The sequence below is a fragment of the Cenococcum geophilum genome, assembly GCF_001692895.1.
Source record: "Cenococcum geophilum 1.58 unplaced genomic scaffold K441scaffold_1, whole genome shotgun sequence".
NCBI classification, from domain to species: domain Eukaryota; kingdom Fungi; phylum Ascomycota; class Dothideomycetes; order Gloniales; family Gloniaceae; genus Cenococcum; species Cenococcum geophilum.
Window position 1 is genome coordinate 3,672,587 of NW_027137559.1, and position 139,896 is coordinate 3,812,482.

Sequence of the window (139,896 nt, forward strand, 5' to 3'; positions counted from 1 at the left end):
GCTAGAGCTAGTATATAGGAATATTAAGCCACCGGTCTATAAAGTAGACATATATAAAGGATAAGAAGAAGACAAATAGTAAGTATTAAAGATCGTTAATTATAAGGACATTAATAATAAAATATAGTATAAGGTTAAGTGGATAGGCTATACTAAAACTACTTAGAAGCTACTAGAGAATTTAAAAAACGCTATAGGAAAGGTACAGGAGTATTAGAAGAGATTAGGTTAGGTAGTATTAATAAAGAAGGATTGCTAAAGAATAAGTTACCTAAGGGGGACCTAAGAAGAGTAGTTGCTGAACTACTTGGATCTGTTTTCTTCTCTGTTAGAGGAGAATCCGTTCTTTTATTACCTAGTTCCTATAAACCTTATTTTATAAGTTTCCACTCCTTAAAACAAACCTTCTTATAAACCTTCTTAAGATAAAGTAGATAAGTAGATGCCGTAATTTAAATATCTAGGGCCTTCTGTTCCGCGTCACGGGAACGTTTTAACTTAGTAAGGGCTTGCGATAGTTTACTATCTAGCCGCGTAGCAGTAGATTAAATATAAGACCCTAAGATAAATTAATTAGGAAACTAGACGACTATTAAGAGTAATAGGTCGCGTATATTTAGTATTAGAAGTAGAGCAAACGTTATAGGACAAACGAATATTTACTTTAGTATACTTTAAGCAAGAGGACGGTTATTATAAAGATAGGTTCGCCAACATAATATAAACTAACCCCTCTTTTAAACAACAAGAACACGGAGACGGTATAATCTTACTAAGAGATAATATTGCAGCAATAGTGCGAGCACGACGTTGGGCATGTAAAGAAGAAATTACTTTAGGTATAATAAGCAATAATGTTAACTAAATTAATTAGACGGATATTATACCTCTAGTAAACAACCTAGAGATGCTAGGTATCTTTAAGGACGAAGATAAAGAGGAGGGAGATAGTGTTATGGACGCTTTAAGTATAATATTATAACTACTTAGAGAAGAAACGGAAGAAGCTAGTTAGTTAATTTAGGCACGGTCTAAGATAGAGCCGATAGAACCATATAACGAGGAATAGTAACTAAGGTTATATAATATGCTATATATTAAATAAGAGGAATAAGAGGAACTTATATACCTTACGTATAAGACGTATATTATATATAAGAAGGATTTTATAGGAGTACGGTTGTGTATTTAAGGACCCTTAGTCCCTACCTAGATAGTTCCTTCCTTGTAGTAATTCTTAGAATATAATTAGAGTTAATCTATTAGGCAACCACTCCACCAGTTATTATTACGTTATTAACTTTTATACTTGCATTTCCTACACACCTAGCCCAATAACGAGCCTATCGTAGTTCTTGCTATAAGGTTCCGTTACAACGACGGTAAGGAAGTAATTCTTATATAATCTCTTATAATTTAACAAGCTAGTTAGCAAGTTATTATTACGCTAGCTCCCTCCTTAATAAAGAATGGAATGGCGGTTTATTTGCAAGATATTACTTAGGCCTATACCTAATTAGAGACGCACCTTTAGCGCTTAATATTAGCATACCTTTTAGAGTAAATTNGCTACNANTANNCNAAAGATANNATTATAGTTGTGNTTAAGCCATTGTATNGAATNNTAGAGGTAGGAANTTACTAGTNGGCTACCTATAGCAAGCACTATAAAGAGAAGCTTTTAATAACTACTTTTATATTTAATCTATGCTTCCTTATTATAACTATAGGAACTCTATTTGGAATTATCGGCATATAAACTAATAATATAATTATCTTAGGAGATAACCAATTCTTAGCTCTTAAAGAAGACGAGCTAGTAAAGGCAAATCTTATAGCAAAGCCAAAGGAAAAGCTTAATTTAATAACACTATTACTCTTTAATGGATATATCCTCTCCCTAAATAAGGGCTCTATTGCTCTACGCCAGAAGGGTTAAGGCAAGAAGATTAACGTTATTAACGTTAATTCTCTAAAGCAAGGATACGTAAAGCAACGCGCTTGTGGAGCTTATATGGCTTCTATCTATTAACCTAAGGCTTCCTTTAATCTCTTTATTGCCGCTTAACACCAGGAACCAACTAAGGATAACGTTCTTGCCCTAAATAAGCGTTTTTTTTAGCAAATAAACTATCTTAATAGGGGACTACTCTATATACCTATTAACCTTCCTACCGCTAAGCTCTTTATATTTGTTAATAGATTGTTTATAAATAATAAAGATTTTAGCTCCTAGCTAGGATATAAGATTATTATCGCGAACGAATCTACTAGAGAGAATAACTTTATAATCTACGGCAACCTTATCTATTAGAGCTTAACTAAGAGTAAGCGCGTTACTTAAAGCGTTCTAGCATTAGAGATATATAGAATAGTCGGCGGAGTTAATATGGCAATTGTAATTGGAACTACCCTTAAGATAATTATAGACCGGCTTAAACTTCCCGCTATCTCTACAATCGTATACACCAACTTATATTCCCTCTATAAGTATTTAGTTAAGCTTAGTACTATAAAGGAGAAGCGTCTTATAATCGATATTATAGCACTTTAGCAGTCCTATAAGTATTAAGAACTCTTTAAAATCTGATAGATTAATAGCTAAGATAACCTAGTAGATATAATAATGAAGGCAAACCTAAATAAGGCACTAGAGACGTTTATTAACATAAATACTCTATATATACGAGTTAAAGGTTGGGTTAAGAGGGAAATTTAGAGAAGTTAAGATCTTATAGAACTTTAACCGCCGGTTAAAGTTATTTAATTAGTTAGATCCTTACTAAGAGCGCCGCGCCTAATTAATTTAGGTGGCGGTATAGACTTCTACTAACTAATTAGGATTTTCCATACCCGGTATAGAAAATCGCCATTAGCTCGCTTACTACTAGCGTCTTAGCGGCCTACCCGTCTTCGCGTTATCCACTAAATTCTACTAACTGCTGCATTATCGTATATCGTCTGGTTTTATTATATATTGTCTAGTTTTGTTATATATTATCTAGTATTATTATATACTATCTATTTATATATATATATATAGCAACCACAAAAAGAAGAGTTGCTAGTGTCGGGAATAAGGCAAGTTGCTATTGCATAAAGCATATTGCCGTCACGTGTTAACATGGCCCTAGCGTGGTAAGGAACCTTAAGTTCCTCACCCCTTTCCTTATTTCTATTAATAAGAATTAACCAACATTACTGTAACCCTACTTAAGTAGTTATTATTGGTAAGTCACCCTATGTTTCCAACATTAACTATACCTAGGACGCCTAGATAGATTTTAAAGAATATTATATATAGTATAGGGACCACAATAAATACGCTTACCTTGAGGCTGCTGCCTACGCGTTATAGGAGAAGTGTAAGGAGTACTATAAGCTAGCCGACGATAGCGCTGCTTACTACGCTGCTTAAGTCCTTCTACTAGATAAGAAGTAGTAGTAGTTTTATTAAAGATTTAATAATAATAAGGACAAGAAGCACTGGTTTACTAGTAACCCTAAGGATTAAAAAGATTATAGTATTTAGGGCCTAGTAGAAGACCTCTAGCTAGAGAAGTATAAGGGTAAGTATACTACTCCTATATCTAACCAGCCTTCGTTACTAATTATATTTATATTAGGTAAGACTTTTAGTAGGCTTAAGAATTATAAATAGCTTAAATCTATACCTTTTAGCAGATTTAACGCCTACTAGACCTATATTAAAAGCGACCCTAAATAGATTAATAACTATTTAGCTTATTAAAATAGCCTCTACCTCTTATAGCCTAACCTAACTTAGTTCGCCCTTAATATATTAGCTATACCCCTTATAAGCGCTAAATATAAACGCGTATTTAGTTTAGCTAAGTACCTACTTATAAACCCCTATAATTGTCTTAAAGCTGACATTATTAAAGCTAACAAGTGCCTTAAGTTCTGGTTTGGGTAACCTTAGGCTAAGGCTTTTATGTAAGGCGTTAATCCTAACGTTAACAAGCAGTATAAGGAGGAAGCTGCTACTAAGGCCGCCGCTAAAGATAAAGATAAGGCTGCGGATAAGGTTGGTATATAAGCTGGTGGGTAGGAAGATAAGTAGGAAGATAAGTAGGTAGATGAGCAGGAAGATAAGTAGGTAGATAAGCAGGAAGATAAGTAAGAAGATGAGTAGGATGGGGTGGGCGTAGTTAAATATATAATCCACGATGACTGATTTGGTCCTTAACACTATGCCAAGATTCGCGATGTAGCTAAATATATATTGGATTATCTGGTTTAACCGGTTACGTAACCGGTTAAGAAGCCTAATTTGATTTTTGGATTGGATTTAAAGCGATTTTTGTATCCAATCCAGTCCATTGACATCACTGATTGTCGCCCCCACCCTTACCGCTAGCATGCTCTATCATCGCCAGAACCTCATCATCCTCCTCCATATCCTCTTCCTCCACCTAGGCAGCGGCGGCAGCGGCCACATCCGCAGCTTGGCGCTCCTTAATATACTCCCTAAGCTGCTCCGGTGTAGGGTTATATAGAGGTGACGGCTGAGGCTCTCCTTCCACTAATCTAACGCCCCTATTATTAAATGTATTGCTTCTTAGGGGCCCGTAGCTATAGCAAAGCCACTTATTTACCTCAATTATATCCATCTTTAGGCGCGAGCGTTAGTCCTTAAAAAGTATCTTATAACTGCTAAACAGGCGTTCGCATTTGTTGCTTATAGGTGGAGGAGTAAGTACGTTAAGGGCGAAGCGGGTGAGGTCGGGTTGATTATAATAGAGCCTTTGCCAATAGTTAATTACATTAAAGTCTTTATTATTAGCGACTTTAAAAGGGCCCTCTTTTAGATACTTATCTAAAGCACTATCCTTCTTTACTGCGGAGGTTTAGTAGGTGCGTTTAATACGCTTATAATTATAAGCAGAGATATAGTCCTTTTCCTTTTATAGCTTCTTAATAGGGTAAATTAATAGATCTTAAGGTTGTAATCCAAAGCTCTTACCTTTATAGTCTTTAAATATATCTTAAACCTTCTTTTTAACCTTATTAATTTAGGCCTTCTTATTCTTATCTAACCCCCATTTCTAGTAAAACCATTCCATTTTAAGTGTCGGATTTATTATAATGGCGGCGTAGTAGGCAGGTATCTCATTAGCCTTCTTAAAGTACTTCTTGCACTTCTCCTATGCAGCGCTCGCGTAGCCAGATAGTAGCTTATAGTTTTAATTATTAGGTTAATATATAGCCGTAAGCTTAAGGAACTAATCTTTAGTAGTATAGAGTTTATTAATAAGCCAATCTAGCGTCTAGAAATAATTAGTAAGGCCTATATAATTACCCTCTACTATAATAGTCGCCTTATAAAAAGATTCTAGGTGCGTATAAAGGTGTTTAAGCTCTTTTTATTAGTGGGGCTTAAGGTGGTCCTCCTTAGTAAGAGGCTTTAAGTTAGTAGATAAAACGTAGTTATTATAGAACCAAGTTATACGTTTGTAGCAATTTAAAAACCAAGTAATTGCTATAAAGAGCAAGTTTTAGCGAGTTTGATTATTTTAAATAAGCTAGTAAATTATTAGTGTTACTTTTAGTAGAGTATAAGAAAATAAAAGATTATAACTATAGGTAAATCTTATAACCGTAAAGGCGGCTAGATATAGTAGAACTAAATCCTAATAATCTAATTAGTCCGGTAACGGGCTAGGTGGCGAATATTACTACTTTTAAAAATATTACTTACCTCTAAGCAGTTATATTTTGCCAGATCTCCTCTAATTTTAATACTCTTAAAGAACCTACGCCTTTAGGGAGTTATTTAAATGTACCGGATAAGATTATAAAGTAATTTAATAGACCCCCGCTTCTTCTAGAGCTTCTAAACCCTTTTAAAGTCCATCTTATGGTATATAGAGGCCATTTTCTTATAAATCTTCTTAGCGTTCTTTTTAATTATAAAGGCTTACGTGTAGAGGTTAATAATATAGCTAAAGCAGCGTAGCTGACGAGCTTTTTATTTCTTTGCTAATATCTTTAGGTATAGAACTTAAAGTACCGTATTAACGCACGTATTATTTAACTCTATATTATTGCCTATAAAATAGCTAACATTGTCTTTAAATCTATATTCCTTAATTAGCTTTAGTAGAATAGCCGCTATATTCTTACTGGAGTGTTTACTAATAACCTTATAAAGCCCTAGAACTATATGCCGTTGCCTTTTATATTAGTTAATAAAATAACTAATAATACTAAGAATTGCGTGGGAGTTTGGCGATATTTATAAATTAAAGGATACGGATATAGAGCTATAAGCAGAGGCCAGCTCCTTCTTTAGGTTATCCTTCTTTTGCTTAAACTCTACTATAACCTAGCCCCGGATTATCTTTTTAGCTTTTAGTAAGAATTTTAGAAGGGCCGGATAGAGGTAATAGAGAAGGCTTTAGAAGTACTTATTTTTAAACTAGAAGAAGGCAATATAATAGCAGACAATCCACCTAATTAACAGCTGCTTAAACGCCTTAAAATTTAACCTCTACTTAAGCACCTACTGCTTAGGATAGTCCTTAATTATTAGCTAGTTGGAGTTGCTTGGTTTAGGAGGCTTAAGGAAGCTAGTATATTAGTTTATCTAGTAATCGTTAATAAGGTAATCTAAAGCAGTAGTATATCTTAATGAGATTATTATAAGCTCCTGCTAACGCCTCACTCTCTTATAGATGTAGTAGTAGTAGTATACCTTCTTCCTATCGCCAACCTCGCCTAGTGCTCTTATTAATATCGAATATTGATTACAAATATTGAATATTAAATATTAAACGTTTAATATTAATATTAATATGATATGTTTAATACTAAAAGATATTAAATATTAAAGATTTTTAGAGTTAAGGTGGTAAAAATAGGTAGATGTATTAGTAAATGACTTTTGGGCCTCCTTACAATACGTACACATTTTAAATTTGTTAGGTAAACCTATAGAAAGTAAAAATTACCAAATATCAAATTAGGTCTTACAAGTCATCGCGCGCAATATCGTGACAATTTTAACACACCCCTAGAGCTTAACCCCCCGTATACTCTACCTTTAATTAACGCTATGCCTCCCTCATCTACTAACGTAATTAAGGACGATAATATATCCTCCTCTACTATTTCTAAGCTTGATTCTAATCGATTTACCTACTTTAGCGGCGACGATGACGCGTCAAGCGACTCTACACCAACTACCCTAAAGTCGCCTCATAAAAGGCGCCAGTTAGCTACTTCTACGTAGAAGCTTACCCGCAATCCTCTCCCTTATAAAGCTATTCGCGACGGTAAGAATTAAATATAGTACTATTTAATGTGCGAATAGAACTCTACCTTATTAATATCTATTCGCGCCCACCTAGCCAAAAAGCACAGTATAGAGATTTAAGGTGGAGAGGTTCGAGTAAAGCGATTGCGAGAGGAGCGCCTCTCTAATATACTGAGCGGCTTATAAGCCTTAAGACAGGTTAATCGCGAAGCTTAAGAAGAGCGAATACTTTGAGCTGCTATTAATCGCGACGCCTTTAATAAAGCTCTCGTATAGCTTATTACTCTACAAAATCTACTATACAATACAGCTACCTGGCTAGAGCTACACGTATTACTTATAACAGTCAATTATACTGCTAAGGAAGTTATAATTAATGCGACGGCAACTATACTAAAGTTAATTAAGCAATCGTATACAGTATATTATGAGATTCTAAAAGCAAAGCTTTAAAGCTCTTTTTTAAAAATCCACTTTTTAATTAATATGTGGACGTAGGGGTCTTAATAATTGATATAATTATAATCGACACCTAGATTTCAATTATCTGATAATTAAGGCCTTCGATTTCGATTATATTATATAGATTATAACCATTATATAAATATTACCTAATATACTAGGGGGGGTTAGTAGAAGCGCTTAAGTATAGGATAAAAGCCTACGGAAGTCTCTACTTACTGCTAATTACTACCGCGCCTACCAGACTTCTAAAAGAGGAAGTTAGTAATAGACTTCTGGTATTAGTTATACTCCTATTTATCCTCTAGTAACTTAATTAGGTTTTTAGCTATATTGCCTTTTACCTTATTTAGTCCTTTAATACCTAATACCTTAGTGGCTATGTTGGTTGTTATAAAGCCACCTACCTTTATAACTTAACAGATCTAGCTCTTTAAGCACTCTATTTATTCCACTACCCCCACTCTAAGCCTTAAGCGTTACTATAATATTATTTAATATATACTAGAAAAAACCCGTTTAGATTTAGCCGATATAATAGGTATAAAGAGGATATTAATAGTTATATGTAAAAGCCTTAGCTAGAGTTTTTATTGCGAAGGCTTAAGCCACTAGCTAAGGGAGGAGTTAGTAATTAAAGCTAGAGGAGTTGCCTACTAAAAGCTAGTAATATTAGCTATCGCGAATAGTAGGAAGGTATTGCAAAAGGGAGGTCTAACTTACTATAATAAAGCGCTTAAATTTATTATTAGTAGAGGCTTGCTCTAGCTGCTTTTTATACTTCTATCTCTTATATACGTTCTTAATAAGATCTGGATTAGTTTGCTAAACTTACTTACCGTTAACTAGCTTATATTTATACTTTTTCTTCTAAAGGCTCTGTGCTGCCTTAATTGCTTACTTAATTATACCTAGATCTCGCTCCTTTAACACCTACTAGTGATTATCTAGATATTTCTTTTAAAGTGTTAGATTAAGAAGAAGCGCAGAGGCGTAGGTAGGAGTCTTATTAGTTAGCTTATAATACTTATTAAAAGCAAACTATATAGTTAAAAGCGACGCTAAGAGGTTTGTGTTAGCAGTGTATTCCTTCTGCTTACTTTTAACGTATTTAATAAGGAAATCTATGCTCTATAAAACCTTATTTAGAGTTATTAAGTCGCCTTCTAAGGACTTCGTTATATCCTTAAAAGGCCCTAAGATGGCAATAGTCTTATAGACAGTGTCCTATTTATCGCGACTAAGGTTATTCTTCTATATAGAGTCCTAGTTTTTATTAATAAAGATATAAATACCGTTTTTAAGCTTAATGGCCGACTTAAGCATAGTAAGCCATGAGTTCCACCTTATATTATTATTATAAGAAAGTATCTTCTTAGTAAGCGCCAGGAAGGCTTAATATCGCTCTATTAAACGCCTTAGCTATATAGTAATGTTATAGATTTTGCTAAGGGCTCCCATTTCTCGCCATTTAGCTTATATAGCCTTGTTTTAATTATACTTATTTTCCGATCGGATATTTACTAGTTGCTCTTTGTATTAAAGTTATTTAGCTACCTAAACTATAATCTTAACGGCTTCTTTATCTTTATAGAAAAGGAAGGCTTAAATAATAAGGTTAATTATATGGCCTATATATTAAATTTAGTGTTAAGTAGCTAACTATGAGGGGAAGTGCTTTTAGATTAAACGGTAGAGCTTATTATTACTGCCGTAATTATTACCTATTTACTGCTAAATAGGTAAGCATTTAATAGAGTTAGATAGAGATTTAGGCTAACTAATAAAACGTACCTATTATATAGCTAATCTGGCTTTCCTTAATATTAAATTTATTTAATACCTTAATTAGTACCTTTACCTGCTCCTTACTACCGTAAGACTCCTTATACTTTTATAGAGTAAGCGTTACCTTTAAAAGGTGGCCAGCTTTATTAATAAAGTAAGTAGTTATTACCTAGAAAGCTGACTTATTTAGAGCCGTCTAATAGTTAGTTATAAAATAGACTTTTAATATTACCTTCTTAAGTCTTTTTTTAACTAAATCCTTATAAATTATAAATGTTTTACTAATAAGTAATAGCACTAAGTTGGCAGATTTGTAGAGGAGGTTATTAACTATATAATTATAAATATAAAGAAAGGCTCTAAACTCTAGCCACTTAATAATTGTATAATTAGACAAGAGGAGCTCTTGCTGTACCCGGCCCAAAAAGACCAAAAACAACTACAAGAACCCTAAAAAACACCTAGAGAATCCCCCTAAGATATATGCATCGCAGGGAAGGCACACGTTAAACGACGGTAGTTTGCACTCGCGCGCGCCTACCAGAACCACGCCTAGTAATGGCCCTCTATAATAAGAACGGGCGAATACTATACTATAAAGCGGAAAGACCTCTATTAAGAAGGCATCTAACAAAATATAAAGCCTATTAGACGCGTCTAGTATCTATAGTTATAGGGGAGTAACTGTTAGCTATAACGAACTAATATAGCTAGTAGAATGGCTCCGCCAATCTAGCGTACCTTAGGCGCCCCTTTAGTAAACCCTTAACTAAATCCTCTAACGGCTAAGTAAAATTAAAAATAAATAAACCCCTTTTTTACCGGCGAACCGCACCTAGGCCGCCGTAGCTGCGCCTCTATAGTATAGGGAGCCTACCCCCCTAAAGATAATATCTAGATATATAATTATAATATAACTAAATATAGAGAAAGCAGAGGGGCTTAGGGGATAATTAAAAACAAAAGTCCTTACAGAAATTTATAAGGAGGTCTATAACGTTGTTATAGTCTAATACCTTAGGAGCGGAGATATTAGAGTTACCTTAAGGGACTAATAGATAAAGGAACGAGCTATAAGGGTAGGGGATAGGCTAGGAGAATGTATTGGCATAAAAGTGCTCTGTAAAGATTACCCAGTTAAAGTCCTAGCGGTTCCCCTAAGCCTTAGGGTAGAAAAGGGACGCTAGGCGGATAATACGGCAACTATATATAAGATAGTAAAATAAACGGAATACCTTATACTAGGACTTAAGATTACCTAAATCTAATAGCTTTAATAGGAAAATATAAACTAAGTATATAATAAGAACAATAAAAGAATATAAGGGTCGCTAGAAACTTATTAGGGAGACGCTAGTTAAACATATAGCTCTCTTATTATTAGTACATATATACTAGGAATGCAAAAACTCCTTATCTAAAAAGGTATTATTATAAATGGCCTTATATACGACGCAAGGCTTTATAACTATAAACTCCGCCTAGAATAATGCTACTACTATATATAATAGGGACACACCTAATCTATATGCGCAGTATAGGTATGCTATGGCCACTATATAGGCCCCTATAATATAAGAAACTGCTTAAATTAAGACTAAATAAAATGCGTAAACTGCTACTAAAGTATATATAAGGCATAGGAGAAAGGAAACTGCATTAAATATAGGAGACGGAAGGTAAGGGCTTAACAGCTGCGGGAATAACTACACGCTAGGTTATATAAATGGAAACAATAGGTAATAAGCTAAGGGGGCGTAGGTACCTTTCTAGCATTTCCTACCTTTAATACTAGGGGGCTAGGCCAGCTATCCTAAGCCTTAATAGGCCAGAAGCGTCGCCGCGTGATATTACTAGACCGTATAGGGATATAAGGGTCACAGGGGACATAAGGGAGAGGACGCCCTATAGAAAGACTATTATAGATAGCTATAGTAAGCTTAAGACTAAGATAATTAAGAATTAGACTTAACGCGGTAAATATAATATTTATAGCCGACTTTTAAAGGGTATATAGCTAACTAGTAAAAATAGGGGAGGAACTAGAGATAATAATAGATTTAGATATAAAAGCGCTACTAGGAATATAAAACACGGGAATAAAAAGCTCTATATAAAATAAGTAGTAACTAGGATATAGATATAAAAGATAGAAGCTCTAAATATTGTAGAGAAAGTAAAAATAGAGGAAGCGAGGAATAAAGGAAAGGCGAAGGACCCCCGCTAGGGGTTCGCCACCTATCTATTATATAATATAACTGCGGTAATACAAACCACCGTCTTGTAAGGCCCTTGCTAGACAGCTTAGACCTAGAGAAATACTACATCCTTACTATACAAGAGCCGTATTATAATGCCTATATATAATTAATATACTACCCCTAAGGATTCTAGCTCCTATATAAACTAAAAGCAGCCATACGCGTATGCTTTATAATTAGTAAGGCTATCAGCCTATCCTTATAGTTATAGCAAGTAGTTAACCTAGATATTATAGTTATAATAATCTAGATATATAGGGGACTGGTTTAGATTATTAATATATATAACCCTAGGGTTAAAGGGGTTCTATAAACAGAGAATATTATATTAGTAATAAGCTTACTAAAAACTAAAGATATAGAGTCTATCCTATTAGGAGATATAAACCTCTACTACCCGCGGTAGGGGGGTATCTATATTGCTGCTAAATAATAGGCAGAGTGCTTACTAAAAGCTATAAACACCTAGGGCCTTAAGCTAGCCACCCCCCTAGGAGCAATTATATAGTAATAAGGCACCGCTAAAAGCATAATTAACCTTATATTTATAGACGAAGGCCTATACTAGAGACTTAAAAGGTATAACCCTAAAGAAAAATAGGCACTCGCTTTAGACTATATCCCTATTTAGATATAGCTAGATCTAGATATTAAGGTATAATTAAATAGTAAAAGATATGTAATAAGAAAGCTTAAGATAGATAGCTTCCTTAATATAGTTAAACAATAACTTTAAGACCTAGAAGAAATCCACCCGATACTAAATAAGCGGGGCTTAGTAGCTACCCCTAAGGAAATCGACTAAAGACTAGAAAGGATTTAGGTAGTAATTAAAAATGGGTTAGAAGAGCACTGCCTAGTCTTAAAAGCAGGCCCCTACGCGCGATATATATGGTCCGCACAATACGCGGTTCTTATCGCCAGCTAATAACGAGTAAGAAGAAAATATATAAGTAGCTACGATTTTAAAGATAAGAGATATTATAAAGACATAAGAAACCAGCTAAAGAATACCCTAAAAAAAGAAGTAAGGAATAGCTGGAGACGGTTTATAAATAAGCATACTACTAACCTAAGCCTCCCCTATAATAAAGGTCTTTAGAGGATNGCNAAATAGGTAAANANAAAGGNAGGANNTNNAGTAGAAGACCNACACCTNCCGCCCCTGCGAAGACTAGGTAAATTACTAGCTATAAGTAATAATAAGGAGAAGGCAAAAATCCTTATAGAAAGATTTTTCCCCTAACTAGCTTTAGTAGACCTNAGTAATATTANAGGTAAAGCACNNGTNACTNNCCTAAGGGTTAACAGTAATATAANAACCNAAGAAATGGCNAGAACTATTAGCCGCCTTTTAAATAATATAGTACTAGGACTAGATAGGATCCTAAATAAAGCCCTAAAGACCTACGGACCACTAATAGCACCTTAGCTTACGGATATAGCTAGAGCATACTTTATAATAGGCTACTACCCAAGACTTAGAAGAGCTATAACAACGTTTATCTTACGTAAAAAAGGTAAAGCAGACTACTTATTTCTAGAGAGCTACCGCCCTATTACCTTAGAGAATACCCTTAGTAAGATCTTAGAAAGGGTAATAGCGGACTATATAGCAGACATAGTAAAGGAACACGCCCTACTACTATAAAGCTAAATAGGGGCAAGAAAGAACCGCTTAACACTATTAGCACTTACGCTACTCGCTACCACCATTAAATTAGCATAGGCGATACGAAGGGACTTCGTAGTATTAATGCTCAGCCTAAATATTAGTGGCGCCTACAACAATATACCCTATAAGCGTCTCCTATATATCCTTAGAGTAAAAGGCTTCCTAAAATAGATTATATAATTTATTTAAGGGTTTACAGGCTAAAAAGAAATATTGCTAGTCTTTAGCGGATACTAAAGCCCCCCTATTACAGTTGCAACAGGAATACTATAAGGATTACCCCTCTCGCCTATACTTTTCCTTTTCTTTATAAGCAACCTACTTAACTCCTTTAAGGAAGGGGCGACCTAGGGGATAGGCTTTATTAACGATATAAACCTAATTATATATAGGCTAATAGCCGTAGAGAATTGCAGAACGCTAGAGAAAGCTTATAATACCTATATAGAATAGGCAAGACGATATAGAGTCCAATTCTTACTAGAGAAGTACCAGCTAATCCACTTTATAAGAAAACGCAACTAATCTGCAGATCTCTAGCATATAATTCGTATTTAAGGCTTTAGAGGTTAGCTAGTTTAGGGCCTAAGAGTATTAAAAGTATGGGTAGATAGTAAGCTCTAGTAGAGCGTATATGCGGCCTAAGCGGCCCATAAGGGCTAAGTATAGTATATCGCATTATTTAGGATCGTTAATTCTATATAGGGCCTATACTTCTAGAGGTTACGCCTACTATATATAGCAGTTATCCGGCCAACCATAACGTATAGGTCTAGTATTTAGGCTATTAGAGAATCTAAGAAAGGCCCCCCTAAATCGCTCCTTAAACCACTCTAAAAGGTCTAAATAGCCTACCTCTAGAGTATAATAGGCGGATATAAGCAAACGGCCACAGCACTGCTTAAGAAGGAAGCTAATATTCCCCCCCTATAACTATATTAAAGCCGCTATAATATAAAGGGCGCAAAAGGAACGCAACTTTAATATTATAAAGTATATTAAGACACGCCTAAATAAACTATAGAGGGACCTTAGGGCGCCTTATAGGAGAATAAACCAATAACCCTAAAGTAGGGAAGATATATTAGAGAAACAGGTAAAGAAAGCAAAAAAAAAAATAGTACTGCTTTAGGGCCCAGGCCTATATAGAGAAGGAAGGGAGACGCGTAAGAGGCCAGTAAGGACAATAGTAAGAGAGAGAAAAGAGCCAAAGTAAAGTATAAAAGAACGCTGGGAAACCAACTACTATAATATAATACTGGCTGGACTAACGCTAGAGAGGCGTATAGAAGTTAAAGGTATAGAAGTTAACTAAGGTAAGAAGAACCTAAGCCGTAGCATAGTTAACGCCATAGGGGGTAAACACTTTAGGGCTCTAAGAAGGCCTAATAAAGGCAGAAAATATAATGGCAACACTCTTAAGAATAGGAGTAATAGGACTAAAAGACTAGCTCTACTAGGTGGGTGTCCTAGTAGGTAGCCCAAGATATAAATATGGCTAGCTAAGATAGACACTAAAGCACGTAATACTGCTATGCCCCTTACGTACTAACTAAGAAGTAATACTTTTAGTAGCTGGCACAGAGAACTATAAGACACTGCTCTTAATATAAAAAGGCCTTAAGGCGGTTACCTAGTAGCTTATTAGCCAAAATATACTAAACCAGTTTTGGGTTGTAAAGGAAATGGTAATAAAAGGTAGGGGGGTGAGTAACGGGTGCCCCCTAATGACTCTATAGTAGTAGAGTAAAGTTTACGATACTAGCGCGTCCGTAGGCTTATTATAGCAGTAGTGGTTCCTAAGGAGGTCAAAAAGTAAGGTAGTAGGAGCACCATAGGTGACTCGTAGGCGCCTCGCAGGCGTTCTGTAGGCGAGTCCTAAAAGGCAAGGAGATAGATTACGGGGTTTTCTTAAATAGAGTTTTCTCCCTATATGTATATAAGGAGTAGTCCGCGTGGGCCTAATAGGGATCCGAATCGGACGTTAAGCAATAAATTATTATAATAATTGTATAAGGAAGATTGCGCGTAACTATAAGGTAATAAAGGGCGTTTATAAAGTCGGCCTTATTTACCAAATCTTATAGGATTTTATTAACTTTAGAGTCTATTTTACTAGCAGTTATCTCCTTCTATTTATTAAATAAGGCCCTAATAGTAGACTTTATTACTTTATTAACTTTAAATGTCTTAAGGGGGATTTTTATACCGTGTTTATTCTTTAAGTAGGCGCGAGTAAATATAAGGCTTAAATACTATTTTTGGCAGCGCTTATAGTAGAAAAGCTTTTAGTTTAAATTACTACGTTCTAGTTAGCCTTTTAGAGGTTTATTAAGGGCGTATAATTAGAGAACTTTATCCTTACGTTCTCTCTTCTATTTTAGTTAAGGAATTTTAATTTAGTAATAAGGGTCCTTATAGGTAGCCGTTACGTTATTAAACTCGCGTAAATTGTACTTATTAAGGGCGGAAACTTTATCTACTTCTTCTTCTTCTTTTTATTATTTTTTTTAGCTATAGGTGCGGGGGGATAGTGGGGGAGTTATAGCTAGTGTTAATATTAATAATAGAAGCTTAGTGTTAACTAAAAGGAAGTAATATAACTAGACGTTGCGATAGGAGTATTACGCGCTATAACTGAGTATTACGTGTTAGGTAGATTTTATTAGGGGCTATAGCAAAATTTTGGCCTCTTGGCGCTTGCACGGATATAGCTACTAATAACTGTTAATCGTCACTAAGGCTATATTATAACTTCCTCCTCCGCCTACTCCCTTATATATATTTATATAATCTATATAATCTATATAACTAATTAAGGCCTTTAATTTCGATTTTAATTATTAGATAATCTAAATAATCGTAATTTAGATAACTAACTTAATAATTATTAAGACCTCTGTGTAGACGTCGCCGAACCACCGTTCCTTTTAAGCAATCATTGCCTATTTTATTGAAGCGGAAACAAGGCAGTTACGGAAGGCTCTACTTACTTTACCAGAGCTCCCCTTACACGGTAGTGAGGACCAAGCCATCGCCTTTCTTTGCATTGCTAAGAGCTACGGGATTTTAGGTAATATTGGCTATATCTATGGCGATAATCACGGCTTAAACGATAAGATATGTCGCTTTATTTCTACAGCTCTTTAGGAAAAAGGGTTCCCTTAGGATCCAGTTTACCACCGAATTTGATATAGTGGCCATATTATCAACCTTGCCCTCCAGGCCTTCCTTTACGTTAAAGACAAAGAGGTAATTAACGAAGCCCTTTGGCAAGTTTAGCTTAATAAGAATTTAGTAATTAATAAGAAGCTTATATAAAAGATAAAGGAAGCAAAGGCTGCAGGCTAGAGAGAGATTAGTACGCTTAGTAGAGTTTATAACCTTATTATACACATTTACGCGTCGGAGGCTCGCTAGAACGAGTTTAAAACCTTAGCTAGACGATTAATTCCTTTAGATAATAACACTTAGTAGAACTCGTGGTATACTATACTTAAAGCCATTAAGAGTAAGAAAGTTCGGACAGTAATTAATACGTACTATTAGGAATAGTATAAGGAAGTAAAAGATAACTACCTCTTACCGGAGGATTAGAATATTATTAATGAGACATATGCCTTTTTAAAGCCATTTTATAAGGTTATAATAATAAACTAAGGCGACTTCTTATTAATTAACCAGACGCTATATACTATAGATATACTTATTAAATACTATAAGCGGTTAAAGGTAAGCTTTTTAGTTATAATTAAGGCTTTACTAATTAGTAGTTTTATAGGATTAATATTATTTAAATTAATGCCTCCTTTCTGCTATTATTACAAGCTGGTATACCTTTAATAAATACTATAAGCTTACTAACGATACTTCTACATACGCCGCCTTAATTCTCCTTTACCCCTTATATCGGAAAACCTATATTAAAAGGCACTAGAATAAGAAGTGGTATAAGAAATCATTTATGGCAGTAAGAAAGCTTTAGGAGGAGCAATATATATATCGCGAAGTTAAACTAAAAGTCACTACTAATTGCTCTACTAAGCCTTTCAAAACCAAACTCTATATGCGCATACTTAACGTCACTGGTAGTATAGAGGATAAGTACAAAGACTTCGTTAATTTAAAGCCTATTTTAATTTAAGGCACGGCGCTAGAGTAGTAGCTTAATCTAACTCGCAGAGCCGACTATCTACGACTCTCACTAATGCAAGTGGACTAAATTGGATACAAAAATCGCTTCAAATCCAATCCAAATATAGGATCAAGGCTCTTAATCGGATATATATCCGGATAATCCAGATAATCCAAATAGATTGTATATATTTTGGTATAATAGTATACAATATAGGTAGAGCCTCTTAAGGAAAGCATAACAAAAGCTAATAGAGTAAGGAAACGAATATATTAAGCCTATAAGACATTAGCAGCGATTAAGGAGCAATTCGGAAGCCAGTACTAACTATTATAAGTCTTAGCATAGTGTTAAGTTCTAAATCAGTCGTCAATAATAATGTATTTAACAACTCCGTCCTCATCTTCCTGCCTATCTTCATCCTCGTCTTCCTCCTTATCTTCCTACTTATCTTCCTGCTCATCTTCCTACTCGCTAGCTTATTAATCTACATCACCCGTTATATCGCCTACCCCATCGGCTTCTTCTTTAGTAGCAGCCTTAGTAGCATCTTCTTCCTTATATTACTCATTAACGTTAGGATTAATGCCTCTTATAAAAGCTCTGGCTTAAGGACGCCCAAACCAGGACTTAAGGCACTTATTTGCTTCAATAATATCGGCTTAAAGATAATTTCGTGGGTCGGTAATAAGGTGCTTGGTAGAACTAAACACATATTCGCATTTGGCGCTTATTAACGGTATAGCTAATATATTAAGGGCAAATCGGGCGAGGTCTAGTTACGAGAGGTAGATACTATTCCAATAAGCTAAAGGATCGTTAGTTTATTTTAGGTCGCTTTTAATATAGGCTTAATAGGCGTCCGACTTACTAAAAGGCACTAATTTAATCTATTTGTGATTCTTTAAGCTACTAAAAGTCTTACTATATATAAAGCAAATTGGTAATAGAGGCTTAATAGGTATAGGAGGAGTACTATACTTGCCCTTATACTCCTCTAGCCAGAGATCCTCCACCAAGCCCTATATACCGCGATCATTTAAATCTTTAGGATTACTAGCAAGCCAGTGCTTCTTATTCTCATTCTAGTTAAATCGCTAATAAAACCACCACCACTTCTTATCTAGTAAAAGCACCTAAGTAGCATAGTAAGCGGCGCTCTTGTTTGCTAGATTATAGTACTCCTTATACTTCTATTAAGACGCATAGGCAGCTGCTTTAAGGTAGGTATATTTATCGTAATTACTATACTTAATACAGTGTTCTTTAAAGTCTATCTAGGCGTCCTAGGTGTAATTAAAGAGCTAATCCATTATAGTAAACCAGTAGTAGAGTGTGTGCTTATAACCCTAGCTATATATAGTTGCTTTATAGAACGGCTATAGTACGGAGGAGAGCTTTTTAAGAAGGAACTAGTAATATAGTGTAAGTCGATTATTTTTAACACTATTGCCACGTTTTAGCATATAAGTATCGTAGAACTTCTAAATACGTTACTTATAATTAATGGCTTATATAATTAAGGTAAAGTATAAGTTCTATTACATTACGTTACTTTAAATAAGCTAGTAAAGCAGTTAGTTAATAAAATTAGAAAGTTAAATATTGCGACAAGTAGAGTTAGAAAATTGTAACTATAGGCCGGATATTATAAAATCCGTTAAGCAAACAAATTAAACCCCTATCTTATAATGTTATCTAGTGGCAAATATTATAAAATCTCATTAGAAATCTCTATACTAACCTTAAGCCTATTAAATTCCGACTACTCCCTACCTACTATAATCCTCCGAAACTCCTTATAATATTATAGCGACATCCTAATATACCTTACTATATTATACAGGCGTCCAAGGGCGCCCTACTGCCTCTAAATCTTTGCGATTAACTTAAAGTTATACCTACTATAAGCCAGCTTAAGCTCCTCCACTATAGTGTCTGCCTTTTTACCTAGAAGAAACACCTATATATAGAGATTAACGACATGGCCAAGGCACCGTAGCCAACGTCGCTTTCGCTGCTTTTCTAACATTTTTAGGTAGAGCGTCTTTAGAATTAAGTTAATAGCCATATTGTTACTTAACGCGTTATTAAGCATAAAATACCTAATCCTCCTACTAATTCTATATTCGCTAATTACATTAAAGACAATCTAGGCTTAATTTACGCTAGTGTGTTTACCTTTAAGCCACCACATTATAAGAAGCTTCGTTTATTAGGCGCTATTCTTATTAATATAATAGGTAATGATCGCGATAATAGCGTAGTAGTTTGGCGACGTCTATAGATTAAAGGATAGGTAGATATTTAACCGAGCTTCTGTAAGAGGCCAGCCTAACTAAAATGTATAATTATCTAATCGACAGTGTTACTAGTAAGTAGAAGGTAAGTCAAAGGTAAATAGAAGGTAAGTTAAAGGTAGAATAAGTTTCACGTATTAAAGGACAAATGCTTCTAACCACTTCTATTTAGAGACTAATCGCTAGTTCTTCTCTAGAGGAGAACCAGCTCCCTATATAATCTTTCTAAGACGCTAGCAAAACCCTTTACCCCTTATCTGTCTAACTATGTCTTTTAGGACATAGATGGAACATAGATAAGACCTCCTTCTATCTTATCTAATATATACCTTCTAGGGAATTCCGTTATAATTGCCTCCCCTTTAAGGGTCTTGGTCCTCTAAGACTTCGCCTTTACTAAGCTTTTATAGAGTTCCGGCTAAAACCACTAGGGAAATTCTTAGTAAAAAGGTACTCTATAATGCGGCTTATAGCTAGTTCTTTACTAGCGTAGAACCTTACTTTATCCTTAGTTCCTCTACTCTTTTCCCACTATAGTTTCTTATAATGCCTTTATAATGGAACTAAAATAATAATAATAAAAATTGGATGGGATTTACCTTTCTTATTATAAGAGTTTGTTATAAGTTAATCTAGAGGTTGTCCTATATAACGCGTCTACGAGCTACTATCCCTATTTACCTAAAATGGATTCTAATAATAATGTCTTTATTTTAATTTTCTTCTAGTTTATAAGCTGTCGCCTCTTATACGTCTTTTTATTAATAACACTATTTATCTCGTCTTTTAGTAGACTGTTTCCTCTATATCTCCGCTTTTAGCTTCCGTATCTCTAGCTATTCTTTTATAGCTACTTTATTCTCTTCTTATAACACGTTTATAAGTAATAGGATTCCCACCTTATCTTCTTATAACAATACTAACTTCTTAGAGTATTTTCTTATAATAGCTCGTGGTCCCTAGACCGGCGGCAGTATTATTAATCTCCCAGTGACGCCCTAGATAGCGTCTATTACTCCTACGGCAGTTTCCCTAAAATGCTATCATCGCTGCGTTTATGCTCTTATATAGGATCCTTCCTACGTTTATAAGATGCTTTACTTTAGTAAAAACAAATCCAAGTACTCCTATTGTCGTAGTAGGAGAAAGACCTACATCCTAAAATTTCCCATTCTGTCCTATTCTAAATTTCGCTAATTATACTAGATCCCTGCTATCTATACGTATAAGACTTATAGGCTCTAACGTACCATCTAAGATTTTCGCTAATATCCTAATAGTAATAGGTAGGGATAGAAGGTGTCTTCCCTTACTCGTAGACTCTTTAATTTTATAAGGGTTTCCACTATTATAAAGACGTAACGTTCTTAAATATATAGTGTTTAGGAGCGTATATGCAAACAGCTCGTCCTTATTAATAATAACATTTATACTCTTACGCGGGCTACTCTAGCTAGGTGAGTTTCTCTAGTAACTTACTTAGGAACTATGCTAACTCCTTTAGCCAATATTTCTCTAATCCCTACTTAGACGCCGATTTGGAACCTAGGGATACTAAGGATAGCAATAAACGTTAAGATAAACGTTCTCCTTGCCAGTCTCCCGCCTATACTAGTCCTTCCAGTACCCGTCGTTCTAAAAAGAATATTAGTGGAAGTGCTAATGCTTCTAGGGATAGAGGAGCTAATAATACCGTTAATAATAACGTTAAGATAGAAGAGGAGGCTCCTATTACTACTGCTAGTGTTTAAGTTATTACCTAGCTCTTTCCTTCTTCTTATAAAATAGCTTTATATAGTGCCTCTTAGGTGCCTCTAGGATGCCCTATTATTAGGAATTAACTTTATATTTTAGGGATACCTTTATTCTAAGCTTTAGTGACAATCTATATAAACGCAGTGTACTATTATAATCCCCATATATAATAAACGGGTAGTATTCCTATAGGTGCCTTATAATTCCTTAAAATTTCTAATTCTTTATAGGCTGTCCTTTTACTCCTCTTTATACTATTAACTCTACTACGTATCTCTGGTGCTAGGCCGGATACTCTCCTTTTATCCCTAGGGGATCTTTCTAAATCCCCAAGGCTACTTCTTATAGTGCTACTACTCCTTCTTATACAGCGTCTTCTTTAAACAGTATCCTTAGTGGTTCTCCTATAGATCCCTATAGGCTTCCTCTTATAGGATTCTAGGATCCCTATTATAATAGTAAAACATTTCCGTTCTTAATGCCTATACTTAATCCTATAGTTTTAATTTATAGGGTCTTCCCTATTACTTTACCTATGGTATATCTGGAACCATTTTTAAGTCTTTACCTTTGGTTCTTAGGAAGGTTTTAATTACGGTGTTATATTCTGGCCGAAGGTACTTATAATATAGCCCGCCTCTACGTCGCTATACAGCTAAAAAGACTAAGAGTGCTTACGAACTTATTATAAGCGCGGCGGGACCTAATATATATACTCTTATAATTGCCCTCTCCTCTACGCGCTTGTCCCCGAGCGCTTATAGGGATTCCTCTATATACCTGTTTAGGCCTCTATAGGGATTAAACGCCAAGAGTATTACTATATTAGTTAGTCCCCAGTAATATAAGCAATTAGAATCTCTACTAACGCCTTATTATATAGATGCGCGTTAGACTATACTAAAGTAAAGTAACTAATAGGGATTAAACCCACGACACCTGGCCCTAGTAAGTTCGTAAGTATAATTATAACGTAGCCCGCCTCTACGTCGCCATACGGCTAAAAAGACTAAGAGTGCTTACGAACTTATTATAAGCGCGGCGGGACCTAATATATATACTCTTATAGTACTCCTTAGGTTCCCAACTATTATACGCCTAAGAGTATCCTTCCCAACGAACTAAAAATTCGCGCTTTTTTTGGCGCCATCTTTAGTCTAGAATGTCTTCTACATTCCATTCTAGTTCCCTATTAATTTCGCTAGGTAGGGGCAGTTCCGCACTATCTTTTCTCCGGTATAGCTTTAGTAAGGAAATATAAAATATAGGATATATTAGATAAGATTTCGGTAATTCTAATTCATAGGCTTAGTTTCCTTTAGTTTTCTTAACTATCTTAAAGGGTCCGAGCTACTAGTAATCTAGCTTTTTCTTAATGCGTTTTATTTGGATATTTTTTATAAATAGTAAGACTTCGTCTCCTATCTTAAATTCTTTCGGCATATGTTTTTTATTATAATACCTTTTTTATATAGCCTAGGCGTCTAGTAAGTGCTTTTCAAGTTCCTCTCTACGAATTCTTATTTGCTTAATTCTTTTAGACGCCGCTAGTGCCTCTCTTTTAGGAACAATATCCTTAACGTTCTAGGGGTTATCTGCTTTTACCCCAAATAATGCTTTATAAGGGGTCATTTTTATACTACTATAGATGCTTATATTATATATATACTACGCTAGAGCCAACTATAATGTCTAATCATCCTATTAATAATTAATATAATAGCGGAGGTAGTGTTTTAACAACGTATTTAGACGCTCTATTTACCCATCTATTTGCGGGTAGAAGGTAGTACTTATTCTTCGCCGTATTTTTAATAAAAGACAGAATAAAGACTAAAATGCACTATTAAATATAGTGCCTCTATTAGACATAATTCCCCTTAGCGTGCTAAATAAGAGCTACTATTTTAAAAACAGGTCTGCCAGTTCTGCTACTGTAATTATTATTATAATAGTAAAGTATCCTAAAAACTTTATATACCTATTAACGATTACTAGGATAGCGTTAGCAACCTCTCCAGTTTTTATCTTAGTAGGGGTAAGCCTATAATAAAATCTATTATTAATTCTAATATAGGTCCCTGCAGAATAGGAAGTACTAATAACTCGCCGTATAGGCGATGCCTAGATATCTATATCCTTTAGCACATATTATACCTTAATATATAATCTTTAACCTCTTTAGATATTCCGTCCTAAAAGTATTTTCTTTAAACGGCCTTAAGGGTTCTGTTAGCACCGTAGTAACCCCTAAGAGGGTTATTATAGAAGACCTTTAGAATTTTATCTTAAATTACTTGGTCCTTTAGGATATATATAGCACCCTTAAAGCGTAATAAACCCTTTTAGTCTTACTACTATAGCTTCTTAGTAACTCTAGCCAAGTTAGTCTCTACTATATCTTTCTACCTTTTCCTAGAGGCGAAGGCGTCCCTTTATTAAGCTTAAAGAAGAAGATCTAGAAAGGTTTTATATAGATCGCTTACTTCTATTTCGCCTACCGCTATTACGGATTTAAGGTATAGCATAAGACGTTTTAAACCATTAGTGCTAGTAGATTCTCCTACTATTATATAGTATGCCACGCTATAGATAGGCATCTCGCCTATTCCCCTTAGATCCAAAAACTCGCAGCTAATGCGCTGTTAAGTTAAAGGTGCTATAACACCTCTAGCATATCCCGCAGAATTTTCGCTAATTCTAGGGTACGCCAACTTTATAACGTCTACTTGGTCTATAACCTAGTCTATAACTATATCCTACGGCTCTATAATTATATCGCTTCGCAGCTATATCGCTAGGACCTCTACCCTACCGCGAAATTCTATAGTTTTAGGGAAAAAGTCTTCTTTCTTCTTAAGCAAATTGTGTAATATGGGGATTATTTCCCCTATACTATCCTAGATTCTCCCTATCTTATAATCCGGACGTCTTAATAACCTATTAGCAGGATTTATCTTTCCTAGGCGGTACATAATCTTAAAATCGTATTATAATAGTGCCTCTACCTACCTAGCTTGTCAACCGCTTAACACCTTTATAGTTATAAAATATTCTAGGTTATTATAGTCTATAAGGACTTTAATGGGGTAATTGCTTTCTATACAATAATATTACTAGTGCTTTATTACTATAACTATTGCAAGTAACTCCTAGTTGTGCGTTATATAATACTATTCTATAGGGGTTATCTTCCTAAACTAAAACGCCATAGGATACCATTTTCCGTCTTTTAATTAAGATATAATTGCCCCTAGGGTAAAGCCAGATATATCTGTTTTAAGGTATATACATAGCTCCTAGCAAAAGTATATTAGGATAGGCGCCGACGTAAACAAATCCTTTAACTAGTCCATAGCCTACTTAGCAGCTTCCCTAAATATAAAGGGTCCTAACTTCTTGCCATTCTTAGATCCTTTTAGTAAATCAGTAATTGGGAGCATTACTCATAAGTAGTAAATAATAAACGTTTGGTAGAAGTTCGCCGTGCCTAAGAAAACCTATACTTCTCTAAATATCGTAGGGTAGGGCCATTCCCTAATAGCGTCCACCCGACTTTTCTCTATTAATACTCCGTTGACGCTAACAATAAAGCCTAAAAAATTAATGCTAGTAGTATAGAACGTGTACTTTTTTAGGTTTATATAGAGCTCGTATTCCCGCAGTCTTTCTAGTACCATTTATACGTAGTGCGTATGTGCTTCGTAGTTATTAGAGTAGACTATAATGTTATTAAGGTAGACTATACATATTGTAAGCTTTGCAGTGTATAGGAATTAAATAAGCGACTTAATTGTAAATCTATAGAAATCAAGTGGTATAAATACATGAAAGTAGACCCCTAACTCCGAAGCCCATAACTCATTTCAGACGTATCCGAGACATACGAGGGTAGTGCTGACGCAGGTGAAACAGGGTAATATGCAAGGTCCGGTGGTCGGTTACACATATTGTGTCTAACAGGCCCGACAATGCCTTATTAATATAGGCCTAAAATGTCGCTGGTGCGTTGGTGAGCCTAAATAGCATCACTAGGTACTCGAAGTAGCCGTACCATGTTTAAAATGCCGTTTTCCACTTATCGCCGGCTTTAATCCGGATTCGATAGTATGCATCTTTTAAATCTAATTTCGTGAATATCTTTACGCCCAATAGCCTATTAATAAGCTCCCCTATTAAGGGTAACAGGTAGCAATTCTTTATAGTAATCTTATTTAGCGCCTAATAGTTAACACAGAGGCAAAGGGTCCCGTCCTTTTTGGGTATAAATATAATCGGTACCCCTGCCGGGCTTATAGAGGGCCAAATCTATCCTCTCTAAAGATTGTCCACTATATATTAACGCAGTACCACCAGCTTATTTTCTAATAGGTTATACAGTGGTCTAAAAGGAGGTTATTTATCCCTTATATCTATCTTATACTTAACTAACATAGGGTTAGGTAAGGTTTATGTAGCCTCTTTACTAGAAACATCCTCTAAGTCCGCATATTCCTATAGAATCTTTAGTTCCTTAACTGCGTATAGCCGGATATCCAAAAATAAATATCCTATGTCCCCGTTCTTAGTGTTAAGAGTGGCATATATAGCATATACCCACCCTTCTTCTTATATATAGTTTAAGAAAGTCTCCTAATCTTTAACTATAATACGCGGTTAAGACTTCCGATGTTAATATAAGGCTAAAGGCCAATTAATGTCTGGATTAACTTAGTAAAGCCATAGGTATCCTAAAACAAGGTCATACCCCTTAATTTCTACGGCACAGAAGCGCATCTCCTATGTGTCCTATAGACTATCGCGGTCCTAGCTAGCCACGGAAAAAGCCTATTCCCTATAGTATGGAATCTAGTGGCCTCTAATGCTTTAAATAGTGCGCACCTATAAGCCGCTAAGATCCAAATCTAATTCTTTCACTAGTAATTAAGAAATAAACCCTATACTCGTGCCGCTATCTATAAGGCAGTCTTACGTTACCTATTTATTATTAACTTAAATAGAGATAGAAATAACTATACGGCAGTTTACTTCCTCCTTCTTTTACTAGCCTAGTATAAAGGAGTAAAGATCTACTAGGCTATCTCTTTTCCTAATTAGGCCGACTCTTGCTTTTTCTGCCGGCAGAAGCAGCTTATATAGCCCTTCTTACCGCAGTTATAATAGGTACGTGTCTCCCAGTTCCCCTCCTACGGATTAGGTCTCTGTCTATTATTATTTTAGGGTTAACTAGCGTTACTCTAGGGCTATAAGGCCTGCTTACGTTATCCTTCCGTAAAGCGGTTAGGTTGGAATCTACCCCTATTATTAAAGCTAAGTCTAGTCCTACGCTCTTTATCATTAGCGTCTTATTCCTTTCGCTTGCCTAGATAGTCTCTTTTAGTACTCTTAATCCGAGTAGCTTTAGAAATAAGCTTTTCTTAAGAGGTAGGAATTTCGCCCTTCTCTTATATAGCCTGTTAAATCTTAGGCCGTAGCTTAGCGAGTAGCTAGTAAAGTCATATAGCGTTATCCTATAGATTTAAGTAGGGTATATTATCTTCTAGTTCTTCTAAGTAGTTTATAAACTAGACCACAGTCTAACCATCCCGCTGTTTAGCGTTATAGTATCGCTAGTTATAGTCTATCCCTTAATTAGTAGGGTCTTAGACCTAATTAACCAACTAGGTCCTAAGTTCGCTGAATTTAAGGGGTATAGTAAGTTTCTTCTTATAGCGTATCTATAAACTCTTAACGGTACTATATAGGAAGATAGAAGCAATTAGTGTCTAATTATACTTATTAGAGTAACGTTTTGGATTTAGCCGAAACTTAGTTTTATATTATTGGATAAAACGATTATAGTTCTAAAGACTATTACTATAGTACTTATTAGGTTCCTTTATGCAGAATTTAGGTTTTTCTAACGTTATAGCATAGTATAGCATTACCCCTTTAAGTCTGCTTCGTGTCTAGAGTATCTATACTTCCCCTAATTATCCTTACAATTATTCTTAGTAGTCTTAATATACTTATCTTAATTGTATCTCTAACTCCTTTGTTTTTTATAGGGTCTTATATAGCGACCGCTCTAATAACTCCCTAGCGGTAATTGTTTCTAAGGGTCTTACAAGGTTAGACGGACCAGCCATAGCTTCTTCGTAGGAAGAGGGAATACGCTCCTTTGGGGAGACTCTTTAAGCCTCTTACGGTAAGGGCGTTGCTTCGTGGGGTATAAAAGTATAGTTCGTTATTATTAATTAATAGCCATATATTCCTAACGGATTATAAGCGATTAGAATTATAAGAGGCCAGCTTAACCGGAACGTATAATTATCTAATTAACAGTATTACTAGTAAGTAAAAGGTAAGTTAAAGGTAGAATAAGTTTTATATATTAAAGGACAAATGCTTCTAACTACTTTTATTTAGAGACTAATCGCTAGTTCTTCTCTAGAGGAGAACCAGCTCCCTATATAATCTTTCTAAGACGCTAGTAAAACCCTTTACCCCTTATCTGTCTAACCGTGTCTTCTAGGACGTAGATGGAATATAAATAAGACCTCCTTCTAGAACATAGATAAGACCTCCTTCTGTCTTATCTAATATGTACCTTCTGGGGAATTCCGTTACAGCTTCTTGTAAGTTATCTCGCAATTAATACTTCTGCTTTCTAAACTTATTAATTACCTAGTTGCGAATTATAGTACGTGACGGAATTAACTTTACTAAGCCTTTATATATATACTAAGCCATTTCTAGGAAGTAGATATTTTTAATCTGGTAGAACGCTATATAGCAGTATATAAGCCAACGAATTAGTAGGATCTTAAAGCGATCAAACTAGATATTCTAGATATAATCTTACTAGCCGACATACTAATTAATTATTCCTTTTGGCTTAATTAGATTGCCTCTCTAGTTAATTTTATAAGTCCTTTTCTAGTAACTTAAAATAGAAGAGTTGCTATTAAGTCCTAATTACTAATTAGTGAATACATAGTATAAATAGCGGAGTTACTTACTAAGCGGCTTATATGTAGTATCTTTCTTCTTATCTAAACACTAACAGCAGTAGTAGTATCTAACTCCTGTTGTCTTATCCACAATTATAAAGCCTTTTCCATCACCCCATATATATAAGGACTTCTTCTTACCCCGCCTTTAGCCGGTAATATTATTAACTTTATGGTACTATTACCCAGAGAGCTTAATTTATTTTAGTTTAACCGCTAGAGGCGATAGTAAAGGCTCTAGCTCGGCTTTAGATTCAGATTCGTGATAGGTAAGAGACTTTAGCTCTGGCTCTAGCTCTAGCTCTAGCTTAATTATATTTACAATTATCTTTAGGCGCTTCCTTTTTTTACCGCCAGAGGCCTTACTAACCCGCTTTTAAGGAATAGCAGGAGCCTTGCCTATAGCACAACTGCTTAATACATGGCTACTACCACCTCCGCGTATTATTCGGCTGGCAATAGTAACAAGGCTCTCTATATAATTAAGAGGATCAAGAGGATTAAAAAATGAGGGCAATAATGTGGGTAGTAATAGAGGCGACGCGATAAGGGCAGTAAGAAGGGCAATGCGATAAGGGTAGTAATAAGGGCGACGCAATAAGGATTAACTTCCTCACGTTAACTATATTAGATTAAGTCGGCTACCTAAAAAGCCTCGAAAGGATCAAATTGGGCGTTGTTACAATATAGATTAAGTTTTAATACACGGCTTAAAGACTATATAGCGATTTTAAGCCAATAGACGAGGCTTAGCTCTCTTATATAAGGTTCGCCCCTACCCAAATCCTTACCACTACATATATATCTAGATCTATTGGATATCTGGTTCCAATATAGGCTTCAAATCCAATCCAAATTAACCCAATCCAAAATGCAATCTGGATCGTGAAATTTTTATTGGATATCCTAACCAGTCCAAATATAGATCCAGTCTAGTTGCATCACTAACGACTCTCTTAAATGGCAATTGATATATTGTCTATACCGTCAATATCAGCAGAGGCCGAGCGAGTCTTTTTAGGTACACGGCGAACAATCTTATGGGACCGCATATCACTAGGGAGTACTAATATTAAACGTACGGAGTGCTTAAAGAGCTGGCTACTAAGTAATATTACTGCCGGAGGAAGGCTTATGGCGACGAATGTAGTATAAGAGGCTTCGGAGGCCTTGGCAGAATCTAGAGAGTAGCTAATATCTACTACACCACGCTAAGGATCACGAAGGTGACGATAGTGGTAGGAGAGCAGTCGAGAGAGTAGCTATTTTGAAGCTGTACTAGAGGCCAGGGGCGTACGAGCCTACTTTAAAATAAAACACTATGTACTATATTCAATATTCAATATCTTTTTAATATTTTTCAGTATTGAACTAATATTCAATATCAATATCAATACGGCCTTTTCCTAATATTGAATATTGATAAGAGCACTGACCTCGCCCTTAAGCTAAACGTCCTCCCCCTATTTCCATATTGGTGATATATAAGGCTTAGTGTTTTTAACGCTAAGCGTAAGGGACTTGCACCGGATATACTGCCTACCGCTATATTTAAACTCCTCTACCTTTAGGCGGCCTTTGGCTATAGAGTTAATATATTCTAGGGCAAGAATAACGTCGTTAGATGGGGGTGTAGCTAAGTAATTGGGCAAGAAGCGCGCAATACTAGATTAAGTCGCTAGTGGGCGAGTTTATTTAGCGGCTATAGTGGAAATAAAACACCAAATTGATAAGTAGTATGCGCAGTAGGAGCGATAGGAGGGTAACTCCTTATTTCTACGGGCAATTAACCGTCTTTTGAGACGGTGTAATACTACAAAAGTCACTAATTGGCCGCTACTACCTGCACTGACTCCTTAGCGTCTTGTCCTTATTAGCCTTACGTCTAAATAAGGAATGGAACTGGAGCGCCAGGAGCCTCTATAAGCTCAGATCTAGTCTAGTCCACTAATAAAATTAAGCGATCCAGCTCCAGAAGTTTAGGCGATCCATATGGCGCTCCAAGATAGCTCCAGTCCAAGTAGATCATTACATCGTACTACTGTCTGTCGACCTAGATCGTGGTTACATACGATGTCTTAGTTGTCTCTTAAACTTATGACTTATTACCGTCTATAGTAAAATCTCCTTAACACGATATAGGGCATATAACTTTAAAATCTCTAGAGTAATCCTTATGTCGTAACGAATAATTTTACTATATTCCTATGTCTAAATTATAGACGCGGCTGCTGAGGCCGTAGTGATTTTCTCGATATCCCTTACGATAACTGTGTTATCCTTTATTATAGTAAAAAGGCCTAACGCAAACTACACTAGTTACGGTTTTAATAACTTTAACAGCTTTGATAAATCTAACTACTTTAACCTCTTTAGTCGTATCTAATACTTCGTACACAACTTATTTAGTAATAAGTTCGGCGTTTACTACACTAGCTTTAGATATTCGAAAGTAAATAACTTAATAACCCTATTAATACTAAGTTAATATAGGTTAACTAACGAATATTTAAGTCTTAATATTAACGGAGAAGAAGAGGGTAAGATAAATTTGTATGGCATTTAATAAATGGCCTTCGAGATTTAATTAACGCTATCTTTGGAATATAAAGGAGTAGTTAAATAATGCTAGTTATACTTCTTCCCTTAACACTACAAACTAACTAGAATTTAAGCTTGCTACCATCTTTTATTCTATATCCTGTACACTAACTCGGAACTAAGGGGCTGTTAGGGTCACGTGCAGCTCATGGTTCCACCAGGTCTATCGTGGCCCGTGCCAACTCCACTAGCTCCTCCAGTTCCGCTCTGAGTAGCCGTGACACTTCGTTCATAAGGTCCGTAACAAAGAGCTGCTGATAAGCATCGTGAACATCTTCAATCGATGATCTCAGCCGCGTAGACCGCATAAAAGAGAACCCCCGAGATGTAACGGCGCCCAGTGGATCCCTAGGCAGCAAGGAAGCATATGCAATCTAGATCCTTCTCAGGCGCTGTCGGAAATGGACCATATTTTTTAAAGCCGTAATTGTGGCTTGATCGCACGAATGGCTTGATCACACGAACGGCTGATCGTTCATTTGCATAAACCGTCCATCCACGAATGGTTAGATCGTACAAATGGCCTTGACCGCACGTGTGGTTTCGGGTAAAGGTCACAATACCCAAGTTGACATTCTCTAGCCGATCAAAATATGGGCTGACGGTGATAACGGCAAGGCATTCATCTTTTGGCCAAGCAGCTGGCCTGGCACTGGGAAGTCCACTATTGCTCGCACGGTTGCCTACGAATACCACTATAGGAGATCGTAACACAGCTATGGGTAGATGTATCAATCCCCGTTGCAGTTGCATCTACGTTTTCGTTGTTCAAGCGCATCCTCCAACTCCAGTCTGCTCCTTCCAGGAGATATCCTTACTTCCAGCCTAACTGGTTGCATCTTACCTCCACACCAAATCAAATGTAATTCAAATGCTCCAGCCCTATTCCTCCATGTTCTGCTCTCATATGGTCATAGCACGGTCCACTTTCTGAAAATGCCTTTAAGCAAACCCAGCAAAGATGCGCTCTACAGCCGCTGCACATTATATGGTTACAGCCCCCAATCTTTTCTATTGGCGTCTTGCACTTAGAGCAATCCTTAATACCAAGCTCCTTCTTCACCTTTTCCCGTGCTTCGTAATCACCCGAGGCTTCGTCCTTGTACTCCGCGCACGTCTTGCCCTCGTGTGGATTGTGGCAAGATGTGCATGTCACCGTGAGGCATTTCGCGCACGTGCTGAATTTCATCGTGCTAGTTGCGCGATAGATCATGCCGCAGTCTGGCTTTGGGCAATAGCAGAATGTCTGGGGATGGCGTTGGATATGGGAGGCGAAGGACGCCTCCAGGATGTCTTCAAATGCCCTGGATGAGAGTATTTCGTGTAGTTCTTCAAGGCCAAAGACTACTTGGCATTTCCCCATGTCTCCGTAACAACTGATGGAGAAATCTTTCTCCCCCGAGCCGGCAGCAGTGCAGAGGCTTTCAAAACACTCAATGCAATACACATGGTTGCACCTTGTGAAAACTGGATTTTCTGCCTCAGTCAAGCACACAGCGCAATCCTCCTTCGCGGCGGCAGTCTCAACCTGCAATTTCAATTCCCGCTTTCTAACAATTCTTAGTGCAGTCTCATACTCTTTCTTAGATCCGCCAATCAAGATTCTCTTCGGTGTTGAGACGATATCAAAAGTAGTAATATTCCTTCCAAGGGTAGTAGCAATCATCTTAAACCCGCCACTGCATGCCCATTGGAAGTCTTCGGGCTTCAGTTTGATAATATGGACCGTAGAAGATTCAGCATTGATCATGTCAGCAATCGCCGACTCCGCGCCAGGGCACTTTTCAGGAGAGCCATACAGTTTAAGCTCTTCCTTCCTTCTGTTGCGGATGATAATAACCTCATGATGTCGTTGGATTTGTTTTAATTTCTGAAATGCACTTCCGTTGTTGTTCAGGGAAGGAGTCCAAAGCGGTTTGTCGTGGCTCATCACCGTAATCCCATCCAATATCTTGTCCATAGTTTCCTTCGCGGCGGCAACGTCCTCGGCTACTCGCCCTTCAATCTTGAGAACTCTGTACTGTTTTCCGGGACCAGCGCTGGGATAAGCCTTAAAGCCCAAATGCTGTTCTGTCCAAGTCTGGCTTGCAGTACGAATCCTAGGTTTGACGGCGCTGAAGATGGTGGTCGCAACTTTGAACTTTGCAGTACTTACAAGATGTGTAGTTAATTCCATGTTTTCGCAAAATGGCAGAGGCATGTTGTGAAGCGACCTCGCAGCTTCCCTTGCATCTGCTTCCTCGTAGAATCGAGCAATGGCTTTTGCTCTTTTGCCTTCTAATTCTGTGTTGGGCTGGCTCCATTCGATTTGGCCAACACCATGTAGTAAAGATATCACACTTGCACCGGTTAGCTCACCGTCCGCGTCGTAACTAGGTTCTCCTAACTCGATATTGCGAGGACTGTCGTGCGGTGAGTGTATGGCGGAACGAATGTCTTTCTCTGCGGTGTCGGCCGGTAAGTCTGTAAGCGTAAGTGTCCAAGTATACGGATTTCTCCACCCTCCTCCGTCCCTCGTTGGTATGTTACAGTGCACTGTTTGATCAAGAACCCTGTAAGACTCCGAACAGAACTTATCGAAGACTCTTTTTGCAGTATCTTCGTTTCCGAAGTTCAAGCATGCTGTTCTAGAAGGCTTGTCCCAGGAACACTCGACTTTTTTACATTCAACTCGACGAGCATTTGGGCCTGAAATGCCAGCAGGGGTTTTTATCGCTTCCAGCTGCGAGAATTGAGCTCCCAGGGTGCTTTTTTTTACACCAAGTTTAGTGCACAATAACGTCGCAAACGCAGGGTCCTCGACCTTGATATCCGCCGACGTCTGGGGTGCGCCATTTTGCCATGGTATCCGCACGCAATCTGGCGTAAGTTCTATGCCTACGCCAGACAAAAGGGTGGCAACAGATTCCGGCGAGCTATCTACTGGTAGCCCATTTATCCGAGCGGCGGAGAAGTCTGTAGGAAGGGAAATTTTAGACACTTGAGCGCCATGTTCGAATTGGGCCAACGCGCCGCAAAACTCTCGTGTGAAATTGTTGTAGTTTTGTTTCTCCTGGCGTGCATTAGTACCGCGGATAACCTAGGAAAATCAAAGGATGGTCTGTAAAGGACGTACTTCCGGGTCCGGAGTTGCCTCCACCTTCTGCTCGCTCCCTTCAAGGTGAGAATACGGGCAAGCACTTCCGTTCCGGCAATTGCCCTGGATATGGTAGAAGCATGGAGTTTGCGACCGCGGGTCTTGCGTTGGATGCGCGGGATCAGACCCTCTAGTCCTGAGAGCTGGTGGGTTCTGCGATACTGGCTGTGTCGACTGGAGCGGGTTGGCATTTGAATTCGTGGTCTCATGGGAGTAATGACAACTTTCTCCTCTCTTACACTTTCCAACGATGAAGAATTTGCATGGAACCATCTCGAGTCGTTGTGGTCCCTTTTTTGGATTGGAGCTTGAAAGTTTGGAAGTCTGGATGTCGCCCAAGTGTTATACCTTTGTGTCGATCTGGAAAACTCGTGTGTTGATTGATCTATGAAAGAAAAGACTACATATACATGATGTAGGTGCAGGTACCAGGGGGAGTACGTAATTAGGGGTAGGTGATCGAGTCAAGCAGGGAGTAGTTGACTGACTCAAGTGGTAACTGAGTTGGGTGGCAAGACAACCTGATCCAGGTCGACACTTTGTCTGGCAGAAGAGACTTTTCGTATTGGGCGCTTTAGGCGCTCCTGCCGGGTTAGCATGCTGCAGGTTACCCAGCTAGCGTGATTTCACTGGCAAGCCTCCCCAAAACGCGTCAATATGCGATGCCGATGAAATACCGCAGAAGGATTGTTTCGATCACTCTTCGAACTCCTTAGCCGACTACCCAACTTAATCCCAACCATTTGCCAATCCCGATAGGAACTTAGTGAAAAGAAATTAGAGGAACTAGGCATTTGGGATATCCCGGAATTGTCTTCTGCCATCCAGAAATCCATAAACCAGGCGAACGGATTATCCCCTTCTTTGCAATTTTCAAACACGGCCTGCGCTGCCAACTCGAGACCTGCAGCCCCTGAAGAAGGCTTCGAAGAAACTATGAGCCCCGACGTACATAGGCCCCAGCTCCTCCTTCAGCACGTCGTCTACGTATTTGCGGTGTTCAGTGGAGTTCGCGAAACTGCTCGTGTTGCGGAGCTATGGCGCTTGTTGGATAGATGAAATAGGACGCGGAGGGGGTGTGGGTTTAGTGATAGTGTCGTAGACCTCGCTCTAAATCTCATGATCGTCCGCCTGTCTCCCGATCTCCTTAAGTAGAGGAATGACCGGTTTGAAGTTAAAATTACTTGAGACCCTATGCCGACGCAGCCTTACATGTTGTGAAAGGAGTCCAACCGATGGAGTGTCTACTTTCACAACCCCTGACTAGCCTTCACAAGCTGCTAAGCACTGCAACCGGTGAAACCCGTAGAAACTCTGCAATCCATCCTCTACGTACCTTTTCGCTGCCGGATAGATAGCCACTAGTAAGCACAGTTGTTAAGGTTATAGATCGCGGAAGCGCTCAAGCAACCCGTGTTCAATTGCGGCAGTGACAATCCATAAATAATGCCGTCATATCTCTCACATCAATCCGCAACCATACATATGTGCACCTCACACTCACTCACTCACACTAAAAGCTTACACTATAAAGCTCACACTATAAAGCTCACACCATATAGCTCACACCATATAGCTCACACACAGCAGTAGCAAAACACTCCATTAACCAATTAACTTCCCACCTCTTTATCCCTCTCAGCCCATCTCCCTACCCAACTCCACCAACCATTATCTCACCCGGAGAAACCTCGCAAGCTCCATCTTCTCCACTCCCCCATAACAAGTCGCGTACATAACCCACTCGTGGCACCGCAACCAACCCCGCCTCGACTCGCGCGCGCGGAAACAAACGGGCTCTAAGAATAATAGAGGAAACGCCCGGGTTACGGTCCCCGAAATGCTTACTGGCGCGCGTGGTAGATCTAACAAAAGAACACGGGAGAAGAAGAGGCCTCTCGAACAAAAAAATCCAAGCGAAAGAGGAAAAGCAAGAGCCGAAAAGCCAGACCCTGGGGAAACCGGTGAGAGAGAGAGAGAGGGAGAAGAAAAGGAGGGTGGATAAGAACGAAGAGTGAATACAAAAGCCGTGGCAACAGTCTATCCAACACGCTGATTTTTTATCTTCTGCCTACATCCCCGCTGCCCACACTCGTCCATTCATTAATCCAATGCTATTACCATACCATACCATACCAGACCCAGATCCAATTCCGAGCAATCCGCAACCCAAACCCAGCTGCTGGATCAATCCACCTACGCGATCCCCAACCCAACCCTCTCGCCATCTCCTGCCCCGCCGCTCACTCCCCCTCCACCACCACTCCTCCCCATCTCCCTAATCCTGCGCCCCTCCATCAAGCCCCTCAACCCGCGCTTCTGCAACCCAACCACAGCGCTCAACTCCCCCGCCCACACCTCCCTCTCCTCGCCAACCCCACTCGCACTCGCACTCCCAATCTCACTCGCACTCGCACTCGTCGCCGAATTCGCACTGTCCCCCTCCTCCGCCCCGCGCCCAACAACCCCAACATCAGTATCGATCCTCAACGCCCTGAGCCCGGGCCCCAACGACGCCGCCCCAGCTCCTACCCCATTCCCATTCGTCACGACCACAGCTCCGGCATCCACGCCTTCGCCCCCTCCCCCAGCCCCAGCCGCCGCCGCCGCAGCAGCAGCAGCAGACGCGCCTAACCCCCCCGCCACAGGGCCCAAAAACGCGACCCCGCTCCCGCCCCCGGCCGCCATGGCCGCCGCATTAAAAATGGCCGCCGTGTTCCGCCCATCCAGCAGCGCGTGCAAGCGCTCGATGACGGCCTCCAGCAGCCCGTCGACGCGGTACGGCCGCGCGATCTGCAGCAGCGAGCACAGGATCTGCGGGCTGCACAGCGGGGAGCCGGGCGGGGGCAGCGCGGAGGTGTAGAGGAAGTGGACGAGGGCCTGGACGGTGAGGTGGGTGTGGGGGAGGTAGAGGGCGCGGGGGCGGAGGGCGGGCGGGGGTCCGCGGGGGTCCGGGGGGTCGAAGGGCGAGCTGGGGGTGGTGGCGGAGGCGGAGGCGGAGGGGTCGGTGTTGTTTGTGAGGGTGGTTGCGGAGGAGAAGGTCGTTTTTATGGACGGCGTGATGGTGATGCTGGAGTTGCGCGAGGCCTGCGTGATGGTCGACGGACGCAGCGTCGCCGTGTCGAAGCTCTCGTGCAGCGGCGCGCTGCTGGCTTCGCGCAGGAGTTGGTTGAAGTAGGGTCCCCAGCGCCGTGCGATCAGGTGCGAGTTTACGGGGATCCGCTCGCCGCGTAGTGCGATGAAGTCCATGTCGGCGAGCTCGCGGAGGCCCAGTGCGAGCTGACCTAGCTCGGCGGCGGCGGCGGAGAGCTGCCGGCCGCCGGCTTGGGCGTCCAGGCGGCCAGTTTGGAGCGGGGAGCTGATGGAGGCGTAGGCGGAGGTTGGGGCGGATTTGCGCGGGTTGTCGTACAGTCCGAAGGCTTCGAGCTCGACGACGCAGATGTTGGAGAAGTTGATCCGGCGGTGGTTATAGTCTTCCACGAGGCTGCGCTTGCGGTTGCCCAGGATCACGAAGCAGTTGCGCCGGTCCCAGAGCACGCCTCTGTTCCAACTGCCCTGGCTGAATATGCTTCCGCCGGCGTCTATTCTACTCCACGTCAGTGTCCGGAGGTCCAGTGCCCACAGTGCGTATTCTTGCTTCGAGGATGTGAGGAAGGTGCCGCTGACGACGAAATGGTTGTCTATTACGCCGCCGTTGGGAAATCGAAGGCCGGGGGGTGAAAAGCTTCCGTGCATGGACTTTTCGGAGAGTGTGCCGTCTGGAAGCCTGACCTGAAGTTCTAGCTTCACGTCAAGGAAGTTGTAGTTCGAGTATATCAGCATTGCGGAACCGCCATCCATCTCACTCTCCGTTCTCTGAGAGTCTTGTGTCTGTGCGTCGCTATTGTTTCTTGTTCCCGTCCCAATCTTCGATGGTTCTAATGTGTTCAAAGGTGCCACCACACTCCTGTAGGCTCCACAGCTCCTTCCAAGAGTATTTGTTGCAGTCCACTTGAGACTCCTCAAATTGAAGACGCTTATTTGCTCAATGTAGTGATTTGCGCTGTCTTGACCGCCGACGACTACCATTTCGGCGCCACCTGTACCATCTAGCTGAACTCCAAGTGAACCTTGGTTTGGATTCGCGGAAGGTGGGTTATGATGGATTGCTGTGAGTGGCGCACTCGGGGAAGAGAATACTGCAGACGAAGGTAATATGGTCGCGCAATGTGCGTATCGTCCTTGGGGAGAATCGGGTGTGGGAATGTTCATCCACGTTCGTGTGGGAACGTCGTAGATGTGGATATCCGACATAACAACAACCTCAGGTTGCGCATCTGAGTTGCTGCCTTGTTGTGGTGGTATTGGTTGGCCGGCTTGCGGTGGAGCTGGAGACATTCCTCCATAGCAGACCAATTTTGTGTCTCCTAACGCACAGACGCTGTGAAAGTATCGAGGCGGTGGGATTTCGCCTATGGTCTCTAACTGTGCCCAGTGCCGCCTAACAAGATCCAGCTCGTACAGATCTGCTGTAAGCAGAGGTCGTGTCCGAGAAAGCCTCCTCCCACCAAAGACGTAGAGTTTATCCCCAAGAATGGTTGTTGTTGCCCCAACTAAGGGATGAGGCTCCCTCCCTGTTGTCCGATGTACATTGCACACCAGTCCCGATAACCCTGATGTCGTATTCGATGGAGTTGAAGATAGGCCTGCCGTCTGTAATATCGCAGGAGAAGGACCGGCGGAAGGAAATCCGGAGCCAGGTGTTCTTGACGTCGCGCTCACAGGAATTCGCTCTGTGGTTAGCTCCTGACCATCCGATCGGTTTAAGCTGGTTTGACTGCTGTTCAAGCTCGGTATGTATGCGCTAGAACCGCCTCGAAACTGGTCCGAGTAAAGTTGTGACGGGGATGGTGCTGAGGTCTGCGAATCTATGGTGTTCGTCCTGCTCGTATTTGGCGTCTGACGAGCCATACTGGCAGGTTTAATAGGTGATGCACGAAGCGGCGCTCGAATGATTGAACCGTCACTCCGTGCATTAACAGGTGATGCAGACAATCTCTGAACAGGTTGGGCCCAATCCGGAATCAAGATTTCGACATGCCTGGACTTGGAACTGCTAGAATCCTCAGACGCCTTCCAGCCGGGTAAGGGGAAGTCCGAAATACTACAGCACTCGCTGGATGTGCTTGTGGAAGATGTTGATGGGCTGGACTCAGCTGAATAGCACGGGCTACTGGGTGCTACTATCGGAACATAACGCGGAACAACAATGGGAACGTACTTGGGCCTAGAAGCGGAAGGCGAATGATCGGCACCGGTCGTTGGTGAATGATTAAGAGAAATGGGGTACCTGGCCGGAGAGTAAACCTTGCGATAGGCGCGGGCTAGGGAGCTTGCAGAATCCTCAGATGGTTTCCTCTCGGTGGACTGTACCCTTTTGGTCTTTGGAGATTTTGGCCTCCTCCAGATAGATGAAGAGTCCTTGAGCGGAGCGGTGGATGATCCAACAGCGGGATATGCGATGACACCTAGAGGAATCATTGTCAGCGTAGCAATTAGATGAATTGAAAAATGACCAAAGAGAATAGGGCGAGATTCCAGGAGCGGCATGAAGAGGACGAGCTAGCAGTTTTCAAGTACCTCGAACGGCCCCCCCGGTACCAGCTGCGTGGATGGTTAGATCATTGCAGGCGTCGGTACACGATAGTATGGGTCTCGGCCAGCAACGTCAGTCTTGCATCAACGAGGACAGCTGTCGGTAGCACTATATGACATGGAGGAGAGCTGTCGTACTACGGCAACGGTAGGCAATGGTGGCACCAGATTGTCTAAGACGCGGGACATGGGATGTATGGGATGTAGACACATTGAAGGAAAGAAAGAGAGAGCCTCACGTCAGCTGTATTCTTCTTTTAGCATGCACCGTTTGGCTCTGGGACGGATGCAGGTCAGCGTGGTCAGGAGTTGAAGGGTGTTTTGCAGGCAGGTCGGGGGGTCAGCGTATACGACGAGAGGTTTCGCAGACCCAGCGCAGCGGTGGACGAAGTGCGAAGGCCTCGGTACCACAGACCGTATGGGGGGTTAGGCGAGGCTGGAGAATGCAAGGACTTATTTCGACCATCGACAAAGCGCTGGATGCTGAAAGGGCTAGTACGCGAGTGACAGCTGCGCGCGGGCGGTTGCGGACGGCCCAGGGCGCTTTTCAGCTGGCGGGAAGGAGATGGCGTTGCGATGATAACCACAATGATTCGAGGGCGGTTCGGGATGGCGTTGAGGTAAAATTTCGACTCGCCTGTGCTCGCCCAAGGCCGCATATTTCAGTCTCCATTCCGCTCCCCTGCCCGGTTCCTGGGTCAGCCTGGGACAGCACTGGCCTTGGACCTCAAAGCTGGAGCCCTTCCAGGCGTCATCCCGTTCGGATGCCCTGTGAACCGGCTTTGTGGTTCTATGTCAAGAAGGGGGTCGTCGGCGGGTTCGGCACGACAAGCGCCTCGTTTCAGGCCCAGCTCAATGACAAATGCTTGAAGCTTGATCGCATTCAAGTCCTGGGTATGTCAAGCTAGCCGTTTCAGCCCTACGGAAAAGTTTTGCATATCCCTATATAGAGCACGTAGTGTTCTGGAAGCATGACAAAGTTTTGTGGGATTCAGTCTAAAGCAGCCACAACTCCTAGTTTGCATTTGGCTTTGACGATCCTCCTGAAGTTTCCTCCCGTGTTCTGTGTCGATGCCCAAACACAGGCTATGTTTCCAAATACTCATTGCACAACGCCGGTCATAGCAATAACCCGGTCCCCCGCCCTTGTTCATGCCTATCCATTCTTACACATTTGCACTAGTCTTCTCCTTTGGCAGTGGAGTGAATCGCAAGTATGGCTTGACGATCCTGAAGTTAGGGAACAGCTCCTTGGCCAATTCATTGTTGACCGAAGGGTGAACAATCACGTCCTCACCAGGCACCCAGTCAATGGGAGTAGTGATCCTGTTCTTGTCGCCAGTTTGCAATGAATCGATGACACGAAGAACCTCAGCAGTGTTACGGCCAGTGGAAGCCGGGTATGAGAGGATGAGACGAATGGTCTTCTTTGGGTCGATGATGAAGACCGATCGGATTGTGAACGCGATACCCTTGGAGTCGACGTTGGTGGTGTCTTGGTGGTCCAGCCTAGGGGACAGGCTTTAGACGGTGTTTTCCTGCCTGGAAAGGGTGAAAAGCTTACATGTCGTAGAGATATGCGACCTTCCTCTCCTTGTCCCCGATGATTGGGAACGTCAGATTGCTGCCGGAGATGTCGTTGATATCCTTGATCCATCCTCCATGGCTCTCGATTGTGTTCGCCGACAATCCAATGAGCTTCACGCCGCGCTTGGTGAATTCTGGCTCGAGTTTCGCGAAGGCGCCCAGCTCGGTCGTGCAAACGGGTGTGTAGTCCTCTGGGTGAGAGAACAACACCACCCAGCTTTCGCCGATGAACTCATGGAAGTTGATGGGTCCGTTGGTGGTCTCGGCATCGAAGTTGGGAGCAATGCTTCCAAGACGGAGAGGTTCGGCGCGCTGTTCAGCCATGGTGATCTGGTTTTTAGGAAAAAAAGTCAGACCCAAGCAAACCAAGCAAACAAGTGGGGTGCATCTCACGTTTCACAGGCCAAGGCACTGGAGGTTCTTGAGAAGCTGGGAAATAACAAGTGTCTCGACAGAAAAGACTTCCTCAGAATTCAGAGAGGCAGAAGAGGACAAAGGAGCGTGAGGGTCTGAAGTGCGGCATGAGCTTAATTTGTATGTTTGTCGACTAATTTAGTGCAATTGCGTGCTCGACATGCTCTCTTGCTCACAATCTTAACGACCCCACGCCACCCCCTCACACCAATGATGTACTACCAAGACGAGATACGAGCAGCATCACATGGGAGAGGCGACATTCCGCGGTGCCGACTCCGTAAAAAGCGACCTTATTCGGTGCATGCCTAAGCTGTCGCGTATTGCTCCTTATGTATCAATCCTCCGCCGCTATCCTGCTATGTCACAATGAATCTACCCAAAAAATTATCAGCAGTACAAATTTCGGAACTCCTTCTCTTACTCTTTGCTAATGGACTTTTACGGCTGCAGAATCCAAGATTCGGCTCCAGAACATGTTGGGAAACCTTTAAGGCTAGAACACCACGTAGTACACATCGTGAGAGTCGTCCCAATAGTAATCACCCAATCCGAGAAATGGCTGACCGTCTTTCTGGATCCTGGATTTTCCCACTGTCGATATGGCACCCGTCTCCGAGGGATCTGCCCTGAGCATCGCTTCCCTATGCATCTTCAGTTAGCCGGCCTGCACACCCTCGTTGTTGATGGCGCCGCTCCATTCCTTCGGTTCCCAGCTGAGCAGTGAGCTGAACGCTCTGGATAATCGGAAACCCGGCCGTCTACCAACCATGTGTCGTTCAATAGACCCTTCTGCGGCTACTGAGCGCCATCCGACGCTTAATGTTAGGATATGCAGAGCTCCGGTTCTAACCAATTTTCTTGGTGGGTCACATTTCAACATAGCTAGCTATTTGTATTTCACTGACCCTCTTTGTGAAACCCCTCACTCAGATCCTTCTTCCTGCCTCTGCGCTGGGCTTTTCTTTTTAATGCGACCTCTTCTCCTTCATCTTTACACTCCCAGCCATTAAAGTGTTGCCCCCCTGCCATGCCGAGGACGTCATCTCAAATCTTAAGTTCCGGGGATAAACCGGGAATAACCCCTCCAACGGATCGTTTATATCCGCAAAAAGCAGACTTGGAGGAGTCCGTCAAGGATGATTCTGAAGATCGCGAGGGGATGAGCGATGGCGGAGGGGCCATTGTCTACCATTACCTTACCTTCGAGACCGAGTTACCCCCGCCTTCAGCCATCCACCTCTCAAGCAACCAGTCACTCCAGTCACTCCAGTCACCCCAGTCACCCCAGTCACCTCTACCGGGACCTCCGAATCTCAAGAAGTATACCTCTCCATTCGAATGGTCCGACTTCCACAAACGCTTCATCATATGGCTATCTTGCGCTGTAACAGCATTGACCGCCTTCTCCGCTGGCTCTTACAGCCCAGGAATAGAGCAAATGATAGCGGAGTGGCACGTTAGCGGTGTCGCTGCACTTGTTGGCATCACCGCGTTTACCACCGGCTTCGGCGTTGCTCCCATGGTCTTGGCGCCTTTCTCCGAGATCAACGGCAGATACCCTGTCTTTATGGTCTCCGGCATCCTCTTCGTAATCTGCCAGCTATGTTCTGCCGTAACTCGCTCGTATGCGGGTATGCTCGTAGCTCGCTTCTTCCTCGGAGTGGGCGGGTCAACATTCTCAACGATGGTTGGAGGCGTGGTTAGCGATATATATCATACAGAAGATCGGAACACCCCCATGGCATTGTTCTCTGGGGCAGCGCTATTTGGGACCGGGTGGGGACCGCTAGTATGCGGTTTCGTGGCCCAGAATACAACATGGCGCTGGATCTTCTACCTACAGACTATCACATGCGGCGTCATGATCGCACTTGTCTGTGTCTTCTTCAGAGAGACTAGGGGGAGCGTTCTCCTGAGCCGCAAAGCCAAAGCACTCAACCGGTGGTACGAAGCTCGAGAAGCAGCTGGCTACTACGGCTTCGACATGCCCTCTGACTCCGCCGACATGGAAAAGGTGTCTCAGCGCATTCGGTGGAAAGTCAAGTCGGACGAAGAGCGCAGCAGCATAGGCAAAATGATCGGAATCTCTCTCTACCGCCCCTTCCACCTCCTCCTGACCGAGCCCGTCGTCTTCTGGTTCTCGCTCTGGGTCGCCTTCAGCTGGGCGGTCCTCTACCTCACCCTCGCGGCCATCCCGCTCGTCTTCCGCGATAAGCACCACTTCACGCTCTCGCAAGCCAACGCCGTCTTCGCCTCCATGTGCATCGGCTCGATCCTCGCCACCGTCCTCTCCATCTACCAAGAAAAGCTAGCCAAGCGGCACGGGAAAATCGCCTCGACCCCAGAGGGCCGCCTGTACTTCTCGTGCGTGGAGAGCGCACTCATGCCAATCGGCCTGTTCATGTTTGGCTGGACGTCCGCATCCAGAATCCATTGGATCGTGCCGACCATCGCCATCGCGCTCGCCACCATCGGCATCTTCTCCGTCTACCTCGCCGTCTTCAACTACCTCGCCGACACGTACCACCGCTACGCCAGCTCCGCCCTCGCCGCCCAGTCCTTCTGCCGCAACATCCTCGCCGGCCTCTTCCCCCTCGTCACAACCCAGATGTACAAGCAGTTGACGTATGGCGGCGCGAGCAGCTTGCTGGGCGGGGTGGGCGCCCTGCTGACGCTCGTGCCGTGGATACTGGTGTTTTACGGGCCGAGGATCAGGGCGAGGAGTCGCTTTGCTAGCGAGATTATGGAGTGAGGCAAGTACCCCGCTGTTTTTAGGAACGCTAGCTGGAGTGCGTTGTCATGCCTGGTTTATCCTCACTGCGTGTTTGGTTGGATGATACCCTAATGAGGCCAATTTGGATGTTTGTGAAAGTTTCGGCTGCGGCCTGGTCGTTGCTGCTTGGATTCTGGTCATGTTTGCGTGTGAGGATCCGGTCTATCTCATAAGTCGGATCCTTCGTGGAGAATTCGTTGGTTGGTAAGGAGCAGTTCGTCCGTGCACACCAACAATTCACCAAGGGTCTGATTTATGAGATAAGATCTGGTTAGGGATCGCATTGATGCCATGAGATGCACGGCCGATTTTGCGGGACTCGGCAGGCTGGGTAGATGGGTTTTTTTGCCTATCCACCGCTGTAGAGCAACGATATCTATATTACTGGATATTTTACTTCGTGTTGAATTGAGGGTTGTCAGGTTATTTCTAGTCCACGGGCAATCCGGCCTAGGATTTGGAATTTAGAGATCGGTGAGGAGAGTAGAGTTGGATTGTCAATTGATATGCATTTTATGGGCGCCAAGAGCATTTATTCCGCGGCGAGTTATAAAAGCCGTAGTGGTAAGGCGGCTCTCGGAATTTTGGTCGTGGGAAAAATAAGCCGAAAGGAGCCCTCGAAAAGAACTGATAGGTTACTGGATGCTGTTGGCAAATTTCTCATATTAACAAGTGGAGAGTTTGACACGATGAAACTTTACGTCTTGGAACTAAGAACCCTGCTTAGGATGATGCTAGTAGCAAGATTTAGTAGAAGAAGAGCCAAACAATTATTCTCAAATACCATCCGAAATAAAACCTAGACTAAAATTTGAAGAGAAAGAGGCCAATGCTTGCGGCGCTGCCAGCCTATCCAATCACCGTCCACCATGACTATAGAAGAAATGAGGTCGTTCATAAAATTCATAATATCTGGCCCTTCATAATGAAAACGATCTGAAAGACCGGATCCATTCTTGCTCCCAGGAGATTTGAATGCAATTCGGGAATGACCCTGGCAAAACCATTGCCCAGAAATCTTCTTAAGCTGCATTTTGTCCCCAATAAATTTAAAAATGTCCCTTATGTTCCCATCGTTGACTTTAAAACCGCACAGTTTAAGACAAGAGATTTTTGGGGAGAGCTTTGCAAAGGCATTAATAATGCTATCTTGGTCAGTACAGATCCATATTAGGTCTAATGTCGTTATGTTTCTAAAATCCAGAGTATCGGCTAGGCGGATAAGAAATGAACTAGCGCTTCGTCGGTATGCCAAATTCAACCCCAATCTGTTGATATTAGGAGCCAGAATGAAGAATTGCACAATACTATCCACTATACCGACCCACCCTGGGTTCCGCAAATTGGCAGACCATGCGATATACAACTGCAGGTGGAGCAACTTCTCCAGGGAGCAGTCACTTGGATTAAACCATCTCGGAGACGGTAAGTCGAGTGGGATTTCATTTTTACCCCAAGACATCTCACAGTCCATGATAACTGACTCCAATGGGAGCTTGGCTGTCACCGCAGCGTGTAGAGCAAGAGTGAAGGTTCTGGTAAATTGGGTAAATGCAGTCGTGTCCTTTGGCGATTTCCAACCGGCGGCCACCTTGCTGGATTGAGATTGCCCATAGCTGCTCAATGGGTGAATATCGTCACACCATTCACCAGCCTCAATCGTAAGCAGTGAATAGTCTCGGATTTCGAGAGTAGAGCAGTTGGGTAGATTAGCGAAGGCTTCCTGGAGGATTATTGCGTCAAGACCTGTTCGTTTCATATATCGGTTCTCATTAACATAGCGAAGATAATCTTGCAGACTTTGCTTCCTATCTTCCTCATCCCTGGCTGTTACTGGAAATATTGCTGTGTTGGAATCGTGGGGACCAAGTACAACAGTCCTCAGGCTTTCTCTCAATCTTGACTTTGAAATGGCGAGTAAAGCCTCGAGGCCATAAAGAGATGGAAAGAATTGTTTTATAGTGAAATGCTCCTGCGTGAAGTAATGGAACGTCTTCGTGCTAAGCTCACGGCATGTGAGACGGAGGTTGAATAAGTCCTCGAGTGGTAAGAATGAAGCGATAATTTCGACCAATTCTACGGGTAGCTGGAAGAGACGAGACATCTGAAAGACCAAAAGGAACAACAACTAATTCATGTACATTGCTGTCAGCTCAGTAAGGCCTCATGGAGCTTCCATTGAAGTTTGGTGACCTACCAGATTGAATGGTAAGGGGTTAAACTCTTAAAAGAGTGGCCTTGCAGAATGAGTATTAGTATAGAGCAGGCGTGGCTGCTCATGCAAACCTCGATATGGGTTGGAAAGCCGTCAAAGAGGTGTTCTTGTCGTATTTTTGCAAGTTCAAATATCGTACGCGTTTTTATTTAAAGTTTTTATTGCTGCCTACCCCTGCAGCAAGGTACCTTTCGAACTCAGTTAGATCAGCTCGTGCTTGGTCATGGGGCATTTTGGACCAAAATCTGACCAACTGCCCATGTCCAACTCTTATATAATAAAGCTACAATGTCGCCACAACGTGGAGGCGATAGAGAAGGCAAAGAGCTTTTACCTCGTAGTATTTTGAAGATAATTAGGCCTAGAGAAGTACGTAAGGTATGGCAGTGAGGCAAGATTTTAAAAACTGTCAGACCATTGAGCAGGCTGGCGGAAATGATACATATGATGCTCTATGAGGAAGAATCTAAGAGGCTCAATGGCCCGAGAAGATATCTGCGAGATGGCCCGCGCGCTGTCACGTGATCTATCACGTGCACGTCGCCGAGCTCAAAGAGACTGCCCAAGTACCCACCAAGCTTGGACCATAAGATCTCGTTTGTTTGGATAAGGAGCAGTATGCCCACAAACAATCTACGGAGGGGCTGATTTATGAGATAAGAACCACTTGAGCATATTTGGGCTTAGTGATCACCGAGAAGCTGATGCTTAAAACTGCTCCAAAGGTCGTTATTAGTATTTCTAAGAGGATATTCAGATACGGCTTAGTAGAAAATATATCTTGCACTCTGACAGTTCATTGCCTACAAAATTCATCCCCACTTTCACTCCTATTGGTCAGGTAAATTTTCACCGGAACTCCCACTTTTCGGGTCTTAGCGTAGCCTTACTCCCCGCAGTATTGGCCCTGGCCAAGGGACAACGACACCTTCACCACCCTTACTGTGGCCTTAAAGCAACAAGGGGAAAACTCGGCAGCCATGCCAGCCAATCCAGCGTCTCTGTTGCAAAGACACCACAGCAGGCACCTGGTCGCATTTCCCCCTCCCTTCTACGGTTTATCTGCCAGTTCACGTGGTCCTCAATTGACTCAGTCGAGGTTATCTTCTTTTCAGCCGCGATAGCAGCAGTCTGCGCTTTTGCCCTGTACAAGCATATTTTCACTCTTCTGGGCCTCGTAAAATAGTGTAAGACCCAAGTTCATCTTTATTCGCTGTTTCGCAGCGTTTCCATCTTACATACGTCCTTACAAAGAGATTTCAAAGTGAACACAGCCTTTAAAAGTATAATATGGGCCAAGCAGCAGCGAGACTGCTATTTGACCGTTCAGAGGGCAGCTTCCCGTCTAGAACACGACGATACTTGTCTGATCACAGCAGTGATGATGAACCGCTCGGATCCAAGAAAAAATCATCTCACTCCACCCGAGAGATACGGTCTAGATCTTACTCAAGATCTGATGGGCATTCAAAAAGGCACCGAGTCGAAGCTGGGACAAAGACGCGGGTTTCGACAAGAACAGCTTCAAGCCGCCGCGCAACTACAGAACGGGGACTCGCCCCAGCTTCCTTAGGTGGCTTATATTCCAGCGAACATAGCCAAAATGCAAGACCACCGCTACGGCGTAGAAATGCTGAGCTGAATGTTTCACGCCCTGATCGGAATCGACGATCCAACAGCACTCGTCGAGATAAAGAGCCTAGAACCTCGAAGTCCAATTCTCGCACGAAGCAACAGAATAGGTCTGGACAGGCCACAAGAAGTGCAACTCCCAAGCGAAAGAGTCGGGAATCAAAATCACGAAGAAGAGAAGAGTTATGGGACAGTGGCCAACAGCCTAGAGATCACGGTCCGCAAAAAGATTGCATCGTCTGCGCAAATACTCTGCCTATCAAACACTTCCCTAGTCGGCCCCCAACCGCAGCATGCACACATGAAGTGCAAGTTTGCAAAGGATGTTTGAGAGAATGGATCCGGTCCGAATTCGAATCCAAAGTGTGGGATCAGATCAACTGTCCCGAATGCCGCTCACGAATGCAGTACGAAGATATCCGCAAATTTGCCCCCTCGGTAGTTTTTCGCAAGTAGGTTCATCATAGTTACTCAAAAATGATAATGTTCATACTCACCTGTCCGTAGATACGATAGACTCTCCACCAAAGCCGCCTTCGAAACTATCCCGGGCTTCCGATGGTGTACTACCAAGGGATGCAAATCCGGCCAAGTTCACAACGCGGGACCAGAGGCACCGATATTTGAGTGTGCGAGCTGCGGCAACCGGCAATGTGTTGTACACAACCGGCGCTGGCATGAAGGCGAGACTTGCGCCGAGTACGATTATCGTACGGATGGTAAGCAGAAGAAAGCGGAGGAACAAGCGTCAAAGAAGGTCATTCTGGAAACCACGAAGAAGTGCCCGGGGTGTAAATGGGATATTGAGAAAAACTACGGATGTGATCACATGACATGTAAGGATTAAACGCTAGATGTGTTGCCTTTTCTTAGCTAACTGACGGATGCAGGTTCTAAGTGCAGGCATGAATTTTGCTGGGTCTGCCTTGCGCCTTATCGACCAATTCGCGACCAGGGCAACCACATGCATCGAGAGGATTGCCGGTATTTTTCATAACTGCAAATAATATATAACAGCAAGAAACGCCAGTTTGTAGGAGAATTCACTGGAATGCTCCCATCTAAGCCACTACCGCTCTGGAGGTACAACTGCAGTTGAAGCTGTCGCCTAAAATCAGTGCTGTCTCAGTCGTAACGTAGTTATGGATAATTGGAGAGTCGTCTCCCGTCACTTGAGTTTAATTAGAGGAAACCGGTATAAGCCATTAGGGTATGTCGCTCGCAGACTGGTTTGTAATGCAACTCGTGGAAATGATGGTATGGTTTGGAACTTTAAGATATGTGTTACATCTTGAACGATCTAATACACTTAACGGACTCGATGAATTCGCCGGGTCCATGCATTCATTATTTCCATCAGCAATGCGGATAGCAAAGTCGCTATTAGTCTTTCCTATTCAAGCCTTCTAATCTCTCAGACGCTTTGCGAAAGATTGTCATCATTCTAAAATTCGTGTAAGTTATTCAAGTTCTTAAATAATTCGAGAGCTTGTCTAAAATGCTAGTTGCCTGGCGATACGCGTACGTGGGGTGCATCATGTCATGTCACCACATCGTAGGGTTTGGTTGATTGACCCCCCATTGTAAATAGCATGCCCAGCAGTTCAAAGCCAAGCCCTTACCAAGAGGCCAAGAAGGCAGGAGAGGAATGCCGCATCGCATCATGTAACATGTAAGCATTCACCATCTGATGCGTCTATAGTCGATACATGCTTAACCTTTTTCCCACTTCGCGCCAAGGCGCTTTTAGGCCAGGCTAACCTACATACGATTAGACCTCTGTTTTGTATCTTACTATGTCTTTTAATAAACACATGCGCTTGTTCAGCCGTCCATGTCGTCGTTCTAGGAAAACTAAAGAATCATTTCTTTCGTTCTATTTCTGCCTTGTATACCAAAGCAACACCACAAATACAACCCGGCAAGTTGCTGGCAAGTCGCCGCCGTCGTCGGTCTTCCAGTCATGCACATGAGGTCTTGGCACCAATTAGGTCCGACCTTGAATCCAGCATTTAAAGAACAATGAATGCTAAAAGAGGCATTACTCCCCTCTTAACTTCCCAGAAATGAGTGTTAGCTTTGGTGAACGTTACGATGGCGTCGCCTGGGAGACAGATTCTGCGCTCACTTCCGAAATTCACGCCGAGCTAGCCTGGAATGCTGCAGATCTTGGAAATAGATTCTCAAATACACTGCTCTCGGAAGTCCCGAAACCAAAAAGATAAAGGATAGTTCAATCGCATGAAATCAGAGCCATATCTAATCTTGCCAAAAATTCCTTCCCTCCGTACTTGTTTTGAATCTACGCTCTTCCGTCTTTGTTCACATTCACGTCATTATACGTATGAGATAGCCCTGTGCATCTCCACCCCAATCAGTAATAAATGCGTCCCCAGTCTGAGCTTTGCCTTCGATCACGACATTCAAGTATTGATGACCAGTAATTGCTTCTTTCGCAGAGGCATGGAGAATGCTGTCTACATCCTTAGCTCGGCCTCCTCTTGCTGCTTCTGCATGATTCGAAGATGCTCGCCGACATGATTCACCCTGTCCTGCCAGCTCCCAAGCTCTGCTTCGCAAATATTACACCGCAGGTTAGCTGGGTCAAGGGTCTCCGTTGTCGTATCACGGCGCCAGTTGTTCAGAATCTCGTTATTGACATTCATCAAGCGAGATGCTCCACCGTCCCATTGAGCGGGAGTCGGATATTCCTTGAGGTGCTTGGCTCGAACGTGGTTGCGTAATTGATCCTTTCTCGAATACGCCCTTTCTTTAATTGGTATAGCCAAGCAGGGCTCAATTTCGTGAGTATCCAAATGTGCCGCAGGTGGATTTGCCTGGCCGCAAAAGACACATCGATCGTTCACAACGGCCGACTAGTCAGGCATGCAAATCCACATCTTGGGACCGTGGGTGACCTCGTGCCTCTTCCATTCGTATATATTTTTGGAAGTTTTTTCGCAGTAGGTGCAGGGGAATGGCTTCCCCTCGCTGGATCGTGTAACACTGTGATAAGAGATCGGAGGCACACCGTGGGACATGGATTCCGTCTGAGGTTCCGCCATGCCAATGGGTAGTAAGGAGTCATCTGATGAAGGATTTCTAAGTCAGCCAGGCTAGAACCCGAAACATTAAACCATCGACTGACCAAGCACAAATTCAAGATTTGGAGAACCAGCGGTGTCTGCAAAATCGACGTTCTGCAGGGTATGGGGAGCCTCAAGCTCTGGCGTTTGGAAAAGGTCCTCCAATGGGGGTAAATAGATATCCCATGGATCGAGATTCGCATTATTGGCCATCATAATGGTAGGTTGTCGGCAGATATGGTCAATTGCAATTGCGCGCTCGAAGGAGTACTGGAGGCCATTTTTAAGATCTGGTGTTCAAGGCGGCGATTTTACCGAGGGCGGCGCCTTCGGAAAACGAAGAACTTGAGTGTCCGGGGAGTCCTGAGTTTTCATTGTGTGATTACCCTCGAAAACGTGAAGGTGCGAAGGTAGGTATGTTATCTCAGTAAGCGACTCAGACGGCAAACGAGACAGTAAATCTCGCTAGTACTTAACTAGTATAGCTTTATATAAAACCCCTACTAGCTTTATTAAACCCCTGCTAGCGTGATATAACCCCTGCACTTGCCTCTGCGATGCTAGTAATGTATCTCTACAAAGGGTAACATCAATGCCTCAGACGCCCCCCCTGCTAGTATGGTACACAAAATAACCTAGCCCTGCTATATTACTTGGGGCTCGCTTATTTTCCTCTCCAAAAAAGCAGGGGGGGCGTCTGAACTATTCATGTTACCCCCTTGTACTGGTTAGCCGGTTAACCACTTTAAAAGGTAATCGATTGTATTTTAAGGGCCGCTTTATTTATCTATATACTTATTTATGCATTTTAACTAATATAAAGTTCTAAAATTAGGGGTCGAAATTTCTCGACGAGTCTTATTGGGTCGACTCCGCGAATATTCCCCCCGAGCCTCTTTAACCCCCCCACCCCCCAAGACCTAGCTATATACTGCCCGAATAAAACACATACCGACCCTAACCACCCCACAGCTCTGGAGCCACGTTAGATAGTCCTAAACCCCAAAATGTCAAGCACCAGACGGTTTGATAGAGCTTTGAGCAAAGCTTCGATAGAGCTTCGATAGGGCTTCGAGTAGAGCTTTGTGCAAGCATTTGTGCAGACGTTCGTGCAGACGTGCTAATAAGCAATCGGATCGGTGCAGTGAACGTCCTTGGGGTGACCTGCTTGTGTAACGTAGGTAACGGGGTTTTGACCGATCCCTTGGTTTTGACCGATTTGAAAATCAAAGTTCGTCAAAACGCCGACTCGCCGACAAACAACTAGTAAAACTTTAAATCGGTCAAAATCCAGGGATCGGTCAAAACCCCGTTACCTACGTTAAGCTAATCGTCGTACTTATCGCGATTGTTTGTAGATATCATCTAAGTAAAACCGCCGCCGATATGGTGTAAATAACGGGTAATTCTCGAATAAACTTTTTTATGTAAGGAACACTAACAAAAATAAGGTTTAGGGCATTACCGTATATGAACTTTAGTATATTTCTATATAATATCAAACGCTTTAATATTTTTCAATCAACTCAATTAAATCAGGGCCTCCAGATTGAATGCGTTGCCAAGGCCTGCTCTTAGTTGAGGATTGATTGAGTCTTGGCATTCAATTCAATTCAATATTGAAGCCTCGTTGAATGATTTGCAAGCCTGTCAGCATCTGAAATCTGGTCCGTGCGCAGAATACCAAAACACCACTCTTAATTACGCGTGCACCTAATAGACTGCGCGAGCGCCGAGGACATATTTTAGGTGTAAAATATGTTAGATTCCGTTCCGCAGAAAGGACTAGTGTTGGTTACCTCATATTAAACTCTAAAGAATAAGCTATATAGATCGTTTTATATAAGATTTTGTAAATTTCACCAGCCTCATATTCCTGAGTACGACGATTCAATTCGGTTGATTTAATTGGCTAGTCCTTACTGATAATAGATAGACGCAACCCAATGTGTTAAGGGATAGGTTTAATGTTGCTATAGGGGCAGAGGTATATAAGTGATAAGACAATTAGAGCGGCTGCTTATGAAGAGTTAAACTTGCAACGGTGACGTCCTATGAGAGTTGGACCGTGCGCGAACTCCAGAATAAAAAGTACGCGCACCGTCACGGAGCCTTGATCCCATTGATTCTATTGGCTAGCTCTTATCGATAACCTTAGGACTAAATCTACCAGCCGAAGGGATAGGCCAGCTTCACAAAACGCCTTGGTAAAGGGCGGGAAAAAGTTTTGGAGCGTGCTGGGGCGGAAGCCGACTTCGCTGGTCACCGTATGGTGGCTACTTTAGATTAGGGAAATGCTGATACAGCCCGTTCCATAGTAGAGCTGATGAGGAGAGGCACGACGGGGCAGTAATTGTGTTTAAACCACTGGGCGTTGTTAGTGATACGAAATACGCTCGGATCATAGACACGTTCTGGAAGTTACGCTACATGATTGGAGCGGGTTCAATATCTGCAAAGCCGAGCAACGTCACCAGGCCGCCCGCCCTTTTGTCAGGATTAGCTCACCTGCAAAAGTCGCTCGTACTCGTATTAGAAGTATGCCTTAATATAAGCATTATGATGCTATTCTCCGAAACCCTTCCTTTTTCTTGACTGCCGCCCCCGGCTTAGACTTTCAAAAAACGTTGCGCTCGTATTGGAGACACATTCTACTCCACTCAGGATGGACGACGCGCTTCCATCTTATGAGACTGCCATTACTAAGGATCATTGGAGGATAGTCGCAGGATACATTCTGTCGCGCGATCTTTGCAATGCTGCGCTCGTCTGTCAAAAATGGCATGAGATTTTCGCCCCGCAACTATGGGGAAATCCTGCGTCTCACTTTGGCGCGCAGAATGACACTGTATACGGTACAGAAGTTACCTAGAGTTGATAATGGGATACTGAACAGTTCTAGTTGCCTTGGTGCGATTCAAGCGGACGCTCTCTTGGGCACGTCTTTATGTTAGAGAGTTAACACACACCCTCCACCTTCCGCCGGCGCATGCCGAAATCTATGGAGGGCCGCATACAGACTGGTTAAGAGATGTCCTTGAACGTCTACCACGTCTCCAATCACTTATCGTGAACGGGTTGCCCTTCTTTGACCACGCTTCATTACTTACGCTTCGCTATCCGAGTCTTACCCGCCGCTCATTGCAAGGGGATATTTTTCCGGCTTACGGATTACGCCTATTGGACGCATCCAACTGTTCGAATGCGACATCGACAGGTCTTGAGGAAGCTCTTTCACACTTTCCTGAATTAATATCTCTGGATTTGTCAAGAACAATTGCTGCCAAACATTCAGCTATTTTCAGTACGCTTCAACTCGTTCCAAATCTTCGTGTTCTAAAACTCCGAGGCCTCGGTTTGAAAGACAATGATTTTACTTCTATCGCTATATCAATTGGAACAAGAGTTCGTAGTCTGGATGTTCGCGACAACCTGTTAACCGACTCTAGTGCGCGTATGTTACTCGACCATTGCGTGAAAGATGCTAGTCCAGCGCTTTCAACGCGGCAGCGTATACCTTTCACTCCTGTTCAGGGCAACTGGCCTTCAGAAAGCTACGACAACATTGGAAGTGAGGATCTTGATCGGCACCTTCGCACAAAATTAACACACGGTTTTGTTGGTCGCCTTGCCATTGAGGATGCGCACGACGCCGGCGTTACACATTTATATATCTCGAATAATCAGATGACGGTCGAAGGTGTATCAGGATTAATAAGGTCAAAAAGACTACAAGTCTTGGATGTTGGTACCCTAACCCAGGCATTTCAAAGGCCCCGATCGCTATCTATGGAGGAACGTGAGGACGATTTCAGGATGCCTGGTGCAGAGAAGCTTACTCAAGTTCTTGCGGAATGTGCATCAGAACGGATGGTTTACCTCCGAATCAACTGTGCCGTTGTTATGGAAGAAGCTTCCGCTCCACCGACTTCTCCTCAACGCGCAGAAATGGAAGGAGATCTGGCTGTATATCAACCAGAGGGTGCTCATGAACTTGGATCAACAGAGCCGCTAGCCTCGGAACTTGATGCTAACGAGACCGCTGTATTCGAGCTTCCGGGTGACACGATGCAACCTCAGGAGCTTCTTGGAGATTCGCCGAAGACAGAGAACACAAACACTCCAGAAAGCGTTCCATCCGGGGACAACGTCTCAGAATCAGAAATCTCATCGATAACCTCACGTGCTCCCACAATTGAAATTACATTAGAACGGAACCCAGAAATACGACGGAGGAGCGCCTTTGCCCCCGAACCTCTACACTCCGACGATCCCTTATCACCAGTTAGTCCACTCGTGGATTCACACCAGGGCCTATCTCCGCTTATGTGCTCTTTTGAGGGTAGAGCGAGGAGTCCGTCTCTAAATAGTAATGAGGGGCCGCAAGGTAGTATATACTCACACCGTACCTCAACCTATTACATCGAGGATCGTCGATCTCGCTTGGAGTTAAGACAATCCCAGGAATATTGCCTTCACCCTGGAATGCTTCCCAAAATGCACACTCTGATTCTCACAGATGTGCCGACAAAGACAGATCGCCCTGAAATACTTCATCGATTGATCCAATTCATCAAGGATTGTGCCGAAGAGCACGAAATGGCTAAACTCCGCGCACGATTCACGTACATCTTACCACCAGGGCGGACTCGTGTGGTTGGAGAAAGGGAATATGCTCGTAGTCTCTTTGCGTTACGCCGAATCGTGTTAGAAATGGCACCGCCTCCGCAACCACCGAAAAAGATTTCTACGAGTTGGCGCCGCTATCCTACCAAATCTTCCACGGAAGATGCCGACACGGAAGCATTCTGGGATGCGGCCACCCATGACTTCTCGTTCTTTGGCGATGAAGAATGTGGTCTCCCGGACCATGAGCCTGGACGACATCTTCCTCTTGCCGCAATGAGCGGGTTAATCGTTGCTTCACCGATCAAATTGCCGACATGTCAGCCAGAGAGCCAGTGGCCCCTGAAGTTAGATTTCATATCTGAGCTGTCCAGTTTTCGCAAGGACCGAAAGGCCGCTTTTGAGGCCGCTTTAGAGCGAGGAGAGATTGATCCGACTGTTGAAGGATATTGGCCCGGAGATATTACGGTCATTAGGCAGCCAGCAGGTCAGCCGAGCGGAGCCTTGGATTACTATGGCAATCGTTTTGAGTCAGGATATAGGTACCGGTGATTGGATTGGGGATTAATACTAAATGTTTTGCCGACCGGCATATGAGGGAATCTAGCAGAGTGCGAGGAAAAATGCTCTTGGAGACTTTTACTATCAGCAGGTCGAATTAGATTGATTTAGCACGATACCCTATTTGGCTTCGCTCGCTTTGCCGGGCACATGGCATTTATCTAGCAGATTCTAAGTTGCCAGTAGTAGAAATATCATAGGTCTCTGAATGTGAATCACTTGTCGAATGAGATTGCTACGCTTTTTGAGATATAAGAGCACAGGGATCAAAGTTCTACTAATTCGGTGTATTGTGGTTTAGTCTGTCTCTAGAAACCAAAGTATCCCTTCCTCTACTGTTTCATCTTGAGACAATGCAAAGTACCGAAGGTTACTATGGCACGTCGGGTCGCTTAGTGTCCGAAAATGCACCAAGAGCATATCCAAAATGAAAACTAGGATATCCAATCTCGTGTATAAACCACCAAGATCGCGAACAATTATATAGCCAGGGTTGTAGAAAGAAAAGATTTAACAAGCTTGAAGTCATCGTATGCTGGAGTAGATAAATATTCGGTTTTGGTTTCTCGAGACCCATGCAGAAGTTGTTGAAAGTCCCTGCCAAGACTTTAAGATGAATGTCAAACAGCGGTATCTCAGGTAAGCTTCTCGTATAGCAGACTCGGAAAATCCACAACATGTCGCCTAGGGCAAGCGCAGATACGTCTTTGAGCTTGAATCCAAATGCGGCTGATGGATCCACTTCTGGAAAAGTCATTGCTACAGTCACCGCAAAGAAAGAGCCTCCGCCAGAGAGTAAGGAAGCAATATGGACAAGACGCCTTGTAATTCTGTCCTTTTGGGCCGTCGTCATTCTAGTCGGATTGCCGGTATGGTGGAAGACTACAGCAATCTACCGAGCAGACCTTCCTCTGCAAGTAATGACGGATTGGGCTGATGGAAAGGTTCGATCTCTTCATCTGTCGCTCGACTACCACTAATGATGCTTGTGCTCTAGATCTGTCGTCCTGTATTTCCACTGCGTATTGCCGTCGAAGCTCCTGCGCTGCCATCCCAAGATGCCCAGCATCTTCTTCGGACCACTCAACATGCACTTGACGATCTGAATGAGTTCTCTGCGCATCACCTGCGCTTGCTTCTAGCAGAATCTTCCACAACCTCCAATACTTCCCAGGAAATGCCGGTCATTACAAATTACAAGGATACTGAACTTCACGGCAGTACCAATGATGAAGACATAGCATTATCAATCAGATTGATACCTGGAGAGAGTGGCTCTGCGCCACGTTCTGAGCTTCAGCCCTACTCGCCGACCTTGGATGTCTATTACACCTCGAATCAGATTCCTCCTTCCTCTTCGACTTCCTCCCCACTGGCTACATTCATTGCGAATGAATTGCAAAAAGTTTTCGCCGAAGAGCAGGCAACACTCGCATATCTTCTTTCCACCAGCTCTACTGCGCACAATTCAAAGATTAAATCATTATCACCAGAAACTACAGCTTCACTCGAACGGCAATCCACTCGGGCCTTCAAATATGCCCCAACTTACCACTTGACTTTCTCACTCTTTACTCCTACTGCCGCGCCATCTTCATGGGAAATCGAGTCTACTCTTCAGGAATATCTCTCCCCACTGCTTGAGTCCCTTTCCTCGATAAGTAACTTCACGGTCGATACCCAAGTCCAGCTCTATGCTACTTTCTCCCCCTCAATCCACCAGCCGGAATATGACTCGGAATGGAAGGCTTGGACACTGTGTAAGGAGGATCTCAGCGGGTTCATCAATGCCGCGGAATGGCCTTTAAGCCCAAGCATTGGGGCTGGACCAACCGTAAACTTTGTCCTTTACGTACCAGACCAGAATCACTCACCACTACTGGTCAGAGAGAATGGAGGCAATAGCTGGCTAATCCCGCAATGGGGCGGTGTCCTTATCCTCAATCCCTTGACGCAAATGGATACACAAACTCCAGTCACTGTAACCAAGGACGCGCTGCGACCAGCCATGCTCACTTTTTCAAATCAACTGTTTTCTCTGCTTGGGCTCCCGCAATCTCCAGCATCTCTTCCTTTGCGGCTATCAACTCTGAAAAGAGTGCGTGCAGCATCTCTCCTCTTTTCAGCATCTTCTACACTCGGAGCCCTAGCTCGGCTTACAAGGGCGTTACCGTCAATTTCAATCCCAGATACTGTTGCGAAGTCAGTCGATCAGACTATTGTCCATCTTCATCAAGCATGTAACGACCTTCGTGAAGGGAGATTTCACAGCGCTCTAGAACATGCGAGAGTTGCCGAGGCAGAGGCTGAAAAGGCTTTCTTCGAGAGATCAATGGTTGGCCAAGTGTACTTCCCGGACGAACATAAGGTTGCTGTGTATCTTCCCCTACTTGGTCCGGTGGCTGTGCCCTTGTTGATGGCGGCGCTAAAAGAGCTTAAGAACCTGTCACGAAGTAGAAAGAAGGGCTTAGCATAACACAATGCGGAGCTGCTTCACGAGTTTGTTTGAAAATGCTTCCGTTCACGGCCGCTGCTTTATTGAGGCGTTATAGAGCACATCAGCTTACGCTCAATTGAAGGACGTCAATTGAGAAGAAAGAGCATTTCTCTGCAGATGCAAACACGAGGGATGCGCTTTGAGGGAGCGCGAACTAGAAGGATTACAGTTACCAGCTTAGTCAGCCTATGCTTTAGACCATCGCTCGGGTTTTTCAGACTTGCCAGAAGGCATTGACAGATTCAAAATATTTTTATTGGGCAGCTTCGACACGCAACGAGACCCTTGTTTGATCGGTAATAGCACGGCTTCAGTTCGGTCGGATTCCTAGCGATATTCCTGCAGATCGGCAAAGGACCCCCAACTAGTACCATGCGTTTCTCAACTTCCGGACGTCCGATGTTTTCACTGTTCTTATGGGTGGGCCTCAGCACGGCCTTACGCTCTTCCGGAATCACAGAAATGGCAAGCCTAAGGCATTGAACTTGATTGTCATATTCTAAGAATGACTTGGGCATATATTACGAATTACTCAAAATCCATTCATGGGGTGACGCGCGACCAGGATTTCATGACATGTACTGGAAACGGGCCTTGCTGGTACATTCTCTGACGCCTCCGATCAATCCCCAGTTCAGGTAACGCCGCAAGGAATATTTACGATTAAAGTGTACTAGCGCCGCTTGAAATGCCTAGGTATGTCTGGTACGGGGTAAGGAACTAAAGTGGGGCTTGTTGTAAGACAACCTGGGGCTCGAAAGCTGTAACTATAAATCAGTGTCGGGTCATCGTAAGAGACAGGCTTAATTCACACATTACTTCCTTCAACTCCATTTTCAAACTATGCAATACAATACTAAAGTAAAATCTGAGCGCGTTATCGGCTACTCTATCCCTAATACGTTGTTTGGCCTCTTTTATTCATCATGCCTATATCCGCTTAAGCTACACAAAATGTCAAAAACATCCTTGATGGCGTTACCTCAGACCCCTCCACCGGTGTCCCAGGCCTTATCCTCATTTCGGTCGACAAGACAGGCAAAAGCCTCGTCGAACATCCCTCTGGAACCCACGGCGCCACGACTAAAGAACCCATGACGCTTGACACGGTCTTTTGGATTGCCTCTTGCACCAAACTTATAACATCTATCGCATGTATGCAGCTTGTTGAGCAGGGTAAACTAGCTCTAGATGATGCGAAGCTTGTTGAGAAGATAGCGCCAGAGTTGAAGGATGTGAAGGTGATTGATAATGGAAAGTTGGTTGCTAAGGAAGGTGGTGTCACATTGAGGATGCTGTTAACACATACCGCCGGATTTGGATATTCTTTCTTCGATGCGAGACTAAGGGATTTTGGGAGATTCATTGGCTATGATGAGTTTATGTGCGAAGGAGATGTTAAGCATGCCGCTGGTGAACCAACGTGGTAAAATGTGGGAGTACGACGTATGTTCCCCCCATTCATACGATTGGCTTGACTACCTACGCAACTACTCTTCATTCCTTAGTATTTGCGGTAGTGGAGATGTATTGATGGCATAATTGCAGATTAACATCGACTAGGCCGGTGTTCTTGCCAAGCGCGTCTCAGGTCTCAAACTCAACAGCTACTTAAAGAAATATATCTTAGAACCACTCAGCTTAAAGAATATGAACGTGTTTCCGAGTAAAGAGATGAAAGCACAACTGGCAAGCATGCATCAACGTGCAAATGATAGCTCCGTTGAAGAGCGTGATTACCTCTGCCGACGCCCATTGACGGCAGAGACCGAAGAGGAGCAGGCAAGAATCTTCAATCCTGGTGGTGGCGGCTGCTTCGCAAAGTTGATCGAATACTGCCGTAAGCTATCTACCCCTTCTAATAGAACTCAAGCCATGCCGCCGTCCGACTATTTCCCAGAAATCCTCGCAACGCTCCTCAACGACGGCACATTCCCGACTGCCGGCGCCAAAATTCTGTCTCCGTCGACCATTGCTACAGTGTGGGAGAACCGGATCCCTGGCCAACCCAACTTCGCCCGTGGTAGACCGTCATCCGCGAAGCCTGAGCTATCCAACTCGACCCCATAACTCTATCCCAGGAAGGTAACCCGCCGCAGGGCTGGGGCCTTTCCTTCTTGACGATTGCCCCGGAGCTACAGGTAGAGGCGCTAACACAGCGTGGTGGGTTGGATTGAGCAATTTGTTTTGGTGGGTTGATCGCGAAAAGGGTATTGCGAGTATGATTGAGAGTCAAGTTCTTCCATTCGGGGACATGGGAGTGCTTTGGTCGTGGTTTGTGGCTGAGAAGGCGATTTATGATGGCCTAGAGTGAAGTAAGGTTTCAGGAAGCCTATAAATCTCTTTCTATGTTAGTATTGTCAATAGGGTCGGCTATGCTCAACTTTTGCTGGGATATTTGATGGCTAAAGATTGCCTATTTGGCTAAGTCAAGGCTTCCTGGCAGCTTGCTCTCGAGTCTACCCGGAAAGTTCCGCTATAATATTTCATTTAATCTTTTAGACCAGGCAGCATCTCTTCAGAAATCTTGGCAGTTGGCACTAGCGCACTTCGCCGTCTATATATTTTCTTCCTCCCTCCACTTTCTTCCTTTCTTTTTCCTCACCGGTCTTTCAGAGCTCAAAGCCCACGCTACTTTGTCCCCACTGTCTGGACCGAGAAAGTCCTCGTGTAAGCTACGGAATTCGTCACTACAGCTGTCCCACCCAAGGCTTGTCTTTGGAGGACTACCTGAGTGAGGGACGTCCGCTTGAGGCACCGACAGTTCCGCATTTTCGTTTTCATCACTCAAGCCAGTCATCAACCTCTGTTGGAGCAGTGAAGCTTGCTCTTTGGCGATGCGACACCATGCACACATTGGAAGAAGGCCAGCAGCCCACCTGATGGCTAACGGAAATGTAAGGTCTCTCGATCTGCTCACTCCACCGGCTTGCCAGGCTACTTCGGATCGACGATACTTATATAAAGGATTCTGAACTTGAAGGTCTCAGCGAGATGGCTCAAACCCATCAGACTTCGGCTAGGCTCAGGATCTGCGAGGGGTTTGATCGCGATCGGTAGAACCCGCAGGCCACGGAATCACAGTGGGATTTGGAATCAACAGCAGATCGAGAACCACCGGGCTGTCAGCGGTCTCCTGTGAAAGGCATCGCCATTGCACTTCGGCGTTTGCTAGCAGCGAGAAGAACAAAAGTAATGCTGCTTTAAGGCTCCCGCTCTTCTTGACAAACTGGTGAACAGGAGTGTCCGACCGCCACTGGGTCTGTCAGGGCGTTAGGTAACTGGTTGAGCGCTTGGGAGTTCTGAAGCATAACGCAACATGGGTCTGTCAGGGCGTTAGGTAACTGGTTGAGCGCTTGGGAGTTCTGAAGCATAACGCAACATGTAGACTTGAACAATGTAACTCGGATATCAAGATCAAATTCAACGCTCAGGTTTTTTTTTCACTGAACTTGCTCTTTGTGACTTGACTTGACTTAAGTCAGCTTAGCTTGACTGATAAAATTGACGCTTCTCCCCCGAAGCTGAAGCTGTGTCGAATGCTGAGGTCTATATGAATACGTTCTCACGACCTAAGCTTTGGGAATGTATGCTTTGCAATATATCCTAGTACATACAAAAATATTCGAAAAGAAAAATAATATTGGGACGACATCCAGTGCACGTGCCGGCGATCTGACCTCACCAACATCACGACCGTGACCACGGCCTCGGTTATATCCTCAGTGTCAACAAATTACAATAGATGATGCAACGATCAATATATTCAATACTTTCTCTTCCACTGCTACTGTTATGCTTGGTTTGATCCGAGATGCAGCCAGCAAAATCAGCACCACAAATATCTAACATTTTTGTTAGCTGACGCTATGGACGAGCACGTTCACAACACCAGCGCTACCTCTGAAGAGGATATATTAATTCCTGCAGTAGAGCCGATTAAGGATACTTTGTCTAAAAGTAAGGATGGACGGTCCGTCCTCTGGACCTTGCTCTTGCTGCTTATCTTGACGAATATGGCCATGAGCCTATACAACCTTCCCTTGAACCGGGTGATTGAGTTGAGATTATGTCGAGAGTATTATATCCAGCGCGATCCGTCCGTAATCGGCCCTGATGGCTCTATCCCGGAGGAGCTTTGTAAGCTGAATCAGGTTCAACAGCAGCTGGCATGGTTGCAAGGCATTATGGAGACGACTGTCATTGTCTGCGGTAAGCTTAATATTGCCATGTTGAAATACTTGACTCACCAGAGCTGATATTTTCAAGACTTTATCGTGACAATTCCATTCAGCTTTCTAGCAGAGAGGTTCGGAGTTAGACTTGTTCTCTGGCTCAATATGATCCCGCGAATCTTCATGTCTTTCTGGGTTCTTATCATTGGTACGGAGACAGCCCTTTATTTTCATCGGCGTGCATTTATTAGATTAGGATACTAAATTTTTTAGGCAATTTTGACATGATTTTCCCAACGAAAGCCATAGTCGCCGGACCTTTCCTTGCCGTCCTTGGTGGTGAATGTGTATTTTCTTCTACTATATTTGCTCTTACTGCAGCTCTGACACGAGAATACTTACAAAGGTTAGTATTATACAGTTTTAGTTTCGTGTATTACTGATTTTAACCACAAGGGCATCACACTTTTCCTACATCAGCTCCGTCTCGTATGTGGTGGCATTTATGGGACCCTCTCTAGCGTCCTTTACTATGAGCCAGAGCCTCTGGTTACCATTTTGGATAGGCATTGCACTCCTTTTGGCAGCAATCCCTACGATATACTTTCTACCAGAGACAAAGAGTCACCCGAGCAAATATTCTCTGCAACCTGATCCTGCTGCTCCTGAAGCAGATCCTTTGCTCGGGCAACGGCCCTCAAGCCCAATAAGATACTCCAACGCTTTTGAAGCAGACAAGAGGCTTCCTAATCGCATCATACAAACTGTAATGACACTGATACGGCTCATTATTGGCCGTCGGAACTTCCAGCTCCTCCTAGCGTCATTCTTGCTCACGGCACTTGCGAGCTCGGACACGAAGTTGCTTGTACAATACATCTCTAAAAGATACAAGTGGACATTTGCACAGGTAAATAAATCCCCACTACCAATATAAGATTGGAGAATCTCATAACTGACGGATGCAGGCCGGCTACCTGCTCTCAGCAAAAGCTCTCGTTAACATAGTTCTTCTTACCGTCTTTGTTCCACGTATCATTCGCGCATCAATAGCTAGCAAGAGCGTTCACGGCTCTGAAATTCGTCTCAACTTCATCGGTACCGAGATAAGTATACTAATTTCGATTCTGGGAGTACTTTGTGTTGCTATGTCTTTTAAAATCTGGATGTTATTGACTGGTTCGTGCCTCCATCTATCCATGCAATCTAGGCCCCTATATATCATTCTACTTCCTACACAACTCTTCAAAGCCACTGACAGAATTATTTGGGTTCAATAGCACTCATAATCTACGCCCTCGGCTCCGCTCTCCCGGTTTTCACAATGTCTCTAGTCAAATCCCCTTTGATCGCCCTGCAAGACGCTCATACCAATACACAAGACTTTAGTATCGTCATGCTGACAAAAACTCTCGGATCGCTTCTTGGAGCGCCTCTTATGACTGTTACATGGGTGCAAGGAATCAAGTCGGGTGGAGTAGGGTTGGGGTTACCATATTTCATTTCTGCTGTGAGTTGGAACACTCTTCCCGTGCAAATATGGCCTGATATGCCTCTATGAACTGACAGTATAGATTCAGTCCCTGTATCTGGTAGCAGCTATTGTTATCGCACAGTTGCACTTCTAGACTTCTACCAGTTCAGACATGGGCCGGCACATGTCGCCATGGCTTTGCTGCTTTTTCTTAGTTTCTTGGAATCTGGAGATCTCGGAGCCGTGTGCAATCCAACATTCTGCCCCCTGCGACAAAAAAACCTCTAAATGATACCTATATAGGATCGACCGCGTCACTGATTGGCTGATTGGCGGAGAGATGCTGGGATGCTGAGAAGTACATGATGGCATATAATTTGCTCTTAGAAATATCAGTCTGAGTCATGTTAGTCTAAAATGGAAGCAGAGTACTATTTCTCGTAACTAGGATGAAGGCGTGGGTCACTGTCACTAATTAATGGTGGAAATCTAAGACATAGGCGGATGTGCTTGGAATTGTAGCTAAGAATCCAGTGTTTAGGCTAGATGATACTGTTGGAAGTCAATGCATATCATTTTTAAAAAGCTAATCAACATTCGTTATTTCACGGCTGAGAGACAGAAATATTCCTCTTCTGTGGGGCGGAGTTTAAATGCGTGGTTGGATGTGGATCGCGTTTCGCTTTAGGCACATCTCGCGTACCCTAGGAAAGCTTACGTATCTTCTTGGAGCTCTCGAACACACATTTCGAGAGCCTAAGTCTTGCACTTCATATCCACAATCACAATGCGTTTCTTACATTCATTCTTGTCCCCATTACTGCTTTCGAGTGCCTTTGTTGTTTCTGCGGCGTCATCTTGGGGGTTTGAAGATGCTACTTTGACAATTCAGAGTAAGGGCGCCGGTGCTGGTGGAGGTTTGAAGGAGAAGTATGTTGAGCCCGTTTCTTCAACTGTCTTGAGGTCTGAGGCTAATAACTGTCGTTGAATTTTAGATTGAGCATCAATTCTCCATTATCCAAGGAGGTTCCTCTGAGTGCAGTCGATACTCTCAAGATTATCCTCACGACTACCGATGGGAAGAAGGCCAAACGACCACACCAAGCGTTCCTCACGCTCACTGAGCCAGCCTCAGGCCTTGAAGAGTCCTTTATCTTCAGCGTTAAAGACACTGGCAAAGGCAAAGTGGAATTGGTATGATCATTCTACTCAATTGCTAGAATATAAGCTGACCACTAGACAGAACCAAAAAGATATTCCTGCCCAGCTCCTCGCATCCTCCCAGCCCCTCACAGCATCCCTCGTTATCGCATCGTTTGGCTCCTCTACGCCATATAAAAGCAAAGTCTTCGATCTCACAGTGGAGCGCGACCCGAACGTCCCACTTGGCCTCCCCGAGAAGCCCGTCCGCTATGGCAAGCGTGAGGAGATCCACCACATTTTCCGATCCGATCCCAGATCACCCCCGAAGATAATATCGCTTGTCTTCACTGCTGCTGTCCTTGCTGCTCTTCCAATATTATTTGGTGCTTGGCTCACTCTTGGTGCCAATGTCAACCATATGTCCAAAGCCCTCGGAAGCGCACCTCTCTCTCACGCCCTATTCTTCGGCTCCATTGTGGCACTTGAGGGGATCTTCTTCCTATATTATACTAGCTGGAATCTGTTCCAGACTCTACCTGCTGCGGCAGCGGTTGGAACCGTTGCTTTCCTGAGCGGGAGCAGGGCGTTGACCGAGGTTCAGGAGCGACGACTGGCTGGATTGAGATAAATACTGAGAGAAGAAGTGAAGAATATAGACAGTGTATCTTGGGATTATTCTTGGAGTCTGGGAATTCGTGGATGTTATCAACAAAAGCGCAGTGGCAGGTTCATGGAAATGGAATGTTATATTACCTTTCTGTCTCAATGATCCGGGGTAGAATACTGAATATAAAGATGCACAGTGCTGCCGGGTCGGTACACGTCGATTCTCCGTCATAAAATCCAAGGGAAATGACAGGAATAGGGCTGCTGGGTATCTAGAGTTAAAATCCTTAAAGAGTAAGCTTGTAAGAGACCAATCAAGATGTAACGTTTATCAACCGTATATCTGTCTACATAGGTGTGGATTTATTTGATCGAAATTCCATTCTCGCTTCGCTATATCCCTTGACACGGCAGCGTCCAACGAGAAAGTGGTCTGTGCGCGAACACTGTCTCTAAAACTACGCGTGCATCTATGTAGAATTCAATCATCAATTCCACTACCGCCATGCCTTCTAATCGTACTAAAATTGATGCAGACCTTATTTAGAAGACTCAATACAATATTCCTCCAAATCGGATTACAAAAAAACCCTGCCCCAAGCCCTGCCATTGCCCAAATTCGAACCTCTCCATATTGACGATTGGCACGCCCATTGCTCACCGAATCAGACTTGCGGGCGACAGCCCCCGACAGGCCTGTCCGACAGACAGGCTGTCGGGCCGACAGTGTCGCCGACAGTCCGACAGCAACACGACAGCTTTTCTAAAAATAGGTATTACCCAAAGATTCCTCATTAAGATATCAACAAGCTACAAGGGAACGCTCAGAACCTCTCGATCCGCCCAGTCCTTTGCACATTCAGTCGCTTTAAGTGTTTTTGTACTTGTTATCGTACGATCCCATGGAATTTGACGTTGAGAGCCTGAGAATACCCTCTCTGGCTTATCGCTTATTCCAGGAATTGAGAGAACCTTAATTGCAAGTAGTGAGAGCCGCGGAAATCTAGTATGTTAAGCTGATTAACTCTACTAATTAATAGCCCTCGTACGAGGCTCTAGTATAACTAGATTCTCGCTAATATAACTCTTAAACTCATCCTCGCTCTATAGACGAGTAGCCTTTAAGATTCGCTCACGAATAGCCCTTTAAAAGGTAGAGAGCTCTTTATTAGGGATCTCTGGCCTATTCCTTTGGGTATTGTATAATGGAGCAGGACCTATCCCTTCGGCTGGTAAGGTTCTACGATAGTTGGACCGTGCGCGAACACCAGAATCAAAAGTACGCGTATGGTCACGGATCCTTGATCCTATTGATTCTATTGGCTGGCTCTTATCGATAACCGTAGGACCAAATCTACCAGCCGAAGGGATAGATAGTGTTTTCTCGCGGAATCTCTTTTAGAGCTTTCGTACGATATAGAGCTGCTTCTCCCCAGTAGTAGTTAACTTTAAATGGTCGTTCTTGTCCTTTAAGAAAGCCGTACGGCTTTTAGGATTAAAAATTCTAGCAGCTAGATAGTATGGAAATTTCGTAAGCTTCTTTATATACTTTTTAAGCTTTTCCTTAGCTCTTACGAGGCGAGGTAGTATAAAGTTATTCTTACTTAAAGAAGCTAATTCCTAATATAAAAGAATTAGTAGTAGAAATATAATAAGGAGTTATATAACTAACCTATGCCTTTTAAATAATATTCTAAAGAGTATTAATTGATTCCAGAACTCTTTCTAGTGTCGTATAATCTCTCTAAAGAAAAAGAGTTGCGTTATAGAAAGCTTAAAGGAAGTTGTGAGTCGTACGAAGCTGAGTCTAGTTATCTGTTATAAGAACGTCCTCTCTTAGAATATCCTTCTTATAGTGCTCCACGTAGAGTTAAAGTCCAGCCTTTATTTTATCCTCTAGAGCTATAGACAATATATTAAACCAGCTATTCTATCTTGTACGATTATTAAGAGGAATAATCTTTCTAGCTTTGCCCTTAAACTATGTTGTATGATTTGCTGAAGAACGGATATAGATAACGTTATTATAAAGCTTTCCTATTGGCCCTATAATATCTTAAATATTTCTACGCTGCACCAACCGAGAAGCAATGCTTTCAGTAGCTGGCACAGAGAACTATAATACACTGCTCTCAACACAAAAAGGCCTCAAGGCGGTTACCCAGTGGCTTATTAGCCAAAATGTACTAAACCAGTTCCGGGTTGCAAGGGAAATGGTAATAGAGGGTGGGGGGGCGAGCAACGGGCGCCCCCTGATGACTCTACAGTAGTAGAGTAAAGTTTGCGATACTAGCGCGTCCGTAGGCTTATTACGGCAGCAGTGGTTCCCAAGGAGGTCAAAAAGTAAGGTAGTAGGAGCACCACAGGTGACTCGCAGGCGCCTCGCAGGCGAGTCCCAAAAGGCGGGGAGATGGATCACGGGGTTTTCTCAAATGGAGTTTTCTCCCCACATGTACATAAGGAGTAGTCCGCGTGGGCCCAATAGGGATCCGAATCGGACGTTAAGCAATGAATTATTATTATTATTATTATATTTCTACGCCTTTCGTCTGACTTACCTTTTGTAGATAGGGGTTCTCTATTGGCTGTTTTTTTTGTCTTTACTTTTGCCTTTACTGGCGTCTTTACTTGTCGTATAACTTCTTTCTCTGGTTCTGCGGCCTTCTTTCTCTCCTTTCCTCTCCCCCTAACTGGCTTAGGCGTCTTTGCTTGTTGTATGGCGTCTTCTTCGCTTTCCTCTTTATCCTCCTCCTCCTGATTCTCCTCCTCCTCTCCCTTTTCCTCCTCCTCCTCCTCCTCTTTCTGTTTCTTATCGTCCTTATTATATAACGCCATAAGCTTCTTATGCTTCTTTAAGATAAAAAGGAAGGCCTAAATAATAAGGTTAATAATATGCCCCTAATAATAAATCCTTTAATGCTCTGCGTTCCAGGAAATCCTATACTTAAGCTAGAGCTATATAGCAATTATACGATATAGAACGTTATTTAAGCCGGTATTATCGCTAACGAGAGCTCTAATCTTGGTTATAATTCCGTATGATTTAAGAACTGGTTAAAGGGCATTCTATTAATTTTTACTACTTTAACTATATACCGTACGAAGGCCAATTAAGATATTTTAATATTGATTATGGATATTAAGGAAGCTGGCGCAGATTTTAAGTATAAAAGAGTGGTTAGGAGAGGTCCAGATATTAACTATAAAGTAAATATTTGTTTTTATAGATTAAAGAACTCGTTATATAACATCCTGGCTTTTAGAAAAGTAACTATAAATCTATTCCGTAATTATTAAGTGGTGTATAGGGATAATATTAGGGGTATCTGCTTCTCGATTTAACGCTCTAATAAAAGTATAAAACTCTGGCCATTTAATATATAAGAATGGAAGCCGTCGTATGATAATAAGATCTAGGAGTGTTTGCTTAATAGCACCCTTCTCTACTATATAACGTAGAACCTCGCCCTCTAGCCCCTAAACCTCTCCCTTTGTAAGAAGCTTTTCGTATAGGGCTTAAACTAAGCTCTTTCCTGCGTCTCGTGGTGTTGTATGAGGCTCGTTCTCTTGTCGCGTTTAGGTAAGTTTGTATTTAGTTAAAAGGTGGCAACGAAGTCCATCTGTTGAGGTATAATACCCTTAAGTATCTTTAGGGGGACAGTATCTATAGAGGTATTTCTTCTTTATATGAGTCTTGTCTGTTTTAGTTACTGGACGAGTATATTTATAAATTAAGGAGATAGTTTTTGAAGCTCCGACTTTCGTATAACTTAATAAGATTAAATCTATATTAGTATCGGCGCTAAAGAGAGCAGAATTAGTATTTGTTTCGAATAGAATATCACTCTAATTAGCTATTTTAATGCTGCTTTATATAATAAAGAGAAGGGAAAGATAAAATTCAAAAGTGGGAATGCCAAGCCCTGTCCGACAGGCTGTCGGAGCTGTCGGCTGTCGCCCGCAAGCCTGCACCGAATATCTGATTATGGGCACGGGCCACCATCTCCTTGGACGCAAATTGCCGTGTCAAAGGATAAAGACCCTGAACAACAGGCGACGGCTGAACTCAGCCTCATGACTTCCCCCCTGCACAGTGAGGCTGCGTGCCTCATCAAATTTCCTTCGCTGGCAGTTTGTATCTTCTCATCTATTACGGCAACTTGACCTTATGCGTATGGCTTAAATAGCCCTAATTGCATGCGGCATAACATATTTCCAGATTGTGTTTATTGGACTTTCTGTAGGTGCACGCTTGAGAGTTTCATAGCTATTAGGCTGACAGCTTTTAGGAAAGCCTGACATCTTGATTCAAACCTCTCTATTACAGAAATGGCAGAGATGCTAGATCGTCCCCAAAATCTCCTTCCGCCCTTACAAATCATAGACTACTCATCTCCGGACAAGCCTGACAACTATCGAATCTCACCAATCACTCCCACTTCGGTAGAGAATAAGAAAGAGGACTCAGTTTTTGAGGATTGGTCTGGAAGAGGCTCTCATGTCGACTTCACCGCTGATGAAACCGTACCACTAGTTCAAGGGCGGTTTCTCGGTCATGGAGTGAACGGCGGCGTCTGGGAAACACATTGCAAAGGTGTTGCGCTGGCATGGAAGAGAAAGTACTGCCGCCGTAAGATTGGGGATGCTGAAAGAAAGGAGATAACGATTTTGAAGAAACTCAGCCACAATCATATCGTCAAATTAGTTGGTACTTATACGTATCGTCAATTCCTAGGATTGCTGCTGTGGCCGGTTGCTGTATGTGACATGGCCACTTTCTTCGAGGATTTTGAGACGGTGTTGGGAGAAAACTGCACAATCGATGATGAACAGAGTGCGCGCCTTACGGCATTGGGTCTTCCTTGTGAATCACAGGACTCCCTCCACTCTCACGGCTGCGAGTTTTTGTACCCAAAAATCGGCTGCCTCGCTAGCGCGATTGCTTACCTTCATGAACAAAAAGTCCGTCACAAGGATCTCAAACCATCAAATGTACTTTTATCTCGTAATAATCTCTGGGTCACTGATTTCGGGACTTCCACGGATTTCTCACTACTTTCGACAAGTGCTACAGAGGACGGAGAGCGGGGCACACCGAAATATTTCGCACCCGAGGTCGCAGCATTCAAACCTAACGGCCGATCGGCAGACGTTTTCTCACTAGGATGCATATTTCTGGAAATTTTAACGGCAGTAAAATATGGAACTCTGAGGCCTATGAGGATGTCTCGTCCGGCCATGGACGGCTCATTCCAAAGCAATCTCAACCGTAGACAACAGTGGCTACAAATGCTCAACACAGAGTCGTCCTATCATAAGCACCTTCTATGTGAAATCGAGGATATGCTTAATATAGACCCTCAGACAAGGCCCACCGCTCTTGAGGTAAAGAACCATTTGGCATTTATTGATCAATTCAGACAACCGCATGTAACGACAAGAATTTTCGGATTCTGCTGCGCAACTTCGTTCCTTACTACCCAAGAGCATTCGGATGAGTTAGAGTCATTGCGCACAAATGCGCACATCAGGATTACCTCGTTACAGAAACAGATTGATACGTTGCAGGCTGAGGCCAGGAAAATGCGTGATGAGCAGGAACTCCATATGCAGATGTGCCAAAGTCCAAGTATAAGAGGCGAAGAGGAGCCTTCGGAGCTTCAAGGTGGGAACTTTGCGCGCACGCAATCCGCGACGAGTGACGTGTTTGACGTACCAGCAATAAAGTCATGGATTAGCAGATCCCCATCAACAACATTCATAGGGGAGGTAGCGTACTACTGGACTCTTTTCAATCCACTTTCGAACGGCAAAGGATTCATAATGGAACGCGCAGCCAAGAGTGTCTTTTACAAAAGCAAGCTCAGTCCTCAAGTTGTGGACAGGTTGTGGAGAAATATTGATATATATAATACGCCGGTGCTAGACTTTACACGGTTTTGCGTCGTGATGCACTGGCTCTTTGGTCTAATTGCGATGGTATGTCCTTATGCCCTCTATCCCTTCGAAGGCTTTATATTCAACCCAGCTTCTGGGTTTTGCCAGCTTGCACTGTGTGTAGGATTTTGGATGGTTTTCTGTGAAGGCTTACACTCGGGGTTTCCGAATAGGTTGACTATAAAGTCCCAGGTAATATTCGCCAACTTGTGTCGGCAATCGAAGATGATTGTGCATCCTCTCCGAACAAAGACATAAGGCAAACACCTCGAATTACCGAAGATAGGCTCATAACTGCTTTGAAAATAGCCACCTTGTCCTCGCGAATTGCTGAAGGCATAGACGGATTCTCACAGTGACTGTCTAAGCGGCTTCATTGACATTCCGTATGGAGGCCTATATCATCTAGAGTTCAACCTCGCCATCTTCGCCGCTTCTTCGCTTAGCACAATAATACCAATTAGGGCCCTTGGGCTCCCATTATATCGCAGACCGTCAAGCCCTTAGCTTGCAAGGCACAGACCACGCATTCTCATCCGATTTAAAAGCGCGAAAACCAATCGAAGGTAACACAAAAACGCCCTGCGTCGCAAACTAAAACGGGTGAATCCTATGTTGAAGCCCTGTGCGAAACCTGCAGCTTTCCCATTCAATAAAAAAACAACCTGTCCAAAATAGAAATATAGCGACTGGCACCCTACCAATCCATCAAGACCATCCTTGTTGTGCTCCCTGTGCTGGCTGTCCCGGCCTGGGAAACACCGGCACCGTCTCGAGTTGGTCGAGTCCCATGCCTCCCATCGTACCCTGTGTGGTATTCTGCCACCCCTGCCCAGTCTGCTGGTTCACGAAGGCGCTTTGCCGGAAAGGATTCGTGCTCCCCGTCGGGTTAGGTGTTAAGCCGCTTTGTGGGGAGGGCGTGTGCTGTTGTGGGGAGCCATGTCGCGCGAAGGGATTTGTGCCTGCAGGGGCCGACTGCATTGATTGTAAGCCTTGTTGCTGCTGCTGTTGGGGCTGCGGCGCAAATGGAGAAGTTGACTGAGGTGTTAGGGCCGAGGGTGTCGTGGTGAAGGGTGAGGATGATATGCCGGGGGATTGATTTGAGGTTTGCTTGGCGAAGGGGTTGGTAGGGGAGCGCGCGATGGGGGAGGCGATTGGGGGATTGCTGAGTAACTTGGGCTCTGCGTTCGGTTGATTAGGCATTATAGAGTTGCGGAAAGGATTTGTAGATTGTGCCTGGATGGAATCCGCCATTGGGGCAAGACTGTTGAATTGTTGCGTAGGCTGCTGAGGAAAGTTGGCAACGCCATTTTGCGGGATGCTTGATAATGAAGTATTTTGCGGATTAAAGGGCTGAGGTGTGTAGCCGCCGAAACCAGCGCTTGTGAAATTCTGTTGGATTTGCTGTGGTAGCTGTGGTTGTTGTGGTTGGCCGAACGGGTTGCCAGCCTGGCCACTTGGAGGGCTGAAAGCTTGTTGCTGCTGCGGCTGGAAACCCATATTTTGAACTGGCATTTGATATCCAGTTTGCGTAACACCCGTTTGCTGAGGGTATTGTTGAAACTGTTGGGTTTGCTGAGCCATTGGTTGCTGGTTCTGTTCAATAGATTCGAAAAAATCGATCAAATCTGGAGCCGGACCTTTTGGCTCTTGCTTCGCAGGCGTTGACAATGTTTGCTTTGGGGATGGAAAGCTCTGTCCCGCAGATGTCTTTGATACCGCCAACTTTGAGTCGGCAAATGACTTGCTAGTTCCATTCGCGCTCTTCCCGTTATTCTTCTTGGCTTCCCTCTCAGCAAGATACTGACGTCGGTTCACCTCGAAGTCTTTGTCGTTGAGATACTCTTCTAATGATGCAGCTAGGCTCGTTGGAGCATGNTTGATTTTAGGAATTTCGAGCCTGGTGGAGTGTTCGTGCATTCTGGCTACGCTCAGATACTGGACGACCATGTCAGTCTGTTTAACGAATGTACGGTATATGTTTAAAGCCCGCGTGGCGTCCGGATGAGACATTTCGAAGTAGTGTTCTTTGGCCGGTTAATTATTGCTTGTATGGGATATTGTCAAATACTAACCTAGCACGTTGATAGTGCCTTCGTTCATGACATGGAAAAGTACAAGCAAATCCATGGTAAGTAAACGGAAGGCGGTTAACGTGATTTCGTTTTCGGGATCTTCTGTAAGGAGCTGAGGGAAATTAGCCAAAGACCGGAGAGGGTTTTGTTCCAAAGGCAAAATACCTCGCATCTCAAGAGCATTTTGATCTGGGTCTGAACACTTTCTGTTTCTCGAAGAAGCCCTTTATCAACGGTAAGCCGCTTGAGGCGACCTTCTCCGCCGCGGACGTAATCAACCTTCGTAGAACCATATTGTACCGCTCGCTCAAGGAGATACTCGGAGTAGGTACGAATATTTCGACCTTGTGTTTGAACTGGTTTCCCATGCAGAGTTAGCACGGAATCTATGAGGTTGCCTACCCGGATCCAGATATCATTACTGGCTCGCATATTATTTTGTGGCTAGGAATGGTCGGAATATATGGAAGAAAGACAGAATCCTTCACCGGTATTACGCCTTTCCCACTACCCAACATTCAAGTGTATTGGCTCCATCTCAATCGGGCCAACAGTGTTATGAATATATAAAGACATACCCTCGGTAAAGCTATTAATCGCAAGCTTGCGATGCGGGTGTTGCGCGAGAAATTTGAGTGTGACATCTGGCTCTCCCTCCCGAATCATGAGGTGGACAATAATGAGAGCTTTGAAGACTATCGTCCATGTTGAGTCTCGCAATCTGTTCGTAAGGGCTCTAAAGATCTCCGCGACGCCGGCTTCACCAGCATGGGTGGCTATAAGGATATGTTCAACATATTTGGATTTGGGGGCCGCAAGCTAAGAGACGGTCGGTCAGTCTGTGGCTGCGGTATCGAGTCTGCAAAGGTGTTGTCTCGGATTCTTTTAATATCCTCACCTTGATCTTCGTACCGCCTTTCACTGATTTTTCGAAGGAGCTCGCCATCTGTCCTCGAGGGGGCAAGCGGCGTATTTATTTAGGCTTCGGGTTGTGTTCTGGCGGGCTTTATCACGACATAGCGATGTAGAACAATGGGAATAATATCAGCGTACGAATAGCTCCAAGAATAGGAAGAAGTGACCGCCCCTCAAACGAGAGCGAAACGTTTGTGGTGGTGCTGTGTTGTACGATGAGTGAACCGCCGCTGTCCGGAAGATCCCACCTGCAAATTGGCCAGCTCCACGATGACGCTTCCCGCGCAAATGCAGTTCACAAGCCTCTCATCCCACCACGAAAAATTCACGAACACCCCCACCATGGCTTCGTCACCTACGCCGTCTGAGCGCGAAAAAGCGGATGAAGAGCTCAAAGCTAAAGAAGCTGCAGAGCAAGCTACTCTTCCCTATAAGTGGACTCAAACAATCGGAGATCTCGATGTTGCCGTGCCTGTCCCCGCCAATATCAAAGGTCGTGATTTAGAAGTCAAATTCACTAAGACAAAGCTTAAGGTCGCCATCAAGGGCCAGGATCCTATAATAGATGTATACCCGTGTCATTCTATCAGAGCTTCTTATCTAACGAACTCTCAGGGAGACCTTCCACATTCCATCCACGTCGATGAATCTACTTGGACCCTCGAGACCGTACCCAACGGGAAGGAAGTGAGCATTCACCTCGACAAGGTTAATAAGATGGAATGGTGGGCGCACGTCATAACATCAGCACCGAAAATCGATACTTCCAAAATTTCTCCAGAAAATAGCAAGTTGAGTGATCTAGATGGTGAAACTAGGAGCATGGTCGAGAAGATGATGTTCGACCAGCGACAAAAGGAGTTGGGGAAGCCTACAAGCGATGAGCAGAAGAAGATGGACCTGCTGGCTCAGTTTCAGAAGCAACACCCAGGTATGATCTAACTTGTGAATGGCTTCTTGTGTGAACTCTACTAACCACGTCTGCAGAGATGGATTTCTCTAACGCTAAGATCGGTTAAACCAAGTCCTGGATGACGGAATCAGGCTATAACAGGAGTATGGAATTTTCGTTAACTTTACAGCTATGGATCCCCAAAAAAAAGCGAAAAATATATGTTCAAAATGTATATTTAAAAATTTGAGGTGTGTGTATGCCAAATCAATTACCCAAGGAGCAGCGTTCCTTAAATGCCCTTCATCATGCAGCTTGAATTAGGCTCCTAGGGTAAGTTGCTTGTATGATACCTTCAATCCCCTCTGTGACAGGTGCAGAGACTCGTGAAGGCATCCCGGACAGGCACTGGAAATGGAGATTGGGAAAAGCTCGATCTGGTGAGATCCCAGATGCCTTGGAGCACACACTAAAATGTAGAGACTTGTTGCAAATAGCCCTTGTCACCCGAATACATGTCGTTATCCATGGGAAGAGGTCTCCCGAAAGCGCAGCAATAGCATGCCTTTGTTTACATATGGAAACAGGCGACAATTCCATGCTTGGCTTTCCTATCTTAAGCTTTTCAAGGGACCCTGCTGTAGTCGAAGCAAACGGCTGGTGCGAGACTATCGAAATAGCGCCCCACTAAGCTATCGCCAACAGTAAGCAAGTTTGATTATCCAGGAAACCGAAAGCGACTAAACTTTCTATAACCACAAGTCTTACAAGGTAAATATTATACAGAGAATAGCGGGGGTTAGGAAACCAAGATGCTATTACAGATATACAAGTGTGAGGATAACAGAATCTTGACTTTTGACGCCGACTCGACTTGGAGTCTCTGGAAGTTGTGTAGGCCATCTACGTTGTAACATAGTCAGATAATACAGAATTACTCTTTCAATTCCAGGTGATACGTCTCAAGCTGTTCCTGAGTAAGTAAGTTTGGTGCTTTTACAAGCAAATCCTCACCCTTTCCACTCTTCGGGAAGGCAATGACATCTCTCACGGATTCTCTTCCCATCATAACAGCAATGAGCCTGTCAAATCCAAGAGCAATGCCAGCATGAGGCGGACATCCTGCGCGCAAAACATCAAGTAGATGCCGGAAGTCCTGAAGACGCTCCTCGCTCATTTTCAGAACATCTCGAAGGATATATTCTTGTACCTTTGCGTCATGGACACGCCGACTTCCGCCTCCAAGCTCTACACCATTAACAACAATGTCATAATGCTCGGCTTTAACAGCCAGAGGGTCAGTCAACAGTAGGTCAACGTCTTCTGGGGATTTGGGGGCCGTGAATGGGTGGTGAGTAGAAGATATTCCAGCCGTACCGCCTTGTCCCGGATCGGTGCCGTTCGTCGGAGAAAACAGTGGAAAATCAGTGATCCAGAGGAATTTGAAACCCTTTGGTGCTGGGATATACTTTGTAGCAACCGCCGCTTTATGCAAAGCTAAGCGCAAATTGCCTATAAGTGTAGATCCACCTGCAAAAGGCGCCTTCTTTCTAGCCTGAAGTACAACCAGGTCGCCATGTTTCAAATTTAGGATCTCCTCTACATGCTCTGCAGCCTCAAAACCAAATGGCTGAAGGCCTTGTAGGGGCTGTTTCAAATCATAAACAAAAATCCCAGGCTGGCCTTCCGGGTTGTTAAGGAACGGAGCGGCTTCAGGACTGTCCATAAAATTGCTAATAAACTTTCGACTTTCTTGAGGGTTGTCGGACACAGATAAGTTCATGACTTCAACTACAGGATCCAACAATGGGCCTATTTTACCAATGAGATCGACGGGAAGAAGGTGGCCTACGCGATGAATCTAGGCCAGGTTAATCTTCATATCACAAGTTAATGCGGTTTGCTAACCTCCATTCCAAGCCGCAAATCAGGCTTATCTGACCCATATTGCGACATAGCATCATGATATGACATTCGAGGGAAATTAGACTCGGGGATTTTTTCGTCGATCATGGATATCCAAAGACGTCGTAAAATGGTTTCAATTTGCTGCATTACATCTTCACCTTTCGCAAAAGACATTTCCAGGTCAATCTATTAACAACTTAGACTTCGAAATATGAGACATTGTTCACGTTCTTACCTGGGTAAACTCAGGCTGACGATCGGCTCTATGGTCTTCGTCACGGAAACAACGAGCAATTTGGAAGTATTTCGGGATCCCGCTGGCCATGAGTATTTGCTTGTACTGCTGCGGACTTTGCGGAAGAGCATAAGCCAATCCTTTAGTCCGTGTCGGTACAAGAAATTCTCGAGCGCCTTCGGGTGTTGATTTGAACAACAAGGGCGTTTCAATTTCTAGAAATTCTTCTTCTCGAAGTTGTTGTCTGCAAATATCTGCAACCTTGGCCCTGAAAAGCAAAGCATCGCGAATCTCTTTGTTGGTTCGTATTTGAAGATGGCGCTGTTCCGGAGGAAAAAAAGTCTCAGATGTAACAATGATGTCCTTTGGGAATTTATTGAGAGGTTGAATATCTATAAGGTCGACTTCAACGTTATTAATCATCTTTATTCCTGAGGCAAAATCGCCCTTCGCCGGTTTCCGAGCCTTCAGGACACCTCGAATGACAACAGGAGTGTGGGAATTCAAAGTCTTCAGTTTCGAATGAGCCGGTTTGTCTTGGCCATCCCCACTGTGCGCAAAAGAAATAAGTTGGACACTACAAGAGAGATCTTTGCTCTGTAATGGAAGGAAGGACATATGCTTTGAGATATCTTTACGCGTTCCAAGGTAGCCATGAAGTACCACTAATTTTCCAGGGCTTTCTCTTTCTAAGGCAGAGACCTCATGAGTAAGCCGGGGAAATTCAACTAATAAAATGAGCTCTCCATATAGGTAACATTGACTTGCTATAACGTACATGATTTTTTGAAGTCTTCAAGGATTTCAGATGTTGAGGAAGGCGCACTATGGTTAAGAGTTATTCTCGAAGAAGTGAATGTGCGCTTATTACCAAGGCACTGTCGTCCTAGATGGTATTGAATATTTCGTGGCCGATTTTGATTCAGAATTCCAGCAGCTCGAACGAATCTTGATATTTCGGCATAAGACCTCCATACTGAAACCCGCGATATGGCTACGGCAGAAAAAATCTGTGGCAACATTGTTCTCTAGAAACAGTGAAAGACGCTACACTGATGAGCAACAAGAGTTCACAGAATGTGCCAAGACTGTTACTAAGCGAAACTAACACCAATTCATTTTCTTGCGCACTTTTGCTTTCGACTTTCCTTTCCTCATCCTTCCAGTTTAAAACCTGTGAGTATCACATTTTTTACCTTCCTGTATTTGGCTAATAGTACTCTCGTAGATGATGAAAGCCTAGCGTGTACCCGATGAGCTGTCCTCTTCTTCTGCCTTCAAACTCTCCCTTTACCGGGCTTAAGTGGTTTGACTGTGGAATTGGATGCAGCATGATATCGGCGTTCGGCACACCCCTCTTGTTACATTCACGAACGCGATGAAGGCATCTCTGAATAATCTGGAAGGTGTCTATTTTGCACTGATCTTCGGCGATCGCGATATACCATACCACGGCCATGTACCGTTGCGATCGATTCTGTATATACATGAAGAACAAGAAAGTCCCATACCATTTTTTAACATTCGCAATGATACGGTTTCGTACAATTAATGAGATGCTCATGTTTGCCGGCATTACCTTATAGAGATTATGAGGTTGCCATCCTCTGCTTTCTAACAGCTGAGCGAGAGTAATACTAGCACTGTCAACAGCCTCGCTCCTTGAGGTAGCTCATGTTGCCTCTGCAATAAGAGTTGGACGGTAATAGCATTGGCACATTCTGGTTCAGACTGTACTTGCTACCTCTGACTTTGGAACTCCTTGCCCAACGCAAAATTCGGGAATTTCTAACTATTCAGTATCCCGTCAAGGTGCTCCTTTTATTGTGGCCCGTCTCTACCGAAGTATCTATAGCTTCTCATCGTGATGAAACCACCACAATGGGCCGCAAACGTTCTTCCAATGATGCAGACCTTCTTCAACCTGGAGTCAAATTATATATTAAATTTAGGCTTTATTATCATAATATTGGGTTATAATTAATTGATCAAATCTACAGCTTTATTTTGCCAAGACTTAATTAAATCTAGAGCCTCTGGTTGGCTCGGTAAAAGGAGCACCTTTCGTGACGGCGCATGGGATAGTCTTCCGATCGACATTTATATTTAATCAAAATCCTTTCGGCCTATGAGAAGATGTAAGGGGATGGAAGAGTCTTTATAATAATACCACTGTTATAATAACTGAGTCTTCATCGAATATTGAACTCTACTACACGTTCGTCGGTGACTTCTTCTAGCATTCCATGCATGATCCTGTGAACATAGGCACTGCCAACAAAGGTATAGTAATCTAGCTCGGATCGCAGCAGGACTGGCATTGAATAACCATACAACATACAGATATTACATTTTGGAGCTCCGAGACTCATGAAGCCAGTGGCAGTCATAAAGAGTCGATAAACCTATTCCACTGCCACATATCACTGTCTTGCTTCATTTCTCCTCAACACGAGGAGTCTTGTGGAAGAAACCGGTCTTGCATGAATAGAGGCCCATCACCATCTTGCTTCATTTCTCTTCGACATCAGAAGTCTGCTGTGGAAGAAGCCGGCCTCGCAAGAATGGAGTAGTTGCGCTGCCGACTGCTACAGCCGCAACACATAGAGCCTTTATATTATTAGAAGGGAGAATGTAGGAAATATAAGAACACTTGCAGCAAAGACAAAGCCCCACACCAATCGAGTTTCGCGCTCTATCAACTCCGTCTTGAGTATCAATATGCCACGTTCAAAAATTGCCCCAAGTCTATCGAACTTTGAGTCGAGGTTGGACTCAAGAGCGCCGATTTTGAAGCCAGGGGCATTGATTTTGGAGTCGCACTTGGACTCAAGAGCGCTGATTTTGAAGTCAAGGGCGCTGAGTTGTCCAGTGAGGCTGGTCTGGAGATTGTTCATTTCAATATTAGTAGACTCTTTGAGGCGATCTAGCTGTAACTTCGTCGTAGACATATCTGACTGAAGTGCGTTGATCTTGTCGACAGGTGAGCTCTGGTAAGAAGGGGCCTGAGAAGGGGCCTGAGAAGAGTCTTGAGAAGACGGACGGACGTCACTATCATCATATAGTGAACCTATAGAACTGTTAACGACTTTTTAAATTAGAGCTAGATGAATATATTTTACGTGTTATGGTGTAGAGAGGACCAGGTTGGGATCTGAATGCATAGACGCGACCGTGCAGACGGGCAGAGCTCTGTCGGAGAGCAGCGCGCTGGAAAGTCTGGATGGCTCTGTGCAGCATTTCTAGTGAAGGTCGTAAAGTAGTAAAGAGCCGATATTAGAGGTGACGATGACTCAAAGTGCAAATGTCTGTTATTGAGTAGAGAAAGACAGTCGATATTAGAGGTGACAATGACTCAAAGTGCAAATTTTTGTTGTTGAGTAGAGAAAGGAAGACTTCTGAGGTTGCTTTAACTGACATCGACTATCACATGCTCCAAGGCTTTGCCAGCAAGCGAGATGTGACTCAGGCGATTAGATTGGAAGTGACATGCTGGATCGTTCTTCTACTTATACAGAACTCACCTTGATGTATTTTGGAATACATGATATTTTACAAGTCTTTCTACATAGGCATCAAGCTGCTGCTTCCTTGAATTCCTGTTCTACAGCTTTTGCTTTCGCCTGCGCCGCCTTAAACTCTTCCCACCCGGGACACGAGTGGCCTTGTGTTTCGAACTCCTCATCATTGATAATGCGGCACATCCTAATATTCCACTTCCCCACCCTTAAAACCAAAAGATTTTCCTCTATGAGAAACTGCTTCGGCAATTCTGGGTCAAAATTCTTAATTGGTAGCCATGTCAACGCATCTCCCATTGTACTAGCCCGGCCAGGGTCGCTTGCCACATATGCACCTTGATTCATAACTAGTTTATGACCCTCGCCTTTAGAAGATGCTAGCCCAGCCGCGTGTAAAATTTTAGGGAATGCCTGCCCGAAGACGAGAGATTTAGGGAGGACTATGTGCTTTGAGGGGGCATTATGAGAGCTGATTGCTGGTGCTTTTCTATTCAAAGAAGGGCTCATGTAAGATTCTTGAGGGCTTTTGGCGTTCGTCCCTTCCTTCGTAGCAGGCCCACCTTCTATCTGCTTCTTGGGAAGCTCCTCTTTGATAGCGGATAGCTGAATAGTACCTGTTCCTCGACTAAACATTTTCTTGTGCTGCATTTCGGCATTCTTTGCGGCTTGGGCTCCATGAGCAAGTTCGACGAATTCACGAGCTAGGAGGTGTTGTGCGGCTCGTTTTGAAGGGTCTTGAATGTGGCTTTGCATAACAAGCTCAATATGCTCTAGCGGAAGGAAAGTGAAGAGTTTTAGATAGCGCTCAACGTCTGAATCCGAACTTCGCAGGAAGAACTGAACATGCACTGTTAGTCAATCGAAACATTAGAACCCATCTCCCACAGGCATACCTGATATAAATCGAAAGAACTTAGCATTTCTGGATCTAACCAGATTGCGTTACCTGCGCTCTTTCCAAACTTTGCTCCAGACGAAGTGGTGAGAAGTGGAGTAGTGAACCCGTATGGAGCCATCAATGGCTCTTCTTTTTCCTGTCGGATGCTTGGGTCGTGGTATGTTTTTCTGATATAATTTATCGCGTCCATCCCGGCACAGATGTTACCAAATTGGTCGGATCCCCCAATTTGTACTTGTACTCCTATAGTATTATACATGTGCCACCAATCCCAAGCTTGTAAGAGGGGGTAACAGAATTCTGAGAAAGACATCCCATTCCCACTTTCAAGTCTTGTTTTCACCCTATAATGCCGTCAGTGAGAAGGTCCTAACTCTGCCCCGCCAGAAGTGGGAGAGCTCACGAGTCTCTATTGAGCATTGTTCCAACGCGAGTCCCTGAGCCCAATACTTTCATCAAATCCATCATAGTGAGCTTATTAATCCAGGAATTGTTGTTCAGCAAACCCCGTTTCCACGACCAGTTCCTCCTATATCCATATTTGATTGCTAGGCACCCGACGTTCACCCATAGTTGCTTGAGCTGTAAATGCATGGATATCACATTTGCTTTGTGAACATCGGAGTGTTTTTGCTCTCGAGCAGTGGTTCTGCCTGTTGGGTCTCCGATTTTGGCCGTCGCTCCGCCTAGCTATCGAAAATTAGTCTTTTTGTTAAGACGGGGACTTCGCTGATGCACTCACTAAAGTGACGGCGTGAAAACCGTTCATATACATCCAGAAGAGCGTCATCAATGGAAGGAGGTGCCCCATGTGCAAAGAAGGAGCTGTTGGGTCTATGCCAACATATGCCCCTATCCGTTTCTCGGTCATGAGAGAACTAAGAGCATCTTTTTCCCTGGACAGGTTCTCAGTATTTTTCAGCATTGTCTGAATTAAGGCTCAAGCTCACATACCCGGCGATATCCTTTACAAACCCTCGCTCTTCCAATATGCTCATCATATTTTGTTTCTTGCCCGCCTTAATCTTGACTGCCTGAGCTTTCCATTCTAATTCGGCATCGTACGTTTTACGGAGGAAATTTTGGGTTATAGCCCGCCGTGATTCTCGGGCAATATTGCGATTTCGAATGCATCGCTTGCATATGTACGGCTGAGGTCGTGCTAGGTACTTGAAGAAAGATGTCGCCGCCATTGGCAATACCTTTCCTCTACATCCAAAGATCTCCGTGATGCGGTCCGCAGAAGTTTGACGGCCCGACTTGTTTCCGAGAAGCAAGGGTCTCGTGGACATCGGCTTGGCGAGGGTCCTCCACTTTTCGCTGTCAATATGTCAAACTCATATCTAGCACCTTTGAAAATACCAGATAGTCTCGTCTTTGTACTGCGAGGCCCAAGATAAGTCGTACATCAAATTCAGGAACTGTATTTCCATAGCCCGTGCCTCACCATACCGTTCCGTTTCTCGCAGTTGAGCGTCTATTATCTCAGACATTAACTCGCTTTTGCTTGCCTTCTTCAAAACCGCTGTGCCTCTGCCTTATATCATCTAAAACATGTATGCTAAGCTCATTTGCAATCCTCCGCTTGGGCAAGCAACCATTGTAACACCTCACAGTCAATCTGTGAGTCTTTTCAAAAGCAGTTCTGCGTCCTGAGACTACATTGATTGACATAACTCAGGTCAAATTCACAGTTCTGATTGAAAGTTCTGCTTCGCCAGAAAAAACGTTGAATGTAGCTCTGTGGCATAATCACAATGATCCAAATAAATGGGAAAGTCTTGCTTTAAAAGAAATTAATAAGCCTGCAACTGTGGTATGAGAAGCCAGAATTGTTTCGGCAACTCCACTTAGTACTGACCAGCCTCAAAGCTAACCCTTCATTGTGGTCAAAATGAGAGCTTACAGCAACAATGGTTCACAGTGGATCTCCACGGACAGTCGAGACCGAAAACACCAGTGTCTTTTACTATAACATTTCGAGCAGGGGAAGACGAACCCTGGAAATGGGCCAATGATCACTTTTCCACCTCCGATGGCCAACTACTCTATCAAGCACTAGCTTTACAAGATCAAGACCTGACTGACTACGTAGACGGCCTCGGCCCTTATCTCGAAATTAATAAAGAGGCTAGTGAGACGCCGAATACGCTTTTATGGTCTGTCAATACTCCAGTTAATGCTGCATCTGGTGCTGTATCCGGTTACTCTGATAGTAAACTCGGCACTCCCATTGCAGTTTCAAGGTGGTTCTCCTTAGTGCGATTGTGGAGCCCATGGTTAGCTCCGCGGCAAGGGAAAGGCCAATTTCGGCCAGACAAGGATGCTGTGATGGCGGCATTCCTACGGGATGATGGCTCTCATATGGTTGTGCTTGCCGTTAGTGGTGTTGATGATGTGCTGACCGCTCTTCATCACGACGGACAAGGGGCCATTGTCATTAATTCACGCAATGATAGTGAGAAAGAAGGCACTGCTAAATTGATTGTTGCAGTTGCACAGACTTTTGAGGTAGCTAATGCGGCAGTCATGTACCATGCTCGGAAATTGGTCACAAAATATGAAGTAGGTTCTGGGGAGATCGAGGCTGAGATGAAAGCTATGTCTGACAATGGAATGAAACCTGCATGGTTAGAGAATTGGTATGACGGCCTAGCATATTGTACGTGGAATGGCCTGGGTCAGCATCTCACTGAGCAGAAAATATTTGATGCACTGGACTCGCTTGAAAATAATGAAATCAATGGTAAAATCCAAAATCCGCAAACAAAATCCCATGCTAATAGAACCAGTTACAAATCTCATCATAGATGATAACTGGCAGTCCTTAGTAAAAGCCCTATCATAGACTGACCATATTCGAATATTTGCTTATAGTCTACAGAACAATGAAGGTGCTAATCAATTTCAGCGAGGCTGGATTGAATTCGAAGCAAATAAGGAAGGCTTTCCTGGGGGTCTACAGCAGACAGTATCGGAGATCCGCAAGAAGCACAAGAATATTTCTCACATTGCCGTGTGGCATGCTCTGGTAAGTAACACACATATGTATCTCCACAGGTGCTAAGATCAGCCAGTTAGGGTACTGGGGAGGAATTGCCCCCGAAGGCAAGCTCGCCAAAAACTATAAAACGGTGTCTGTTCAGAAGAAAGATGGTGTTTCTGGAGGTAAAATGCTTGCAGTTGCCAAAGAAGACGTGCCACGATTCTACCAAGACTTCTACAGCTTCTTGAGCTCCGCAGGCATTGACTCCGTTAAGACGGATGCTCAATTCTTCCTCGACGAGCTTGAAAATGCAACTGATAGAAGAAACTTCATCCGTACCTACCAAGACGCTTGGATTATCAACAGCCTCCGCTATTTCTCAGCAAAAGCCATATCTTGCATGTCTCAGATCCCACAAATCCTCTTCCATTCCCAAATGCCGAGTAACAAGCCTCGCCTTCTTGTCCGCAACTCTGACGACTTCTTCCCCGAAGTTCCTGCCTCGCATCCTTGGCACATATTCTGCAACGCTTATAACTCCCTCTTTACGCAGCACCTTAACGTGCTACCAGACTGGGACATGTTCCAGACGTCACATCCATGGGCTTCTTTCCATGCCGCTGCGCGCTGTGTTTCCGGCGGCCCTATATACATTACCGATGTTCCGGGAAAGCACAATGTTGAGCTCATCCACCAGATGACGGCTAAGACCGCACGCGGAGACACCGTGATCTTACGCCCCCATACTGTCGGTAAGACCATTGAAGCATACACTGGGTATGATGAGCACGTCTTGCTGAAAATCGGTACGTATGTCGGCATGGCACGTACCGGGACCGGTATCCTAGGCATCTTCAACGTCTCCCAGCGCAGTCTCACAGAAATGATCCGGCTTGACCAATTTCCTGGCACGGAAGAAGGCACTTATATTATTCGCAGCCACAACACTGGCCAGGTTAGCGAGCCTGTGAATCGGAACGACCACTTCTCTTTTGTGCAGGTGGAAATACCAATCCAAGGGTGGGAGATCCTGTCTGCGTACCCGATGCGTACGTTCGAGCTTGAGCGCAAAGAACCTGCCGCAGGTCCCGCTTCCGTCAGTGTTTCGAACTTGGGTCTGTTGGGCAAAATGACCGGCGCCGCTGCCATAGTGAACATGGATATGTATATCGAAAAATCTTCGGGTAGACTGAGAGTTTGGACATCGCTGAAGGCACTTGGAATCTATGGTGAGCTCAAGCCTCCGTTCTTCCTTCTTTCCATTTTCTTGCCAATGCTGAATTATATGCTTAATCTGTGGTATTCAGGCCTTTACGTTTCAGATCTATCAGATCGTTCCTTAAAAGATGATTTCATGGCACTGCTCTTCGGACGACCCATCCCACTACACTGTGTCAAGATAAACGACCAACCGCCAAACGTGCTTGAGATTGATGTGGTGCGCGCTTGGAAGGAATCGGATTCAAAGGCTAGCTGGAGCAACGAGGTTGCAATTGAAATTGTTATACGCTAGGATGCCTCTCCACCTATCATTAAAAGGGTGTCAAAAAGTCTGGTTTTAGTCCTACAAGATACCCTACAGTTCCTTAATATGCTGATCTGAGAATCCCTATGCCACAAACCTGAAATACCTATTACTATTCGATAGATTTCCCATCCCACGACCCTGAGAAGCCGCTGAGTAGATGGCCTAAAAGCCAACATGCCATTCCACGAAGCGCCACGCTAGCCCAAATAAAAGCATCAAAATGTGCAACGAAAGTAATGTCTAAATCAGACTCTAAACCCCTATCCACTCTTTACCCATCTACCCGGATCCATTCACACCCACAAAAACCACCTTATACCTCTGATCAATCCAACCACAACCCCCCTAGCCAATCTCACTAGCACTACCACAAACCAAACCCACCACATAACCGCGAGCAAGACCCACTCGACTAACATCCACCCAATCCGCCTTACCCACCTCATCCGCCGCCTCCGCATCCGCATCATCGCATCAACCTTATCGGCAACCCCCTTCACAAGCAAGGGCGCCGTGCCCGCAACCTCGCTCGCAATCGCAAGCGCCTTATCCCCGCTCTCGCGCACGCGGGGGAACAGCTCGTCCTCGACCTTGACCCTCAGCACGCCGATGCGAGACTCCAGCGCGCCGCACGTCTGGCTGCGGAACCGCTCCGCCGCGTCCTGGAGCTGCTCGGCCGAGCGCTCGAGATCGCTGACCAGGATGCGGGCCGCGAGCACGTGCTCTTCTTTCTTGCTGACGGGATACAGCTTCGCGCCGGCGGTCCTGGCGGCGCGCCTGAGGAAGGCCGGGGGCGGGTTGCGCGTCGCGTGGGCGCGCCGGTCGATTTCGCGCGCTTTGATGCCCGAGCAGAGGAGCAGGGCGCGGATGCGTGCGATGTCTGCTTTCGTGATGGCGGTGGCCGAGGAGGTGGCGGGCCGGGAGGGAGAGGTCCTGTCGGTGATGCTCCAGTGGCGCTTTCCGTCTAGCTTGGGTCGGGAGGCAGAGCGGTGGGGGGAGGGCGACATGTTGGCTTTGGCGAGAGATGTGATGGGGAGGTTGCCGCGGCCGACTGTGCCGGGGCGTTCGAGAATCGCGTGGAGATGGGCGCGGGTTGTGGAGGGAGAGTGGTGCCGGGAGGATCTGGCTGAGTTTGAAAGGGAAGTTAAATCTATGCGAGGCGGTGCGAGGCGAGAGAAGCGTGGGGAGCGGGCGTTCTGGCGGGCGAGTGCCTGGCGGTAGATATGATGGTCTAGAATCTGAGAGTCAGTGACATTGGTGGGGTCGATGGCATCAGGCTGGTTTTGAGACGAGCTGGTGGACTGGGAGACGGCTGAAGAGCGGAAAGATGGTAGGTCCATATGGTAACGACCGAATTTCTTGGACTTTGCACTACCGGCTGTGGTAGAAGTCGCCGTGCGGGTGATGGCGTTTAGGCGAAGTTTGTCATTGGACATTTCGTTTCCATCATCACTTTCAGAGTCATCCAGATATTGCTGGCTAGATACTGAGGAGGTTTCTGAATCTTCAGTCGCTGGTTCTCGTCTGAAGATGAACTCCCCAACTCGCGAACCCTCATTCCGCACAATCTCGCCGAAGCGGCTACCTTTGAAGAAACGGGACACTGCAGATCCAGAATCCTTCGTATCCTTAGTATCTTTACGGGTTCTTCCCTCTGAGCTACCAACTAGACTACCGACACTATTATTTTTTTTGTGAGTAAGGAGATGTTTGACGGCGGTCGATTTAGTCTGCGCCCCATTCGCTTCTGCACCGTCGCCACTAGCATGTCGAGAACTTTTGTGTTTATGCTCATCTGTAGCAGATTCGTGTGGTTCGCTGCTGTGGCCTCGTACACTCCCCTCCGAGCGGAATATATCAAGTTTTGACTTCTTGGGCTTGCGTGTTACCGAGGGCCTGCGGCTATGCGGAGGTGATAGATCAACACCGATGCCTGGGACAAACTTAGTTATAACGGGAGTGTTGGGCCCAGTAGAGTCTAGATCTTCAAAAGAAGAACGAGGGTCCCTTATTGAGTCAGGAGAAAGAACGGTGTCGGTATGCCGCTTTGATAGACTGGATATTGCCTCATTGTGTCCAAGTTCATTCGTCTTCTGGTCAAGTTCATTCGTTTCTTCAACATGACCAGGAGCGACCATATCATTAGCCAAAAGAGGATGGCCATCTCCCCATTTATCAGGTGAACCTACACTTGGTGAGGTCATGTCGGCGTCTTTTGCTTCCTTTTCGAGCATTTCCTTCATCTGCCGTTCCAGCGGGCCTGTATTATCCTCGTTCGACGTGATCCGTTTTGATTTTCTCGATCTTCGGCTAGTAGAATGGTCTTCAGAATCTGACGTGTCTGCGTCGCTTCTGGAGTGTGTTCCCGACCCACGCCAGCCATGTCTTTTGACCCGCCCAATGCTGTCTCCACGAAGCTTGGGTATCAAGAGACGCCTTTTTCGCCCACGTTCGCTGACACCTTCACTTTCGTCCCCAGTTTGAGGATCTGATGAAGTTGCGGAAATGATAGGTTCAATCCAACTCTTCCTTCGTTTATCTGAGTACTCTTTGCTAGAGCGTGGCTGAAGATCAACCTGCTTCTTGGGAGGGAATATCTTATTTCCACGGCGATCCTCAATCACACTTTTGTGATCATCATGCTCCAGCCAATATGCATCTGCGAGGAGCTCCGCAGGAGAAAAGGCCCAGACCATTCTGGGCCTTGCTGGTTTGCTGGGGGCAGGCTCCTTTGCAGTGTTCTCTTCGCCGAAGCTCGGCAACATCGCCAAGTCTTGTTGACGGTAGTCAGGTTGGCGAGCATTCTTTTCTACCGTATCGACCCAATTTTTCACCTTCCCTACATCTTGAAACTCTTCTGTGTCGTATTCCAGAACTTCTCTATTCCGCGCCCTTGTTCGACGGTTGCGGATAAATTGCAATGGATTGTAGTTTCTACCGAGCTCATATCTATGGTTAGCGTAAGACAGCGTACGAGACAACTGTGCATTTGATGTGCCCGGGATGTTGGAGGTTGAGACGATGAAATTTCCAGGTGCAGATGCATCTGGCTTTAGTGGAGGGAGGAACTGTAGTAGGCGGAGATACTCCATGGAGAGCTCTATATAAGCCCGAGCCTTATCACGCCTCGCTAGTGTTGCATCAGAGAACGTGTATCCGTACGTATGCCCTTGTAAAGCCGAGGTAGGCCCTGATATGTTCCTTGGGGTAGAGGTAGAAGCGTGTCTCGAAGCGGACGGGGAGCTTCTGCCTGTACCTGGTGATGCATTCCTGAAAATTCGCCTTTGCTGTTGTAGGTGCTGTCGAAGACTGCCTCCAGCGCCATAATTTTGGTGACTTCCGGATGGAGGACCAACGGAGGTTACTCGCCTAGGGCTGGTAACTGGCTGTGCAAGGAGTTGTCCAGCGCTGATGTTTCTCCGCCGACTCTCACTGAGATTCAAGGCCATATGGACTATTTGACTGGGGTCTATCGCTCCTCTAGAAAATTTTTGGTCAGTCGCAGAGCTCGGCTTGACTACTTTCGCATGCTCTGTGGAGGATCCTCCGTCAGGTTTGCTCGATTTTGGAACATGATGACCCTCAGACTGCGCAGTATAGGTTCCCTGAGCACGTCCCTCCGGCGTGGATTCTCCAGCATCATAACTTGCGCTTTCGACTTCCCGTGAAAGTGGGGAACTCCCTGAAGACCCAGCTTTGTCCCGTCTCAGTTTCCCAACCGTCCCTGCATCTAGTGACCGCGAAGCACCGTGCGCCTTCCGCTTGCCTTTGTTATCTACATCTTCTTGTGGAATGTGATTTGGAGGCGTTCTCATGCCTGTTGCTGGAGGAAATGCGGAATCCAGTAAGAACCCTCCAGACTTCCTACTGCGATGCCTCCTATGCACAAAATCCTGCTCTTCTACTGACTCCCTCCCTAGAGGACTAGACGATTGTGCCGATGAAGAAGCTTGGTTGCCTCCATGGCGTATACTACCATCAGCGCGACTGCTACTACCAACTCGTGTAGGGCTTGAATGGAGGGGAGTATAGCTGCCCTCTCCATTGCTGGCATAAAGACTAGAGTATCTCGAATTAAGGGTATTTGAAGAGACCACAGAAGTCTCGGAGGAGAGGGAGGTTCGAGGTTCACTGGAGGGACCAGACATGATTTATGGCTGGAGGTATTGTTACCTCGGACGAGTACATAGAGGATCGTACAGGGGAGGCAGCATGGCTGCGCGAATTCCGAGGAAGCTGTGGTTGAAGACTTTAAGTCATGTTGTGTTTGTACTAGCACGATTGGAGCGAATTCAAGGTATTATGGAGGAGGTAGGAGATTCTTAACAAGCAGTTATGCGGTTGACGGCCAAGAGTGCGTTGATGGTTGACAGTTGACAGGTCCCCTGTCGGCGGTCGCACGTACGTATGCATGTGATGCGTCAACGGCTCTCGCTAGCGCCCGTTCCAGGCCTTCAATTGACTCGGCAGTTTCGTTAGCCACAATTTCTCCCTCCTTCACCTCTCCATCCGTGGCTTTAACTGTTCACCCACAGTCTGAATCCCCCCGAAATGAGCCTTCTTACCCTCTTCCGTCAGCACCGAAATCTTCCTCCCCTAGTAATCAAACACGACCTTAACCTCTCCATCTATGATCTCTAACCTACCCTTCGCCTCACACGTTGCGCAATCGACTTCCACCTGTCAACACGATAACATCCAAATGACAAAGCAGACACGTCCCGTCATGCTCCCCCACAAACTGCTTCTCCCTCAGAGCCTGCTCAACCACATCCCTTCCCAGCCGCCTCGCCTGCTCCACCGCCTCCTTCGGCAACGCCGACCCCGTCAGCCCGCACCATACACACGAAACTGATCCGCGACCTTCACACCCAGCGGAAAGAACATCTGATGCATAGCCGGCAGCCCGAAGCTCGCCCACTCGCTGCCCATGCCCCGCCGACCGCCATCAGTCCCGCAACGCGCTTCTTCTCGAACCGCGCCGCCACGCCCTCTTTCCGATGCCGCGCCATCACGCAGTCGACGAACGGCCCGAACGTCTTGTCCTGGAACAGCTTCACGGAGCCCGGGATGACGCGCGTGTAGATGGGGCAGCAGAGGATGATGGCGCCGGCGTCGAGGATAGGTCGAGGACGAAGGGGCGGTCGTCGATGATGGGGGCGTCATGGGCTGGGGCGTTGAAGGCGTCTTTGTCTTTGGGGAGGACGTGGCTCGCGTTGAGAGAGTGCTTTGGGACTGATACGTTAGGGATGCGGACGAGGCTGATCGTCGGGTCCGGCGGGGCGGCGGCGGCTTTGACGGCTTCGAGAGCAAGCTTGAGGAGCAGCTGTGTTGCCGTTTGTGGAGCCGCCGAAGAGACCCAGGATCTTCATTTCCTTGAAATAAGGAGCGGTTCTAGTAAAGATAAGAGAGGAGAATGAAGTATTGCTAGATGTGGTAAGTCAGGTAGGTTTCTGTTTTAATTCTCTCAGTCTTTTTAACTGGTAATGCTTCTTTCAAATCGGGATTGTGGAGCTCCCAATTCGGAATGTGGGGATTCAAACTCCATGGATCCAGCTTCATCCTGAACTTATACCTTCCTAATCACCCTTCTCGTTGATATCATGCGTTTCCTGAAGAGGACTGGCGCATCCTGCAGAGGTGAGTCAATTAGCTAGCGGCCTTCTCGGACATCGAATACACCGAGCACAATGAGATGATTTGAAATTGAATGTGAGAAATGGGTATGCGTTCAAAGGGATAAAGATAGGTGGTGGAATTAAAGTTATAATGTCCTCAGATGGGCTAGGCAGTCAATAACCTCAACGACTCAAAAAATACTGGACCAATTCTGGTATTGTGAACATTTTTTCATTGTTTGTCTGTCAAGTGATTCCAAGGTACCACTGGCTGTGGCCGTCTGGTCCTGTAATCTTCCAAAGTCTCAAAGCCTTGCTAGTCCTCCTCCACATTCATCATCATCCTCTAGCCTCATCATTTTAGCTGCTCTCAACACTAGGCTACTCGTCCTTCGATTTCTGCCTGGACCAGCCCAAAGAAAAAAACCACAGAAGCATCAAAGTAGTAAACACAGTAAACGAATGCGCAGAAAGCCGTAATTCAACTAGAGACATACATTAAATGATTGTAGTCACTAGTCACCTGACTCTCCCTACGCATGCGACTCCGTAGGCTGCGCACCCATCGCCCCGCCCGTCGTCCCTGACGCGTGCGCCGGCGGTTCCGGCGGCGGTGGGCTCCTGCTCGTCTCCGCGGGATCGCTAGTCGGCACCGCAGTGATGGGCTTCCTGGTAGTCGCAGGCAGCGGTGTCGGTATGGGCGAGATCACAGGGGCAAGGTATGCTGTGTCGCCGCCAAAGGAGGCAGCATGGACGGGGTCGTACGGGCCTTGCGCCTCGCCGTGCGGGTTAGAGAGCGTGTAGCTGCGCTGCAGCTCGTAGTTCTCGTCGTCCTCGGACGAAGAGTAGTCGTAGCCGTCGCCTTGCCTTCCGCGGTGTGCGGTCGGCTCTGAAAAGGGATTCGAGGCCGGGAGTGTGGAGGTGTAGGTTGAGATATTTGAAGACACGTTCGAGGGGCCACGCTGAGGCGCACTGTAAGCGGATGACGGACCGCCGCGGTAAGGGTCTTCTGCTCTTCGGCGCTGTGAAGCAGAAATCTGTTGCCGGAAGACGTTGCCGCTGTGTTCATCCCCCATATTCGGCGGTGCGGTGGGCGAGGAGTAGCTGGATGCTACGCCTCGTTCTTCGTCGGCGGGTTTGGGCATGGGCGCTTGCAAACGCTCGGTGCTGTCGGTGGCGCGAGTGACTTCAGGCGGTGCAACTGGCTCGCGGCCCCAGCTGCGGATAGGATAGGCACGACCTTTGCGCCACACCTCGGTGACGGGAGGGAAGTACTGTCGATATGAGCCCCATGCGACAAGGATACCGAGGAGACTCCCGAAGATGACATCGAAAGGGTGATGACGAGCATCCATAATACGGGAGCCGGCAATGAGAGCAGCACCAAGGGTGGGAACCATAATTATGAAAGTCTTCCAGACTTCGCCTTTGGAGTCGAGGACATGCATCTTGGCAGCAAGGTACAACGAGAGGTAGAAAAGGCCGCCGAAAGCAGCTGTATAAGAGTCAGCAATCGTGTATGATAAAATTTAGTTGGATTCAGAGTAGGAACTGACTACTACTATGACCCGACGGGAAGCTTCGGAATCCATCTTTGAGAATAGCATTGTCTTTTTGGGTGCATAGACCATGATCTGAAAGCCCAAAGGGTGGTGGATCCACTGAACCCGGTGGGGGTATACAACTAAGAGTCGTTAGTTATGCTCTGAAGTACCTATTGGTAGAGTAGCCTACCGAGCTATAAGATCAGGCCGTGGCTTTCCAATAGCATTTTTCAGTGCGCCTGTGAAGTCGTTAACCTAATACCTCCTAAAACCAACGCTCGTAGCATCATACCAGTGATTGTAAAGGACGCTGCAACCGCCAATAGCAGACCCAATATTCCGCAATTCAACTCCCACAGCCGATCCTTCAATCGGTATCTGCCTGACAACCGCCTCCTTCTCCCTGATGACATCGTTGTCGGTTGGTGTGAAAACAATCCATCAATTACTAGAGTGTATACGGCGATGATGGCGGCTGGGCAAATGACTGCAATGAGGACAAGCGCGGGCACCGAAACCCTCTCTTTAACGGCGTACGGGTAATGAAGGGTATAGTTTTGTAGCGAGAAGTGCTGGTGAAATGGCTCAACGGCATCGAGAGCGTAGAAAACGGCGATTAAGACTCTGAACAAGGTATGTTAGTTTGGATACGGTTAGGGAAGGAGATCGTGTGTCCGGTGGAGTGGGGGCCAGACGCACATAATTATCACGTAGTCGAGGATATATCTACTGTAGTTAGCGTGTTGTTCGACGGTCGTGGGTTGCGCTGCTGTGGATACATACGATAGAACAACCTTCTTGGGGAGCTTTTTCTTGGAGAAGGGAAGTTTCTGAGGTTGCCATGAATCCATCACTGCCCACCTAACAACTCACCGAAGTGAGCTGCTTCCACTATTACTTCAATTTGAAGGTCTATGTAAGGCGAAGATGATGGTATCTTCGTCGAGCTGGTGTTGAAAGCGTCAGCGGCTTAACTGTCGGGTGTTTCAGCGTTTGCCGCTCCGAGGACCGGGGATGGTCACGAAGACTGAACAAGATATTGAGATATCGAGGCTAGGGAAAGTTCTGTATGTATTCGTACATCAAACTTCTATCTCTCTGACAAAATCTTCATCAGCCCCGGATTTAGAAGAAGATGCTGCTGTCAGCGCGCGCATTCACAATTGGATCGTCGTGAGCGGCTAAGCCACGGCACACTTGCAACAGCTCTAAGAGTCTTGGCCGTGTGCCAGCTAGCCTTGGCCTGCGTCCAACTCGCCTGGTAAAGCCTGGCAGAGCTCAGATCGAAACAGCGCCACGACTCCCAGACTGGCGAGACCATCCTGGACAATGCAATTGCCCTTCCACCATCAGTCTCATTCGACTTCATGTGGATATGGGGTGCGTGGTGGTTGCGCGGTCTCGCGGCTCTTTAGCGTTGACCTCCCTTGCGGCCGATCAGTCGAAACGTGATTTCAGCTTACAATTCCGACGCCCATAATTCGTTGAAGTTAAAAGTTTCTATTTCGAGATACCGCCAGTCTTATTCTCTCCCTCACAATGGCTGGTCTCCCAGACATGGCCACGCATACCAACTTGCCTGCATACCGTCTATCACTCTGTCTATGTGCTGGTGTGGCATCTCTCGGCATCTTGTTACTCAGATCATTCACAAATTCCCTGAAGTCTGACCACCCAAAGATCATTCTATCCCCTAAAGATACAGTACTCCCAAACCTACCGCGAGAGGAAATAAAATCTCTGCCTTATCCTCCCGATGCTCTCCCGGGCGCCCGCGATGTCGACTCACCGTACGGGAGCACCAGAGTGTACGAGTGGGGTCCTGAGGATGGCAGGAAGGTACTTTTTGTCCATGGCATAAGCACTCCATGCATCGCCTTGGCAGGCATGGCACATAGGTTTGTGGACAAAGGATGCCGAGTCATGCTGTTCGGTGGGTTAATTTCTGACACGCCTCGTGTTCACTGCCAAGTGCCCGTCTAATCTCCTTGATGTCATACTGCGTGTCCATATTAATTTAAAACATACTTTGCGAGTAGAATTTTCAGGAGTATCTTGAACGTTTGGTATAGTCATTATGCATATGCGATTTTCCTGTCAATCATAGATGCGTGCAACCGGACTAAAATAATGAGTTCTTTGTCGCAACTTAGCAAAGCTTTCCAACGGGGGTATCTAAAAGTCCTTGGAAGCTTCGTTTTAAGGTTCTTGATCAAGAGCTGAGCGAGTTGCTGTACTGTATTTATTTTCTTTTATCCTCATTTATCTTTTGGCTTACCTGTCCCACTAATCTTACAATCGCCACTACTTCACTATATTATTCACTGGCCTCTTCTTCACACTTCCAAACCCTCCATAATTACTCACACTCTTTCCAGACCTCTACGGCCGAGGCTTCTCCTCATCCCCTTCTCCAACCGGTCCCAATTCCATCCAACATGACTCCCGCCTCTACACCACCCAAATCCTCCTCAGCATCACCTCCTCACCCCTCCACTGGTCCTCCTTCTCCCTAATCGGCTACTCCCTCGGCGGCGGCCTCGCCGCAGATTTCACATCCCACTTCCCGCGCCTCGTCTCGAGCCTAATCCTGCTCGCCCCCAGCGGCCTCATCCGCACCTCGCACACAACCCTCAAAAGCCGACTCCTCTACTCGCCCACCAGCCCGCTGCCCTCCCGCCTCGTCGAGCGCCTCGTCGCCGCCCGCCTGCACACCGGCCCACCCACCGCGCAGAGTGTCGAGCCCGAAGCCGCCACACCCGGCATCCTGAGCGCCGGGAAAGACAGGACGGGGACGCAAGCCGTGCATGCGTCCTCGCACACCCCGCTGCTGCCTGGCGCTCCGGCCAGCACTGTAGCTGCGGTCGTCGACTGGCAGCTCGCGCACCATGCGGGCTTTGTCCCCGCGTTCGTGTCTTCGATCCGCTATGCGCCGATCCGTGGGCAGCATGCGCGGTGGCGCGTCATTGGTGAGCGTCTGAGTGCGCAGAATGCCGCGCCTGGAGATACGGTGGTTGCGCGGGAGGGGCTGGAGCGGGGGAAAGTGCTTGTGCTGCTGGGGGTGCGTGATCAGGTTGTCGTGGCGGATGAGGTGGCGGCGGATGTGGAGGCGGTGCTGGGGAGTGGGAATGTGGATATTAGGGTGCTGGATGCGGGGCATGAGGTGCCGATTGAAAGGGTCGATGAGTGTGTGGGTGCTATCTGGGGGTTTTGGGGCTGTGCATGAAATAAGAGGGGTGAGACGCAGAAGCTAGGAGAAGTGAATATGTCTGGTGTGCATATAAATAGATGGAGGCGATAGACGGCTTTATACCTTTATGCAATATCTAGAGGTCTGGGCATGCTTGGTTTGGATTGAATCTCGCACCAAGGTAAGAGGTTAGATGATCACTAAATTCCATATTTACTTTAAATAGGTTTATTAGATTTTTAGGTATATTAGATTTATATATATTTTTCCTAACATGCGGAACGTTAATCCCCCAACGTAAATTTTGACCCGAGTTTATAAGTAATAAGCCAATCAATTTTAGAGCTTTATTATATAGACTTTAATTAATATATATAGAGATAAGGTTTTCCAGGGGGAGACCCCCTGGGACCCCCCTATATAGAGCCTTTGCTTAATTTAGAAGTAGTAATAAGATTAAGACGCCTTAGTTACTGCTAGGTAAGGATCTACTACAGTAACTAAGGCGCCCTACTTAAGCTGGGCTTAAGAATTATATTAGTTACAAATCTAGTATATATTTAGACTGTAGAGCTTTAATACAGAGCCCTTTACGTAGGATTTAATATAGTAGATTATAATTCCAATTTAAAGCTTTATATACTAAATATTTTTAATACCTAATAACTAAATCGCCATATAGCTAGAATTAAAGTAAGTCTACTACCCTAACTCGATTAAATACGCGTATAGAAAGAGATATAACTATATATAAAGACGTCTAATATAATTAAGTAACCACGTTATTACCTACCCAGTTTAGACGTACGACGATGTAATAGCTCGGCAATAATATAATAGCTTAGCGCCGAGTAATAGAAGGGGGGAAAAGGGGGAGGAGATTAGGGGTAGCTTAGCCACTATAAGAAGGTTATAATATTAGTATAGTATTAAACTTTAAAAATTATATCCCAAAAGCTTAATTAATAACCCCTATATAAATATTAATAACGTTTAATTATAGAGCTTTAAACCGGCAGATCTTTTAGGAATACCTATTATAAGTAACTCCAAGTGCAAAATCTAAAATATTTAGTAGTAGTATAAGTATAGGATAGGGGTACATATTTACGTTCCCAAATGTTATTATATAATGCAATTTTTAGGTAACGAAAACCGCCATTAATATTACTCGACTAACACCTACTAGAGGTTCCTCCGTCCTTTCTATCTCCTTTATTACCCGTCTCCTTATCTAATACTATCTATATTACCATATTAACCAACAAATCCCTTAGTAGAGACTAGGGAGGGGTATTAGAGCGCCTTTAGCTCTTATAAGGAAGAGGAAAAAAGAAGAGAGAAAGGTATAGAGGAGGGAGTATTTATAGATAGGAGGAAGCCTACGAATAGGAGATTAGGCAGCTATAATATAGACATTAACGTTACTTAACTAATACCTACCGGACGCCCCTTTGTCCTTCCTATCTCCTCTCTTACCTATTTCCTTATTAGATACTATTTATATTACTACATTAACTAATAGATCCCTTAGTAGGGACTAAAAAGGAGTATTAGAGCACCTCTAGCTCTTATAAGGAAGAAGAAAAAAAGAGAGAAAAATATAAAAGAGGGAGTATTTATAGATGGGAGGAGGCCTATAAATATAGGAGATTAGGCAGCTATAATATAGCTAGTAACGTTACTCGACTAATATATACCGGAGGCTCCTCCGTCCTTCCTATCCTCTTTCGCCCGTCTTATTATTTAATACTATCTATATTGCTACGTTAACTAATAGATCCCTTAGTAGGGACTAGGGAGGAGTATTAAAGCACCTCTAGCTCTTATAAGGAAGAAGAAAGAAGAAAAAAGGAAGGTATAAAGGAGAGAGTATTTATAGATGGGAGGAGGCCCTATAAGTATGTGATTTAGTAAGTACTAATAATATAAGATTCTTATATAAGATAGGCTTAATTACTTACTAAAATATAGGGTGTCTCTATTACTATAGTGGCTACTATAGTAGTAGAGACGCCTTAAATATTTAATATAACTAACTACTAAGGCTATTAATAAGTAAAAGGTAGGCTACTAATATAGTGCAAATAATGTAGTTATTAATATCGTTTATAGCCTGTTTTTACTTCTAGTATACGCGTAAATAGTCCTTATATTTAGCGTAGAGCTAGTTATAGGTAGTAAGCTAATTTAGGTCTAGCTTTACTATTAATATAGCCGTAGGTAGTATATCCCTTAGTATAGGCTAACTTAATAGTTCTAGCTTTAGAAGATCGTCTTTCTTCTTAAATAGGTTGATATACTGCTATACCTTATTAGTTTTAGCTATATCTTAGATAATAAAGAACTATTAAATCTAATTAGATGGCTTATTAAGGATAAGGATAATTTTTAATTTAATAAAGGTCGTTATTTTTAGAATTTAATAGGTTAGGAAGGGTTTAGGTTAGGGTTTAGCTAGCGTCTTAATAGAACTTTATTTAGACATTCTAAACTTTTAATTTAATTTATTAGTTTATTTATTAGTTAGATTTTATTACAGGAAGCGCAATTAATAACCCCTACTAATAGCTCTAACTATGTCTAATTTTTAATTTATAAATAGGCAGATCTATAGGTAATACTTATTTTAAGTAGCTCTAGGTATAGTATATATAAAATCTTAACTATAGTATAGAGAAGTCGTGGCTGCTAATATACGGTCCTAAGTAGCATATATTCTTAGAGGTTACGTAACTCCTTATATAAGCAACATTTCCGCCCTTTAAAAAAAATTTCAAAAATTTTAAAAATCGATTAACGCTATAGATAGCAGTAATATTAATCTAGTAAGACTACCAATTCTCCTTATATACTATTATATATATATCTAATAGCTCTAGAAGTGGTAAGAAGGTAAAATAGATAAGGGGGTTAAAATTTAGAAAATTGGATTTCGCGGTTAAGCTATTTAAAAATTATAAAACTAAGATAAATGCTATATTCTCCGCTTACCTCCAAGTTAGTATATAATTTCCTATTTAGGAAAAGTCGTTTATAAATAGTTACTACTGCCTCTATATAAAATCTTCTTATTATATCTCTTTAGTCTTACTTATAAATAACTAAAATTGTTTTATATTAAACCTATATTTAAATATAAGCCCTAAAAGCTTCTTAACTCGTAAGATTACTATATAGGTTAGCCCAGCTATTTTATCCTTTTCCTTAATATTTAGAACTACCTAGTTAAGTATTAGGCCCTAGCTTTTATATACAGTAAAAGTAAAAGCTAAAGTAATTGGAAATTAACGCCGTAAGTAAAAGCCTCTTATACCCTCCTACTTATAAAGTACAGAAAATATAGGGACAACTTTCTTACTATCCTATTAAGTAAATAGGGTAGGTCCGCTATACCCATTTACTGTAATTAGTAGTAACTAAGGCTAATCCTTTTTAATACCCGCGTGTCCCTTTTATACAACATCTTTAACTATACTAGTAGTACCGTTTACTAAGCCTAGTTTAACCCAGATATTCTATATTAGCATTACTTTTACGCCAATATATAGGGCTAGATTCTCTATAGTATTACACTAATTAGGAGTAACTTTCCGCGCACCTATACTAGTATTAATTAACTTAATAGCCACTACTAGCTGTAAAAGGTCGCGAAGCTAAATAGTGTTATACTTACCTATAGCAGCGCGTATACCATATAGCTAAATTGCGTTATTAAAGCCCGCAACCTTATTAGTGGATAGGCCCTACTTACACCTAGTTAAAAGAAGCTTTTAGGTCAAATTACTTATAGAATTACTATATAGCTCTATAAAGGCGGTTCTAAACGCAGAGCTTTTAGCGTTATTACCGCTCTACCGCATAACTTAATTTAGGACAGCTATTCGGTTAATCGCCTTATAGGCTCCCTTTTTATAGCTAGCGAGTACTAACGGCCTAGTGGGTAAATTGCTGTATAAGGCCGCCTAACCTATAGGGGGAAGCTAATAAAAATCGCCTACTAGTAAGATGTTTAAGTCTCTAAAATAGTTATTATTACGCGTAGGGTAGATCTAACGGAGGCGGTAATTAATTTAGGCTAGATATACTTACCTAATTATAAATTTCTTATTAAGAATAAGATAGTAAATATCCTTAAAAGCTTATTATAGAGGCGTAAGACTAGTAGTAGGTAATTTATTAAACAGACGGTTTACTAGTAACCTTAATAGATTATATATAGTCCTACTATGGTGGTATAATTTGGCCCCCTAAATTTAATATTTAGATTAGGCGTAGCTTTGGGAGAGCCTAGGCCTTCTATAGTTATATAGGTCGGTTTAGAGCCCTTAAAGTCTTTAATAACTTAGGCGACACTAATAGATATACAACTTTCCTTTAATACACTCTTTTCTTTCTCTTTTTACTGCTTAATTCTAACTAATTATAACTAACTAACAGACTAACCGACCGACTGACAGACAGCACTAAGACTTTCCTATCTTAGAGAGGTCGTACCCTCCTATATATTTTATAGCATTCTATATAGGGACAACGGTAAGCTCTTTAGATTTATAACGGGACTAGCCCAGTTATAGTAGGAATATCTCGGTAAAACACTTAACAGATAAATTCCGACGCTTTGACCAAAATCTACTAGATTAATTGAATTACCGAAGTCCGTCGAAGACCGCGTGCGTATATGCGCACGTATCGACCACTAAGCCCCTAACTATTTAATTATATAATTCTCTTATTATTCCTTTCTCTTCTTTACGCAACGTCTTATTCTTAGCAAGAGCTATATACCCTTAGATTTAGATAGAATTTATATTATTCCTTCGAATCTTCCCTAAAGTCTCTCTGCGCCCTTATACTACGTTACGTTATACTAATACCCTTAAAATAGTAAATAAACTTAAATCCGCCACAACAACTATTATAGCCCTAGTTAGGGAATAAATAACTATAATGCAATAGTCCTTTATAGATGCCTTGGCCTAGTAACAAACTATACTAGAAGCTTAGTATTAGTAATTAATTAAAGTAATATATAAAGAACTCTATAACGCTAAAGTACTCGCGTTAGAGACCCTAATAGTAACACCTATAAATAAAATTAAAATAACTATATATAAACCCGACCTATTAAATATAAACCCTAAATTAGTAATGGCAGCTTAACCTATACCTATAATAAACCTAATACCTACTATAAAATTTAAAAAGCTCCCTAACCCTCTAATATTTAATAGAAATTAAAATAACCTATATCCCTTTATAACTAAGCTCTATCTTAAACTTTTAACAAACTATAACTAATACCCTACTAAAGCCAGCAAGATTAGCTATAGAATATCCCGTTTAAATAAAGACACTATATAAACTATAGACCTATTCTTCCGTAACGGCACCTTTATTAATTTTAAAATCTTTATCTCTCTACTAGAACGAATATATAATAACACCAGCTATAAATATATAGCTATTACTAAACTTAAAAACCTATAATAACGGAACCAAGACTTTACTAGCTTCTTTTTAGAATTTTTAGGCCTTATTAGTAAACTAGATTAAAATAAAGCTGCTAGAGTTACTGCTCTCCGCCGAGCTATTTTAGATAAAATTAAAGTATAGTTAGTAGGTAGAGAACTGCTAAAGGACTTACCTAAATTTACTATAATATATTAACAAATTAATAAGGACCTTTAATATAATAAATAGACTTATTCCCTAAAGCCAACTACACCTTACGCTTAAAACTCTATAAAACTAGTATACACCCTAAAGCGCAATCCGTCTCTAAGACCTAAAAGCCCTTTATATAACCCTATAGACCTTAATGCCACCTAATTCTATATACCTTTAGGAACCAATAAATAAAGAATATAAGCCGCAAATAGAGAATGTTTTGGATATAGAAAAAAGGGATATATTTAAAGGGATTACCGAACTTACCCTTTTAAAAAGGTCCGCCGTAGCTCCTCTTAGTCCTTAAGTTATACTTATTTTATAAATTATACTTAGTTGCCACGAAGTATCTTACCTTTAGTTAACTTAGAAAATGAATTATCCTAGGGCCAAGTCGCGCCTTAGGATAAAAAGTGGAAGAGTATAAGTGTCTAGGCTCTTTTAGCGCTAATATATAATATAACTCCCTTAATATACTCGGCAAAATTTAAATACTTAGAAAATAGAAGGAAGTATAAATCCTTATAGATAGCGGAGCTACTAGTATAGGCTTTATTAATATAAACTACGCGAAAACTTAACACTTAAATTTAAAAAAACTTAATAAGCCCTAAGGCCTATAAGGCTTTAATAGTAAGCCTTTAATATATAGCGAACTAACGCACTACGCTTTTATAAAAATGCGGATAGGCAAATACCTTAAATATATTTCCCTATTTATAACACCCTTAAAGTATTATAAGGTAATACTTAGATACGGATAGCTAAAATAATATAACCCTTTAATTAGCTAGGTTAAAGAAATACTAAAATTCTATATAACCTACTGCTAAAGTTATTATTTAAAATACTACTTACCCTATAAACATGTATATAACTATTGAAATTTAATATAATATGAATTACCCTTACTATAAACCTTAAACTAATATAATAAAGTTATAACTGCCAATTGCGGTAAAGAATGCGAAGATAATATATTAAAACCTCTTAAAATTTATATAATACAAGCCGCACCCTTTTATTTATTAGTAAGAAAACGAGACTATAAGATCTTTACTATAACACTAGAAGATATTAAAAAGGCGTTAGAACTGAAGCAATATATTAACCCCTAACCTCTTATACCTAAAGAATATTATAATCTAATTAATACATTTAAGAGATAATTTATAAACCAACTACCCCCGTATTAAGACGAGCACAATTTTAAGATAAAATTTAAACTTAGTATAACGCTAAAGTTCGGCCCGTTATATGGTATATCGCGAGAAGAGCTACTTATAATATAATAATACCTTAAAGAGCACCTAAAGAAAGGATTTATTCGCCCTAATTAATTACTATTCGCCTTACCTATACTATTTATTAAAAAACCTAGAGGAGGCTTAAGATTCTATATTAATTATTAAGCCCTAAATATAATTACGATTTAAAACCAATATTTAATTCCTCTGCTTTAAGAAACGCTTAACTGCTTAGTAAAAGTATAATACTTTACAAAGCTTAACGTAGTTACCGCCTTTAATTAAATCCGTATTCGCGAAGGAGATAAGAAGTATACGGCTTTTCGTATATAATAGGGACCTTTTAAATACCTAGTAATACCATTTGGCGTAAAGAGCGGTCCTAGTATATTTTAGTAATACGTTAATAATATACTTCGCGAATTTCTTAATGTATTTATTACCGCGTATATTAATAATATCTTAATCTATTTATTTTCGCTTTTTAAGCATTAGAAGTATATCTAAATAGTTCTTAAATACCTATAAGACGCGGGCTTATAATGCGACATTAAGAAATATAAGTTCTATACGTCCAAAGTTACATACTTAGGCCATATTATATCCCGCAATGGAATTAAAATAGACCCTAAGAAAATCGCTGTAATTATAAACTAAGAAAGTCCTAGTAGTGTATAAAACATCTAAGGATTTCTAGAATTCGCAAATTTCTACTATTAATTTATTAATTACTTCTTAAAAATTATTTAGCTATTAGTAAACTTAATAAGAAAGAATGTAAGATTTAAATAAACTACTAAATATAAATAAGCTTTTAACAACCTAAAATATCGTTTTATAACTACTTTAATCCTTACCTACTTTAATTCGGACCTTAAATATATTATTAAAACAGACTCGTCTAATTATATACTAGGAGGGGTGTTATTGCAGTACGATAAGAACGGCGAGCTACGCCTAGTAGCCTTTCTCTCCTAAAAACTTACCCCTACTAAATTAAACTATAAGATATATAATAAGGAACTACTTACAATTATTAGATGCTTTAAATAATGGCGCCTAGAACTTAAAGGATTATTATTCCTAATATACGTATTAACGGACCATAAAAACCTATAGTACTTTATAACTATAAAGCAATTAATACAGCGCTAAATTCGTTAGGCTAAATACCTTTTATAATTTAACTTTAAAATTATATACTAACCTAGTAAACTTAACTAGAAGCCTAACTTATTAATATAATAATTATAGAACTTACCTATAAACGCCTCTAATAAACGGATTACAAATTAATTATAAATTCTACTGCCCCCTAAACACTTTAAGAAACTACGCCCTATATTCCTAGATATGGAGCTTAATAGGAATAAATTAGAAATCAATAAGTGGGATATAAAAATTAATAAATTAATAGAATATAAATATAAGAATAACCCCTAGATAGTAGATATAATAAAAGCAATTTAAATAAGGAAATGGTAATATAAGGATATTACACTCGCTAAATGCAAAATCCGTAATAATCGGTTATACTATTAACAGAAAATGGTAGTCCTAAATTCCAAACCCTTACAATTTAAGATACTTAAATTTATACACGATTCCTCTATAGTAGGGCATCCTAGCTATATAAAAACCTATAAGATTATCCAATAAGTATACTACTGGCCTATAATGTATAACTATATACGAAAATATATTTAAGTATACAGAATATGCGTATATAGGAAGACCTCTTATATAAAGAAGCAAGGAGTACTTTAACCGTTACCAATTCCAATATAAAGATAGCGAGATATCTTAATTAACTTTGTAGTTAACCTACCTAATAGTAATAGGTTTACAAATATTATAGTAGTTATTAACTATCTTATAAAAATGCGATATATAATTCCTATAGACTTAATTAATGTAATATTAGTAGCCGAATATTTTATTAAGTACGTCTTTAAGCTACACAGACTTCCTAATTTAATAATATCTAACTATAAAAGCTAGTTCATTTTAGACTTCTAGTAAGCCCTATATAAACGATTAAGTATATAAATATAACTCTTAACCGTATTTTATCTAGAGATAAATAGTTAAACTAAAATTATAAACGCGATTATAGAACAATACCTATAAATATACTACTCCTACCTATAAGACGACTGGGAGAAATAGCTACCGTTAGCTAAGTTTACTATAAATAATACGAGAAACGAATTAATAAGCGTAATGCCGTTTTACGCAACCTACGGACAAGACCCTTAACTTGGATTTAAACTATAACCTAAAATTAATATAATAGGACCTATAATTAAAAGGATTTAACTAATTAACGTGTATAACTTTACTAATTAATAATAATAATTCATTGCTTAACGTCCGATTCGGATCCCTATTGGGCCCACACGGACTACTCCTTATATACATATGGGGAGAAAACTCTATTTAAGAAAACCCCGTGATCCATCTCCCTGCCTTTTAGGACTCGCCTATAGGGCGCCTGCGAGGCGCCTGCGAGTTACCTGTGGTGCTCCTATTACCTTACTTTTTAACCTTTTTAGGAACCACTGCTGCCGTAATAAGCCTACGAACGCGCTAGTATTGTAAACTTTACTCTACTACTATAGAGTCATTAGGGGGCACCTGTTGCTCGCCCCCCTACCTTTTATTACCATTTCCTTTGCAACCTAGAACTAGTTTAGTATATTTTAGCTAATAAGCCACTAGGTAACCGCCTTAAGGCCTTTTTATATTAAGAGCAGTGTCTTATAGTTCTCTATACTAGCTACTAAAAGTATTACTTCTTAGTTAGTACGTAAGGGGCATAGTAGTATTACGTGCTTTAGTGTCTGTCTTAGCTAGCTATATTTGCATCTTAGGCTACCTATTAGGATACCCACCTAGTAGAGCTAGTCTTTTAGTCCTATTACTCCTGTTCTTAAGAGTATTGCTATTATATTTTCTGCCTTTATTAGGCCTTCTTAGAGCCTTAGAGTGTTTACCCCCTATAGCGTTAACCATACTACGGCTTAGGTTCTTCTTGCCTTAATTAACCTCTGTATCTTTAACTCCTATACGCCTCTTTAGCGTTAGTCTAGCTAGTATTATATTACAGTAGTTAGTTTCCTGGCATTCTTTTATACTTTACTTTAGCTCTTTTCTCTCTTTTACTGTTATTCTTACTGGCCTCTTATGCGTTTCCCTTTCTCCTCTATATAGGCCTAGGCCCTAAAGTAGCACTATTCTTCTTCTACTTTCTTTACCTGTTTCTCCAATATATCTTCCCTACTTTAGGGTTATTAGTTTATTCTCCTATAAGGCGCCCTAAGGTCCTTCCATAGTTTATTTAGGCGTGTCTTAATATACTTTATAATATTAGAGTTGCGTTCCTTTTACGCCCTTTATATTGTAGCGGCTTTAATATATAGTTATAGGGGGGGAATATTAGCTTCCTTCTCAAGTAGTGCTGTGGCCGTTCGCTTATATCCGCCTATTATACTCTAGAGGTAGGCTATTTAGACCTTTTAGAGTGGTTTAAGGAGCGATTTAGGGGAGCCTTTCTTAGATTCTCTAATGGCCTAAATACTGGACCTATACGTTATGGTTGGCCGGACAACTGCTGTATATAGTAGGCGTGACCTCTAGAAGCATGGGCCCTATATAGAATTGACGATCCTAGATAATATAATATACTATACTTAGCCCTTATGGGCCGCTTAGGCCGCATATACGCTCCACTAGAGCTTACTATCTACCTATACTCCTAATACTCTTAGGCCCTAAACTAGCTAACCCCTAAAGCCTTAGATATAAATTATATGCTAGAGATCTACAGATTAGTTACGTTTTCTTATAAAATAGATTAGCTGGTACTTCTCTAGTGAGAATTGGACTCTATATTATCTTACCTATTCTATATAGGTATTATAAGCTTTCTCTAGCGTTCTGCAATTCTCTACGGCTATTAGCCCGTATATAATTAGGTTTGTGTTATTAACAAAGCCTATCCCCTAGGTCGCCCCTTCCTTAAAGGAGTTAAGTAGGTTGCTTATAAAGAAAAGGAAAAGTATAGGTAAGAGGGGTAATCCTTATGGTATTCCTGTTGTAACTGCGATAGGGGGGCTTTAGTATCCGCTAAAGACTAGCAATGTTTCTTTTTAGCCTGTAAACCCTTAAATAAATTATATAATCCATTCTAGGAAGCCTTTTGCTCTAAGGATATATAGGAGACGCTTATAGGGTACGTTGTTATAGGCGCCACTAATATCTAGGCTAAGCATTAATACTATAAAGTCCCTTCGCATTGCCTATGCTGATTTAATAGTGGCAGCGAGTAGCATAAGTGCTAATAGTGTTAAGCGGTTCTTTCTTGCCCCTATTTAGCTTTGTAGTAGTAGGGCGTGTTCCTCTACTATGTCTACCATATAGTCCGCTATTACCCTTTCTAAGATCTTACTAAGGGTATTCTCTAAGGCAATAGGGCGGTAGCTCCCTGGAAATAAGTAGTCTGCTTTACCTTCTTTGTATAGGATAAACGTTATTATAGCTCTTTCAAGTCTTAGGTAGTAGCTTATTATAAAGTATACTCTAGCTACATCCGTAAGCTAAGGTACTATTAGTGGTCTGTAGGTCTTTAGGGCTTTATTTAGGATCCTATCTGGTCCTAGTACTATGTTATTTAAAAGGCGGCTAATAGTTCTAGCTATTTCTTCGGTTGTTATATTACTATCGACCCTTAGGCAAGTTACCGGTGCTTTGCCTGTAATATTACTGAGGTCTACTAAAGCTAGTTAGGGGAAAAATCTTTCTATAAGGATTTTTGCCTTCTTATTATTATTGTTTGTAGCCAGTAATTTACCTAGTCTTTGTAGGGGCGGAAGGTGTGGGTCTTCTACTAAATGTCCTGCCTTTCTCTTTACCCATTTCGCTATCCTTTAAAGACCTTTGTTATAGGGGAGGCTTAGGTTAGTAGTATACTTATTTATAAACTGTCTTTAGCTATTTCTTACTTCTTTTTTTAGGGTATTCTTTAGCTAGTTTCTTGTGTCTTTATAATGTCTCTCGTCTTTAGAATTATGGCTACTTATATATTTTCTTCTTGCTCGTTATTAGCTAGTAATAAGAACCGCGCATTATGCGGACTATACGTATTACGCGTAGGGGCCCACTTTTAAGACTAGGCAGTGCTCTTTTAACCCATTTTTAATTGCTGCCTAGATCCTTTCTAGTCTTTAGTCGATTTCCTTAGGGGTAGCCATTAAGCCTCGCTTATTTAGTATTAGGTAGATTTCTTCTAGGTCTTAAAGTTATTATTTAACTATATTAAGGAAGCTGTCTNTNTTAAGCTTTCTTATTACATATCTTTTGCTATTTAATTATGCCTTAATATCTAGATCTAGCTGTATTTAGATGGGGATATAGTCTAAAGCAAGTGCCTATTCTTCTTTAGGGTTGCACCTTTTAAGTCTTTGGTATAGGCCTTTGTCTATAAATATAAGGTTAATTATGCTTCTGGCGGTGCCTTATTGCTATATAATTGCTCCTAGGGGGGTAGCTAGCTTAAGGCCCTAAGTGTTTATAGCTTTTAGTAGGCACTCTGCCTGTCGTTCGGCAGCAATATAGATACCCTCCTACCGCGGGTAGTGGAGGTTTATGTCTCCTAATAGGATAGACTCTATATCTTTGGTTTCTAGTAAGCTTATTGCCAATATAATATTCTCTATTTATAGGACCCCTTTAACCCTAGGGTTATATACATTAATAATCTGAACCGGTCCCCTATATATCTGGATTATTATAACTATAATATCTAGGTTAACTGCCTACTATAACTATAAGGATAGGCTGATAGCCTTACTAATTATAAAGCACACGCGTGTAGCTGCTTTTGGTTTATATAGGAGCTGGAATCCTTAGGGGCAGTATATTAATTATATGTAGGCATTATAATATGGCTCTTATATAGTAAGGATGTGGTATTTCTCTAGGTCTAAGATATCTAGCAAGGGCCTTATAAGACGGTGGTTTGTGTTGCCGCAGTTATACTATATAATGGATAGGTGGCGGACCCCCGGCGGGGGTCCTTCGCCTCTTCTTCGTTTCTTACTTCCTCTATTTCTACTTTCTCTAGGACATTTAGAGCTTCTATCTCTTATATCTGCATCCTAGTTACTACTTATTTTATATAGAGCTTTCTATTCCTATATCTTGTGTTCCTAATAGCGCTTCTATATCTAAATCTATTATTATCTCCGGTTCCTCCCCTATTCTTACTAGTTGGCTATATACCCTTTAAAAGTTAGCTATAAATATTATATTTGCCGCGTTAAGTCTAATTCTTAATTATCCTAGTCTTAAGCTTGCTGTAGCTGTCTATAATAGTCTTCCTATAGGGCGTCTTCTCCCTTGTGTCCCCTATAACCCTTATATCCCTATACAGTCTAGTAATATCGCGCGGCGACGCTTCTGGCCTATTAAGGCTTAGGATGGCTGGCCTAGCCCCCCGGTATTAAAGGTAGGAAATGCTAAAAAGGCACCTACGCCCCCCTGGCTTATCGCCTATTATTTCCATTTATATAACCTAATATACAGTTATTCCCGCAGCTGTTAAGCCCTTACCTTCCGTCTCCTGTATTTAATACAGTCTCCTCTCTCCTACGCCTTATATATGCTTTAGTAGCAGTTTACGCATTTTATTTAGTCTTAATTTAAGCAGTTTTTTATATTATAGGGGCCTGCATAGTGGCCGCAGCACACCTATACTGCGTATATGGATTAGGTATGTCTCTATTATACATAGCGGTAGCATTATTTTAGGCGGAGTTTATAGTTATAGAGCCTTACGTTATATATAAGGCCATTTATAATAATACCTTTTTAAATAAGGAGTTTTTGCATTCCTGGTGTATATATACTAACAATAAGGAAGCCATGCGTTTAACCAGCGTCTCCCTAGCGAGTCTCTAGCAACCCTTATGTTCTTTTATTGTTCTCATTATATACTTAGTTTATATTTTCCTGTTAAAGCTATTAGATTTAGGTAATCTTAAGTCCTGGTATAAGGCGTTCCGTTTATTTTACTATCTTATATATAGTTGCCGTATTGTCCGCCTAGCGTTCCTTTTTTACCCTAAGGCTTAGGGGAACCGCTAGGACTTCGACTAAATAATCTTTATAGAGCACTTTTATGCCAATACGTTCTCCTAGCCTATCCCCTACCCTTATAGCTCATTCCTTTACCTATTAGTCCCTTAGGGTAACTCTAATATCTCCGCTCCTAAGGTATTAGACTATAACAGCGTTATGGACCTCTTTGCGAATTTCTATAAGGACTTCTATTTCTAATTATCCCCTAAGCCCCTCTACTTTCTCTATATTTGGTTATATTATAATTATATATCCAGATATTATCTTTAGGGGGGTAGGCTCCCTATGCTATAGAGGCGTAGCTACGGCGGCCCAGGTACGGTTTACCGGTAGGGAGGGGTTTTATTTATTTTTAATTTTGCTTAGCCGTTAGAGGATTTAGTTAAGGGTTTGCTAAAGGGGCGCCTAAGGTACGCTAGATTAGCGGAGCCATTCTACTAGCTATATTAGTTCGTTATAGCTAACGGTCGCTCCCCTATAACTGCGGATACTAGACGCGTCTAATAGGCTTTATATTTTATTAGATGCCTGCTTAATAGAGGTCTTTCCGTTTTATAGTATGGTATTCACCTATTCTTGTTGTGGAGGGCCATTGCTAGGCATGGTTCTGGTGGGCGCGCGCGAGTGCGAACCACCGTCGTTTGATGTGTGTCTCCCCTACGATGCATACATCTTAGGGGGATTCTCTAGGTGTTTTTCAGGGTTCTTTTGGTTGTTTTTGGTCTTTTTGGGCCGGGTGCAGCAAGAGCTCCTTTCTACCTCTAGTAAATAACTTGAACTTTACTAATTAAATAAAGCAGTTAACGGAACTATTATAAAGTAAATTAGCGTATGCTTAAATAGTATAGGAATAGTATATAAATAAAAAACGAGCTCCCGCGTAGGACTTTAAGGAAGGTAATATAGTTTACCTAAATATATAAAACCTAAAGACTTAATAACCTTTAAAGAAACTAGACTAGAAGTTTACGGGTTTATACTAAGTTAAGAAGAAACTAAGCCTATACGCTTATAAACTTAAACTACTAACTAAGATAAAAATATATCCAATATTTTACGTAAACTTACTATAACCCTTAAAGGGTAAACCTATAACTTACAAAGTACCACTACTACCTCCTATAATTATTAACAACGGCAACGGTTTTTACTTTATTAACTTAATTAACGATATATAATAGAAGACATAATCTAAATAATTTAAACTTCTTATTAAATAGGAAGAATATAAAATATAAACTTAGGAAACCTATAACTAGATTAAAACTAATACGCCTTTCTTAGTAAAAGAATTCTATAAGGACTATCCTTTGCGGCCTACTTTAGCTAAATAGACATAATATAAAAGTAAATAATTGCCACCTAATATAAATATATAAAACATAATAGTAGGAAGCTTAAAATTAAAAAAGACTTAAAATACGTTATAACGTTTATAATACGGTTATATAATACGCAAGATATTAAGGAACTTTAACCGCCAATTAAAGTTATCTAATTGGTTAGATTTGCCTTACTAAGACCTACTATAAAGATATTAGTTCTACTTACCGCCTTAACTAAGCTAATAGCGATTTTTTATCCCGGGGATAAAAAATCCTAATTAGTCTATTTAACGATAGAATCGGCAAAACCCTATACTGCCACCCGACGCGAAAATACGACACGCAATAAGTTATAAGTCTTAACTAAAATTAAATTATTTGGACCTTTAGCTAAAAGGGGGGGTACTATAACGGGACTAGCCCAGTTACAGTAGGAATGTCTTAGTAAAACACTTAATAGATAAATTCCAACGCTTTAACCAAAATCTGCTAAATTAATCGAATTACCAAAGTCTATTAAAGACCGCGTGTATATATACGCACGCATTAACCACCAAGCCCCTAACTATATAATTATATAATTCTCTTATTATTCCTTTCTCTTCTTTACGCAACGTCTTGTTCTTAGCGAGAGCTATATACCCTTAGATTTAGATAGAATTTATATTATTCCTTTAAATCTTCCCTAAAGTCTCTCCGCGCCCTTATAAGATTAGAAGTCTAGTGCTTTATATATAGGAGACGTATAGGAACGATCTGGAACTGCGATAAAATGACTAAGACAAAAAAGCACGGGCATATTAGCGACCTATGCGTAGCCACCGCCATAAAGAATAAATTAACGACACTTACTAAGCTCTCTATGCGGGAATAGTGGTCGGTAAGCAGCGACGAGGAGGCGGGTACGTAGTATAGTAAGACAAAGGATAAAAGGAAGGACTATAGCACACTAGGAACGGTAAAGAAAAATCTTTTATATTTCGTTTACTATATTTATAATAGTCTATACTATTATTCTCGCATTTATTAGAGCTACCTTTAAGTTTATAATAATGGCAACAGTACCAGTAAAGGGATTATTAGGAATGTTAGGCCTATTCTATAACAATAGTAAGGGCGCTAAAAAGGGAGAGGAAAGTAAGTAGCCTATTAAACTGTAAAGCTCTCCTAAACCAGGGCATGTAATACTAACTTTAACTCCCGTAATATTAGGGACCAATAACCCTTAATAGATAGAGGATAAGGGTTATAAGGTCCACTTACCTATCCCCAGAGAAACTATAGGTTTATTACCTCCTACTAAACTACTAATAGAACGAGATAAGGTATATATTATAGCCCAGCCTATACCGGCTCTGGGAACCCCTAGGATTTTTTACTTTATGGCATAAAACGTATTACAATTTATTAAATAGTATAAGCGGCTATATATCTAGCACTGTGTTACGGATAATAAGAAGTATTAAGGACTTCTGAAGTATTATAACTATTAGATAGGGATATAAATCTAAAGTCTGCCTAAGTTTACTATTAGTAACTAGATGGAACTTATAGAAAAGCTTAGGATAGACTACTAAGGAAGTAACTACTTTTAATAAGTTAAAATGGTAGAATTCTTAGAAGCTTATATACTATAGTATAGAAATAATCCACTTAGTAGTATACGCGAATACTATAGGTAGTTTACGTTAATCTCCTAGAAGGTTACTAAGGCTAGTAATTTAGAAAACTGCGAATGAGGGTACTGGTTTATAAAAGGACTCCTATTTAAATACTAAAGATATATAATAACTAAAATAGGAGCTAACCCTAATAGGCGAGAGTCTTTTAACTTTTACCTGCTAAGGAGAGCTGTAGAAAATAGGCTTAATTTGTATAAAGGCGCCGATTAGTTATTAATAATAAATTCTAAGGAATAAGGCCTTTATTAGCTAGTTGGACAATTTTATAATTAGTAACTAGCTATAATAAACTAAAGAGATGCTGCCCTTTAACTATCTATAGTCTTTTAGCTAAGTAAGTTAGCAAATACCTATTAAACGACTTAGGAAATAGATCCTAAACTAGAGAAACTTACTAATTAACTTTAGAAGCTTAATCTTAAGACGGTTAAATTAGCAAACGTTATATCTTTAATGCCATTCCTAAATAGGATTTGCTAAGATCTAATACGGTATATATAGCTCCTAAATAGGGCGTTAATGTATTAAGAATAAATGGACCTATAACCGGCACTAGGTAATAATAGACCGCAGCCGCCCTATAAGGGAGCGCTATAAGAACGATATAAGCTAGGCCTAGGAAGGTATAGAGGGCTAAGGAACTTTAGCGTATACTAAATATAAAATTAGACGTATTATAGATATAGGGGTGCCTATTTATAACGGAATCCCCTAAGAAGTACATATCCGATAAGACGGTAGGAGGTTTTATCTATGTCCTATCTATATTCCAGAAGACACAGTTAGATAGGTTAGGGGCGAAAGGTTTTACTAGTGTCTTAAAAAAACATATAGGAAGCTGGTTCCCCTCTAAAGAAGAACTAGCAATTAGTCTCTAAATAGAAGTGGTTAGAAGCATTTATCCTTTAATACGTAAAACTTATTCTACCTTTAACTTACCTTTAACTTACCTTCTACTTACCAGTAACACTGTCGATTAGATAATTATACGTTTCGGTTAAACTAGCCTCTTATAATTCTAATTATTTATAATCCGTTAGGAACGTACGGCTATTAATTAATAATAACGGACTATACTCCTGTACCCTATAAAGCAACGCCCTTACCGTAAGAGGCTTAAAGAGTCTCCCTAGAGGAGCGCATTCCCTCTTCTTACGAAGAAGCCACGGCTGGTTTGTCTAACCTTGCGAGACCCTTAGAAACGATTACCGCTAGGGAGTTATTAGAGCGGTCGCTATACAAGACCCTATAAAAAAATAAAGGAGTTAGAGATATAATTAAGATAAGCATATTAAGACTATTAAGAACAATTATAAGGACAATTAGGGGAAGTATAGACACCCTAGACATAAAGCGGACTTAAAGGGGTAACGCTATACTATACTATAACGTTAGAAAAACCTAAATTCCGTATAAAGGAACCTAATAAGTACTATAGTAATAGTCTTCGGAACTATAATCGTTTTATCCAATAATATAAAACTAAGTTTTGGCTAGATCCGAAACGTTACTCTAATAAGTATAATTAGACACTAATTGCTTCTACCTTCCTGCGTGGCACCATTAAGAGTTTATAAACACGCTATAAGAAGAAACTTACTATACCCTTTAAATTTAGCGAACTTAGGACCTAGTTAGTTAATTAGGTCTAAGACCCTACTAATTAAGGGATAGACTACAACTAGTAATACCATAACGCTAAACAGCGGGATAGTTAGACTGTGGTCTAGTTCGTAAACTACTTAGAAGAACTAGAAGATAATATACCCTACTTAGATCTATAGGATAACGCTATATAACTTTACTAGCTACTCGCTAAGCTATAACTTAAGATTTAATAGGCTATATAAGAGAAGGGCGAAATTTCTACCTCTTAAGAAAAGCTTATCTCTAAAGCTACTTAAATTAAGAGTACTAAAAGAGACTATTTAGGCAAGTAAAAGAAATAAGACGCTAACGATAAAGAGTGTAGGACTAGACCTAGCTTTAATAATAGGGGTAGATTCCGACCTAACCGCTCTATAGAAAGATAACGCGAGTAGGCCTCGCAGCCCTAGAGCAATGCTAGTTAACCCTAAAATAATAATAGGTAGAGACCTAATCCGCAGGAGGGGAACCGGGAGACATATACCTATTATAACTGCGGCAAAAAGGGCTATATAAGCCGCTTCTGCCGGTAGAAAAAGTAAGAGTCGGCCTAATCGGGAAAAGAGATAGCCTAGTAGATCTTTACTCCCTTATACTAGGCTAGTAAGAAAAAGAGGGAGTAAACTGCTGCATAGTTATTCCTGTCTCTATTTAAGTTAATAATAAATAGGTAACGCGAGACTGCCTTATGGACAGCGGCGCGAGTATAGGGTTTATTTCTTAATTACTGGTAAAGGAATTAGATTTAAACCTTAGCGGCTTATAGGTGCGCACTGTTTAAAGCATTAGAGGCTACTAAATTCCATACTATAGGGAACAGGCTTTTTCTATGGCCAGCCAGGACCGCGATGGTCTATAGAACACGCAGAAGATGCGCTTCTGTGCCGCAGAAATTAAGGGGTATAACCTTATTTTAGGATACCTATGGCTTCGCTAAGTCAATCTAGACATTAATTGGCCTTTGGCCTTGTATTAACATCGGAAGTCTTAACCGCGCATTATAGTTAAAGATTAAGAGACTTTCTTAAACTATATATAAGAAAAAGGGTAGGCATATACTATGTATACTACTCTTAACACCAAGAACGGGGACACAGGATATTCATTTTTGGATATCCGGCTATATGCAGTTAAGGAATTAGAGATTCTATAGGAATATATAGACTTAGAGGATGTTTCTAATAAAGAGGCTGTATAAACCTTACCCGACCCTATATTAGTTAAGTATAAGATAGATATAGGGGATAAATAACCTCCTTTTGGACCACTATATAACCTATTAGAAAATAAGCTAGTAGTACTACGTCAATATATAGTAGATAATTTTTAGAGAGAATAGATTTGGCCCTTTATAAGCCTAGCAGGGGCACTAATTATATTTATACCTAAGAAGAACGGGACCCTTCGCCTCTATGTCGACTATTAGGCGCTAAATAAGATTACTATAAAAAATCGCTACCTATTACCCTTAATAGGGGAGCTTATTAATAGGCTATTAGGCGTAAAGATATTTATAAAATTAGATCTAAAAGCTATATACTATTAAATCTAGATTAAAGCCGGCGATAAGTGGAAAACGGCATTTTAAATATGGTACGGCCACTTTAAGTACATAGTAATACTATTTAGGCTTACTAACGCACCAGCGACATTTCAGGCCTATATTAATAAGGCATTGTCGGGCCTATTAGATATAATATATATAGTCTACCTTAATAACATTATAGTCTACTTTAATAACTATAAAGTATATACGCACTACGTGCAAATAGTACTAGAAAGACTATAGGAATATAAGCTCTATATAAACCTAAAAAAGTACACATTCTATGCTACTAGCATTAATTTTTTAGGCTTTATTTGTCACGGCACTAACCTAACATATACTGTTCCATACTGTCTTGTACTGTTTCCTACTATTAGCTGGCCCACCACTAGTGCCTTGGCGGCTGGCCCTACTATTTATATATAATACCCCCTTTTTACCTTCTCCTCTTTATACCACAACGTAGTTATTCAGTCTACTTTATTACAGCACTATAACAGTTTGTAGTATCTTTAATTTACACCCCATCGCGATCACTAATTCCCTATACCCTAGCCAATTAACCTCCGCCCCAAAGTAATCGCGACCTACGCACGCCTCTGCTAAAACCAACACGTCCCCAGCACAGTCCTAGAACGATCCTTAGTTTTTACCCAGCGCCTAGATAGGCGATACTAACGACGCTAAAATGGCCGAAACCTAGAACCCCCGCGACGTTTTTGTAGACCTCTTTATATAAATATACCCTAATATCGCGTAGATAATCCGCCGCTCCCTACCGTACCCTAAGACCTTTAAGCCTAGTAAAGCGTACCTTACCCTTACTAACTATACCAACGAGTTCCTTAACAATATTAAAGTAGGACTATAGTGTATATATAACATAAACACCGCTAATAAGAAAGCTAACAAAAACCTTAGTGCCCTTATTGCTTCCTAAATAGGAACTATTAACTCCTAGGTAGAGACTATCGCTATTCTAAAACAATTAACCCCTATAACAACGGTAGTAACCTAGTAGAAAAAACGGAGGTTTAAAGACCTACTAATATTTAGTGGAAAAGGCACCCCGCTAGAACAATAAGCTAATTTTAAGACCTAGTATATTAAGATTAAGGGAGTCTTTAACCGCGACTGGGACTACTTTAACACAGTTTAGTCCTAGATCCTTTATATCTCGGATATACTAGAGGATAAGGCCTATAAGTTTATTAAGTAGGGTCTAGAGCTTATATATAAGAACCCAAACAATATATCTACATAGAAATGGCCCGCTAAGGAAGATATACTTAAAGACCTTACTACCTACTATAAGGTCCTTAATATAACCCAGGTTGTAAAGAATAAGCTTAACCATTTCCCCTAGGGCGAGCGTAATTACTAGTCCTAAAACGAAGAGCTTAATAAGCTAATAGCCTACGCCAAAAAAATAAATAAATAGAAGGTGGACTTACTCCGGAAGTTTATCTCTCTAAAGATGGAAGAGCTAGTACTTAAACTTGCCTATAAAATTAATAATAACGACTATATAGGTTAGAGTAAGCAAATAGATATATTTACTAAGAACCTCGCGAACCATGCACACCGAGCTAACCTTAAGAAGAACGCTAACCACCACCTACCTACTTAAGCCCCTGCCCCTATATTAACCCTAACCCTAGCAGTAACTAAAGAACCTATAGACCTTAATAGAATCTTAGATATGGAGCGTAAGCGCCGCTTTAATAATAGACTATACCTTACCTATAGCCTACCTGGCCACTAAAAGGACGCCTATAACCCCGCTAAGACAGTAAACCTAGTCCCAATGCTACTCCGTTAAATAACGCGAACTAATAACCGCGGACGCGGTGACTATAGAGTCCATTATAGACGCGGCGACCGCGGAGCCTATTATAGCCGCGGCAGACAACCCCCCCCTTTAACCCTACGGCTTAGTTACTCCAAACAATACCCTATATAGGAGCTCAGCCCGTTAACAACGCCTAGTATTAGTAACTCTGCGCTAACGAATACGAACACGGCTATGTTATTAGTGAGGTATCGTCTTCCTATACCCCAACAAACACTAATACTAACACCGCCAGCCAGACGGACACTGGACCGCCCCGCTAAAACAGCCCTATACCCTAGTCGTTAAAAGGTAAACCCTTAGACTAAGTTATATTTAAGGGTCTAAACTATATAAGGAGGAAGATAAGAAGATTAGGTCCCTATTACTAGATTAATTAGTCCTTTCTATTAGTAAACTGCTACTTAATCTTAGATCAGCAAATAGTAATAAGAAATTAATCCTTATTTAAACCTAACTCTCCTTACTACGTAACCTATACCCCTAAGTCTATATTAATACAGTAAGCCTAGTAGACTCCGGTAGTACTATAATGGCATTTATTAACGCAGAGTCTATTATAAGAAAGTATAACGTTATAATTAAGAAGCTGCTAGCACCTAGGCCACTACGCCTTACAGATAGTATCCTAACTTCGCTTGTTATGGACTACTTTACCGCCCAAATGTTAATTAGCCTCTATACTAAAGCTATACTCTTTTTCGTCACCAAACTCTCGCCTACTACCCCAATTATTCTAAACATGCCTTAGCTTTAAAAGCACAAGCCTCGCCCCAGCTTTAGGAAGCTTAAGATCCGCTTTAACTCAGACTACTACTCTAGGCACTGCCTCCCGTAGGGGATAACCAACAGTAGTAGGGATGCCCCGCGTAGATACTCGGCACTACTAAGCCTAGTGCCTAAGACTATATATAAAGCCCTAATAGTAGAAGACGTTCCTAATAAAGGGGAGCTTATATAGCTGTAAAGTAATAAGATAGTAAAAGACCGGACTACCCTAGTACTTAAGACCGAAATAATGGACTAGCTAGCCTCGCCAAGACCAAGAAAGAAAGTCCGCTTTGCGCCGCTACTACTAAGAGTCTAACGCCAACCTAGACACCCTTTAAACCCTAGCCGCCTAGCCTAATACCTAGAACTAAGCTATATACCATACACATACACTACAGCTCGCGTTATAGCAAGGACTGGCCATAAAACTACTAAGACCCAGATAATAGAAACCGAGCCATTATAACGCCTAACCTTATACCCACTCCCCGCACGCCTTGTGTAAGGCCGCCGCCTAGGAACCGCCCCTAAGAGCCGACTAAGACAAGCTAGCCCCGCCACAACGTCGGGAGAAGACCAAATACGCCCTAATCTGGACGATATTATAAATGTACACGCCGTAAACTTCGCCCAGTTTTATAAATAAAAAAGCGTAAAGGTAATAAGGATCTATATAATAGAGCTAGTAGAACTAATAAAATAAGAAAAGCACCGATAGCTGCTTAAGGAACTGCCTATAGGCTTAATAGAGGTACCGAACCTATTAAAAGAATCCTTCCACCGGCTAGTAGAAGGTAACTATATAATAGAGGAAGCCCGTAAGGCGCTACCCCCCTATTTCTACGACTTCCTTAAGATAAATTTAAAAACTAAGCCCGAGCTTCTACGCCGGAAGATAATTAACACTAATATTAAGAAATTCCTAAAAGGCAAACCAGGATTAACCCGTAAGAACATTTTATAACGCCTACTAAAGGAGGTTTATAAATATATTAAGCACTTCCTCCCTAAGAATATAGATAAGCTGCCCCCTTACCAACCATAGGACTATAAAATTAAGATCATCCCCGGAAACTAGGCCCTATACTATAAAAATAGACCACTCTTACCTGCTAAACTTAGGTGTGTAAACAAGTGGATTAATAAAATGCTAGATAAGGGTTTTATCTACAAATTAATCTTACTAGCTACCGTACCACTCCTCCTTACTACTAAGCCTGGCGGCGGTATATAAATCTACTATAACTACTAAGGCCTAAATATAGTTACTATTAAGAATCGGTACCTATTACTACTAATCCGTAAGACACTTAACGCACTTTATAGTGCCAAGTACTTTATAAAACTTAATATAATTACTACGTTTAACTAGATCCGGATTACGGAGGGCTATAAGTAGCTTATAGCATTTATTACCCGGTTTGGACTCTATAAGATACTAGTTATACTATTTAGCCTCTATAATACACCCGCTATATTCTAGAACTATATTAACTATATTTTATATAACGCCCTTAACAACTACTATACTGCCTACCTTAATAACGTCCTTGTCTTTTCTAAAACACGCGCCAAGTATACTAAGTATATAAATAAAGTCATCTAAAGACTCGGCAATACTAGACTTTAGATTAATATTAATAAGTCTAAGTTCTACTCTACTAAAACAAAATACCTCGGCTTAATTATCTTAACTAATAGCATAACTATGGACCCTAAGAAGGTATAGGCCTTATAGAAATAGAAGGACCTAACGTCAATTAAAGAACTATAACAATTTCTCGGCTTCGCGAACTTCTACTAATAATTTATCTAAGGCTACTCTGCCATCGCTACACCAATAACAAAACTCCTAAAGAAGGATATTAGATGGCTATAGGGACTAGAATAAGCTAAATCGTTTAAGGCCCTTAAGAGAGCCTTTACTTTAGCACTAGTACTAGCATACTACGACTATATAAAGAAAAAAGTGGTAGAGATAAACGTATTAAATTAGGCTTCTAGTGGAGTCCTTTCCTAGTATAGCGATGATAGTAAATTAAGACCGGTTATATTCTTCTCCGTAAAGTACTCTACGCTAAAGTATAACTATAAGATCTATAATAAAGAACTCTTAGCTATTATTAAGGCTTTAGAGAAATAGCGCCCTAAGCTATAAGGGACTAAGGAGCTATTTAAAATTATCACTAACTATAAGAACCTATAGACGTTTATAACTACTAAGTAGCTAAATTAGCGCTAAGTTTAGTAGGCAGAGTTCCTTTTACAGTTTAACTTTATAATTATATATAGACCTAGTAGTAAAGCCACGCTCCCTAACGCCCTAAGCTAGCTGCTAGGAATAAGACCTAAGGATACTAATAATAAACACCTCCGCTACCGAGCCCAAGTCGTTATACCGCCCTAGAAAGTTAACCCTATAATCTTAGAAGAATTACTATATAAGTCCCATAACTTTAATAACGCGGAGTTTATAGCCGCTCTAGACCCTAAAATAGCCGAAAAGTCACTAAATAAGCTAATCTAGTTAGGATACTAGGAGAACAAACTCGTAAAAGATATAGCGGCGGCCCTGTAAGATTGGAAAGCTCACCATTAGCTAAAGAAGATTAGGAAATTACTCCATTGTAATAAGTTAGAATATAGTATTATTAACGGACAGATCTACTTTCGCTAACGCCTCTTTGTCCTTAACGCCCTAGACCTCCGCCTAGAAGTTATCCACTAATCTTATAGTAGCGGCCCCGCTAGTTACCCTAGCCGGGTTAAGACCCTTAACCTCCTAAACTAAATATACTAGTAGCTAGGAATCTCCTAGTTTACGGCTACCTTTATTAAAGACTATACTCTATACTTTCGCACTAAGACCCCCTATTCTACCCCGCCTAGTTTCCTAAAGCTATTAGAACTACCCGCTTGCCTATAAATAGATATTTTAATTAACTATATTATAACGCTGCCGGTATGCCAACGCTACGGCAAGGTATATAAACATATTCTTGTTATTATAGACTGCCTAACTAAAATGCGACACCTTATTCTAGTAACAGGACTCTTAATAGAGGAGCTAGTTAATAGCTTTATTAACAACGTGTATAAGCTCTACGGTGCACTAAGCACGATTATCTCCAATCGCGGTATATAATTTATTAGCAACTTCTAGTAATAACTAAGTAAACGCCTTAAGACAACCTTATAACTAAGCTTAGCCTAGCACCTAGAAACGGACGGCTAAACCAAAATTATTAACGCCGCTATAAATAAGTACCTTTATGCTTTTGTTAGCTTTATATAGGACGACTAAGTTAACTACCTACCGCTTACCAAGTTTACTATAAATAACTAAGTTAATAAGAGCACAGGCATCTCCCTATTCTTTATAAACTATAGCTTTAACCCTCGCCTTAGAATTAAGCCTGCTGGCCCCCGCCTACTAACACTATTAGCATAAGCAAAGAAGGAGTTCTTTCGCGTAGACTTTATGGCCAACCGCTTTAAGCGGATATTAACATAGCTTAAGGCCCTAGCCTAGATTTTATAGTAACGCTATAAAGACAACGCTAATACCCATAGGGATAAGAGCGCGTTATTCTATAAAGGCGATATAGTTATAGTTAGCTTAAAAAATATAAAGATAAATAGACCTAAGAAGAAATAGGACAATAAATAGGACGGCCTGTACCCCGTACTCGCAGTATACTAAGGGGCAGTTATAGTAAACCTTCTAAACTATATCCGAGTAAACAAATCCTTCTATATATTTAAGGTCCGCCTCTAAGCTGCTAAAGAGATCCCTAGCTAAGCAAATATTAATATTATAGAGCGCCGTAATATACAAGGACGAGTAGCAGAGAGAGATAATAACGGCAATATAGAAGATAAATAGGAGTTTAAGAAAATCCTTAACGTATACAACGAAGACCCCTAAGGTCTAACTTATAAGATTAAATGGAAATATTATAAGGATACTACCTAGCAGCTAAAAAAAGACCTAAAGGGTTGCGAATAAGCTGTATAGCGCTTCTATAAGTAACACCCTAAAAAGCTAGGACCTCCAGACTAGGCATAAGATAAGAAGAAGTCACACTAAGGTTGTAGCCGACTACCGTGTTAAAATTTGTGGTGGTTAAGATGTTATAGAACTTCAACCAGCGGTTAAAGTTGTCTAATTAGCCAGATTCTTGCCAAGAAGCGCCATATAGATTGGTTTAGGTAGCGGTATAGAGTTCTACCGATATTACTCACTAAACTAACTAATTAGGATTTTCTATACCCGGCATAGAAAATCGCTATTGGCTTAGTTAAGGGCGGTAAGCGGAACCGATATCTTTGCAGTAAAAAATAGGTAACCCTATATACTACCTATTTTAGAGTTATCTATTTGGTTTAGAGACCAAACCATCTAAGAGAGAGGAGTACTATTACGGCACTGACCTAACGCATACTGTTCCATACTATCTCGTACTATTTCCTACTATTAGCTAGCCCACCACTAGTGCCTTGGCGGCTGGCCCTACTATTTATATACAATACCCCCTTTTTACCTTCTCCTCTTTATACCACAACGTAGTTATTTAGTCTACTTCATTGCAGCACTATAACATTATTATTAGCGTTAATAGAGTATTAATAGAGAAAAGTCGGGTAGACGCTATTAGGGAATAGCCCTACCCTACGATATTTAGAGAAGTATAGGTTTTCTTAGGCACGGCGAACTTCTACCAAACGTTTATTATTTACTACTTACGAGTAATACTCCTAATTACCAATCTACTAAAAGGATCTAAGAATGGCAAGAAGTTAGGACCCTTTATATTTAGGGAAGCTGCTAAGTAGGCTATAAACCGGTTAAAGAATTTATTTACGTCGGCGCCTATCCTAATATACTTTTGCTAGGAGCTATATATATACCTTAAAACGGATGCATCCGGCTTTACCCTAGGGGCAATTATATCTTAATTAAAAGACGGAAAATGGCATCCTATAGCGTTTTAGTTAAGGAAAATAACCCCTATAGAGCAGCGTTACATAACGCACAACTAAAAGCTGCTTACGATAATCGCAGTAATAAAGCACTAGCGATATTATTATATAGGAAGCAATTATCCTATTAAAGTCCTTACAGACTATAACAACTTGGAATACTTTATAACTATAAAGGTGTTAAGCGGTTAATAAGTAAGATAGATAGAGGTACTATTATAGTATGACTTTAAAATTACGTACCGCCTAGGGAAGACAAATCCTGCCGATAGGTTGTTAAGATATCTAGATTATAAGATAGGGAGGATCTAGGACAGCATAGGGGAAATAATCCCCATATTACAAAATTTGCTTAGGAAGAAAAAAGACTCTTTCCCTAGAACTATAGAATTTCGCGGTAGGGTAGAGGTCCTAGTAATGCAGCTATAAAGCGACACAATTATAGAGCTATCCCTTAACCCGTCAGCGCCCCCAGAGTAGGTGGTCCGTGCGGGTACGTCGTACTCTAAGCTTCGCAGTGGTTGGATTCTATAGCTCTAATTAGCTAGCTCTTATCAATAATACGGGGACGAAATCTAACGGGTTAAGGGATAGGATATGGTTATAAACTAGGTTATAGACTAAGCAGACGTTATAAAGTTGGTGTACCCTAGAATTAGCAAGAATTCTACGGGATGTGCTAGAGGTATTACGGCACCTTTAACTCGACGGCGTATTAGCTGCAAGTTTTTAAATCTAAGGGGGATAGGTAAGATGCCTATCCGTAGCGTGGCATACTATATAACGGTAGGAGAATCTACTAGCACTAATGGTTTAAAACGTCTCGTACTACGCCTTAAGTCCGTAATGGCGGCAGGCGAAATAGAAGTAAGCGATCTATATAAAACCTTTCTAGATCTTCTTCTTTAAGCTTAATAAAGGGACGCCTTCGCCTCTAGGGAGAGGTAGAAAGATATAGTAGAGACTAACTTAGCTAGAGTTACTAAGAAGCTGTGGCAGCAAGACTAAAAGGGTCTATTGCGCTTTAAGGGTGCTGTATATATCCTAAAGGACCAAGCGATTTAAGACGAAATTCTAAAGGTCTTCTATAATAACTCTCTTAGGGGTTACTATAGTGCCAACAGAACCCTTAAGGCCGTTTAAAGGAAATACTTTTAGGACGGAATGTCTAAAGAGGTTAAGGACTATATATTAAGGTATAATACGTGCTAAAGGATACAGATATCTAGGCATCGCCTATATGGCGAGTTATTAGTGCTTTCTATTCCGCAGGGACCCATATTAGAATTAACAATGGATTTTATTATAGGCTTACCCCCTACTAAGACAAGAACTGGAGAGGTTGCTAACGCTATTCTAGTAATCGTCAATAGGTATATAAAGTTTTTAGGATACTTTGCTGTTATAATAATAATTACAGTAGCAGAACTGGCAGACCTGTTTTTAGAACAGTGGCTCTCATTCGGCACGCTAAGGGGAATTGTATCTAATAGAGGTACCATATTTAACAGTATATTTTAGTCTTTATTCTATCTTTTATTAAAAATATAATAAAGGATAAGCACTACCTTTTACCCGTAAATAGATGGGCAAACAGAGCATTTAAATATATTATTAGAACACTACCTCCGCTACTATATTAATTATTAATAGGATAATTGGACATTGTGGTTGGCTTTAGTGTAGTACGTATATAATATAAGTATCTATAGTAGTATAAAAATAACCCCTTATAAAGCATTATTTGGGGTAAAAGTAAATAACCCCTAAAACGTTAAGGACATTATTCCTAAAAGAAAGGCACTAGCGGCGTCTAAAAGAATTAAGCAAATAAGAATTCGTAGAGAGGAACTTAAAAAGCACTTGCTAGACGCCCAGGCCGTGTAAAAAAGGTACTATAACGAAAAATATATGCCAAAAGAATTTAAGATAGGAGACGAAGTCTTACTATTTATAAAAAATATCTGAATGAAACGTATTAAGAAGAAGCTAGATTACCAGTAGCTCGGACCCTTTAAGATAGTTAAGAAAATTAAAGAAAACTAAGCCTATAAATTAGAATTACTGAAATCTTATCTAATACATCCTATATTTTATGTTTCCTTACTAAAGCTATATTAAAGAAGAGATAGTACGGAACCGCCCCTACTTAGCAAAATTAATAGGGAACTAGAATGGAATGTAGAAGATATTCTAGACTAAAGATAGCGCCAAAAAAAGAGCAAATTTTTAGTTCGTTAGGAAGGATACTCTTAGGCGTATAATAGTTAGGAACCTAAGGAGTACTTTTAGCTAGAATACGACACCGTAATTAAAACCTTTATAAGAACTAAAGGTAAAGACTTAGAAATAGTTCCGGATATACTATAGGTAAAGTAATAGGGAAGACCCCGTAAATTAAAACTATAGGATTAAGTATAGGCATTAAGAACGGAAATGTTTTGCTATTATAATAGGGATCCTAAAATCCTATAAGAGGAAGCCTATAGGGATCCATAGGAGAACCACTAGGGATACTATTTAAAGAAGATGCTGTTTAAGAAGGAGTAGTAGTACTATAAGAAGTGGCCTTAGGGATTTAGAAAGATCCCTTAGGGATAAAAGGAGAGTATCTAGCCTAGCACTAGAGATATATAGTAGAGTTAATAGTACAAAGAGGAGCAAAAGGATAGCCTATAAAGAATTAGAAAATTTAAGGAATTATAAGGCACCTATAGGAATACTACCCGTTTATTATATATAGGGATTATAGTAGTATACTATGTTTATATAGATTATTACTAAAGCTTAGAATAAAGGTATCCCTAAAGTATAAAGTTAATTCCTAATAATAGGGCATTCTAGAGGCACCCAAGAGGCACTATATAAAGCTATTCTATAAAAAGAAGGAAAGAGCTAGGTAATAACTTAAATACTAGTAGTAGTAATAGGAGCCTCCTCTTCTATCTTAACGTTATTATTAACGGTATTATCGGCTCCTCTATCCCTAGAAGCATTAGTACTTCTACTAATATTCTTCTTAGAATAACGGGTACTGGAAGAACTAGTACGGGTAAGAGACTGGCAAGGAGAACGTTTATTTTAACCTTTATTACTATCTTTAGTATCCCTAGGTTCCAAATCAGCGTCTAAGTAGGGATTAGAGAGATGTTAGCTAAAGAAGTTAACACAGTTCCTAAGTAAGTCACTAAAGAAACTTACCTAGCTAGAGTAGCCCGCGTAAGAGTATAAATATTATTATTAATAAGGACGAGCTATTCGCATATACGCTCCTAGACACTATATATNTAAGAACATTNCGTCTCTATAGTAGTAGAAACCCTTATNNAATTAAAGAGTTTATAAGNNAGGGAAGACACCTTCTATCCCCGCCTATTACTATTAGGATATTAGCGGAAATCTTAGATGGCGCGTTAGAGCCTATAAGTCTTATATATATAGATAGCGGGGATCTAGTATAATTAGCGAAATTTAGAATAGAATGGAATAGGAAATACCAGGACGTAGGTTTTTCTCCTACTGCGACAATAGGAGCACTTAAATTTATTTTTGCTGGAGTAAGGTATCTTATAGATGTGGGAAGGATCCTATATAAGAGCATAAACGCAGTAATAATAGCATTTTAGAGAAACTGCCGTAGGAGTAACAGACGCTGTCTAGGGCGTCACTAGGAGATTAATAACACTACTGCCGGTCTAGGGACGCATAGAAGGACCACGAGCCATTATAAGAGAATACTTTAAGAAGTTAGCATCGTTATAAGAGATAAGGTAGGGATCCTGTTGCTTATAGATACGTTAAGAAAAGATAACGAGGTAGTAATAGAAGTACGGCTGGAGATATAGAAGCTAAAAGGCGAGATATAATAAAAACAGCCTATTTAAGAACAAGACAAATAGTATTATTAATAGAAGGACGAGGGAGAGACGACGACTTATAAACAGAAAGAAATTAAAATTAAAGACGTCATTATTAAGGCCCATTTAGGTAAATAGGAATAGTAGTTAGTTAACGCGTTGCACCGGATAACCTCTAGATCCATTTATAACAAATTCCTAAAATTAAAAAGGTAAATCCTACTAAATTTTTATTACTATTATTAAAATCCTATTATGAAAATACTATAAGGAGCTAGGGTAGGAGAAGAGTAGAGGAATAAAAGATAAAGTAAAGTTCCGCGCTAGTAAAGAGCTAGCAATAAGTCGCATTATAAAGTACCTTTCCACTAAGGGTTTCCCTAGTAATTTTAGCCGGAACTCTATAAAAGCTTAGTAGAGGCGAAGTTTTAGAGGACTAAGACCTTAAAAGGGGAGGCAATTATAACGGAATCCCCTAAAAGGTACATATCTAATAAGACGGTAAGAGGTTTTATCTATATCCTATTTATGTTCCAGAAGATACAGTTAGATAAATTAAGGGCGAAAGGTTTTACTAGCGTCTTAAAAGAAATATATGAGAAGCTAGTTCCCCTCTAAAGAAGAACTAGCAATTAGTCTCTAAATAGAAGTAGTTAGAAGCATTTGTCCTTCAATACGTAAAACTTATTCTACCTTTAACTTACCTTTAACTTACCTTCTACTTACCGGTAACACTATTAATTAGATAATTATACGTTCCGGTCAGGCTAGCCTCTTATACTATTATTTTATTAATTAGTATCTAGAGCTCTAAGAGTTAGTTTATTATAGTTTCCTATATATAAATAAAAATAACTAAATATACGCTAGAATACGTAAGCGCCTAGGAAATATAATTCTATATTTACCGAGCGATAATTAAATCTAGTTCCTTAAAGACTAGCTAAGGTAAAACGTAAATATTAATCCTAATACGCTAGTAATAGGTGTTTAACTAAAGGCAGCTTCCGTAAAGCTTATAAAGGGTAGTAACGCTAAAAGTAAAGAGGAACTTAGTAAGTCCTAGGAAGATATATATTAAGTGGAGTCAATATATATTGATTTAGTAGGAGCTATAACCTAGTTATAGCCTACGCCACGGGTATATAATCTTAGGAGACCGTAAGGGAAAGTAAGGGTAATAAAATAGCCTCTAAAACCATCTAATCCGCGACCGGTAACGATTTAAAATATACAACTAGGAGGATATATCTAAATCACACTATAGCCCTAGTAGCAGGCTCCTCCACTACTATTAAGTAGTGACGAGGTTAATAAAATAAACTATACTAAATAGCTAAGACAGATAGAGTAAATAATAGATATAATAATAATAGCTAAAGCATTATAACTAAAGCTAGTTAGGATAATAGATATACTAAAAAGAAACGTTCTAAGCCTAATAGTAATGGCGGACAAGATCTTATTAAAAACTATTAAAGTTACTATTAGTGACTACCTTGTGTACATACCGAAGGTTATAAGGCTATTCTTTAAGCCTCTCTTACTACCCCTTATAAAGCCTTACCAATAGAAGCAGGAGGACGTTAAGGCATCTATATTGTCAGCACACCTAATATTCTATGCTAATTAAGCCGGCCTAACGACTGCTAAAGTGGACTAGATTAAATAAGAAGTAGGATTTATCTAGTTTTAAAGGCGGTGCCTAAAGGTAGAAGCGCAGATAGGAGACGGAAGGGCTAAATGCTTAATAGACTCTGGAGCTAAGCTTAACCTTATTAAGGAAAGCGTAGCCCTATAATACGGCCTACTAATATTAAGTTTACCTTTATAGTTATAAGGCGCGCGTTTAACGTCTATAAATAGAACTTAGTTTAAGTTTATTAGGCTAGTATATACGGTCCCTATAGTAATAGGTAACGTCTTAATATCTATAACGTTTATTACTATAGGGGAAATGTTATATAAGGTAATACTTAGTAAGCTATAGTTGGTAAAGGCTAAACTGATAATAAAACAAACCGTAATAGGTTAAGTATTAATCGGGAATAAGGCAAGCGGTCGTTATATAACGCCGCGGCACTAGCGTGGCGAGGAGTCTTAGGCTCCTCGCCCTTCCTCATTCTAATTAAATAAGCTTTATTAACCAATATCACTATAACCTACTCAAGTAGTTGTTATTAGTGAGTTACCCTATATAACTAACACTAATTAGTGGTTAAATATATAGTTAACTATAGAGCAGCTAGGTTTTCAAATAGAAGAGACAGTCTCATATAGGGGTGCTATATACGCTTATATAAAATAGATCCCGGTAATACTATACTACCTTAAACTTACGGAAAATTAGTAATAGAAATGTTACTAAGTACTAGGAGATACTAAGTTACGTCTATTATATAGAATAACCGCGTTTACAAAGATTTAGTTAAGTACTTTAGGTTAAAAGTATTACTAAACCTAGGGTCCTAAGTTAACGTCTAAAACACGTTAAAAAATAACCACCTTAATACCCTCTATATACCTTTATAGACCGTAAGATTACAATTACTCCCTAATTACATATTAAATAACCCTTATTTTCCTTAATCTTTTTATTAAAACGCGTTAAACAACTACCTTAATACCCTCCGTATACCTTCGCAGATTCTATTATAGCGTTAACCTACCTAAAAAAGTATAAGAAAGACATTAACCTAAAAGTATAAAACACCGACATAACTAACCTTAAAGATGTTAATTAGTAAGACTTAAACGGATTTCTATTATACTATATAGTATACTATAAGGATAGCAAATATAACAACACTATGCTATAGTACTGTGTAAGGGAGAACTTTATTAGATGGATAAAGGGAATATAGACTCCTATAAAGAAGGATATTATATAAGACTTCTATAACTTCTTACGGGAGTATAGAGTGTTTATATCTATAGACGGGGGTACTATTAGAGACAATATTTAAGAGTAGGTTATTAACGTAAAAAAAGAGCACAAATGGACTTAATAAGAGATTAAGCACTAACTACGTACTATAAGGAAGCTTAACTTATAATAGAATCTAAGTAATACACCTCTAAAGGCAAATCTACCTCTACCTTTAATTCCTCTGTATCTAATTTAACCCGTAACCTTAATATTAGATACTATACCCCAATAAGAGCAGGCATAGGATCCCATTACTTTACAATTTAATAACCTTTAGACTCTACCAACTAGACCTACGTCCCTACTATAGCCTACAATGCAACTCCTACCTCCTCTATCTTAATCTTAAATCGAAGGCAGTTTAAAATTGCTTATAGAGCTTACGAAGCTCTACTTGGATTAGAAGAAGAAGTTTAGCGGGGAATTATATAATATTCTTAATTTAAAACTATATATCTTCTATAACTATTGCTAAAAGGTAGGAATAAAGTCTAATTAATACCATAACGCCTATTCCGTTATGCTTAAGGGCCAAGCTAGTACCTTCTATTATAATTATTTAGCAGGAAAATAATATAATTTTAACCGCATAATATATAAGTTAAAATACCACTTTAAAATAGAAGAGAATAAGTAGCAGTATATATTAGAATGGAGAGAGACTACCTTCCTAAGGATTATTACTACAAACCCAGGTATCCCTCGGCTTAATTATCTTTAAAAGCTCTTTAATTAACTTTAGACAATTTAACGTGGTTTATCCAAATTATATTAAGAGGATTTTAGCCTACGTGTCACAGCGACTCAGTCAATCGAGGCACGAGCGCCGTAAAGAACGTATGCAAGCCTGTATAATTGGAATTTCTATGGACCCGGATATCAAGATGAGGAGCAGAAGGTGGAAAAGGACACGTCTATATACATATGCCAAGGCTCAAGCGAGCCCCCTAACTAGATCCGTTACGGTGCTGTAACATTACCCTCCCTTTCAAAAAAGCTTGCCCTCAAGCTTTATCCTTAGGTGCTTGTCTTCTACCTCTTATACAGTTGTAGTTGTTTGCTGCAGGTAGGGCAGCAGTAGTCAATGAGATGCTGCAGGCAGAGCAGCGAGTGTCAGTTGGAATGCTGTAGGCAGACTTGCTAATAAGCAAGCAAGCAAGCAAAACACCCCTCTGCTTGCTTGATTGCCCGATTTAGAAGTCCTTTGCTTACTTACTTACTTATTAGCCTCAAATCACGTCTGCTTACTTACTTACTTATTTATTACTTGCCAAGACAGTCTAGAATTTAAAGTTAAGGTTCTATAGAAAATCCGCTATGGCTTCGCCCCCTAGTAGTATATTGCCCACTAAGCCCGTCTACTATTAATTAATTGTAGTATAAGCTCGTTTGCACTATTTGGAGGCAGTTTATAAGGTAGATGCGGTAAAGGCAGCGCGTATATTGTGATCTTAGTATAGTATAGAGGATTGGGAGGTAGTAGAGGAAGTAGGTATAGCAGCTGCTCCTTTATCAGCTATTAGCTTTGTATAAATTAATAGACTTACTACCTTTTCTAGCGGCCTTCTTATAGCCTATCTTCTTCCAAGAACGCGTGCATTATAGAGCAGCAATTATTATTAGTTGTAACCTAGATTAACGAGGCTCTAATAGATTACCAGCTTTACTAAATCCTCGCTTACAATCTACGCTTATAGCTAGTATAGTTAGTATATTAAAGGCGAACTAGGCGAGGTATAGAAATTTAATTTACATCTACTACTAGTACCTAATTAGATCCTGGGCTAACGGGTGTTCCTTTAGTAAAGGATTAAGCAACTTCCACCGTGTATACTTATCCTTATAAGCTATCTGGCTTGGTATTAAGGTACTAGAGTAGGCATTAATATGGCTTTCACGACCGGCGGAGGCTCGCACGCGCTTTAGAGGCGGTGCCTCTAGTTCTACTAATAAAGGTAGCGGATAATCTTTATACTAAAGCTAGAGAGTTTAAAAGGCAGCGTTGCCGCTAATAATCCAATCGGGCCTATCCTTCTACGTGTTTTAGCAAAAGCGCTTAAAATAAGGATATAGAAGGACTGCTGCGTAATATACTGGAGTATTATTAAGCTTAAGGTAATAGTCGTTTAGCTTTACCCAGGCTGCGTTTATATTAATTATAAAATAATCCTCTATAGCTTCCTAATTCGGATAGTCCTCTATTATAGCTTTAGAAACGTGATCCTTCTTTTCTTTAAAGACTCTAAGCAGCTAATTAAACGTAGGAATGACCTCCTAAATCGCGCCGTGTTTACCAGCCTTGCCTCTACCTTCTACTAAGCTCATAGCTTCTTTAAGAGGGCTAAGAATCTCCATATATTTATTAATAATTAACTAATTGTATACGTTTAAGCCGCCAACGGCGATATAGCGGCGAGGCTTAGGCACCTTCTTGCCTTTAGATCTGAGGGAGGCCGTTTCCTTTTTGTACTTTATAATCTAATACTAGGCAAACGAATTAAGAGGCGCTTAGAGCTTAGTAGCTCGTTTAAAGGCAACGTAGTAGCTATTCTAGCGGGTCTTAACGGGCTTAATAAGCTGCTTAATTCGGAAGCCGTTCTGCGGAGGCATATTCTCGTTAACTTAATATTACTCGAATAGCTGCACAAGCTAAGGCGTGTTAATTAAATTAATAAGGTCACAAAGTGTTCCAAGCGGTCCTTCCTTCCGCCACTGCTTTAGGAACTCTTTTTCTTCTAGTATATTCGCATCCTCGTTTTTAAAAGCTTCTTTATCCTTTCTAAATATAAGCTACTAAGCAACTAGATTTAGGATATAGCAAGCACAGCGCGCGCACCTATAGGCCTTGTTAAAGCCGAATTTAACTGCCAGATAATCTAAATAAGTATTATTTATACAGGCGTTATTAGTAACAAAGTAGCCAAGCCGCTCCTTTATAATCTTAAACGTATTAAGGACGTTACTAATAACTTCCGCGTAGTTAATTCCTAAGTGCTAGCTAAGCTGCGCGGGCAGAGTGAGCATATAGTCCACTATACGGCCTTCCTTATTAAGGTAATGTGTATACACGCCAGTAAGAGCAAGTTTGCCGTTAGGAGTCTACTAGCCATTAAAGGATATATATAGGAGTAATCTAGCGGCAGCGAGAGCCTTAGTAATAGAGGGGAGGTATACTTCGTAGTTGGCTAGTATATAGTCTACCACTAATTAATAATTAAGCCAGAGTACGCGCTCAGCCTTAGGATTTGCAATTTGTATTATATAGCGGAAAGATAGGGTTTTAAACTCTCGTAGTAGGTGGTTGTTTTTAGTAAGCTAATTAATAGCTGCTTGCCTAAATATAGATGCATTAAAGCCGTCGATAATTGTGTTAGCAGCTTCTTAAGAAACGTATTAACCTAAAGCCTAGAGATACTTAAGAACAGTTTACCCACGCTTCTTCAATATAATCTTTCCGTTTTTATTGTATCCGTAGCCGGGAGTATTTTTAGTAAGATGCGTTTGAGCAGCAGTATTAGCATTTAATATATTATAACAACCAAGGCCTCCGCAGTTAATAATTTTATATTAGTAGTAGTACTTACAAATAAAAATAATTTTCTCCAGCTTTACCCGACTTTAGCACCTATACCCGTATTTATAGATAAAGCTAGGCGTCCGCTTTAAGCTATAATGAGGCTTTTAAAGATCTAATAGTCGTTTCCAGTTAATGCCGTCGTAATTGTTAACATTATTGTCATCTATAAGCTCGTCAGGTGCGGCGACTTCTAACGGTGGAATTATAGGGGTTAGTAGGTTTTCTGCGGCTATCGCGCTCACGTTCGCGTCGGTAAGGTCTTACGTTATAGCCATAGCAGCGGCTAAGCGGGTTCTATCGAATTGGTGGAGTTAGTGGTGGATAAAGATAGGAAGGCATTTATTGTTTACTATGAGCTACATAAGACTTTTAGTCGGCGCGGAAAAACGTTTTAAATAGGCTTAGCGATTGCCTAAAAGGGCTTATTTGCACTATTTGCATTACTTTAGACACCGGAAATTAACCCCAAAAACACCAAAGGTCTATTACCAACTACCGCTACTACTAAGTTAACTATATACAAGCAATTAACAAGCAAGCAAGCAAGTAAGGCCTTCCTTTGCTTGCTTAATTGCCCAAATAAGGTCTTCTTGCTTGCTTGCTTGCTTCCTGCCAAGACAAGCAAGCAAGCAAGCAAGCAGGGGTTTGCTTGCTTATTAGCAAGTCTGGCTGCAGGCAGAGCAGCGAGGGTCGATCGTAGTGCTGCGGGAGTAGCAGCAGATGTCGGTTGTAGTACTGCAGGCAGGAGCAGTAGTGGTCGAATTAAGGTTTAGCTGCAGGCAGGAGCAGCAGATGTCCATTTGGGTAGTAGTACGGTACTAGCGGCGGTAACGATAGTGGTCGAGCACAGAGCTCGTCTATCGGTTGTCATGTGATAGCAGGTCGAACGTAGAGCTCGGGCTATCGATTGGTTGAGTGATCGTAGGCGTAGAGGCACGATCATTGTCTCGTCGACTGTGGCAGGGCAGTACAGTCGTTTGTTGTAGCAGTACGATGCAAGCGGAAGTCGTGGATCGCAGGCGTAACGGCACGATCGTACGGTCAGAAGACTGTAGGCGTATCGGCACAGTTGTAGTCAGGTCGTAGTAGCAGGCGTATTGGCGCTACTGTTGTCTAGATCGTATGCATCTCGGCACGATCGGTAGTCAATAGCAGAGTGATGCCAGCGTCGGTAGTCCTAGTGATTTCGTTCCTCAAAGCTCGTATTACTCAGTATCAGTCGGGGTCGTTCATCGCAGCCAGTGCANAGCACTAGTCTCAGTATCAACCGATTTCGTTCCTCACAGTATACGTGGCTTAGTGTCTGTCAAAAAGGACTATTTAGGTAGCAGTACGGTGCAAGCGTCCGTAGACGTACGGTCGGTCGGTCGGTAGGTAGGTAGACATACGCGTTCGGTTGACAGATACACGCGTCGTCATAGGACCTTTTGTCGTTGTCGATCGAGTTCGTACGGTCGGAAAGAGGTTACTGTCTGGCACGTGCTTCCCCATAGCATAGGCGGCCGTTTAGTAGAGAATTGAAATAAAAACAAAAAGAAACATGAGGGTGCCTATACGGTGTAGGGACTAAGCTTCTCGCAACCCAGCCACCATAGGACTTTAGTCCTTGCTTTGTTATAGAAGTGTGCATCTCCTTCCTTTGCCTGCGTGTAGGGCTCCGTCCACCCGTCCACTACAGGACTTAACCTGGATTACAATAGCCTGCGTCTAACTGAGGGATCTTGATATAATGTCACAGCGACTCAGTTAATTAAGGCACGAGCGCCGTAAAGAACGTATGCAAGCCTGTATAATTGGAATGTCTATGGACCCGGATATCAAGATAAGGAGTAGAAGGTGGAAAAGCACACGTCTATATACATATGCCAAGGCTTAAGCGAGCCCCCTGACTAGATCCGTTACGGTGCCGTAACACTACGTAATTAAGTTATTAGTGTATGCTAAGGCGTTAAAGAATGTAACCTTACTCTCTTTAATCCTGTAAATACTTATAAAGGAGTATATACTTAATTAAGATCTTCTATTAGCACCGCTCTACGCTCTTAAGAAGTATAGCAATTTAACGCCTAACTCTAACCTACTTTAATTAACCTACCTAACTAATATAATTATAACTAGACTAATCGAATATATAGTAGCCGTGGTAGGTAATATAGTAGAGGGTATAATTAACAACTATAAGGCAAAGGTAGAGGTCCTTGTAGAGGTTTATTTTAAAGTAATTACTAAAAGAAGTGCTACGTTTGCGAGAAACCGAATTGCTAGTTAACTAGGCATTTTCTTAATAAACGAAAGGAGGTATATAATAAGTTTCGCCAGAGTATAAGAAACGTTAAAAATTATAAGGCTACTATGGCCTACTTTTAAAGCTTCCTAATTTAATATAAAGGCGTAAAAGATCTTAAAGGTAAGGTTAATAAGGCTAAACGGCTCCTTATAGATATAGAAATTAAGGACTATTTACTTAACTAATACTTTACTAAGTATAGTGAGGTAGATGGCATATAAACTGTTACTATTCTTAATAACTAATCTACGCTCCATTCTATTACGAAGTTAGATATTTTTAATAAGCTAAAGGAGAGCTCCGCGTTCTCCTTTAATAATAAATACTTAGCGAATATCTTCTATAGTATTATACCAGATACTATAGCCGCAGGGGTACCTATAGTAGGAGAACCTTAAGTTCGAGCCCTTTAGTAGCTTAATAACTCTGTTTAAATTAACCATTTAACGGCAGGCTAATTGTTACGGACGCTTTAAGTACGATATTACGACTACTTGGAGAAGAGACGGAAGAAGCTAGTTGGTTAATTTAAGCATGGTCTAGGATGGAGCCGATAGAACTATGTGACGAGGAATGGTAACCAAGGTTATATAACGTGCTACGTGTTAAATAAGAGGAACGGGAGGAACTTACGTACCTTACGTATAAGACGTACATCACGTATAAGAAGGATTTCATAGGAGTACGGTTGTGTATTTAAGGACCCTTAGTCCCTACCTAGATAGTTCCTTCCTTATAGTAATTCTTAGAATACAATTAGAGTTAATCTATTAGGCAACTACTCCACCAGTTATTATTACGTTGTTGACTTTTATTACTTATATTTCCTATATACCTAGCCTAATAACAGGACCTACCGTAGTTCTTACTATAAGGTTCCGTTACATAATTACTACCTAGTTATAGTATTAAGTACAGAAAGTCGGATAATATGCCACCAAAAGCAGCCACCACAACGCCATTAACGGCGGCAACTACATTAAGGTTAGATAACGACACTAGTATAGCAGATACTAACTTATAGCAACCTATAACGGTTAGACAGCTATAAGAGATAGTCGACTAGCTAACAGAAAATAATGTAATATTAGAAAACAGGATTAACGGGATAGGTGCAGTAAAGGTTAAGTTACTATTAATCGAAAGATTCTTAGGAGAGAGATTAAAGCTTAAAGGATTCCTTACGCAAATGCACTTTAAGGTAGCGTAAGAGGGAGCTAAGCTAGCAATACCTATGGATTAAATAGCGTACGCAGGATTGTTCTTAACAGGAAGGGCACTTAAATAGTTTAAATCTTACCTTATGGAAATCTAGGTAAACGGAAT

At 41.8% G+C, this 139,896-nt stretch overlaps 23 protein-coding genes across 23 annotated transcripts; 12 read left to right on the forward strand and 11 right to left on the reverse strand.

Moving 5' to 3' along the window:
* Positions 1-31,830: 31,830 nt before the first annotated feature.
* K441DRAFT_701972 (uncharacterized protein) lies at positions 31,831-34,920 on the reverse strand. The gene is made up of 2 exons (XM_067653379.1): positions 34,364-34,920; positions 31,831-34,300 (listed from the first exon to the last, which is right to left on the reverse strand). The coding sequence occupies exons 1-2, from the start codon at positions 34,655-34,657 to the stop codon at positions 32,105-32,107; spliced, it is 2,490 nt and encodes an 829-aa protein (XP_067510357.1). The 5' UTR covers positions 34,658-34,920; the 3' UTR covers positions 31,831-32,104.
* An 863-nt stretch (positions 34,921-35,783) lies between these two features.
* K441DRAFT_701973 (uncharacterized protein) lies at positions 35,784-39,334 on the reverse strand (the record flags this gene model as incomplete). The annotated part of the gene is made up of 2 exons (XM_067653380.1): positions 35,784-36,074; positions 36,632-39,334. The coding sequence occupies 2 exons, from the start codon at positions 39,332-39,334 to the stop codon at positions 36,036-36,038; spliced, it is 2,742 nt and encodes a 913-aa protein (XP_067510358.1). The 3' UTR covers positions 35,784-36,035.
* A 688-nt stretch (positions 39,335-40,022) lies between these two features.
* K441DRAFT_5518 (uncharacterized protein) lies at positions 40,023-41,303 on the forward strand. The gene has a single exon (XM_067643117.1). The coding sequence runs from the start codon at positions 40,174-40,176 to the stop codon at positions 40,924-40,926; it is 753 nt and encodes a 250-aa protein (XP_067510359.1). The 5' UTR covers positions 40,023-40,173; the 3' UTR covers positions 40,927-41,303.
* On the reverse strand, positions 41,035-42,187 carry K441DRAFT_5547 (mitochondrial peroxiredoxin PRX1). Its single transcript, XM_067643242.1, has 4 exons — positions 41,999-42,187; positions 41,583-41,935; positions 41,109-41,527; positions 41,035-41,066 (listed from the first exon to the last, which is right to left on the reverse strand). The coding sequence occupies exons 2-3, from the start codon at positions 41,927-41,929 to the stop codon at positions 41,185-41,187; spliced, it is 690 nt and encodes a 229-aa protein (XP_067510360.1). The 5' UTR covers positions 41,930-41,935; positions 41,999-42,187; the 3' UTR covers positions 41,035-41,066; positions 41,109-41,184.
* Positions 42,188-42,897: 710 nt separating this feature from the next.
* K441DRAFT_5583 (MFS general substrate transporter) lies at positions 42,898-45,184 on the forward strand. Its single transcript, XM_067643405.1, has one exon. It carries the CDS (start codon positions 43,050-43,052, stop codon positions 44,772-44,774), a length of 1,725 nt encoding a protein of 574 aa, XP_067510361.1. The 5' UTR covers positions 42,898-43,049; the 3' UTR covers positions 44,775-45,184.
* On the reverse strand, positions 45,185-47,099 carry K441DRAFT_5633 (uncharacterized protein). The gene is made up of 2 exons (XM_067643601.1): positions 46,993-47,099; positions 45,185-46,923 (listed from the first exon to the last, which is right to left on the reverse strand). Exon 2 carries the CDS (start codon positions 46,897-46,899, stop codon positions 45,595-45,597), a length of 1,305 nt encoding a protein of 434 aa, XP_067510362.1. The 5' UTR covers positions 46,900-46,923; positions 46,993-47,099; the 3' UTR covers positions 45,185-45,594.
* Positions 47,100-48,300: 1,201 nt separating this feature from the next.
* K441DRAFT_672470 (uncharacterized protein) lies at positions 48,301-49,639 on the forward strand (the record flags this gene model as incomplete). Its single annotated transcript, XM_067650554.1, has 3 exons — positions 48,301-49,094; positions 49,150-49,478; positions 49,533-49,639. The coding sequence occupies 3 exons, from the start codon at positions 48,301-48,303 to the stop codon at positions 49,637-49,639; spliced, it is 1,230 nt and encodes a 409-aa protein (XP_067510363.1).
* A 1,380-nt stretch (positions 49,640-51,019) lies between these two features.
* Positions 51,020-51,959, reverse strand: K441DRAFT_691790 (uncharacterized protein). Its single transcript, XM_067652507.1, has 3 exons — positions 51,791-51,959; positions 51,674-51,730; positions 51,020-51,412 (listed from the first exon to the last, which is right to left on the reverse strand). Exons 1-3 carry the CDS (start codon positions 51,942-51,944, stop codon positions 51,120-51,122), a joined length of 504 nt encoding a protein of 167 aa, XP_067510364.1. The 5' UTR covers positions 51,945-51,959; the 3' UTR covers positions 51,020-51,119.
* Positions 51,960-54,236: 2,277 nt separating this feature from the next.
* On the forward strand, positions 54,237-57,145 carry K441DRAFT_650389 (leucine rich repeat protein). Its single transcript, XM_067647024.1, has 2 exons — positions 54,237-54,583; positions 54,631-57,145. The coding sequence occupies exons 1-2, from the start codon at positions 54,394-54,396 to the stop codon at positions 56,904-56,906; spliced, it is 2,466 nt and encodes an 821-aa protein (XP_067510365.1). The 5' UTR covers positions 54,237-54,393; the 3' UTR covers positions 56,907-57,145.
* Positions 57,146-57,685: 540 nt separating this feature from the next.
* On the forward strand, positions 57,686-59,358 carry K441DRAFT_451137 (GPI transamidase component PIG-S; the record flags this gene model as incomplete). The annotated part of the gene is made up of 2 exons (XM_067641696.1): positions 57,686-57,859; positions 57,913-59,358. Coding segments are annotated over 2 exons (1,620 nt in total), but the record flags the coding sequence as incomplete, so codon positions are not given.
* Positions 59,359-60,110: 752 nt separating this feature from the next.
* Positions 60,111-61,482, forward strand: K441DRAFT_672474 (beta-lactamase/transpeptidase-like protein; the record flags this gene model as incomplete). Its single annotated transcript, XM_067650555.1, has 4 exons — positions 60,111-60,117; positions 60,358-60,838; positions 60,921-60,939; positions 60,976-61,482. The coding sequence occupies 4 exons, from the start codon at positions 60,111-60,113 to the stop codon at positions 61,480-61,482; spliced, it is 1,014 nt and encodes a 337-aa protein (XP_067510367.1).
* A 1,673-nt stretch (positions 61,483-63,155) lies between these two features.
* K441DRAFT_650393 (MFS general substrate transporter) lies at positions 63,156-65,630 on the forward strand. The gene is made up of 7 exons (XM_067647025.1): positions 63,156-63,624; positions 63,682-63,795; positions 63,861-63,993; positions 64,044-64,497; positions 64,556-64,766; positions 64,868-65,097; positions 65,168-65,630. The coding sequence occupies exons 1-7, from the start codon at positions 63,282-63,284 to the stop codon at positions 65,213-65,215; spliced, it is 1,533 nt and encodes a 510-aa protein (XP_067510368.1). The 5' UTR covers positions 63,156-63,281; the 3' UTR covers positions 65,216-65,630.
* Positions 65,631-65,801: 171 nt separating this feature from the next.
* K441DRAFT_691795 (uncharacterized protein) lies at positions 65,802-67,235 on the forward strand. Its single transcript, XM_067652508.1, has 3 exons — positions 65,802-65,991; positions 66,057-66,255; positions 66,305-67,235. The coding sequence occupies exons 1-3, from the start codon at positions 65,849-65,851 to the stop codon at positions 66,830-66,832; spliced, it is 870 nt and encodes a 289-aa protein (XP_067510369.1). The 5' UTR covers positions 65,802-65,848; the 3' UTR covers positions 66,833-67,235.
* A 3,602-nt stretch (positions 67,236-70,837) lies between these two features.
* K441DRAFT_5841 (kinase-like protein) lies at positions 70,838-73,230 on the forward strand. Its single transcript, XM_067644532.1, has 3 exons — positions 70,838-71,050; positions 71,100-72,789; positions 72,856-73,230. Exons 2-3 carry the CDS (start codon positions 71,140-71,142, stop codon positions 73,003-73,005), a joined length of 1,800 nt encoding a protein of 599 aa, XP_067510370.1. The 5' UTR covers positions 70,838-71,050; positions 71,100-71,139; the 3' UTR covers positions 73,006-73,230.
* K441DRAFT_5814 (ANTH-domain-containing protein) lies at positions 73,231-75,887 on the reverse strand. Its single transcript, XM_067644411.1, has 5 exons — positions 75,721-75,887; positions 75,401-75,641; positions 74,988-75,178; positions 74,823-74,934; positions 73,231-74,774 (listed from the first exon to the last, which is right to left on the reverse strand). The coding sequence occupies exons 1-5, from the start codon at positions 75,766-75,768 to the stop codon at positions 73,456-73,458; spliced, it is 1,911 nt and encodes a 636-aa protein (XP_067510371.1). The 5' UTR covers positions 75,769-75,887; the 3' UTR covers positions 73,231-73,455.
* Positions 75,888-76,079: 192 nt separating this feature from the next.
* K441DRAFT_672479 (putative nuclear movement protein nudC) lies at positions 76,080-76,756 on the forward strand (the record flags this gene model as incomplete). The annotated part of the gene is made up of 2 exons (XM_067650556.1): positions 76,080-76,668; positions 76,725-76,756. The coding sequence occupies 2 exons, from the start codon at positions 76,080-76,082 to the stop codon at positions 76,754-76,756; spliced, it is 621 nt and encodes a 206-aa protein (XP_067510372.1).
* Positions 76,757-77,441: 685 nt separating this feature from the next.
* Positions 77,442-79,794, reverse strand: K441DRAFT_710420 (uncharacterized protein; the record flags this gene model as incomplete). The annotated part of the gene is made up of 4 exons (XM_067653889.1): positions 77,442-78,490; positions 78,538-78,723; positions 78,773-79,500; positions 79,551-79,794. The coding sequence occupies 4 exons, from the start codon at positions 79,792-79,794 to the stop codon at positions 77,564-77,566; spliced, it is 2,085 nt and encodes a 694-aa protein (XP_067510373.1). The 3' UTR covers positions 77,442-77,563.
* Positions 79,795-81,283: 1,489 nt separating this feature from the next.
* On the reverse strand, positions 81,284-81,723 carry K441DRAFT_672481 (uncharacterized protein; the record flags this gene model as incomplete). Its single annotated transcript, XM_067650557.1, has 2 exons — positions 81,284-81,382; positions 81,451-81,723. 2 exons carry the CDS (start codon positions 81,721-81,723, stop codon positions 81,284-81,286), a joined length of 372 nt encoding a protein of 123 aa, XP_067510374.1.
* Positions 81,724-82,347: 624 nt separating this feature from the next.
* Positions 82,348-84,384, reverse strand: K441DRAFT_530648 (tyrosyl-tRNA synthetase-like protein; the record flags this gene model as incomplete). The annotated part of the gene is made up of 6 exons (XM_067642179.1): positions 82,348-82,856; positions 82,920-83,130; positions 83,187-83,535; positions 83,595-83,881; positions 83,934-84,087; positions 84,146-84,384. 6 exons carry the CDS (start codon positions 84,382-84,384, stop codon positions 82,348-82,350), a joined length of 1,749 nt encoding a protein of 582 aa, XP_067510375.1.
* A 361-nt stretch (positions 84,385-84,745) lies between these two features.
* Positions 84,746-87,690, forward strand: K441DRAFT_533260 (glycoside hydrolase family 36 protein; the record flags this gene model as incomplete). The annotated part of the gene is made up of 7 exons (XM_067642271.1): positions 84,746-84,814; positions 84,873-85,007; positions 85,064-85,937; positions 85,984-86,021; positions 86,076-86,222; positions 86,269-87,406; positions 87,485-87,690. 7 exons carry the CDS (start codon positions 84,746-84,748, stop codon positions 87,688-87,690), a joined length of 2,607 nt encoding a protein of 868 aa, XP_067510376.1.
* On the reverse strand, positions 87,670-92,065 carry K441DRAFT_650399 (uncharacterized protein). Its single transcript, XM_067647026.1, has one exon. It carries the CDS (start codon positions 91,851-91,853, stop codon positions 87,999-88,001), a length of 3,855 nt encoding a protein of 1,284 aa, XP_067510377.1. The 5' UTR covers positions 91,854-92,065; the 3' UTR covers positions 87,670-87,998.
* A 1,361-nt stretch (positions 92,066-93,426) lies between these two features.
* On the reverse strand, positions 93,427-96,207 carry K441DRAFT_691804 (PAP2-domain-containing protein). Its single transcript, XM_067652509.1, has 6 exons — positions 95,647-96,207; positions 95,567-95,589; positions 95,160-95,491; positions 95,058-95,106; positions 94,880-95,007; positions 93,427-94,818 (listed from the first exon to the last, which is right to left on the reverse strand). The coding sequence occupies exons 1-6, from the start codon at positions 95,716-95,718 to the stop codon at positions 93,857-93,859; spliced, it is 1,566 nt and encodes a 521-aa protein (XP_067510378.1). The 5' UTR covers positions 95,719-96,207; the 3' UTR covers positions 93,427-93,856.
* Positions 96,208-96,415: 208 nt separating this feature from the next.
* K441DRAFT_599881 (alpha/beta-hydrolase) lies at positions 96,416-98,250 on the forward strand. Its single transcript, XM_067645167.1, has 2 exons — positions 96,416-96,800; positions 97,246-98,250. Exons 1-2 carry the CDS (start codon positions 96,425-96,427, stop codon positions 98,091-98,093), a joined length of 1,224 nt encoding a protein of 407 aa, XP_067510379.1. The 5' UTR covers positions 96,416-96,424; the 3' UTR covers positions 98,094-98,250.
* The last annotated feature ends 41,646 nt before the right edge of the window (positions 98,251-139,896 follow it).

Bases quoted from the DNA above. Each gene is read 5' to 3' on its own strand.
- K441DRAFT_5518 (XM_067643117.1), top strand. From the start codon at position 40,174: ATGGTGGCACCAGATTGTCTAAGACGCGGGACATGGGATGTATGGGAT.
- K441DRAFT_650389 (XM_067647024.1), top strand. From the start codon at position 54,394: ATGGACGACGCGCTTCCATCTTATGAGACTGCCATTACTAAGGATCAT. The intron at 54,584-54,630 runs GTACAGAAGTTA...GAACAGTTCTAG, and splicing joins GCAGAATGACACTGTATACG to TTGCCTTGGTGCGATTCAAG.
- K441DRAFT_650393 (XM_067647025.1), top strand. From the start codon at position 63,282: ATGGACGAGCACGTTCACAACACCAGCGCTACCTCTGAAGAGGATATA. The intron at 63,625-63,681 runs GTAAGCTTAATA...GATATTTTCAAG, and splicing joins GACGACTGTCATTGTCTGCG to ACTTTATCGTGACAATTCCA. The intron at 63,994-64,043 runs GTTAGTATTATA...TTTAACCACAAG, and splicing joins ACACGAGAATACTTACAAAG to GGCATCACACTTTTCCTACA.
- K441DRAFT_5633 (XM_067643601.1), bottom strand. From the start codon at position 46,899: ATGTCTCGTCTCTTCCAGCTACCCGTAGAATTGGTCGAAATTATCGCT.
- K441DRAFT_650399 (XM_067647026.1), bottom strand. From the start codon at position 91,853: ATGTCTGGTCCCTCCAGTGAACCTCGAACCTCCCTCTCCTCCGAGACT.
- K441DRAFT_5547 (XM_067643242.1), bottom strand. From the start codon at position 41,929: ATGGCTGAACAGCGCGCCGAACCTCTCCGTCTTGGAAGCATTGCTCCC. The intron at 41,528-41,582 runs GTAAGCTTTTCA...CCTGTCCCCTAG, and splicing joins GTCGCATATCTCTACGACAT to GCTGGACCACCAAGACACCA.
- K441DRAFT_701972 (XM_067653379.1), bottom strand. From the start codon at position 34,657: ATGGTTCCATGCAAATTCTTCATCGTTGGAAAGTGTAAGAGAGGAGAA. The intron at 34,301-34,363 runs GTACGTCCTTTA...AATGCACGCCAG, and splicing joins AGGCAACTCCGGACCCGGAA to GAGAAACAAAACTACAACAA.
- K441DRAFT_691804 (XM_067652509.1), bottom strand. From the start codon at position 95,718: ATGGATTCATGGCAACCTCAGAAACTTCCCTTCTCCAAGAAAAAGCTC. The intron at 95,492-95,566 runs GTGCGTCTGGCC...TACCTTGTTCAG, and splicing joins CTCGACTACGTGATAATTAT to AGTCTTAATCGCCGTTTTCT. The intron at 95,107-95,159 runs GTATGATGCTAC...ACGACTTCACAG, and splicing joins AGCGTCCTTTACAATCACTG to GCGCACTGAAAAATGCTATT.
- K441DRAFT_691795 (XM_067652508.1), top strand. From the start codon at position 65,849: ATGCGTTTCTTACATTCATTCTTGTCCCCATTACTGCTTTCGAGTGCC. The intron at 65,992-66,056 runs GTATGTTGAGCC...GTTGAATTTTAG, and splicing joins GGTGGAGGTTTGAAGGAGAA to ATTGAGCATCAATTCTCCAT. The intron at 66,256-66,304 runs GTATGATCATTC...ACCACTAGACAG, and splicing joins GCAAAGGCAAAGTGGAATTG to AACCAAAAAGATATTCCTGC.
- K441DRAFT_691790 (XM_067652507.1), bottom strand. From the start codon at position 51,944: ATGATGGCCAATAATGCGAATCTCGATCCATGGGATATCTATTTACCC. The intron at 51,731-51,790 runs GTCAGTCGATGG...ATCCTTCATCAG, and splicing joins AAATCTTGAATTTGTGCTTG to ATGACTCCTTACTACCCATT. The intron at 51,413-51,673 runs GTGTGCCTCCGA...TACCAATTAAAG, and splicing joins GACGGAATCCATGTCCCACG to AAAGGGCGTATTCGAGAAAG.
- K441DRAFT_5841 (XM_067644532.1), top strand. From the start codon at position 71,140: ATGGCAGAGATGCTAGATCGTCCCCAAAATCTCCTTCCGCCCTTACAA. The intron at 72,790-72,855 runs GTATGTCCTTAT...GGGTTTTGCCAG, and splicing joins TCTTTGGTCTAATTGCGATG to CTTGCACTGTGTGTAGGATT.
- K441DRAFT_599881 (XM_067645167.1), top strand. From the start codon at position 96,425: ATGGCCACGCATACCAACTTGCCTGCATACCGTCTATCACTCTGTCTA. The intron at 96,801-97,245 runs GTGGGTTAATTT...CACTCTTTCCAG, and splicing joins ATGCCGAGTCATGCTGTTCG to ACCTCTACGGCCGAGGCTTC.
- K441DRAFT_5583 (XM_067643405.1), top strand. From the start codon at position 43,050: ATGCCGAGGACGTCATCTCAAATCTTAAGTTCCGGGGATAAACCGGGA.